The sequence below is a fragment of the Erpetoichthys calabaricus genome, chromosome 5, assembly GCF_900747795.2.
Source record: "Erpetoichthys calabaricus chromosome 5, fErpCal1.3, whole genome shotgun sequence".
Classification (NCBI taxonomy): domain Eukaryota; kingdom Metazoa; phylum Chordata; class Cladistia; order Polypteriformes; family Polypteridae; genus Erpetoichthys; species Erpetoichthys calabaricus.
Window position 1 is genome coordinate 32695006 of NC_041398.2, and position 144179 is coordinate 32839184.

The 144179-nt window shown below is 39.3% G+C and overlaps 1 long non-coding RNA gene and 3 gene segments (V, D, J or C); 3 read left to right on the plus strand and 1 right to left on the minus strand.

The window, feature by feature from the left end:
* Positions 1 to 16030: 16030 nt before the first annotated feature.
* On the plus strand, positions 16031 to 16630 carry LOC114651603 (immunoglobulin kappa variable 1-39-like). The segment is given in 2 exon segments: positions 16031 to 16169; positions 16296 to 16630. Coding segments are annotated over 2 exon segments (369 nt in total).
* Positions 16631 to 26480: 9850 nt separating this feature from the next.
* LOC114651605 (immunoglobulin kappa variable 1-39-like) lies at positions 26481 to 27420 on the plus strand. The segment is given in 2 exon segments: positions 26481 to 26588; positions 26720 to 27420. Coding segments are annotated over 2 exon segments (369 nt in total).
* Positions 26490 to 103493, minus strand: LOC127527777 (uncharacterized). The gene is made up of 3 exons (XR_007934896.1): positions 103345 to 103493; positions 84668 to 84836; positions 26490 to 26619 (listed from the first exon to the last, which is right to left on the minus strand). It is a non-coding gene; the product is annotated as an uncharacterized LOC127527777 (long non-coding RNA).
* Positions 103494 to 134076: 30583 nt separating this feature from the next.
* On the plus strand, positions 134077 to 134606 carry LOC114651608 (Ig kappa chain V region 3381-like). The segment is given in 2 exon segments: positions 134077 to 134137; positions 134248 to 134606. Coding segments are annotated over 2 exon segments (366 nt in total).
* The last annotated feature ends 9573 nt before the right edge of the window (positions 134607 to 144179 follow it).

Genomic DNA, 144179 nt, shown 5'->3' on the forward strand with positions numbered 1-144179 from the left:
CACTGCTCTTTGCAATCCTGGCATCCCTTCCAGGGTACGTTGCTGCCCTGTGCTTGATAAGGCCATGATAAGCTTTATCCCCCACAACCACAAATCAAATTTTACCGATTTGAGAATATAAGCTTGTATATATGAAACTATCACATCATTTTAGTTTTATGTGTTTTAAAATGTTCTGTTTCACATTAAAATGAATATACCTTATTCATATTTAAAATTTTCTTATGTTGAAAAAAGTGGAGATATGTGCTAATTAGGGCATGGGAAATATTTATAATGGAACCTTTGGTCATAGCAAACTCTACACATATTAATAGAAAATATTCAAGAATAAGTTGTTGTTTTCTGCACAGTACTTTAAACACTAACCCAAATGAATATGAAAAAGGTGAAATATCAATCAGTCAAATATATGAGCTTTGCTCAATAGAATATAACTAATAATCCTGTAGTCCTTACCAGGTCCTAAAATTAATTAAATTTAACCTCAAGTGTTTTTCTTTGTCTGCTATATCATTTGCATCTTACAAAAGGTCAGGGACGTGGAGTATGAATGGGCCCTGTAGTTGTGGGAGCAGCTTCAAGCACTGTGATGAAAATTTTATTTGGTGGTGGACACCAATGATGAGGAAACACTCAAGTTAAAGAAAGAGCTTGACAATAGCTGCAGCACTGCCCAAATTGAAAACCTGCGTGAGCCAAGTTTGGTAAAGCCATGGGGAAAAAGTTTTAGATGGCTTTGTAGAGGTCCTTGAAACCCATTCAATGGGTCAGAAAAGATACGTGGTATAGGAAAAATGGGCACTGTCCATTCTGTTTGATTTTAGCAGATTTAACAGGGGAGCAGAAATCAAGCTTCACCTTCTCCAAACTGCATTTCACATTAAATGACTAAACTGCAGTTCTTGCCATATCAGTATCAGCCCATACTTTATCTGATAATAAAGATGTAAATCAGAGTGGAACTGACATATCTGACGTCAGACTCCTTGAGACGTGGAGGCAGCAGTTAGGCACCCAAATTTAAAAAAAGAGCTTCAACTCAAGGATGGGTTAACAGTGAAGGTTCAAACTAACATGCCTATAAGCAGACACTACACCTGTAACTGGAAGGGACATTAATCCAATCACCAACGTTTACACCTTCCTTCCAAGACTAGCTGCACTCATCTCTAATGGACACTCTCTGAAATGGCTGCTTACACTCTCTGAAAGCTGATGAGCTACTCTCTCTTTGCGGGGCTGTAAACTGACAATCTCTTCTTTTTGTGGACCTGAAAGCTGAGATCCATTTTGTCAAGCCAATGACCATTGCTTCAAGAAGGGAACTTCAGCATCTAAACTCATGAGCCAGAAAGAGTGATTCTTTTCTCAATGACATTGCAGTGGACACAGAAAATATCTGAACTGAGAAAAGTATGTAACACCACGAACAAAGGAACACGTCACAAAGAGAAAGAGTGACCTCCAACGCAAGAAGAATCCTCCACTTGAACCCAGAGCAACAACAGTAACAACTCCACACAACTTCAGACATCGTCCTTAAAGACTTGTATCATAAAACAGTTTATCTGTGCCAAGATAAAATAGAACTCTAAATAGCAGTAAAAACCTGGTCTCTTCTGTGTTATTAGAACATTAGAATGATCTAGACAGGTACAGGCCATTCAGCCCAACAAAGCTCATCAGTCCTATCCACTTAATTCTTCTAAAAAAACAAGTCTAATTTTGAAAGGTCCTGAAAGTCCTACTGTTGACCACACTACATGGTATCTTATTCCATGTGTCTATGATTCTCTATCTGAAAAAAAATCTTATTTTGTATGAAATTTGGCCTTAACAAGTTTCCAACTGTGATTCCATGTTCTTGATGAACTCATTTTAAAGTAACAATCTCGACCCACTGTACTAATTCCTTTGATTACTTTAACCACTTCAGTCACCTCTTAATTTTTTAATTTAAACTGAAAAGGCTCAGCTCTTTTAATGTTTCTTCATAATTCATCCCCTGTAGTTCTGGAATCAACCTAGTCGCTCTTCACTGGATTTTCTCTACCACTGCTATGTCCTTTTTGTAGCCTGGAGACCAAAACTGCATACAGTACACTAGATGAGGCCTCACTAGTTCATTATAATACTTGAAAGCTTTAAAATTTATGTGTCTCTCTGTTTGTCTTGTCTGTCTTGTACCTACATCCTCCTGGAGTCTGCATGCTGTGGGACTTCCCATTATTTATTAAAATCGCACTTCACCATGGACCTCTTATTACACCTCATCATTTACTTTGAAGGGACAAGAGTGGAATAAACCCAGGCATAATAAAACTTGCAAATGGGGTCTTAGAACATGAAATAAAAAGAAAAGGAATTAGAAATGAATGTAAAAAATAAATCAGTATAAATACAACAAAAAAATCACATGTAAAGATACCATGCTAGTCTGATAATGATTTATGTAAATACAGGCAATATAATTTGTTTTCATAGCTCATATGCCCTGAACAACACAGAGCAACATGTTTTTCAAAATGGGAGCAAATCAAATTCAGAAAAAAGAATGAAGTTTAACATGATGCTGCTTTCGGGGTTCATTTGTATGTCTGAGCCTTTATAGTGTCTGAGCATTTACAAGCAGTAATGATCATTATAAATTTAAAAAGAGATATGTCACAATGATATATTACTTATTTAAAAACACAATGGAAAAAGTTTGGATTTACAATACAGCAAACTGTCAATATGCCAAACACATTCACACATCACTGTGCATTTACATTCTCAGAAGCAGAGAGAAGACAACGAAATGTTTACCTATTTTAAAATAAAAAGTAAGCAGTTCTATGTCACCTGTCTAAACTGTGTCTTTTCTTTACCACATCACTGGCTGTTTGAGAGTGTAACTGACATATAAAGTACATGAATAGTAAAGGCTGTCATGATAATAATCAAACCAGGTTACAGTTTCTTGTAAAATATACAGTAATTCTGATGAGCTTAATATAAATGTCATAGAAAACAACCTAAACTAAACTCAGCTGAAATCTGAATACTAATACTAGAAAAAAAATAATTCTTGTAATACAATATATGCAATAGTGCATACAATTATAAATTGTGTCTTAATGAAGACTTACAGTTCCCCATGGACAAACAGAGAGAGCTAGAAGTTTCTAGAATTTTAAATATGAAACAATAATAAGGATGGCACAAAAGACCAGCATCAGAAGTTCCCAGACATCTCCTATGTTTATATTGCACAAGCAGCATTAACAGTCATTTTGGAAAGTATTTAAAATTAACAGCAAGGTTTTAAGGATGATGAGGAGCAGACCATTATGATGATACCTGCAGCACTGAATCTTCTAAGACTTGAAATCATATGTAGATATTATACTGAACTACTTTATCAAACTTACATTAATTACTTTAAAATACTCAGATAGGACTGGGTGTTAGGAAATTATTTTCTCCAGCATCCTCTCCTCTCTGGCTGCCTGATCACAGCAAATGTTACCAGATCCAAAAATGAACTTTTACTAATTTAACTGCAAAAAACTAAGAAATGATATTTCAATTGTACCTTTTTTAACTATTTGTAAATCATATTAATCTACACTTTTCTATAAAAATGTGCTAAATAAATAAATGTTGTTTGAAGAATGCTGTCTGCTAATGGAAAAAAAGAAACAAAACCAAACCAACTATTAAGTTGAATACGAGTGACAGAAAAAGAGAAGCCACAATCAACAGAGTAGTGGTGCTTGATTGCTTTTCTCCAATGAAGCAGCACAGGTCATTTGCATAGACACGCCTCTTTGTGCCTTAACCTTTATCAGGGTTTAAAGCTTCCTGACTGAGACACACTGACAAGAATCTAAAGTAACAATGTCACCTCTTTTTATGCTCCTCTGCACCATTGTCTTCTTCACTCATGGTATGAGTATGTATATATATATATATATTTTATGCATTATATGTATACATTTATTTCTTTACACAATATTCCTTACATTTTTAAAAGTAAATACATTTTCTTATGCATTTTACAGTATTATTTATTGATTATAGGAAAAGTAATAACTGTAAGATTTTTTTATTTTTATTTGTATTTCACAGAATGCAGGTTGGAGATTTCTGTGACCCAGACACCAGCAACAAAATCAGTCAGGCCAGGAGAAGATGTTACTATTAACTGTAGAACAAGTAAATCAGTATATAGTTCCAATACAAATTGGTTGTACTGGTTCTACCAGGGACACAATGAAAGTCCTAAACTCCTTATTTACAAGGCAAGCAATCTTCAATCTGGGATTCCGAATCGTTTCAGCGGTAGTGGATCAAAGACTGACTTCACTCTGAACATCCGTGGAGTGCAACCTGAAGACGCAGGACATTATTACTGTCTGCAGATAGAGGAGCTCCCTCACACAGTGATAGAGAGCTGTACAAAAACCTGTCCTGCTCAATGGCACAGCTGCAAACTGTCTTACTGCAGATTCAAAGAAACAGGTTACTGAGCTGAGACACAAAACAAATCAACACTGTTCAAGAATGTGGGAATAGTATAACAGCTTTTCAAAAAATGTATATAACAAAGAGTCCCACTGCAAAACATACACAATGGGCAGCCAGATTATTACTGCTTCTGATCTTTAACTAATTCAGCCTAAGGTAACTGAGAATGTGCTGTTATCATACCTAGGCTTGTGAACCTTATGTGCCAGTAGGCTTGTGTGCTTTAATGATCTTTATGGCTATGATGCATCTTCCCCAGGAGGATTATCCATGGACAAATACTTTAACTTGAGGCGCTAAACAAAAAAAAATCATCAATGACCCTCATGTCTGTTCCAGTTAAATTTAAAATAACCTCAGGCAAAATAAGGATGTGGGGACTCACTCTGATAACAAGGCCTGAAGTGGTGTTCACTGTTGAGCAGCTGGTAGATGAGTGACCCACATTGTATGGTCCATCTAAGCCTAAAACACCTGTATGAGCACAACATATCAGCTCATCACCAATAAGGTAAAGGGAGAGGGTTGGGTGCAATAACATTTATTACGTATCCGGGAAAATTAGAACTTTGGCAATGAAAACTGAGTCATGGTACATGGAATATAACATTCGCTCTAAAGCTAAAAATGTTTGATAAAGCATTGACTTTCTCTCTCCAAATCCAGAGGTGCCTCAAGATGCAGACATTGGGTGTGTGTTAGGACACTCATAAACTGAATGCTTTAAAACTGATGTGAGGGTCATATCAAACTAAGACTGAATTACTAAGGGGAATACTTTTGTCATTGTTTGCATGTATGCATCAAAGAACTATTCAGAGAAGTCAGTCTTTGTTTGTGACATTGGATTCCATGTCTTCTAACTATTGAGAGACTTCATCATTCATATGGGAAATCATGGAAATACCTGGCAGACTGTCCAGAATGAACACCATGTTCGAACATAAGGATTTTCATTTTTATATGGCAACAGAAAGTGTGGATATTTTCAGGAGATGGGAGAGGACAATTCAAAGAACGTCTAAACCTGTTCAATAGGCTATCAACAATGGATGGCAGTCCCAGAAGCATTGATTAGGGTCTGGTCCATCTGTGTGGTGAGAAGGTGCTGAGTTGATTAAAAAGATCTGTGGTAGTAAGGTAGTGAAGGCTTAATGAGACCAGAAATTCTGTACATACTGAATATAGTGGGGCTATTGTGAATAACACACATGTGTAATGTTTCACAGAAGGTGAGGACGGTGCTTTAAGGATATTAGACTGGGGTGGTTTGGGCCATCTCTAGGGGTGTGGGGGGCCCTAGGTGAGACCAGCATAAAACCTGGGAGAGGGCAGCTATGACAATAGGGAGTAGATGTTGTTGTGGGCAAAATAACTGGCAAGGCTCACATAAGAATGGGCAGACGGCAGTCTGTGGCAATGTGGAGGAGAGTTTCATTTGGAATTAGACAGATGAGACTGACGTGAAATTTGAATGGGTGGAGTACACAGTGCTCTGAATAAAATAACAGATGAGAAAGGTGTAAGAGCAGATGGCTGGGGGGGAAAGGGAGTGAAGGGGTTCTGAACAAATCCAAATCGTATTATATATCACCTACTGTTGATTTCTGCTCTTTACTTGTAATATTTTTATTGCACTGTTGTATTGTATTGAGGATTGTTTGTGTTCTGTGTATTGTATGGTATTTCCCCCTTTTTTTGACCCTCACTGCACGGTCTACCTACTTGGAAAGGGGTCTCTCTCTAAATTGACTTTCCCGAGGTTTCTTCCAATTTTTTCACTACAAGGGTTTTCATTTTTTTGGAGTTTCTCCTTGTCTTCTTAAAAAGTCAAGGCAGAGGAGCTGTCAAAATGCAGGGCCTGTTGAAGCCCATTGCATCCTTTTTGTGTGATTTTGGGGTATACATAAATAACTGGTATTGTATAAAACAACTCTCATTAGATCAATATTGTTAATATTTGGCACTTATTTTTTTAATGAATTCTCACACCAAGGTAAGCCTGACCCCAGAAAAACATGAAGCTTCAGGCCTGCCTAGGCCTCAGAAGGAAGGTCAGGATTTGAAATCAAAACAATACCAAAAGTCTCAAAAAAAACTTGAGAATATAAACAAAAATAAATTATATTGTAAGGTTGTTAGTGGTGTGAAAAATAACAGTTCTGTGTATGCTTTATTAAAATATTAAATTTAGATTTTTATGTGTGTGTGTGAAAAGGGATTGCAGATCTCTAAGGCTCTAAGGTGGTGGTCTCCATTTTTTTGTATAAAAGTGTATCATTTAATTAAAGAGATATCGCAGTCCTCAGACTAACAAGAAACGGTTATGCCAGAATATTGGAATGGAGACTCCTTTTAATAGATAAGCCTAAGAAGGCGAAGAAGATTATTCTGCTCTTGCTGTAGAAAATGTGAGCAATTGGTTGGTGTTATCCAGAATAAAAATTTCACCTTCTCCCTAGGTTTTCCTCCTATATGGCAGAGACATGCAGATTAGGTTGACTGGTTAGTCAAATTTGGCCTCTCTATTGTGTGCCCCCATTTAGAGACCTTTTCATGGCTTGTCTCTGCCTTTCCACATTTGATTAAACAACTTCAAATAATGAGTGAATGGTGGAAAAAGTAATCAGAAAAGAGTCTTGTTAAGGAAAGCAATGACATCATATGCCACAGCTGTACTATTGGGGAATTCTGGGAGCATACTGGCATGTAATGGTGCCTGTTTCTAAAGCTCCTTTTTGTGATCCCCTTTTTTTGTTTGGAAGTAATACAGTTTCTACCCACTGACTGTGAATTGGTTTGCACCCTCGTAGGAGGACTGGCACTCTTGCTGTCGCTGTTCTACCTGATCTTTCTCATTGGTGTTACTACAGCTGATCTCTGTCTGCAAAATGACATTTTGAACTTGAAGATGGCGCCGACTGGTGTGGCTGGCCATCTGCTCGTCTCTCTAGTCTGTTTTAACTTTGTTTTTATGTTTTAGTTTATCCCAATGGCCACTGTCCTATGATCGTGAGTCTTTACTAAACATTTTTTCTGGCTTGCTTTCCTCTCAATTTTCATCTCCTGATTGGATTTTTTGTGAACCTCCACCTTTGTTTTATTCATCTCCTGACTTCTTCACCTGGACGCCGGTTTTCACCTGTATCAGTGAGTTGAATGCACCTTGGAGACACAAACGCAACCGCCGCCGTCGTGGGAAAAGAGCCGGAATTGCTGTTAAACAACGCCGGTTCTATTCAATAAGGGCGCGCAAAAAAAGGCGAGCTTCAAAAGGGCGACCTCAAGGGGCGCGGCGAATAAAGGCGCGCGTAAATAAAGGCGAGCTTCAAAAGGGCGACCTCAAGGGGCGCGGCGAATAAAGGCGCGTGTAAATAAAGGTGAGCTTCAAAAGGGCGACCTCAATTGGTCGCAGCGAATAAAGGCGCGCGTAAATAAAGGCGAGCTTCAAAAGGGCGACCTCAAGGGGCGCGGCGAATAAAGGCGCGCATAAATAAAGGCAAGCTTCAAAAGGGCGACCTCAATTGGGCGCAGCGAATAAAGGCAAACGCAACAAAATTATTACAGAAAATTTATTGGATAAAGGCAATGATTGAACGTATAAAAAGGCGAAAGCAAAAATATTAAAACATTCGCTCAATTGAGGTCATCCTTTTGAAGCTCACCTTTATTTACGCGCGCCTTTATTCGCCGCACCCAATTGAGGTCGCCCGTTTGAAGGTCGCCTTTTTGTGCGCACCCTTATTGAAGGATACCAACAAGGCCGACTCAAGTCCCAGAGCTTTGATTCCCGATGCCTGTGAGTCGTCTATGACCCATCTTCTCCTGCTCAGTACTCCATCACTGGTTCATGGGCGCTGGACACCAGATTTAATTTGTCCATTTCAAGACAGCATCACTTTTCCTCGGCCTGCAATCGAGTAGTAAACACTGCTAATCTTCGCACGCTCACCCGTGCTCATCCTGCAATGAGCTCTTCCACCTCTATCAAGGCTGCTCTCTTGAACGTGAGATCAGTGTCTAATAAAACTTTTATTCTGCAAGACTTTATTACTTCAAATTATCTGGATTTCTTCTTTATCACTGAGACTTGGACTTTAAATGGTGACTCTTCTTGTTTTACTGACATGACTCCATCAGGTTATTCATTTTTAAAATCTCCTCGGCTGACTTGTCGTGGGGGGGGGGGGTGGGTCATTGCCACTGTTTTTAAAAGTATGTTCTTGTGTCGGAGCCTTACAAGGGGTCCGTTTAGCAGCTTTGAACTTCAACTTTTCGAAGTGTGCAGCTCCCCTTCTCTGCTGTTTGCCATGGTTTATAGACCTCCTATAATTAATGATACTTTCATTTCTGAATTCTCTGATCTCTTGGCTGATATCACCCTCTCTCATGATAAAGTTTTTATTGTTAGTGATTTCAACATTCACATTTGTTGTCAATCGAAACCTTTGGTCAATGACTTTTTATCACTTTTGAACTCATTTGATTTTATACAGAATATTAATACGCCAACCCACTCTCTCGGTCACACCCTTGATCTCGTTCTTATTCGTGATATTTCAGTGAATAATATTGATTTATGTGATGTTTCTTTTACTGATCATTTTTCTATAATGATGGATCTGAATATTACTGTTAATGTCCTGACTAATAGCTGTCCCCCACACTGCTCGCGCTTTTTAAATTCTTCTATTATATCTGATTTTAAAACCATTTTCTCTAGTCTTTATGTGCATGACCAAAATAATGGTATCGATGATTCTGTCGTAAAATTTAATTCTTCCTGTAAAATGATTTTAGACTCAATTGCTCCACCCAAGATACGCAGTAATAAGGGTAGACCTGCTCCCTGGCTAAATGAAAATACACGATCACTGCGCCGCGCCTGTCAAACTGCTGAACGGCGTTAGAAAAAAGATGGACTGATTGTCTCTAAACAGATTTTCAGGACTTCTCTTTTTAATTTCCAGGCTGAAGTTAAGATAATGAAACAAAATTTCTTAGCCGATTTAGTATCCCGTCACTTAAAGAATCCTAGGGTCTTATTTAATTCAATTAATGCGGCCATTCACCCTCACTCTGCGATGGGATTAAATAGCATTGTTCATTCATGTGACCAGTTTCTATCATTCTTTGTCAGCAAAACTGATACTATCCTCTGTGGCATTGTTCAAACGGGCTATGAACTTCCTACTGTTAATCATGACATTGTCTTAGAATCCTTTGAGCTAGTCTCACTTTTACAGCTAAAAAGAACTATTGACACCCTTAAACCAGCCCCCAGTCCTCTGGATATTGTACCACCACGTCTCTTAGTGAAAGCCTTTGATGTGTTGGGCCCACCCTTATTAGTCATTATCAATGATTCTATTAGTTCGGGGGGTTGTGCCCTCATTTTTTAAACATGCTGCAGTCCATCCCCATCTAAAAAAGGCAGAATTAGATCCTGGTGTTTTAGCCAATTTTTGTCCAATTTCCCAACTGCCATTTCTGGTTAAAATTCTAGAAAGAATTGTTTATAATCAATTGGTTGATCACCTTAACTCCAATAATTTATTTGAGATCTACCAATCTGGCTTTAGGCGTTATCATAGTATTGAAACGGCACTCCTGAAAGTGTTCAATGACATCTCTCTTATTACTGACTCAGGTGATGAGGCAGTCCTTCTCCTCCTTGACCTGTCCGCTGCCTTTGACATTATGACCATGAAATATTGCTGATGCGGCTTGAACATCTTGTTGGGCTCAAAGGGGCTGCTCTTAACTGGTTCAGGTAATATTTAACTGGTAGACACTTTTCAGTGACTTTAAATTCCTCTTCTTCATCTACTGCTCCTCTTAAATCTGGTGTTTATCAGGGATCCATTTTGGGTCCTATTTTATTCTCCATATACCTTCACCCTATTGGAGCGATTTTTAGAAAATTTAACATTTCTTTTCACTGCTATGCTGATGATACTCAGGTTTATATTCCTGTCTGCAACTCTACAACAAATCAACTCCACAACTGCCTGAACTAAGATCCTGAATGGCTAATAATTTTCTTGATCTAAATCAAAATAAAACGGAGGTGCTTATAGTGGGTCCATCAGCTAAAGCCCAAATTGGTCTTGGACTTCTCGGCTCTTTCTGTCTTTTCCAAACCTCAAGTCCGCAATCTTGGTGTTACCTTTGATAGTAACCTCTCTTTTGAGAAACAAGTTAATTCTGTAGTCAAGCGTTGCTTTTTCCAACTTTGTCTATAAGGTAAGATAAAGCCTTTTTTATCTTCTAGGGATCTTGAGATAGCTACTCATGCATTTATTTTTTCTCGCCTTGATTACTGCAACTCGCTGTATTCTGGGATTAACAAATCTCTGATACACAGGTTACAGTTGGTCCAAAATGCTGCCGCTCGCTTTCTGGTTGGGGCAAGAAAGTATGACTCTGTTTCTCCTATTTTAGCTTCTTTACACTGGCTGCCTGTCAGTTTTCGAATTAATTTTAAAATCTTGCTGCTAGTTTTTAAATGTTTACATGGACCTGCTCCTGCCTATTTATCTGAACTGTGTGTTTTACATCAGCCATCCAGAGTGCTTAGATCTTCTGGTCAGCTGTCTCTGGTTGTCCCTCGTACCAAGTGTAAAACTAAGGGGGACAGGGCTTTTGCAGCTGCTGCTCCTCGCCTGTGGAACTCTTTACCTCATCACATAAAGGAGTCGTCTACAATTGAACTGTTCAAAACACGATTAAAGACTCATTTCTATTCACTTGCATTCCATGACCTTCAGTAATACGGATGGTTTCCTCTTTGTGATTATATAACATTACTTCTATTTTTTATGTATATAACATTACTTCTATTTATTATGTATTTTATTTTATGTTCATATGTTTTATTTCTATTTATGTTTTATGTTAACTGTTTTGTTTTTCTTTTATTCTATTATTGTAAAGCACTTTGGCCAGAGCATTACTATGTTGTTTTAAATGTGCTATATAAATAAATTAACATTGTCATTTTGGAGAAAGTCTCCTCTCCTTGCACTGATTATCTATTAAAGAGATGATCTATTTTAATAACCTACTTTTTATTAACAGATGTATTGCTGGTATCTTCAAGACTTAATTACCATTTTTTCTGAATGGGGTGCCAGTCTCAGAACCACGGCAGATCAATTTAGAGTCTCTTTGGAGTGAAAGTACCTGGAAATAAAACAACATGAACACAGAGAGATTTTGATTTCCACATTAACCAGGACGTTATAGTACAAGCACGCTCTATTTGTCCACCTTTGCCATCACTAAATTTTTCAAGTTTTTTTTTTAATCACAACTTTTCTTTTTTTGCATTTCATTAATTTTATTAAAATCAACATTCCATACAAGCAAGTTAAGTTTAACAATACCAAATCAACCCCCACACATGGGAAAGAGAGCTAAGCCAGCATAGTAAAACTTTAAACAAGTAAAAATAAGGAAATAGATAAGTTAATAAATGAATAAAAATAAATAGAATAAGAAAGAGGTGAGAGAATCTGCTTCTTCAATTAAAATGCTTATTCTAGAATGTTTTTGATTAGATCCTAACAGGTGAAACTTAGCAAAACTAAATTCAATTCTACTCCCACCTATGAGAAAGAGAGGAAGGTCAATAGCCAGAGTCAAACTTTTGAGAGTAGTAAAGAGGGAAAGGAGTCCTTCTGCCACATATAAATGCTTATTCTAAAATGTTATCAATTAGATCCTGTAAGGTTTAAAAAACGTTTTGAACAGCTCCTTTTAGTGAGAATTTGATTTTTTTTCAGTTTCAAATAGTATATAACATCAGTTTCCCACTGACTTAACAGAGATAAGCGAGGATTCTTCAAGTTGAGCAAGATAAGTCTACGTGCCAATAGTAAAGTGACGGCTATTACAGTTTGTTTGTCCTTCTCCACTTTAAGCCCATCTAAAAGTACACTAAACACAGCTGTTAGTGGATTAGGAGGGATTGTGACACCAAGGCTGTCTGAAAGGCATTTAAAAATTTTGGTCCAGAATTATGTTAATTTGGTGCAGACCCAAAACATGTGGCCTATTGAAGCTGGAGCTCGATTTCAGCATTCACAGGTTGTATCTTGCCCTGGAAACAATAGCGTTGTACTTACAAGATTTAATCATAGGCAAGAAATGGTTATCTACAGAGAAATAATCAATTCTTGAGTGATGCACTGGTGAGTAGAAGGAATATGCTCTTGAGTTTGGGTTTAGAAATCTCCAAGGGTCAGATTAGTTGTGGTCAGTTACAAACTGTGTAAATGTTTTTGCAGTGTTTGATGTCCTTGCCCCTTGGCAGGAGACCCATCTAGGTCTGGATTTAAAACACAATTAAAGTCCCCAGCCATTATCATTTTATGAGTGTTCCCATTGGGAATGGATGCAAATATGTTTTGGATGAAGTCCCTATCATCCACATTGGGTGCATAATTACTTTTTAAAATCACTATTATTAATGACAATCACATATCTCCGTTCAGAATCAGATACTACATCTGATATTACAAATGAGAATGTTCTATGTATAAGAATTCCCACACCTCTAGATTTATTTGTAAAGCTGGAATGGAAAATTTGGCCAGTCCAGTTTTTGTGCAGTCGAAACTGATCCTTGCTTAATAAGTGGGTCTCCTGTAAAAATTATATTTTAGTGTTTAGTACTGTTAGGTGAGAGAATACTTTCTTTCTCTTTAATTTGTGATTGAGACCTTTAACATTCCAGCTCAAAAAGTTAACTGTTTGTCATGGAGACATTGCTTCTGAAATTTTGTTGTCATTTTGTAGTCTTAACTTAATAAGACAGCTTTGAGCCTAATTTCCAATTTTCCCAGGAGTTATCGCCATAAAGCCTATTGTTACGTTGGCACTTATAATTATGAGGATTTAGAGGATAGAGATAGCTTGCTCTCTTTCTCTCCCTGCCTAGTTCTTCTGCCCTCCCATTTTGCCTCCACACATGAGGCTGGATCCCACTTCACAAAGTCCCAGTCCTCTGACATACCTAGAGACAGAACATGTCCAAAATAAAATAAGCCCCCCAGCTTTTATATAAACAGTTGTGTACACACACTTTAAGCGTCTTTTTGTGCATACATCTGACCCTTAGACTGGAGTCAACTCAGCCCTCCTGTACTGTGGATCACATACCTCCTGTAATAATAAGAAGATTATTTTCTCATTTTCGTTTTCCTTAAAATAAATTGCTTTAGACTGCGGTGGGCTGGCACCCTGCCCGGGGTTTGTTCCTGCCTTGTGCCCTGTGCTGGCTGGGATTGGCTCCAGCAGACCCCCATGACCCTGTGTTAGGATGCAGCGGGTTGGAAAATGTCTGACTGACCAAATTGCATTAGAATGTCCTATTTCCAATAAAATACCATGGTGGACTTTGAAAAAGTCTTCAGGAAAAGAGAAATATATTTAGTATATATTTTGTGTGCATTTTTGCCTTTAATACACTCACTTAGTTGCTTTCAAATAAAATAAGTATGTATTATCCTCACATAAACACTGATATAATTTGATATATGCCAACCTGACCACTAGGTGGCATCAAATAATACAAGCTGGTTGCAGTGTTTATCATCAAAAACAGATGTCCATAGTCACTGCACTCCTTGGGGTTTCCTTGCACTTTTCTTAGAAAAGCTACTCTGGACATTTTTTGCTTTGGGCCACTAGGAGGCAGCACTGGAAACCATTTAAGTACAAACTGGGACTAGATGGCAGACCAGTAGAAGGAATAATCAAATGAGAATTATTTGGCAGAGCCTAGAAGCTGTAATACTAGAGGAATGGTGGCTAGAAATAGGAAACAGAATGAAAGGAAAGTGAAAAGTGCAATGAAGTTGAAAACATTGGCAGAGTCTAAGAATGGGAAAGTGGATCAGCAGCTGGAACACATGTTTAAAAAAATAAGATTCTATAGGCTGCTAGATGAAAACTAATTAATGATGGAGATATGTACTCTCTCATATTGTTTCCTGCCATGTGAAGAAGGGTAAGCAGCAAATACAATTAAGACACAAATCCCATCCATCTATTTTCTGATCTGCTTATCAAGCTCATGGTTTCATCCTGGAAAGAATCAATATGTCAGTTAATACAGAACTGGTTCAGGGTAGAACAGTAGCTGTACCGATGTACTACATTATAGTGTCACTACTGTATATATTTTGAACCAGCACTGTGGGCAGTGCAGAAGCCAAGTCTGGATGGAAGGCAGTGCCAGTCCCAGCAGCAATGAATCCAAAGTGTCATCTAACATAGAACTGGTTTAGAACAAGTGAAGTGGCAGTAAACACAAAAGTGCATTTGTGAAAAATCACATCCTCCAAATCATAAAACACGGCATGGAAGGGTGATGCAGTTGCTGTCTTATTCTGTTTAATGGATACAGCTCCCTGGGTTCAAATCTTTTGCTGTGAGGATTGTATTCTGCCAAGTAGAACACATTTTGTGCATGTGCATGTTATTTGAACGGTGACACTAAATTGGTCCCAGGAGAGATTGTGGTCGAGTGGCCCACCTGTCTTGTTCACTGTTGCTTCCAGCTTTGCTCCTGAGATAGGATTCAGCTATAAACAATTTATTGTGTTGAAGATTTAATTATCAGTGGATTATTTTCCCAGTTTCTGTATTTCCCATTAATTCATTATCTATCTATCTATCTATCTATCTATCTATCTATCTATCTATCTATCTATCTATCTATCTATCTATCTATCTATCTATCTATCTATCTATCTATCTCCATCATATTGGATGGGTAAAACATTGCTAAGCTGCCACCTTCGGGTCCCTCCACAGATGTTCCATGGAGTTTAAGTCTGGGCTTTGGCTGGGACACTCAATGACAGACAATTGCTTGTCCCAAAGCTACTTCAGTATTGTCTTGACTGTATGCTTTGGGTTATTGTGCTGAAACAGTTGCTGCATTCTGAGGCTGAGTGCACTCTGGAGCAGGTTTTCCTCAAGAACCTCTCTGTATTTGGCTGCATTAATCTTTCAGTCAATTTTAAATAGTCTCCCTGTGCCTGCTGCTGAAAAGCACCCATGTAGCATGCTGCTGCCCCAACATCATTCATCATGGAGATGTTATTAGACAATGGATGAGCATTGCCAGGTCTTTGCCAGACATAGTGCTTGGAGTTCTGCACAAACAGTTTCATTTTTGTCTCTTCAGACCAGACAAATATTTTTCTTATGCTCTTAGAATAGAAAGGGGTTGTCAGATGCTTTTTACTCAGGTATGTCTTCTGTCCAGCCACTCTGCTATAAATGCTTGATTGTTGGAGTGCTGCTGAGATGTTCATCATTCCGACAGCTTCTCCCATCTCAGCAGAGGACTTCTGAAGCACTGTTAGAGTCCTCATTGGGCTCTTGGTCACCTCCCTAACCAAGGCTCTTCCCATTTTGGGTGCTCACTTTGGTCTCAGTTCATTGTTAAGCACACCCTCACTTCATTTCCTTTGTTTCTTCCCCATTCAGGATTTGCATACTGACGTCTCACCTCAAATGCTGCTTGAGACTTAAAGAGTGGAGTCACTGAGTTTGAGTCAGTTAAGCCTGTCTCTAAGACACAGTGGAGATGGATTTCTCACTTCTGTTTTTAGTGACCTTCTTTGTGTTGATTGAAGGTGATACAAATAAATAAATTATTGCACCTATTATATGAATTCTACTGAGTAAAACTGTAATTGTATTTATATCTAAAAATAAAGTAATTGTACTTTATTTAATCTCTTGTATTCCCTTCTATCCAGGGTCCTGTGGAGATATCATCATGACTCAGTCTCCCTCAAGTCTCTCTGCTCGGCCAGGAGAAACTGTCAGCATGAACTGTAAGGCCAGCAGCTCCATTACTAGTGGCAGCACTAACTATCTTGCCTGGTATCAGCAGAGAGCAGGAGAAGCTCCAAAACTCCTGATTTATTATGCAAGTACACTGCAGTCTGGGATCTCAAGTCGCTTCAGTGGCAGTGGCTCTGGACTTGATTATACGCTGACCATCAGTAACGTGCAGCCTGAAGATGCAGGACATTACTACTGTCAGCAGCATTACAGCACTCCTCTCACACAGTGACACAGAGCCGTACAAAAACTTCCTTGACTTGTCTGTGCAGCAGCTGCTCTTAATTTTGCTGGTGCTAAGAGAGAAGTCATGGGGTTGGTACACATGAGAGAAAGAAAGAGGAAAAGAGAACAGAAAGAGAGTCTTCACATCACAACATATTACAGAAAGGGCAACACGTGACAAAATGACCCAATCCAGAAAACCTTTGGAATAAAGAAGAACTAAATACATTAAAAAAATCTATCTATCTATCTATCTATCTATCTATCTATCTATCTATCTATCTATCTATCTATCTATCTATCTATCTATCTATCTATCTATCTATCTATCTATCTATCTATCTATCTATCTATCTATGCAATATTATCTGATTTAAAGACAGAAAAGTCTGAATTATCATAAGATGCTCTAATTTGGGGTGTTCATCAGTGTAATAATTTACTTCTAAGATAGAAGTGCAAAAAAAAAAAAAAAAATTGCTACATCAGATATTTGAAAATTGTAAATTGGGCAGTTTAGTCTAAATGTTTAAAGTCCAGATATTCTCAATTGTTATAGAAATGTGTCATTTTTTTATCCTCTGCTAGAGGTCCACAGAGGGCTACATTTCTAGTAAAGGATCAAAAATATCATCAAATTTGTGATCATTAACCCTGCAATAGTCTAAAACAATATTCTATATGCTTATGTTTGAAATTTGTTCTTTTTAACCTTCTGCAAGTGTCCTTAGAGGGCTAGAACCACCAGTTAAGAATCAAATAATAAAAATATTATAAAATTAGTGATCAGTAACCTTGAAATAGCATAAAATGTCACTCCAACTGCCTATATTAAAGATCCCCATTTTTTCAAGGTTTTCTGAAAAGGAATAACTTTGACCCCTTGTGTTCCATTAGGGAGTAAACCCCTGAGGTCGGTTGATGTGGCCTGCACAACTTCAAGTCCTTCTGATCATTTTTGGTTAAGGCACCTTATGGTTTACTCTTTATCATAAGGGTGTAATTTCTTGCATAAAATGTGGTCCAAAAAAGGCCTAGAAAATAGAGTTGTACAGGTCTTGGAGTGGGACTCCCAAAAGCTTGCCATCTTGCTTAACTAGACATGAAATGGTATTATCATATGTGGTAGTTTTCTCGTACTGGTGAGTCAAGGGGCACTGGACAAATGATTGAAGTTATTTCAAAACATTTATAACTAATTCTTATGAACACGATAGATAGATAGATAGATAGATAGATAGATAGATAGATAGATAGATAGATAGATAGATAGATAGATAGATAGATAGATAGATAGATAGATAGATAGATAGATACTTTATTAATCCGATAGATAGATAGATAGATAGATAGATAGATAGATAGATAGATAGATAGATAGATAGATAGATAGATAGATAGATAGATAGATAGATAGATAGATAGATAGATAGATTTGAAAGGAGCTATTTGACCTTACAGTGGCTGATTTACAGGAGTACATGAGTGAGAGTGGACCTCTTTGTTTCTTTTCTCTTGCCAGGAGACAAATGACCCAGAAGATAAACTGCTCACCTGCCTCTGATCTACTCAGGTCTCAATTCCTTCTGTTGAAGGTTACATTTTCCATCTCTCCTTCATTTTATTCTGAACCCAAAAATTTTATAACTGACCAGACTCGCCTCATTTGAAGCAAACTACTCTTCACATGCCAAGACAGAAGGACACCTGAGTATTCCTAATACTTTTGAGTGTTTCACAGTCCTTTTTTTGGTCAAACAGGGGAGAAATCACCAATCTCAGTCTCACCCAGGGCTTTGTAGGGCAGACAATACTCAGTTGCCACCATCATGTATATCCATGGCACTGGCATGAGGTACTAAAATGTTATTTCTATTTTCCTTATACTGTTTTGAAAAACATAGTTCCATAGTCTTTTCTTGTTTAGTGAAAATCAAAAATTATGACTCGGACTCACTTTTATTTAATTGTATTCAGGGTCAGTATTTTTTCCAGCAGTGAACAAATCAGACCAGTACTTTCAAAGTACTTCATGGCCAGTAGTATCTGGAAAGGGGTCTCTCCTTAAACTGCCTTTCTCAAGATTTCTTCCATTTTTTTCCCTATAAGGGTTTATTGGGAGTTTTTTCTTTTCATCTTAGGAAGTCAAGGCTATGGGGCTGTCAAAAAAAACAGGACCTGCTAAAGCCCACTGCGGCACTCCATGTGTGATTTTGGTCTGTGAAAGAAATGTTAGTCATGTCATCAATTGGGTTGTTCATTGCTCTTGTCATATTTACAGTGCATTGTGTTATGACAAGGTACATCACGTAACCTGTACATCATTTTGGGATAGAGTCAGATGCCCACACCGGATGCTTTCTCAACACTGTGAGGGGAGAAGAAGATGACACTTTTAGCGATTTTGTGCCCTTTCGATAGCGTTTGTAAGGAGGTCCTTCAATGCATATGCATTACAAAACTAAAAATTCCTATCTAAATTCCTATCTTGATTTCAGTTGGAAAATGTCACTTAGTCCACCTGTGTTTTGCCATATTGTATTTAATCACATCTGAATTGTTTAATTTGTAATTTTAAACTGTGGAGTAGAGGAGTAAATCAAGGAAAAATATATCTTTGTCCCAGACATTATGGAGGGCACTGTAAATTAGACAAGGAGAAACAAATGTGGAAAGACAGCAGCAAACAAAGCTGTGAAGTTGATCAGGACAGTGAAGAAAAGACATAATGTTATAACCAAATACAACAAACACAAACTGTCTGTTAACAGGACCCTGAGTGATAGAAAAGAGAAGTTGCATTCAACAGGTTAGTGGAGCAGTGCAGCTTGACTGGCACTGAACTGAGGCAGGTGATTTGCATAGACACGCCCCTTTGTGTCTACGTGCCCACCTGACTGCACTGGCTGTGTTTATATCCTCTGAGTGAGGCAGACTGACAAGGATCTGAAGTGACAATGTCGCCTCTTGTGCCGTTCCTCTGCATCTCTGTCTTCTTCACTCATGGTATGAGAGTTATTTTATAGCCTACACTTAGAAAGCAGCGCTAGCTAAAAAATGGATTATACATGTAAATATTATTATTAGTAGACTCTTCTACAATTTAATATATGAATCATATTCAATACTGTTTAAATACATATATTAATATACAAAATGTTAAATTATCTTTTATTTCATAGAAGGCAATGGAGAGATACCTGTGACCCAGACACCACCAGTTAAATCAACAAGGGCAGGAGAAGATGTTACTGTTAATTGTAAAACAAGTAAATTAATATATAGTTCCTACTGTAGATCAAATAGGTTGTCTGGTACCATCACAGACCTAGTGAAGCTCCTAAACTCCTTAACTTTAAGGCAGACAGTCTAGGATTCCAAATCGCATCAGTGGGAGTGGACCAAGGACTGACTTCACTCTGACTGTCTGTGGAGTTCAACCTGAAGACGCAGGACATTATTATTGTCTGCAGACAGAAGAAGCCCCACTCACACAGTGACAGATACCCATAAAAAACAAGCCCTGATCAGTGGCACATGTGCAGCCAGTCTTGGCACCGATTCTAAGACAGGAGTCACTGAGATGAGACATGAACACAAAAAAACTTTAAAAAGTATTTGAGAATGCAGCAAAACCATATCAACACATGTGACAGTGCAGGTCCGGCTCCATGCTCCTCATCTCATTTGGGAGCCAATTGAACCAGACACTGTCAATAGTCATGACCGGGATGAGCTGTACAAGTGAGGACACCACATGAAGCAAGGGGAAGGAGCAAAAGTGTTCAGTGCTTTTATTAAAACAATCAAACAAAAACAAGTGTCCCAAAAAGTGCAGTGCTCCAATATCCATAATTAAATAATCCATAAAAAGGTGTATCAGTGGAGGTTAAAATCACAATAAATAAGTCCATTAAAACGAGGTTAAAAACAACCGGCAGGAACAGTTGCTTTTAAAAACCCGATGCCTTCTTCTTTTAACAGTGATGCTTATCTTTGCAGCTGAGGAGTCGCCCTAACAGCAGACACAGCTGACGTTCCTCAGGTCTGGTTGCCTGCCGTCCCATGGCTATGGAGAGGATCCCTTGCTGGACTGAGGCTCATGCCTGGGCTCTATTCTCAGGCCTCCTCGACCCCATTGCCGGGTCATCCCACCATTTCTGACGGTGTTGGATTCAAGAGGCTCCCAAACGAGAAGAGGGACCATGGAGTTGGACCCACACCATCACATCACATTTTTACAAAATACCTATAAAGTGAAATAAATCGAATCAGTAACAGCTGTCCTCCACTGCATTAAGTAAGCATTGAGCAGAAGGAATGAGAAGAAAGCTTTCTGTCATCAATTGATTCTAATGAAATAAGCTACACAGTTAGCATTATGATAAGGTGTTATTATATTAACTTCTTTTAAGACTGTGGTCTTGGTGTGATGGTAGTAATTGTACACTACAATGAGTTCTGTTCTCTTGACATGCTGTCGGTGCCTCTGATCAAATTGCTTGTTGTAAAGTGATCTAATGGGAGGAAGCAGACAAACAATAATTAATAAATGACCCTCATTGTAGTTACAATGAAATCTAAAAAACCTCAGTGACAACAGGGAAACCATAGAAATGTCAGATGCTTATCAAGTAAATCTTACACTCACAAAATGCATATATTACTGTGTTCAAAATCATCTCAGATATTTATTACAAGATTAGAACATTAGAAAATTAGAACAATCTAGAAAAGAACAGGCATTCAGCTTAACAAAGCTTGCCAGTCCTATACACTTAATTCTTCTAAAAAAACATCAAGTTGAGTTTTGAAAGTACCTAAAGTCATACTGTCTACCATGATACTTGGTAGCTTATTCCAAGTGTCTATCATTCTTTGTGTAAAGAAAAACTTCTTAATGTTTGAGCAAAATTTACCCTTAACAAGTTTCCAACTGTGTCTCCATGTTCTTCATGAACTCATTTTAAAATAACAGTCTCGATCCACTGCACTATTATCCTTCATAATTTTAAACACTTCAGTCATGTCACCTCTTAATCTTTTTTTTCCATAAACTGATAAGGCCCAGCTCTTCTAATCTTTCTTCATAATTCATCCCCCCGTAGCACTGGAATGAGCCTAGTCGCTCTACTCTGGACCTTTTTTATTCCGGATACCAAAACTGCCCATAGTACTCCAAATGAGGCCTCACCAGTGTATTATAAAGCTTGAGCAGACCCTCCTTGGACTTGTACTCCACACCTCAAGGTGCTATATAATCTGACATTCTGTTTGCCTACTTAATGGCTTCTGTCTAGCAGTTAATAGCGTAGAGTCCACCTTCACTCCTAAATCTTTCTCATAAGGTGTACTCTCGATTTCCAGACAGCCCATTGTGTATTCAGACCTAACATTTTTAGTTCCTATGTGTAATACTTTACATTTACTGATAATACATTTCATCTGCCACAAATATGCCCAAGCCTGTCTGCTGTCCAAGTCCTTCTGTAATGATTTGACCGATTCCAAATTATTTGCCTATCCAGCTATCTTGGTATCATCTGCAAACTTAACCAGCTTGTTACTTATATTCCTATCTAAATCATATATATATATATATTAAAAATAGCGGCAGCCCTAGCACTGACCCCTGTGGAACATCACTCTTAACATCGGCCAGTTCTGATGAGGTTCCTCGCACCATCACCCTCTGCTTCCTGTGTCTGATCCAATTCTGCACCCATCTAAAAACATCACCCTGAACTCCCACTTCTATTAGTTTGTTGCCCAGTCTCTCATGTGGCACATTATGAAATGCTTTCTGAAAGTCATAAAAATTAATATCCTATGCTCCACTTTGATCGTATACTTTTGTTGCTTCCTCATAGAATTCTAGCATGTTAGTAAAATACGACCTCCCTCTTCTGAATGCTGACTGTTCAGAAAAAACTCCTGTACTTGCCAGGTGCTGATCAATGTTATCCTTCATAATTCCTTCAATTAATTTTCCTGTGATGCATGTTAAGCTTACTGGCCTATAGGTGCTTGGATCTGCCCGGTCACCCTTTTTATACTGTATAACAGGATAATATTTGTAATTTTCCAGTACTTTTGAATCTTTCCACTGCACAGTGACTTCCTAAAAATATGTGTATTAAGGGTTTATATATGTACTCACTAGCCTCCTAAATCAAGGGTAAATATTATCTGGTCCGGGTGACTTGTTTGATTTCAGCATATTTAATCTGGGCAACACTTCTCCCTCTACAATTTCTGAATCACTCTTCCAGCTAGAGTAAGATGAAGGGTTGACCATCTCTGCAAGTCTTGCTTAATTTTTTCCATGCAGACGGCAAAATTTTGTTGATAAAGAGCTTTGTGTTTGCTTGTGATGTTTACCTCTAGGTATTTAAACTGTTCTGCAATGATAAAAAGTAGAGTGTCCAATCTAATATTATATGCTTGAGAATTCACTGGAAAGGGTACACTTTTATTTAGATTAATTCTGAGACCAGAGATCTTTTGAAATTCTGTAAGTGCTGTTAAGACTGCAGGCACAGTATTTTGTGGGTCTGATATATACAGTACCATATCATCTGCATATAGAGAAATGTTCTATTCAAGTCCTTCTCTGACAATCCCCTTTATCTGATCAGCATTTCAACAGTGACCTCCAGTGGTTCAATGGTGATTGCAAATAGCAGTGGTGACAAGGGATCTTCTTTCAGTTCTTACCAGTCTCTCTATCCCTTTTGCTGAGAAGCCCCCATAGCATGATGCTGCCCCCACCATGCTTCACTGTAGAGATGGTATTAGGCAGGTGATGAGCAGAGCCTGATCTATTCATGACATAATGCTTGTATTTCTGCCCAGAAAGTTCAGTTTTTGTCTATTCAGAGCAGAAAGTATTTTTCCTCGTGCTCGTAGAGTACAAACGGGATGTCAAAATCTTTTTACTTGGGTGGCTTCTGTCTACCCACTCTACCATAAATGTGTGACTGATGGAGTGCTGGTGAGGTGGTCAGCCTTCAGACAGACTCTCCCATCTCAGCTGAGGACTTTTGAAGTTCTATTTGAGTGGCCACTGGGGTCTTGGTCATCACCTTGTCCATGGCCCTTCTCACCATATTACTCAGTTTGGCAAGATGGACAACTTAGGAGGTGTCATGGTGGTTCCAAGCTCCTTGGACTTCATGGCTAATATTTCATCCTGACATGCAATGTGAAGTGTAGGATATTCAGAGGTAAAAGTGTGCCTTTCTAAACAATGTCCATTTGATTTAATTTTCCTAAGGTAAACTTCAATCAAGTTATAGAAACAGTCAGTCAGTAACACATTTTCCAACCTGCTATATCCTAACACAACCAATCCCAGCCAACACAGGGCGCAAGGCAGGAACAAACCCCGGGCAGGGTGCCAGCCTACCGCAGGTTATAGATAGATAGATAGATAGATAGATAGATAGATAGATAGATAGATAGATAGATAGATAGATAGATAGATAGATAGATAGATAGATAGATAGATAGATAGATAGATAGATAGATAGATAGATAGATAGATAGATAGATACTTTATTAATCCCAAGGGGAAATTCACATACTCCAGCAGCAGCATACTGATAAAGAACAATATTAAATTAAAGAGTGATAACAATGCAGGTATAACAGACAATAACTTTTTATAATGTTAACGTTTACCCCAACCCCCCCCCCCCCCCGGGTGTAAGTGAAGAGTCGCATAGTATGGGGGAGGAACGATCTCCTCAGTCTGTCAGTGGAGCAGGACAGTGACAGCAGTCTGTCGCTGAGGTTGCTCTTCTGTCTGGAGATGACACTGTTTAGTGGATGACAGTGGATTCTCCATGATTGACAGGAGCCTGCTGAGCGCCCGTTGCTCTGCCACAGATGTCAAACTGTCCAGCTCCATGCCTACAATAGAGCCTGCCTTCCTCACCAGTTTGTCCAGGCATGAGGCGTCCCTCTTCTTTATGCTGCTTCCCCAGCACACCACTGCGTAGAAGAGGGCACTCGCCACAACCGTCTGATAAAACATCAGCAGCATCTTATTGCAGATGTTGAAGGACGCCAGCCTTCTAAGGAAGTATAGTCAGCTCTGTCCTTTCTTGCACAGAGCATCAGTATTGGCAGTCCAGTCTAATTTATCATTCAGCTGCACTCCCAGGTATTTATAGTTCTGCACCCTCTGCACACAGTCACCTCTGATGATCACGGGGTCCAAAAGGGTCCTGGGCCTCCTAAAATCCACCACCAGCTCCTTGGTTTTGCTGGTGTTCAGGTGTAGGTGGTTTGAGTTGCACCATTTAACAAAGTCATTGATTAGGTCCCTATACTCCTCCTCCTGCCCACTCCTGATGCAGCCCACAATAGCAGTGTCGTCAGCGAACTTTTGCACATGGCAGGACTCCGAGTTGTATTGGAAGTCCGATGTATACAGGATGAACAAGACCGGAGAAAGTACAGTCCCCTGTGGCGCTCCTGTGTTGCTGACCACAATGTCAGACCTGCAGTTCCCGAGACGCACTGAGGTACTATACTATAGAAACATCTCATGGAAAATAAAAGCAAACAAGTTGCACCAGGCCATGACTTGGAATGCCACAGCAAAGTGTATGAAGACTTACTGTACATGAAGAAGAGATTTCAGTTATTGATTTTTTGATAAATTTGTAATCCTTTCTGCAAGCATGATTTTGCATTGTCATTGTGGATTGCTGAATGTACATTGATGTGAAAAAAATGCAAAAATGTATTAATGTAAAATTAAACCTATTAAACAACAAAGTGTGTAGAAAGTGAAGGGATCCGAATACTTTCTTAATCCAATGTAAGTAAAAGGCTTATTTGAGTGTGACCAGTAGGGGGCGTTGCAGCACCCAAAACCTCAGACACAATCTCAGAGACACAAGTCCCGGTTTAAATAAAAGGTTTATTTGCACAAATACCTTTACAAAACACTTCAACGATGACACAAACACAACACGATTCTTCTTTTCTTTTTTTTCTTTCTTCTTTCAGTCCTCCAGGAGAGCTTGGTCTTCCTCCTCTTCTTATGTTATGAATGGCACAATGGTGGCACTGCTGCCTTGCATTAATGAGGACAGGGTTCCCATTCCAGGTGGCCCCTGTGTGAAGTCTGCAAGTCTTTCTTGTGTCCATGTGGCTTTCCTCAAGGTTCTCCAGATTCCTCCAAGGACATGCAGGTTACAGTATGCAAACCGGTGATGTTATACCGACCACTGATGTGTGTGTGTGTGTGTGTGTGTGTGTGTTCACCCTGCAATCAGCTGATGTCTTGTCCAAGGACTGTTCTTGCCTTAAGCCAGATGCTTTCTGGGATACGTTTCAGCTTCCCTGCAATCCTGTAATGGATAAGATGGTTAGAAAATTGATAGATGGATAATATCATGCTTTTATTCATATTCCAAGGCCTGTTGCTGGGTTCATCTACATCAGTAATCTTTACTTTATACATCGATGCACTACATCATGCAAGAAGCACTTGAACTTATATTGCTGAAAAAAAAACAGAACAAAGGCAAAAATGGTTAGCATTTGTTATAGCAATTTCATTTTTTGACAAAAACAAAAATATTCAGTAAGTGTTACAGCCAAGCCATAATCACATATACAGCTGCACAGCTCATGCAGGGATTGGACAGTCAGATCACCGAGTGTTTAGGACAAAAATGATATCCAGCCTTCCTTAGCTCAAAATGAGTGAGGCTTTGATAAAACCACAAAATGGCAGATGCATGAATTCTCCCTTCTCTCAGTTCATTGTTGAGCACACCCTCACTTCATTTCCTTTGTTTCTTCCCCCATTCAGGATTTGCATGCTGACGTCTCTCCTCAAAGCTGCTTGAGACATAAAGAGTGGAGTCACTGAGATCGAGTCAGTTAAGCCTGTCTCTAAGACACAGTGGAGATGGATTTTTCTCTTCGATTTTTGGTGACCTTCTTTGTGATGATTGAAGGTGAGGTCTAGAAATAAATAAATTATTGCACCTGTTATGTGAATTCTACTCAGTAGTACTGCAATTGTATTTATTTCTAAAAAATAAACTAATTATACTTTATTTAATCTCTTATATTCTCTTCTATCCAGGGTCCTGTGGAGATATCATTATGACTCAGTCTCCCTCAAGTCTCTCTGCACGGCCAGGAGAAACTGTCAGCATGAACTGTAAGGCCAGCAGCTCCATTTCCGATAGCATCCTTGACTATCTTGCCTGGTATCAGCAGAGAGCAGGAGAAGCTCCAAAACTCTTGATTTACTTAGCAAGCACTCTGCAGTCTGGGATCTCAAGTCGCTTCAGTGGCAGTGGCTCTGGACTGGATTATACGCTGACCATCAGTAACGTGCAGCCTGAAGATGCAGGACATTACTACTGTCAGCAGCGCTACAGCTACCCTCTCACACAGTGACACAGAGCCGTACAAAAACTCCCTCGACTTGTCTGTGCAGCTGCTGCTCTTAATTTTTCTGGTGATAAGAGAGAAGTCACGGGGTTGGCAGACAAAGGAGGAAGAAAGAGAAAAAGAGAACAGAAAGAGAAAGAGAGTCTTCTGATCACAACATATTACAGAAAGGGCAATACATGAGAAAATGACCCAATCCAGAAAACCTTTAGGGTAAAGAAATAATATTATAAATATTTCTATTTTACTAGCTGTGTTAGTTGTCTTTGCCTGGAAAATTTCATAAGGCAATGGATCTTAGTTATATTGTCGTTGGTTTTTTGAATGTATTGCATGTACTTTGCAACTAAGTAAATACTTTTTTGTGCACAGTATTTGTATTTTATTTTTTTTAATATAAAAGCTAACATTACTAGCAGGAAGTGTGGCATAGTGATCAAGGCTTCAGACATCAAACCTTGCGGTTCAAATCCTGGTACTGACACTGTGTGACCATGAGCCGCTCGCTGCACCTTTATGTCTTCTAATTTGGAAAAAGAAATGAAACCAGCAGTATCTCAAATGTTATCAGTCGCCTGTAATGAAAACGCCAAAGAAATAAGTAATAATAATATTATCAGGTCACTGGAGCAGCATACTCTTAATCATCCTATACATATTTGTTCATGCGTTAAATATTCCTGTACTAGATCAATTTCTGCTTTCTGTATTTAAACATCCATCCATCCATTCATTATCCAACCCACTATATCCTAACTACTGGGTCACGGGGGTCTGCTTGAGCCAATCCCAGCCAAAACAGGGTGCAAGGCAGGAAACAAACCCCAGGCAGAGTGCCAGCCCACCGCAGGTATTTAAACTTTAGGTAATAAAAAGATGCAAGGTTATTTTTTTAATTGTGCACAACTGTTTCTGCTGATTTTTTTTTCAAATTCACAAAAGTTCTTTGTTTTGAAAAGAACTGACGTATCTCACAATGATACAGCTTTTTAAAAATTGAAAAGAATGTATTCGTTGTTGTAATAGAATCTATTTCAAAGATACTTTTTTCCTATATTTTTTTAATTTGTCACTGGTTGCAATTGATTACCAAGGCGTTTTGCTTTGTCTGAGATAGGATATACAATGTGCAAAGGTTCCATCCTGAACACCTGTTATGCTGTACTCTGTATATTAAAAAGTAATCAGAATGGAAAAGCCATGTTATATTACATCACTTTTGTGTTTTTATGACAAATTAAAATAACATTAATGTCACAATGTCATTAGAAAAACTTCCTCTGTTTAGAGGATTATTGAAAACCTAAATCAGCAAAAATCACAGACATAGAAGAAAGTGGTGACAGAATGGAGTCTTTTGTAGAGTATAGGCACATACGCTGACACATATTTTAAGGAAGTCACTGAACACTGGAGTGATTCTGAAGGACTGGAAAATGGCAAATATCATCCCATTATATAAAAAGAGTAACAGGGCAGATCCAAGCACCTACTGTATAGGCCAGTAAGCTTAACATGCATCACTGGAAAATTAATTGAAGGAATTCTGAAGGATAACATTGATCAGCACCTGGCAAGTACAGGAGTTTTTCTGAACAGTCAGCATTCAGAAGAGGGAGGTCGTGTTTTACTAACATGCTGGAATTCTATGAGGAAGCAACAAAAGGATATGATCAAAGTGGAGCATAGGATATTAATTTTTATGACTTTCAGAAAGCATTTCATAATGTGCCACATGAGAGACTGGGCAACAAACTAAAAGAAATGGGAGTTCAGGGTGATGTTTTTAGATGGGTGCAGAATTAAATCAGACACAGGAAGCAGAGGGTGATGGTGTGAGGAACCTCATCAGAACTGGCCGATGTTAAGAGTGGTGTTCCATAGGGGTCAGTGTTAGCGCTGCTGCTATTTTTAATATTTATAAATGATTTAGATAGGAATGTAAGTAACAAGCTAGTTAAGTTTGCAGATAATACCAGGATAGGTGGATTAACAGATAATTTGGAATCCGTTATATCAGGGGTGCCCAACTCCAGTCCTGGTGAGCCGCAGTGGCTGCAGGTTTTCATTCTACCCCTTTTCTTAATTAGTGACCTGTTTTTGCTGCTAATTAACTTCTTTTGAATTAAGTTTAATTGAATTGGTTTTTAAGAAATGTTTCCCTGAATTTCTTCGTCGTTCCTCTGAATTGCTTCATTTCTTTCCTTAAATGGCACCAACGCAGAAGTAATATGTGAAGTGAGTGAGCCAACAGAAGGCCAGCTAAGTCAGGGCCTCAAACTCCAACCAATTTCACTCCAACCAGCTGCTTAATGAGGCGCTGAGTCTCGTCATTAATTAAACCCTTTCTTTAATTCCATGGCTTGTTGCCGCTCTCATTGTGCAATAGCAGACATTTCCAAAATTAAGGACTTTCTCTTTTCTAAGAGCAGATCAGCATTCCTGAGACCTTCACCTTTCTTTATTTTCAGATATTGTATGATGGTCACAGTTTGCTGGGCCTGTTTCGGCTCATTTTGTGTCTCATTATTGTTTGGCTGCTAATTAAGGAAAAAGAAACAATTAAGGGGTCTGAGTCTCCAAGAGCAAGTCAAAGAAAATGAATTCATCCATCCATCCATCCATTTTCCAACCCGCTGAATCCGAACACAGGGTCACGGGGGTCTGCTGGAGCCAATCTCAGCCAACACAGGGCACAAGGCAGGAACCAATCCCAGGCAGGGTGCCTACCCACCGCAGGACACACACAAACACACCCACACACCAGGGCCAATTTAGAATCGCCAATCCACCTAACCTGCATGTCTTTGGACTGTGGGAGGAAACCAGAGTGCCCGGAGGAAACCCACGCAGACACAGGGAGAACATGCAAACTCCACGCAGGGAGGACCCGGGAAACGAACCCAGGTCCCCCAACTGCGAGGCAGCAGCGCTACCCACTGCGCCACCCAAAATGAATTCAAAAGAAGTTAATTAGCAGCAAAAACTGGTCACTCATTAAGAAAAGGGTTAGAATGAAAACCTGTGGCCACTGCGGCCCTCCAGGACTGGAGTTGGGCACCCCTGCGTTATATCATTACAGTTGGGTAGCAGACAGGCTTGGGCAGATTTGTGGCAGATGAAATTTAATATCAGAAGATGTAAAGTATTACACATAGGAAGTAAATAATGTTAGGTTTGAATACACAATGGGCGGTCGGAAAATCGAGAGTACACCTTATGAGAAGGATTTAGGAGTCATAGTGGACTCTAAGCTATTGACTTCCAGACAGTGTTCAGAAGCCATTAAGAAGGCAAACAGAATGTCAGGTTATATAGCGCCTTGATGTGTGGAGTACAAGTCTAAGAAGGTTCTGCTCAACCTTTATAACACACTGGTGAGGCCTCATCTGGAGTACTGTGTGCAGTTTTGGTCTCTAGGCCACAAAAAGGACATAGCAGCACTAGAAAAAGTCCAGAAAACAGCAACTAGGCTGATTCCAGGGCTACATGGGGATGAATTATGAGGAAAGATTAAAAGAGCTGAGCCTTTACAGTTTAAGCAAAAGAAGATTAAGAAGTGACAAGATTGAAGTGTTTAAAATTATGAAGGTAATTAGTACAGTGGATCGAGACTGTTATTTTAAAATGAGTTCATCAAGAACACAGGGACACAGTTGAAAACTTGTTAAGGGTAAATTTCGCACAAACATTCGGAAGTTTGCTCTGGTTTCCTCCCACAGTCCAAAGACATCCAGGTTAGATACATTGGTGATCCTAAATTATCCCTAGTGTGTGCTTGGTGTGTGTGTGTGTGTGTGCCCTGCAGTGGGCTGGCACCCTGCCCAGGGTTTGTTTCCTACTTTGCGCCCTGTGTTGGCTGGGATTGGCTTCAGCAGACCTCTGTGACCCTCTGGTTAGGACATAGCGGGATGGATAATGGATGGATGGACATTAGGAAGTTTTTCTTTACACAAAGACTGATAGACACTTGGAATAAGCTACCAAGTAGTGTGGCAGACAGTAAGACTTTAGGGACTTTCAAAACTCGACTTGATGTTTTTTTGGAAGAAATAAGTGGATAGGACTGGCGAGCTTTGTTGTGCTGAATGGCCTGTTTTCGTCTAGAGTGTTCTAATGTTCTAATACATCCACACTCATTCAAGTTGGAAAGTTTAGAGACATAATTTCTTTTTTTGATTCCACTTACTGCATAATGCCATATCATACCGAAAGAATTAACCCACCCTGGATGGAATGCCTTTCCATATTAAAGCTCACAAACACCTCAGACCAATTTGGAGTCTCCAGTTAAGCTAACCCACACATCTTTGGACTTAAGCTGGAGTTCCTGGAAGCTGAAATGAAGATGCAAGGAGAAAATGCAAATTCCACAAGCTGAGATTTGATTCTTCAATTTTTACATCACTGTGTTACCCATAAGTAAAAAACTAACAATTCTCTATGATAGCACTGTGCAATAATTCCTTTTGTGGAAAAAACTTTGCTCTATCTTCAATGAAGACAGTCAAGGAGCCCCGATTAGAATGTAGAACATTTCTTTATTTAGACAGAGTTATGTGTAAATGTCTCAGTCCATGTAGTGAGAAATCAATTAAACAATCCATCTACTTTTATACTTTTCTATTAACAACACCTCATTTCACTCTTATATTCAGAACTTTATCTCCTCCTCCAACCAACTAACACCACCAGTCATTTCTGACTCATGTTGACTCTCCCTTTGATCTGAAGCTGTTTCAAAGGAGGGGTGTCTGGGCTTTCCCATTAGTTTATCCTCGCTTTCTAAAGGAGTGTTTGTTATTCATTTACCTCATTCTAACCTTGGGAAATCAAGTTGGTTGTTTCTCTCTGAGGTGAGGCGGACCTCATGTGCTTAAGCTTTATGCTACATTTAGTTAACCCTTGAGTTACCTTCAGTCCTTTACCTTATCTTTAATAATTAATTCTGTTAGAGTTTCAAAAATTGACTAAAATATATTGACAAAATGTATTGACTAAAAATTCTATGTTCCATGCACAGTAGAGAGTTAAGCCTACAATGTACAGGTGCAAACTAGTTGTCTACAGGTCAAGCGCTGCAAGTATGGCCCATGATCAGCAGCCATACCACATGCACTTCAGAACAGCTCATCCACCTCAAGCTAAGCATATTTGGGCCTGGCAAGTACTTGCATGGGAGAGCAGCCACAAAAAGCTTGGGTTGCTGCTGGAAGAGGTGTTGGCAAGGCCAGCAGGAGGTTTTTACCCTGTGGTCTGAATGTGGATCCTAATGCCCCACTGCAGTGATGGGAACTCTATTCTGTTAAAATGTCACTGTCCTACGAATGAGACGTAAAACCAAAGTCTTGACTCTATGTGGTCATAAAAATCCATGGGCACCCTTCGTTAAAAGTAGGGTGTATTCTGACATCCTGGCTACATTTCCCCTAATCATCTCCGGTCTCTAACTGGTTAACTGTTTGTCATCCCTGCACCATCTAACAGTCAATTAGTGGTGAGCGTACTGGCACAAAATGGCTGCCATTGCATCATCCAGGTGGATGCTGCACATTACAGGTGGTTGAAGTTGCTCCCCATTCACTATGTAAAGCTCTTTGTGTATTGAGAAAAGCTCTATATAAATTAAAGAATTATTATTATTATTATTATTATTATTATTATTACTAGAGGGCTTCACCCCCTGCTCGCTTCTCTCACCAACCCCCATGTTTGGTTTTCCGGATAACTGTAAAAAAAATATATATATATTTTTTGGAATTTCCAGACTTACATACAGGCTAAACTGGGCTATTTCCACAGAGGCTACAGGACCCCCAAATTAATCAAAAATAATAAATATTTGATCTTTCTTTTTCAAAGAAATATTTCTGTTGTGAGATTGGGTGATCAAGTCCTCTTCAACCCCATGATAATAACTCACTCACTTGCTGAGAGCTGCATGCACCCCTTCATCCCTGGGCTTACTCCTCTCTGGTGAGCTGCTGCAATCCTGGAGGACGACTTTAGCAAAGGCATTTGTGGCAGCAGGGACCACTGAACATGGAGCATCTGAACATTAAACATGTGAAGAAGAGAATGACTATCATTTTATAATATTGGCAGTTTGGCAACAATGGCTCCCTAAAATCCATAGAAAATCCAAGCAAAATGACACCTTTTATTGGCTAACTAAAAAGATTACAATATGAAAGCTTTCGAGGCAACTCAGGCCACTTCTTCAGGCAAGATGTAAAAAGGTGTCATTTTGCTTGGATTTTCTCTACATTCATAATGGCTAACATGGTACAACACCCTAGTACAGGGGTAGGCAACGTCAGTCCTGGAGAGCCGCAGTGGTTGCAGGTTTTTGTTCCAACCCAGTTTCTTAATGAGCAATCAATTATTGCTGATGAAACACTTATTGCTTAAGTGATAGTTTGATGCTTCATTTTAGTGGTCTCGCTTGTTAAGTCTCCCCGCCCTTAATTGCTTATTTCAATTTTAAACAGCTGCATTCAGTGTGTTAATGGCTCCTTATTTAGTAATAAGATGTAAAAGACAATAGCTGCTAGATGGAGAACTTACTTCATCTGATAATAAAGATGTAAATCAGAGTGGAACTGACATATCTGACGTCAGACTCCTTGAGACGTGGAGACAGCAGTTAGGCACCCAAGTTTAAAAAAAGAGCTACAACTCAAGGATGGGTTAACAGTGAAGTTTCAAACTAACATGCCTATAAGCAGACACTACATCTGTAACTGGAAGGGCCATTAATCCAATCACCAAAGTTTACATCGTCCTTCCAAGACTAGCTGCACTCATCTCTAATGGACACTCTCTGAAATGACTGCTTATACTCTCTGAAAAGCTGATGAGCTGCTCTCTCTTTGTGGGGCTGTAAACTGACAATCTCTTCTTTTTGTGGACCTGAAAGCTGAGATCCATTCTGTCAAGCTAATGACCATTACTTCAAGAAGGGAACTTCAGCATCTAAACTCAAGAGCCAGAAAGAGTAATTCTTTTCCCTATGACTTTGCAGTGGACACAGAAAATATCTGAACTGAGAAAAGTATGACACACCACGAACAATGGAACACGTCACAAAGTGAAAGAGTGACCTCCAACGCAAGAAGAATCCTCCACTTAAATCCAGAGCAACAACAGTAACAACTCCACAGAACTTCATTTAAGACTTGTGTCATAAAACAGTTTATCTGTGCCAAGATAAAGTAGAACTCTAAACAACAGTAAAAAGCCGGCCTCTTCTGTGTTATTAGAACATTAGAACGATTTAGACAAGAACGGGCCATTCAGCCCAACAAAATTCGCCAGTCCTATCCACTTAATTCTTCTAAAATACATCAAATTGAGTTTTGAAAGTCCCTGAAAGTCCTACTGTTGACCACGAAACGTGGTATCTTTTTCCATGTGTCTATGGTTCTCTGTGTGAAAAAAAAATCGTATTTTTGTATGAAATTTGGCCTTAACAAGTTTCCAACTGTGATTCCATATTCTTGATGAACTCATTTTAAAGTAACAATCTCGACCCACTGGACTAATTCCTTTGATAATTTTAACCACTTCAGTCACCTCTTAATTTTTTTATTTAAACTGTAAAGACTTAATGTAACTCTTTTAATGTTTCTTCATAATTTAACCCCTGTGGCCCTGGAATCAGCCTTCTTGCTCTTCTCTGGACCTTTTCTAGTGCTGCTATGTCCTTTTGGTAGCCTGGAGACCAAAACTGCACACAATACACTAGATGAGGCCTCACCAGTGTGTTGTAAAGCTTTAAAACTTAATTGTCTCTCTGTCTGTCTCATCTGTCTTGTACCTACACCCGCCTGGAGTCTGCACACTGTCGGACTTCCCATTATTTATTAAAATCACACTTCGCCACGGTCCTCTTATCACACCTCATCATTTACTTTGAAGGGACAAGAGTGGAATGGACCCAGGCATAATAAACCTTGTAAATCGGGCCTTAGAACATTAAATAAAAAGAAAAGGAATTAGAAATGAATATACATATAGATCAGTATAAATACAACAACAAAAAAATCACAAGTAAAGATACCAAGCTAGTCTGATAATGGTTTACACAATACAGGCAATATAATTTGTTTTCACAGCTCCTATGCCCTGAACATCACAGAGCAACATGTTTTTCAAAATGGTAGCTAATCAAATTCAGAAAAAAAGAATAAAGTTTAGCATAATGGTGCTACTTTAGGGGTTCATTTGTATGTCTGAGCCTTTATAGTGTGTGACGCATTTAGAAGCAGTAATGATCATGATAAATTTAAAATGAAATATGTCACAATAATATATTACTCATTTATAACACAATGGAAAAAGCTTGGATGAACAATACAAGAAACTGTCAATATGCCAAACACATTGACACATCACTATGCATTTACATTCTCAGAAGCAGAGAGAAGTAAATGAAATATTTACATATTTTTAAATAAAAAGTAAGCAGTTCTATGTCACTTATCTAAACTGTGTCTTTTCTTTACCACATCATTGGCTGTTTGAGAGTGTAACTGATATATAAAGTACTTGAATAGTAAAGGTAGTCATGATAATAATCAAACCAGGTTACAGTTTCTTGTAAAACATGCAGTAATTAATATAAATGTCATAGAAAACAACCTAAACTAAACTCAGCTGAAGTTTCAATACTAATGCTGGAAAAATTATAATGCTTGTAATACAATATATACAATACTGCATAAAATGATTAATTCTGTCTTAATGAAGACTTACAGTACCCCATGGACAAACAGAGAGAGCTAGAAGTTTCTAGAATTTTGAATATGAAACGATAATAAGTATGGCACAAAAGGCCAGCATCAGAAGTTCCCAGACATCTCCTTTTTTATTTTGCACAAGAAGCATTAAAAGTCATTTTGGAAAGTATTTAAAGTTAACAGCAAGGTTTTAAGGATGATGAGAAGAGGACCATTATGATGATACCTGCAGCACTGAATCTTCTAAGACCTGTACTCATATGTAGATATTATACTTAACTACTTTATCAAACTTACTTTAATTACTTTATAATACTCAGATGGGACTGGGTGTTAAAGAATTATTTTCTCCAGTGTCCTCTCCTCTCTGGCTGCCTAATCACAGCAAATGTTACCAGATGCAAAATGAATTTTTACTAATTTAACTGCAAAAAGCTAACAAATGATATGATTTCAATTGTACCTTTTTTAACTATTTGTAAATCATATTGAGCTACACTTTTCTTTAAAAATGTGCTAGAAAAATAAATGTTGTTTGAAGAATACTCTCTGCTAATGGGAAAAAGGAAACAAAACCAAGATAACTATTGACCCTGTGTTAGGATATAACGGGTTGGACAATGACCGACTGACTGACTAACTTTTAAGTTGAATAGAAAGTGACAAGAAAAAGAGAAGCCACAATCAACAGAGTAGTGCTGCTTGATTTCTTTTATCCTCTGAAGCAGCACAGGTCATTTGCATAGACACGCCTCTTTGTGCCTTAATCACCACCTGACTGCTTTATCAGGGTTTAAAGCTTCCTGACTGAGACACACTGACAAGGACCTAAAGTAACAATGTCACCTCTTTTGATGCTCCTCTGCACCATTGTCTTCTTCACTCATGGTATGTGTATGTATATATATTTTTATGTATTATATGTATACATTTATTTCTTTACACAATATTCCTTAAATTTCTAGAAGTAAATAGTATTAGGGTGTTGTACCGTGTTAGCCATTATGAATGTAGAGAACAGCCAAGCAAAATGACACCTTTTATTGGCTAACTAAAAAGATTACAATATGCAAGCTTTTGAGGCAACTCAGGCCCCTTCTTCAGGCAGATCTTGCCTGAAAAAGGGGCCTGAGTTGCCTCAAAAGCTTGCATATTGTAATCTTTTTAGTTAGCCAATAAAAGGTGTCATTTTGCTTGGCTTTTCTCTAAAACTAAATACATTTTCTGACGCATTTTACAGTATAATTTATTGATTATAAGAAATATGATTTAAAGACATGAAAAGTAATCACTGTAAGATGTTCTTTTATTTCACAGAATGCAGTGGGGAGATTTCTGTGACCCAGACACCAACAGCAAAATCAGTCAGGCCAGGAGAAGATGTTACTATTAATTGTAGAACAAGTAAATCAGTATATAGTTACAGTACAAATTGGTTGCACTGGTACCACCAGAGACCCAGTGAGGTTCCTAAACTCCTTATTTACAAGGCAAGCAATCTTCAATCTGGGATCCCAAATCGTTTCAGTGGTAGTGGATCAGAGACGGACTTCACTCTGACCATCCGTGGAGTCCAACCTGAAGACGCAGGACATTATTACTGTCAGCAGGGAGCGGAGCTTCCTCACACAGTGATAGAGAGCTGTACAAAAACCTGTCCTGCTCAATGGCACAGCTGCAAACTGTCTTACTGCAGATTCAAAGAAACAAGTTACTGAGGTGAGACACAAAACAAATCAACACTGTTCAAGAATGTGGCAATACTATAGCAACAGCTTTTCGAAAAATGTTTACAACAAAGAGCCCCACTGCAAAATGTACACAATGGGCAGCAAGATTACTGCTTCTGATCTTTAATTAATTCAACCTAAGGTAACTGAGAATGTGCTGTTATCAAACCTAGGCTTGTGAACCTTATGTGCCGGTAGGCTTGTGTGCTTTAGTGATCTTCATGGCTATGATGCCTCTGCCCCAGTAGGATTATCCATGGCAAAATAGTTTAACTTGAAGTGCTAAACAAAAAAAAAAAAAAAAACATTAATGACCCTCATGTCTGTTCCAGTTAAATTTAAAATAACCTCAGCCAAAATAAGGATGTGGGGACTCACTCTGATAACAAGGCCTGAAGTGGTGTTCACTGTTGAGCAGTTGGTAGATGAGTGACCCACATTGTATGGTCCATCTAAGCCTAAAACACCTGCATGACCCCAACATATCAGCTCATCACCAATAAGGTAAAGGGAGAGGGTTGGGTGCAATAACATTTATTACGTATCCGGGAATATTATAACTTTGGCCATGAAAATTGACTCATGGAACATGGAATATAACATTCACTCTAAACCTAAAAATGTTTGATAAAGCATTGACTTTCTCTCTCCTAATCCAGAGGTGCCTCAAGATGCAGACTCTGGGTGTGTGTTAGGATACTCATAAGCTGCAACTGATGTGAGGATCATATCAAACAAAGACTGAATTAAGGGGTATACTTTTTCCATTGTTTGCATGTATGCATCAAACATCTATTCAGAGAAGTCAATCTTTTTTGTGACATTGGATTCTGTGTCCTCTAAGTATTGAGAGACTTCATCATTTATATGGAAAGTCATGGAAATACAGTACCTAGCAGACTGTCCAAAATGAACACCATGTTCGAACATAAGGATTTTCATTTTAATATGGTAACAGAAGGTGTGGATATTTTCAAGAGATGGGAGAGGACACTTTAAAGAACGTCTAAACTTGGTCAATAGGCTATCAACAATGGATGTCATTCCCAGAAGCATTGGTTGGGGTCTGGTCCATCAATGTAGTGGAAGATGCTTAGTTAATTAAAAAGATCTGTGGTGGCAAGGTAGTGAAGTCTTAATGAGACCGGAAATTCTGTAAATACTGAATATAGTGGGGCTATTGTGAATAACACACATGTGTAATGTTTCACAGAAGGAGAGGACGGTGCCTTAAGGATATTAGACTGGGGTGGTTTGGGCCATTTCAAAAGGTGCACAGGGCCCTAGGTGAGACCAGCATAAAACCTGGGAGAGGACAATAGGGAGTAGATGTTGTTGTGAGCAAAATAACTGGCAAGGCTCACATTGGAATGGGCAGACACAAGGCTGTGGCTGTGTGGAGGAGAGTTTAATTTGGAATTAGACAGATGAGAGTGACATGAACCTGAATGGGTGTTGTACACATTACTCTGATTAAATAAAAGGTGAGAAAGGTGTAAGAGCAGGTGACTGGGGGGAAGGGGGTGGAGGGGTTCTGAACAAATCCAAATCCTGTTATTTAAAATCATCTACTGTTGATTTCTGCTGTTTACTTGTAATTTTTCTATTGCACTATTATATTGTATTGAAGATTACTTGTGTCCTGTTCTGTGTATTTTATTGTATTTACTCCCCTTTTTTTTGACACCCACTGCACGGCCAACCTACCTGGAAAGCGGTCTCTCTCTGAATTGACTTTCCTGAGGTTTCTTCCATTTTTTTCCCTAGAAGGGTTTTTATTTTTTTGGAGTTTTTTCTTGTCTTCTTAGAGAGTCAAGGCAGGAGGGCTGTCAAAAGGCAGGGCCTGTTAAAGCCCATTGCATCACTTTTTGTGTGATTTTCAGCTACACAAAAATAAATTGTATTGTAAGGTTGTTAGTGGTATGAAAAATAACAGTTTTATGCATGCTTTATTAAAATATTCAATTTAGATTTTTATGTGTGTCTGAAAAGGGATTGCAGATCTCTAAGACTCTAAGGTGGTGGTCTCCATTTTTTGTATAAAAGTGTATGATTTAATTAAAGAGATATCACACTCCTCAGACTAACAGGAAAAGGTTATGCCAGAATATTGGAATGGAGACTCCTTTTAATAGATAATCCTGAGAAGGCCAAGAAGAATATTCTGCTCTTGCTGTAGAAAATGTGAGCAATTAGTTGGTGATTTCCAGTATAAAAATTTCACTTTCTCTATAGGGTTTCCTCCTATATGGCAGAGACATGCAGATTAGGTTGACTGGTTTGTCAAATTTGGCCTCTCTATTGTGTGCCTCCCATTTAGAGACCTTTCCATGGCTTGTCTCTGCCTTTCCACATTGATTAAACAACTTCAAATAATCAGTGAATGGTAGAAAAACTAATTAGAAAAGAGCCTTGTTGAGGAAAGCAATGACATTATTTGCCAGAGCTGTACTATTCGGGAATTCTGGGAGCATGCTGGCATGTAATGGTGCCTGTTTCTAAAGCTCCTTTTTGTGATCCCCTTTTTTTTGGAAGTAATACAGTTTCTACCCATTGACTGTGAATTACTTTGCACCCTCGTAGGACGACTGGCACTGTTGTTGCTGCTGTTCTACCTGACCTTTCTCATTGGTGTTACTATAGATGATCTCTGTCTGCATAATGACATTTTGGAGAAAGTCTCCTCCTCTCCTCGCACTGGTTACCTATTAAAGAGATGATCCATTTTAATAACCTGCTTGTAATTTACAGATGTATTGTTGGTATCTTCAAGACTTAAATCCCATTTTTTCATCTGTTAGTTCTTTGTTCTCAGGGTCCTTTATCCTACTTGTTGTTCCACAGACACAATGGGTCACTGAGCCTTTTGTTCTATTGGGCCTCGCCTGTGGAACAAGCTCCTGCAGTCTGTCCTAAGCTCTGCGACAGTGACTATTTTGAAAAACAATTTAAAAATGTATTCGTTTCAATGTGCATTTGATAATTTATAGTAAGTAATATGTATTTCTGTCTTGTTCTAAGTTTTTTTAATAGAGAGTTTAAATAATATGATTTGTATAAGTTATTTATCTTGACTTGTAAAGCATCTGTGGATGACTATGTTATTTTAGTACGCTATATGAATGAAATCTATTATTTCAATACAGGTCCAAAGGCAGATAGCAGCCTTGAGGTCTCATTTGCTGTGCCAGGAGACTACTGTCTCAGCAGCCTCAACCAAAAATGAACTGCTTTCACATTTTTAATAATAATTACATCTATATGACTGTACTTTGTCAGATGATGACAATATCAGAGGGGGTCACAATGACCTCATGTTAACTAAGACAGACAAAGCATCAACATCCCATTGTTGGAATGATTTTTTGTGTCAAGAACAGCATGTGAATGTGCTCTTCTCGTTAGTCATTAACAAATCACGGACAGGCATTATGACTGAGACAAACTAATGTTAATATTAGAGAAGTCTTCTCTATCAAAGTTTTCATGCTATAAATGTCACTGATATAGTCACTCATGCTGACTCGTGTTGTGATAATTTTTGCTTATTTGTTATTTTCAGACTCTAGTTATTCCACATTGTCACACTGAGCAGAAAGTAGAAGCCAATTGTGAATGTGGGGCCCTTCTCAAAAACCCGGCAGATCAGTTTGGAGTCCCCAATAAAGGAAACTTACCCATCTTCAGAGTAAAAGTACCTGGAAGTAAAACAACATGGACACAGAGAGATTTTGATTCCAACATTAACCAGGATGTTATAGTACAAGTGCACACGATTTGTCCACCTTTGCCATCACCAAATGTTTCAAGTTTTGTTTTTTAATCACAACGTTTTTGTTTTTTTTTACATTTTATTAATTTTATTAAAATCAACATTCCATACAAGCAAGTCAAGTATAACAATACCAAATCAACCCCCACCCTTGCAAAAGAGAGCTAAGCCAGCACAGTAAAACTTTAAACAAGTAAAAATAAGAAAATAGATGAATAAAAATAAATAGAATAAGAATAATAGAATTAAAATGCTTATTCTACAATATAATTGATTAGATCCTAACAGGTCAAACTTAACAAAACTAAATTCAATTCTACTCCCACCTATGAGAAAGAGAGGAAGGTCAACAGCCAGAGTCAAACTTTTGTGAGTAGTAAAGAGGGAAAGGAGTCCTTCTCCCTCATATAAATGCTTATTCTAAAATGTTATCAATTAGATCCTGCCAGGTTTAAAAAAACATTTTAAACAGGTCCTCTAAGTGAGAATTAGATTTTTCCAGTTTCAAATAGTATATAACATAAGTTACCACTGACTTAAAAGAGGTGGGCTAGGATTCTTCCAGTTGAGCAGGATAAGTCTACGTGCCAATAGTGTAGTGAAGGCAATCACAGTTTGTTTGTTCTTCTCCACTTTAAGACCATCTGGAAGGACACCAAAGACAGCTGTTAGTGGATTAGGAGGGATTGTGACTCCAAGGCTGTCTGAAAGGCATTAAAAGATTTTGGTCCAGAATTATGTTAATTTGGTGCAGGCCCAAAACATGTGGCCTGGTGAAGCTGGAGCTCGATTGCAACGTTCACAAATTGGATCTTGCCCTGATAACAATAGCGTCATACTTGCAAGATTTAATTGTAGGCAAGAAATTGTTATCTACAAAGAAATAATCAGTTCTTGAGTAACAGTGATGCACTGGTGAGTAGAAGGAATATGCTCTTGAGTTTGGGTTTAGAAATCTCCAGGGGTCTGATAAGTTGTGGTCAGTTACAAACTGTGTAAGTGTTTTTGAAGCATTAGACGTCATCACCCCTGTGAAGGGAGACCTATCTAGGTCTGGATTTAAAACACAATTAAAGTCCCCAGCCATTAAAATTCTATGAGTGTTCACATTGGGAATGGATGCAAATACGTTTTAGATGAAGTCCCTATCATCCACATTGGGTTCATAAATATTTATGAAAATCACTATTATTAATGGCAATCACATATCTCCCTTCAGGATCAGATACTACATCTGATATTACAAATGAGAATGTTCTATGTATAAGAATTCCCACACCTCTAGTTTTCGTTGTAAAGCTGGAATGGAATATATGGCCAGTCTAGTCTTTGTGCAGCCGAATCTGATCCTTGCTTATTAAGTGGGTCTCCTGTAAAAATAATATTTTAGTGTTTAGACCTGTTAGGTGAGAGAATACTTTTTTTCTCTTTAACTTGTGATTCATGCCTTTAATATTCCAGTTCACAAAGTTGACTGTTTGTCATGGAGACATTGCTTCTGAACTTTTGTTGTCATTTTGTAGTCTCAACTTAAGATAAGACAACTTTGACCTTAATTTCCAATTTTCCCAGGAGTTATTGAAGATTATTGTTACGTTGGCACGTATAATTATAAGGAGTAAAAGGATAGATTAGAGATAGCTTGCTCTCTTTCCCTCCCCCCCTTTTCCCCCTCCCTCCTATTTTACCTCCCCACGTGAGGCTGAACCCCACTTCACAAAGTCCCAGTCCTCTGACATACCTAGACGTCCAAAACAAAACAAGCCCCCCATACATCTGACCCTTAGACTGGAGTCACCTCAGCCCTCCTGTACTGTGGAGCACATACCTACTGTAATAATAAGAAAATTACTTTCTCATTTTCATTTTCCTTAAAATGAATTGCTTTAGACTGCGGTGGGCTGGCACCCTGCCCGGGTTTTGTTCCTGCCTTGCACCCTGTGCTGGCTGGGATTGGCTCCAGCAGACCCCGTGACCCTGTGGTAGGATATAGCAGTTTGGAAAATATCTGACTGACCAAATTGAGTTAGAATGTCCTATTTCCAAAAAATACAGTGGTGGACTTTGAAAAAGTCTTCAGGAAAAGAGAAATATATCGAGTATATGTGTTTTAAAATCCATTTTTTGTGTGCGTTTTTGCCTTTAATACACTCACTTAGTTGCTTTCAAATAAAATAAGTATGTATTATCCTCACATTAACACTGATATAATTTGATATATGCCAACCTGACCACTAGGTGGCATCAATTAATACAGAATGGCTGCAATGTTTATCGTCAAAAACAGATGTCCATAGTCACTGCACTCCTTGTGGTTTCCTTGCACTTTTCTTAGAAAAGCTACTCTGGACATTATTTGCTTTGGGCTACTAGGAGGCAGCACTGGAAAACATTTAAGTACAAACTGGGACTAGATGGCAGACCAGTAGAAGGAATAATCAATATGAGAATGATTTGGCAGAGCCTAGAAGCTGTAATACTAGAGGAATGGTGGCTAGAAATAGGAAACAGAATGAAAGGAAAGTGAAAAGTGCAATGAAGTTGAAAACATTGGCAGAGTTTAAGGAAGAGAAAGTAGATCAGCAACTGGAACACGTGTTTAAAAAAATAAGATTCTGTAGGCTGCTAGGTGAAACTTAATTAATGATGGAGATGTGTACTCTCTCATATTGTTTCCTGCCATGAGCAGAAGGGTAAGCAGCAAATATAATTAAGACACAAATCCCAATCCATCTGTTTTCTAATCTGCTTATCAAGCTCATGGTTTCAACCTGGAAAAAAATCAATATGTCAATTATTGCAGAACTGTTTCTGGGTAGAACAGTAGCTGCTCCAATGTACTCCATTATAGTGTCACTATATATTTTGAACCAGCACTGTGGGCAAAGCAGAAGCCAAGTCTGGATGGAAGGCAGTGCCAGTCCCAGCAGCAATGACTGCAAAGTGCCATCTAATATAGAATTGGTTTAGATCAAGATAAGAACAAGTGAAGTGGCAGTAAACACAAAAGTGCATTCGTGAAAAATCACATCCTCAAAATCATAAAACACGGCATGGCAGGGAGATGCAGTCGCTGTCTTATTCTGTTTCATGGATGCAGCTTCCTGGGTTCAAATAATTGGCTGTGAGGATTGTTTTCTGTTAAGTACAACAACTTTTGTCCCATATTCCCAAAGATGTGCATGTTATTTGAACGGTGACACTAAATTGGTCCCAGCAGAGATTGTGGTTGAGTGGCACACCTGTCTTGTTCACTGTTGCTTCCTGCTTTGCTCCTGTGATGGGATTCACCTATAAACATATTATTGTGTTGAAGGTTTAATTTTCAATGGATTAATTTCCCATTTTCAACCATCAATTCATAATCAATAATCATCATGACAAAGTGAAAGAACATTTTCAAAAAGATTTAAAAATTTAATAAAACTCAAATAATTGAAACCTCTCATTCATATTATTATTCCTATCCTTAATTCCTTACATTGTAGAAGCTCCTTTGGCAGCATATCATGCTTCTAATGTTCTTGGGGTAAGACTCTATTATCTTTGCACATCCGGAAATGAGCAGTTTATCCCATTGTTCCAGATCCTCTTAAGCTCCGTCAGGTTGGATAGGTAAAACATTGGTAAGCTGCCACCTTCGGGTCCCTCCTTAGATGTTCTATTGAGTTTAAGTCTGGGCATTGGCTGGGATACTCAATGACAGACAATTACCTGTCCAAGAGCTACTTCAGTATTGTCTTGACTGTATGCTTTGGGTCATTGTGCTGAATCAGTTGCTGCAGTCTGAGGCTGAGTGCACTCTGCAGCAGGTTATCCTCGAGAACCTCTCTAAATTTAGCTGTATTCATCCTTCAGTCAATTTTAAATAGTCTCCCTATGCCTGCTGCTGAAAAGCACCCATATAGCATGGTGCTGCCACCACCATCATTCACCATAGATATGTTATTAGACAACTGATGAGCATTGCCAGGTCTTTGCCAGACGTAGAGCTTGGAGTTCTGCCCAAACAGTTTAATTTTTTTCTCATCAGACCAGATAATCATTTTCCTTATGCTCTTAGAATAGAAAGGGGCTGTCAGATGCGTTTTACTCAGGAATGTCTTCTTTCCAGCCTCTCTGCTATACATTTTTGATTAATGAAGTGCTGCTGAGGTGGTTATCCTTCCAACAGTTTCTTCCACCTCAGCAGAGGACTTCTGAAGCACTGTTAGAGTCCTCATTGGGCTCTTGGTTACCTTCCCTTCTTAGGTACTCACTTTGGTCTCAGTTCATTGTTGAGCACACCCTCACTTCATTTTCATTGTTGAGCACACCTTCACTTCATTGCCTTTGTTTCTTCCCCACTCAGGATTTGCATACTGATGTCTCTCCTCAAAGCTGCTTGAGACATAAAGAGTGGAGTCACTGAGATCGAGTCAGTTAAGCCTGTCTCTAAGACACAGTGGAAATGGATTTCTCACTTCTGGTTTTGGTGACCTTCTTTGTGTTGTTTGAAGGTGAGGTCTAGAAATAAATTATTGCTCCTGTTATGTGAATTCTACTAAGTAGTACTGAAATTGTATTTATGTCTAAAAAATAAATGAATTGTACTTTATTTAATCTCTTGTATTATCTTCTATCCAGAGTCTTGTCGAGATATCATCATGACTCAGTCTCCCTCAAGTCTGTCTGCATGGCCAGGAGAAACTGTCAACATGAATTGTCAAGCCAGCAGCTCCATTACCTATAACAGCAATACACGTCTTGCGTGGTATCAGCAGAGAGCAGGAGAAGCTCCAAAACTCTTGATTTACTTAGTAAGCACTCTGCAGTCTGGGATCTCAAGTCGCTTCAGTGGCAGAGGCTCTGGACTTGATTATACGCTGACCATCAGTAACGTGCAGCCTGAAGATGCAGGACATTACTACTGTCAGCAGCATTACAGCACTACTCTCACACAGTGACACAGAGCCGTACAAAAATGTTGTCGACTTGTCTGTGCAGCTGCTGCTCTTAATTTTGCTGGTGATAAGAGTGAAGCCATGGGGTTGGTATACGTGAGCGAAAGAGAGAGAAAGAGAACAGAGAGTCTTCTGATCACAACATATTACAGAAAGGGCAACACGTGAGAATATGACCCAATCCAGAAAACCTTTAGGTTAAAGAAATAATATTCTGAAATATTTATATATTACTAGCTGTGTTAGTCGGCTTTGCCTGGAAAATTTCATAAGGCAGTGGGCCTTAGTTATATTGTCGTTGGTTCTTTGAATGCATTGCAAGTACTTTGCAACTAAGCAAATACTTTCCTGTGTACAGTATTTGTAGTTTTTTTTTAATAAAAAGCTAATATTACCAGCAGGAAGTGTGGCATAGTGGTCAAGGCTTCGGACTTCTAACCTTGTGGTTCAAATCCTGGTACTGACACCGTGTGACCATGAGCCGGTCGCTGCACCTTTATGTCTCTAATTTGGAAAAAGAAATGAAACCAACTGTATCTCAAATGTTATCAGTCACCTTTAATAAAAACACCATAGAAATAAGTAATAATAATATTATGAGGTCACTGGAGCAGCGTACTCTTAATCACCCTATACACATTTCCTCATGCGTTAAACATTCCTGTATTAGATCGATTTCTGCTTTTTTTCTGTATTTCAAATTCACAAAAGTTCATTGTTTCTAAAAGAATTGACGTATCTCACAATGATACAGTTTTTTTAAATATTGAAAAAAATGCAATTGTTGTTGTAATAGAATCTATTTCAAAGATAATTTTTTCCGATGTTTTTTAATTTGTCACTGGTTGCAATTGATTACCAAAGCGTTTTGCTTTTTCTGAGCTAGGATATACAATGTGCAAAGGTTCCATTCTGAGCACCTGTTATGCTGTACTCTGTATATTAAAAAGTAATCAGAGTGGAAGAGTCATGTTATATTACGTCACTTTTGTTTTTATTGCAAATTAAAATAACATTAATGTCACAGTATCATTAGAAAAACGTCCTCTGTTTAGAGTATTATTGGTAGCCTAAATCAGCAAAAATCACAGACATAGAAGAAAGTGGTGACAGAATGCAGTCTTTTGTAGATTATAGGCACATACATCCACACTCACTCAGGTCGGACAGTTTAGAGACATAATTTCTTTTTCTGATTCCACTTGCTGCATAATGCAATATCATACCCTATGAATTAACCCACCCTGGATGGAATGCCTTTCCATAATAAAGCTCGCAAACACTTCAGACCAATGTGGAGTTAAGCTAACCTGCACATCTTTGGAGTTAAGCTGGAGTACCTGGAAGCAGAAATGCAGACACAAGGAGAAAATGCAAATTTCACAAACTTTGAGATTTGATTCTTGAACTTTTACATCACTGTGCTACCCATAAAAAATAAAGTGAAAAACTAACAATTCTCTATGATAGCACTGTGCAACAATTCCTTTTGTGGAAAAATGTTTGCTCTATCTTCAAAGAAGACAGTCACGGAGCCCAGATAAGAATGTAGAACATTTCTTTATTTAGACAGAGTTATGTGTAAATGTCTCAGTTCATGTAGTGAGAAATCAATTAAACAATTCATCTACTTTTATACTTTTCTATTACCACCACTTCATTTAACACATTAACAACACCTCATTTCACTCTTATATTCAGAACTTTATCTCCTCCTCCAATCAACTAACACCACCAGTCATTTCTGACTCATGTTGACTCTCCCTTTGATCTGAGCGCTGCTTCAAAGGAGGGGTGTGTGGGCTTTCCCATTAGTTTATCCTCACTTTCTAAAGGAGTGTTTGTTATTCATTTACCTCATTCTAACCTTGGAAAATCAAGTTGGTTGTTTCGCTCTGAGGTGAGGCAGACCTCATGTGCTTAAGCTTTATGCTACATTTAGTTAACCTTTGAGTTACCGTCAGTCCTTTACCTTATGTTTAATAATTAATTCTGTTAGAGTTTCAGAAATTGACTAAATGTATTGACTAAAAATTCTATATTCCACGCACAGTAGAGAGTTAAACCTACAATGGACAGGTGCAAACTATTTGTCTACTTAAACATAAAAGACATGAATCATTGGTAGCCTATGACCAGAGCCGCCCCTTCTAAATACAGGTCAAGCGCTGCAAGTATGGCACATGATCAGCAGCCATGCCATATGCACTTCAGAACAGATCATCCACCTGAAGCTAAGAATGTTTGGGCCTGGCAAGTACTTGCCTGGGAGACCAACCACGAAAAGCTTGGGTTGCTGCTGGAAGAGGTGTTGGCGAGGCCAGCAGGAGGTGTTTACCCTGTGGTCTGAATGTGGATCCTAATGCCCCACTGCAGTGATGGGAACACTATTCTGTAAAAATATCACTGTCCTTCGAATGACACGTAAAACCAAACTCTTGACTCTATGTAGGCATTAAAATCCCTGGGCACCCTTCGTTAAGAGTAGGGTTTATACCTGACATCCTGGCTACATTGCCCCTAATCATCTCCAGTCTCTAATTGGCTAACTGTCTCTCATCCCTGCACTATCTAACAGCCAATTTGTGGTGAGCATACTGGTGCAAAATGGCTGCCTTTGCATCATCCAGGTGGATGCTCCACATTAGAGGTGGTTGAAGTTGCTCCCCACTCACTATGCAAAGCTCTTTGTGTAGTGAGAAAATCTCTATATAAATGTAAAGAATTATTATTATTATTATGAATTAAGGACTGATATGCCGGGGCCCAATGGAGGTTCACAGATGTTCTGTCACACACATGCGCGTGGGAAACAGCTAAAGGGCCTACAAAATGGTAATTATACGCCAGACCAGTGGGTGGTGGAGTGTGCTGTCTCTCTCAGTATCCTGCAGACCATTCTTGGGAATTTCTACTTGGTTCCGGCGCCAACAATGACATCACTTCCGGTCAGGAAGACACCACTTCCGGTTTCGGTGCCAATGACATAATTTCCCATTTTATCAGTTAAAACCCCCATCTTGTCTCCATGTAATCAGTTCTGTTCTGGACATCGTGCTAATTTAAATCAACTTTTGCAGCCAGGAAAAACAATATACAGGTGGGTGCACCAAATCTTTATGATGTCGTTGACTCTTTCTTATCACACTTCACAACTCAGGAGCTCAGCTGGACAGCCAATTGGATTGCACATTTTTGTCACTTGGATTGCTTGACTTGCGTCAGATAACTCCTCTCACAGCCCTAATCTTAACCACAGTGTAACTGAACATATCACATAATATCACTGACGTATACTGTAAAGCAAAAACCTTCTCAAAGAAGTGGAGCTCAGGAGTTCCACAGATTAACATTGTAGTCAGTCACATATTGTGATCAATTTCTATTAACAAGCTGAGAGAAGGTTTAAAGTCAGTATCAGTCAGGAGCACAGAAAAGAAAAAAGTAAAAAGAAAGCATGAAGAAGCAGTTTGTGCTACATTTGGAGACACATTTTAGAAATTTATATTTGTCTAACTTACAGTAAGCTAGCTAATATTACCTCAGTTATTACTATATTAAATCTATCAGTTTACTGGACAAACATTGGATTAACAGTAAGATTGTGTGTGATATCGAGTGTTTAAGTGATATTATCTGTTCTTACACTACCTACCTGACACATGGTTGAGAATTCTTTGTTACAGGAATATAAACCTCAGGACCTACACACATTGTTAAAGGCTGATATATGAAGTACTCTGAGTGTGATTGTATTGAGGACATGTTTGTAAATTTCACCAACACACAAGAAGTTCTCTGGCTTACTAGTTAGTTATTGGCTGAATTGTGGGAGAGTAACACACAACAACTTGGACATCCATAAAGAACAATTAGTTCAGATGAACCTCAACAGTTGGTTAATTTGAACACTTCAGCTCAATAAGAAATACTTCAGGCTTTCAGGGCACAAGAACCTTTAAGCTTCTTGGAAATCATCAGCATCAACTCAGACCTTGAACAGAAGCTGTCGTGTGATGACCTAATAGATGACGTTGGCTTCAAAAAATGTAGACGTGTGTTGTTGTGATATGGAACTGAGGAAACCCCAAAACATTCACTTTCAAGTTTGATTATTTTGATAAAAGTATTCATATTTGATGTTAAAAGTTAGAGTTAAATTTGTGACATGTGCTTTCTTTGTTTATTTATTATTTACTTATATTTTGTTGTTCAAATTAAATATTCATGTAATGGATTCAGGGAGCGGCAGGGAGGGTGTGCATGTGGACCCAAGAAGATTCTGCCTAAGGCCCTGGTTTGGCAAGGGACAGCACTGCATATAACAGAACTGCTTGGAGAGAGAACAGCGGGGAACTAAAGCAAACTAAATAAGCCAAAAAAAAAGGCATCTCAGACATAGTAACGAAAACAGCTTAGCCCCTAGGTATTAACACAGGATTATGATTGCTTCAATTATAAAGAAATAATTCAAATACTTATATAAACATGCCAAGAAAATATAAAGATAAAAAATAAAAATAAAATAAATAATAACTAATAAATAAAAATACTAGTAAAAAATATATAATACAAAAAAATTGAGAAAAGCAATATATTAAAAGAGAAGAAGTCATGTTCCATAGTAAAATTAACGTTAGCATGACAGTGTGCTGTGGACAAACCTGTAAGGGAGGTTTACAGTGTATTAGAATCTCAAGTGATTGACACGGATGAGCGAGAAGGTCATCATCAGGGGCCTCGTGTATAAATGGTGCGTACGCACAAAAATGTTGCATACTCCCATTTCCACATACAAATTTTGATGTATAAAACGTAAACTTGGCGTAAAGCCACGCACATTTTCATGGTAACTCCAACCCTGGCACACACAAGTTCTCCTCTCTGTTTTGCAGACTGCCAGCACCCAGCGTCAAAGCAGTGCTTTTGTTCCAGTGTGGTTTCCCTTTCTTTTATAGATCTATGTCCCTGATGTGGCTTTATAAATACACTGAAATTAACCATATATTGTTTATTAGTTTAATGCATCTGATTGTAATTAACCTGGAACAATATAATGGTCCACAGAATGGTCAAACTATTCTAAATACAATAACTGCTTTAGTGTTATTAGTCTCACTGCACCTTCTTCTTCTTTCAGCTGTTCCCGTTAGGGGTTGCCACAGCGGATCATCTTTTTCCATATTACTCTCACTGCACCACTTGGAGTATTTATATCACTGTTTCAGAGTGAGGATTCACAGCTGTACAGCAGCTGATCTGAAAGAGAATTATCGGTATATCAACATCAAGCACATGCTGCCTAAGCCATGCTGTCTATTGAACTGCTCTCATACGGCAAACGCTTCAGAGCCTTTCCTCGTGGTTCAGAAACAGTTTCATCCCAAAAACTATAAACGCACTCAATCAGTCCATCAAGTGCTCCTTCTAGAACGCTTTGTACTTACAAGTACAATCACCTCACTGTAAACTTGTACTACAGTTATAATATTGCACAACCTGAGCCACTTTATAAAGCGTGAATTTACATATGATGACGATATAATTTTTAAGATAAAATGCAGCAAAATATGTGTATTATATTATATATATAAAACTTTAACTTCATTTAAATAATCTATATTGTTATAAATAAACATGTGAGGACACAGTGCCGCAGCGCTAGTGAGGAGCTAGCACTCCGTTCACGGATTGTTCCTGCCTCACGCTTTATTCTTGCTGGGTCTGGCGCAACACTGGATGGATAGAATAATTTAACATGTACTACAAAGATATTTCAATGTTTCTTAAAAGTTTTGAAGAATCGACGTTCTAAGCTTACAGATGGCTTAACATCTATTACAGAGCTGATTGTGTGGCGATTGTAGACAGTATTGCTGCTAAACAGTATGTCATCGAAGGTCGCACATGGCGCAGCAAGCATCCTGTGTGAGGCATGAACAATCACTGCACCACCGTGTTCCCGTGTTTAATAACATGCTTTAAATCCTATCATCATGAAAATGATATCAAGTATACATCTCAGTATTTTAATTATTCAGAGAGCTGTAATATCACGAATATAAGAGAAAGAGAAGAGAAAGCCCTGAAGAACGAAGCGATTCACACACATAGAGCACATAGAAGATCAAATACAATACAAAGCATGTAACGTGCTACTTTGGTTCAAATGGGATTTGAGAAACTAGTAAATTAAACGATTTTAAGATGAAGTTTATGATGTTCTACTTTAATAACAAAATAAACTGCATGACTAAAGTGGAAATTTCAAGATTAAAGTTGACATTTCGCTCTTTTTCCACTGTGTGCCTTTTTCTTTTCTCTGTACCCTAATAAGCTTTCATATGACACTCAGATGGTGGGCTACGACTCGCCTTTTCATGGCGACTTTGATATCTCATAACTTCTTTTTTATTTCGGCACTGTGCGACATTGTGAACTTGAGCTTTCAAGTTTCTCCTACACGCTATGTCACTTGATCAACTTCCTTTTGTTGTTTATACCAATGTTTAAACCAACAAATAGTACGTTTTTACTTGCCTCCACTTGGTATTCGCTGAAATTCTTCTATTTCCCCCTGTGCTTTTGCCATTGCCTTTTCACAAAACGCTGAGCTTAAGGGCTATTTATATTGATTTGCATATTCAAAGAGGCATAATTCTGGGGTGAGACGGGGCGGAACAGCAGGCACGTGCACGGGCATTACTTTTCACGCTGACCGGGATTTATGTAGCGGAAGAACATAGAAGTTGGTGTTCGCACAGATTTATGCATCTGGATTTTTTTGTGCGTATGAGCATTTCCGCTTTTGTGCTTAGGCCATGTTATAGTGTGAGTTCTACGCACGCCGTTATACATGAGGCCCCAGATGGTTTCTGGTACCATTTACTGTATATTAGATAAGGAGAAACAAATGTGAAAAGGCACTGTATAACAAAAGATTGATTAGAACAGTAAACAGAGGAGAAGATGTGTTGACCAAACAGAAAGAGAAAGAGCAGAAACTGCTTGTTGAGATGAACCTGAATGACAGAAAAGAGAAGTTGCAGTGGAGCAGTGGAGCTTGACTGAACTGAGGCAGGTGATTTGCATAGACACACCCCTTTGTGTCTAAGTGTCCACCTGACTGCACTGGCTGTGTTTATAGCCTCTGAGTGAGGCAGACTGACAAGGATCTGAAGTGACAATGTCGCCTCTCGTGCCGCTCCTCTGCATCTTTGTCTTCTTCACTCATGGTATGAGAATTTTTTGAAAGTCTAGCATTTTGTGTATCCTTGGAAAGAAGAGCTTCCTAACAAAAAAATAGATTATACATGTAATTCTATTTATTAATAGGTTTTCTTTCAATGCCATATATGAATCATATGCAGTATAGTTTAATAATATATATATATGTAAATATAAAAATGTAACATTATCTTTTATTTCTTAGAATGCAATGGAGAGATATCAGTGACCCAGACACCAAATGCTAAATCAACAAGGCCAGGAGAAGATGTTACTATTAATTGTAAAACAAGTAAATCAGTATACTCGTCCAGTGATGGTTATAACTTGTTGTTCTGGTACCACCAGAGACCCAATGAGGCTCCTAAACTGATTATCTATTTAGCAAGCAATCTTCAGTCTGGGATTCCAAATCGCTTCAGTGGGAGTGGATCAGAGACTGACTTCACTCTGACCATCCGTGGAGCTCAACCTGAAGATGCAGGACATTATTACTGTTTGCAGGCTATAGAAGCACCACTCACACAGTGACAGATACCCGTACAAAAACCTGCCCTTCTCAGTGGCACACGTGCAGCCAGTCTTACCACCGATTCTAAGACAGAAGTCACTGAGGTGAGACTTGAGAACAAAGAAACTTAAAAAAAGTATTAAAAAAAATAAATCAACACCATAACAAGTTTTTAAAAAATTCTGAAACCTGAATAAACTGAATTCAAAATAACTGTATGGAATTGAATTAAGTAAACAATGGACATGCAGAATACTTCTTCTGTCATAAATTACTTCTAATAAAATACACCATACAGCATTATGATAAGCAGTTGTAATATCTGATCATCTTAGGATTGTGATTTTGGTCTGATGGTGGTACTTGTAAACCACAATGAATTGTGTTCTCTAGACATGTTGTCTGTGCCTCTGATTGGATTACCTTTTGCAAATTGATCTAATGGGAAGAATGTGATAAACAATAATTAACAAATGACCCTCATGGTAGTTAAAATGAAATCTAAATAAACTTCAACCACAGCAGGTAAACCGGGACCCACTCCTGTAATCAGGAAGGGTGATGTTCATCGTAGAACCATGTAAATTATTTGCCTTCTCCTCAACTGGCTGTTAAATTTATAATTTCTGATTGCCAGGATTATAATATTTTATTTAATGATTTTAATCATTATTTTGATTATTTAATTTTGTAGCCATTTTTTGTATTGGAAAACAGGTGTTTTAATGAGCATGAGTGCCAAAATATTGTTCTTCTGGATACCATGGACCCCACCAGATTGTATATTTAATTACTGTGTTACTGTGTGTTTTAGGGCTGAGCTGATGGTCAATGATATCATCCATCACCAACTGGCTGGACACATCTTCAATGTAAATAAACATCATCAATTCGCTCCAGACATTTGCAGAAATTTCCTCAGTGTGCCAATCTGCAGCGGTTTCTTTTTTTATTTTGTTTTACTTTTTAATCTTTCAGGCCTCACAAGAAGGCTGTCAGACACTTGTATTTGCAGCAGGAGGCACGTGAGATTCCAATGCTTAACTAGTTTAGCAGGAGTGTACTAAACCAAGAGGACCCCTCTTCCCTTTCATAACCTATACTAAAATACACATGCTCCGACCTCCAAGGAGGAGCCCCCATGCACCCACTTTACTCTATCATGTAAAAGTAATAATGAATTGGGAGGAGGAAGAAGACACAGTCTAAACAGAGTACTGACAGTCATTTGGTTCAACTTCAAGCACTGTTTGTGGAAAAATAGTGTGGTAATTAAGCTGTACATATACTGAATTGGAAGCCTCAAGCTCTGGAGGAAAATTATTGTAATGACCAAAGAGACAGCAGAGACAGAAAAAAAAGATGGAAACCATGCAGGGTGACAAGTATGAGCCCTCAGACAAATGAGACAGTTTATTGTTTACATTCACGACAGAGGCAAATCACAGAACTTTAGCATACTTATACAAACTCCTCTGCTGTTAAAGGCTGTATGGGAATGTCACTCAAACAACAAGTACCCACACAAGCATGGTGCAAGTCATGTCTATCCCCATCTTGTCCCTTCTGCGTGTACATTCTGGATGATCAGGGGCTGTACCCTGTTGATATGTGGCAAACAGGTAGTAATCCTGTCCACATGAAATTTCAGGGCTCCTAATTCCAGTCTTAACAACAACATTTATTTATATAGCAGATTTTCATACAAATAATGCAGCTCAAAGTGCTTTACATGATGAAGAACGAGAAAAAAAAGACAAAAATAAGTATTAAAATAAGAGAACACTAATTAACATAGAATAAAAGTAAGGTCCGATGGCCAGGGAGGACACAAAAAACAAAAAAACTCCAGACAGCTGGAGAAAAAATAAAATTTGCAGGGGTTCCAGGCCATAAGACCACCCAGCCACCTCTAGGCATTCTACCTAACATCAATGACCTCAATCAGTCCTCATTGTATTCAGGGTTTTCATGGATGGACTTGATGATGACGGTTATGTGGACTTCTGGCCTTTAATCCATCAATGTAGGGACATCACGGTGCTTTGATTAGGTGGTGGTGGCACAGATCGCCACCACAGAAAACTGGAAAAAAGAACAGAAGAGAGAATAGGGGTTAGTATGGATTTTGGAGCCACCATGAATAGTAATGATAATTAATTGAATATACAGAGCATCAGGATTTAACTAAGATGAAGCTATGAGAAGGCCATGTTAAAGTAATGTGTTTTCAGCAGTGTTTTAAAGTGCTCCACTGTATTATCCTGGCAAATTCCTATTGTCAAGCTATTACAGATTTTAGGTGCATAACAGCAGAAGGCCACCTCACCACTTCTTTTAAGTTTAGCTCTTGGAATTCTAAGCAGACACTCATTTGAAGATCTAAGGTTACGATCTGGAATGTAAGGTGAAAGACATTTCGAAATATAAGATGGAGTGAGATTATTTAAGGCTTTCTAAACCATAAGCAGTATTTTAAAGTCAATTCTAAATGACACAGGTAACCAGTGTAGTGACATCAAAACTGGGGTGATGTGCTTGGATTTTCTTTTCCTAGTTAGGATTCTAGCAGCTGCATTCTGCACTCGTTACAATCGATTGATGTCTTTTTTGGGTGGTCCTGAGAGGAGTGCGTTACAGTAATCTAGTCGACTGAAAACAAAAGCGTGAACTAATTTCTTAGCATCTTTCAATAATATAAGAGGTCTAACTTGGGTCTTTGAGTTGTAATAACCACAACTAACAAAGAAGTTTAAGTATTTTGTTATTAAAGTAGAACATCATAAACTTCATCTTTAAATCTTTTAATTTACTAGTTTCTCAAATACCATCATAATTAAATTAGCATGTTAAATGCTTTGTTTTGTATGTGTTTTTCTATGTGCTCTATGTGTTTGAATCACTATATGCTTCTTAAACTGGCTTTCTCTTCCTCCGACAGAACACAGAATCCATTACATTCGTGATGTTACAGTTCTCTGAATAATTAAAATACTGAGATGTATACTTGATATCATTTTCATGATGATAGGAGTTAAAGCATGTTATTAAACATGGGAACACGGTGGCACAGTGATAGTGATGAGCCGGCGCCCTGTTCAGAGATTGTTCCTGCCTCCCGCAAGATGCTTGCTGTGCCGTGCGCGACCTTTAATGAAACAATTTATTGCAGTAGTACTGTCTCTTTCAAACGTACTAACCTCCAATTCCTGTCCTTACTTTTCTTTCTCCAAGTAACCAATCGCCACACAATCAGCTCTGTAATAGACATTAAGCCATCTGTTAGCTGAGAATGCAGAATCTTCAAAGCTTTTAAGGAACATTGAAATATCTTCGTAGTACATGTTTAATTATTCTATCCATCTATCCATCCAGTGTCGCGCCAGGCCCAGCAAGAATACAGCGCGAGGCAGGAACAATCCCTGAACGGGGCACCAGCTCCTTGCTAGCGCTGTGACACTGTGTCCTCACGTTTATTAACAATACAAATTATTTAAATAATGTCAACTTTTTTTCTTTTTGTTAATTTTATCTGTATAATGTAATAAACATTTTGCTGCATTTCATCTTAAAAATGATATCGTCATCATATATAAATACGTGCTTTATAAAGTGGCTCAGGATGTGCAATATTATAACTATCATAAGTTTACAGTGAGGTGATTGTACTTATAAGTACAAACAGTTCTACAAGGAGCACTTGATGGACTGATTGAGTGCGTTTATAGCTTCTTGGGAAAAGGCTCTGAAGTGTTTGCCGTATGGGAGCAGTTCAACAGACAGTATGGCTGAGGCAGCGTGTGCTTGATGCTGTATACTGTCGCAGGTGGCCAGGATTATTACCTGGCCGGGACGCCAGAAAGGACCGGAAGGTGGCAAGAATAACTTCCGGTCCACGAGGGCACAACTGCCACGGAGCAGGAGAGGACCACGGGAAAGGAGAACAAACTGTCGGACTTGTTGGGACCCGTGGCCACCGCCTGGGGGCGCTTTACACCTCGTGGGACCCGGATGTTGTTACTTCCGCCACACTCTGCAAAATGGCAGAGGGATCGGCCAGGGACGTCCGGAGTGTTTCCGGGTCAAAGGGCAGCACTTCCGCCACACCAGGAAGTGCTGCAAGAGGGACGTCATCAGCCACCTGGAGCACATCCGGGCAGGGATAAAAGGGGCCGACTCCTTGCAGTCAGAGAGCCAGAGTCGGGAGTGGGAGAAGGACGAAGCTCCCTGGAGGAGTAGAGGTGGCAAAGGACTGAGACAGAGTATTGAAGGGTGATTATTGCTGAGTGCATTGTGTGGAGTGTTGGAATTGTTTATTTAATGTTTAATAAACGTGCGTGTTTTATAAAGATGTGGTCTCCGACTGGTGGTGTCCGGGCAACTATCACAATACCAATAATTTTCTTTCCAGTCAGCTGCTTGAGATCTGTGATTCACACTCAGATACAGTGATATAAATACTACAAGTGGTGCAGTGAGAGTAATATGGAAAAAGATGATCCGCTGTGGCAACCCCTAACGGGAGCTGCTAAAAGAAGGTGCAGTGAGAGTAACAACACTAAAGCAGCTGTGGTATTTGGAATAGTTTGCCCATTCCGTGAACCATTACATTGTTACAGGTTAATTACAATCAGATGCCATAAACTAATAAACAATATGTGGTTAATTTCAGCGTATATGATAAAGCCGTGTCAGGGATGTAGATCTAAAAAAGAAAGGGAAACCACACTGGAACAAAAGCACTGCTTTGATGCTGGGTGCCGCTAGTTGGCAAAACCAAGCGGAGGACTTGCATACACCAGGGTTTGAGCTAGCATGAAAATGTGCGTGGCTTTACGCCAATTTTAGGTTTAAATATTGCGATTTGAAAAGGGAGTGTGCAACATTTTTATACATTTATACGTTTATACATGAGGCCCCAGATCTTTGGTTTTGCTGATGTTGAGTTGCAGACATCTCTCAAAGATCTCCACCTGATTCCGATACTCTGTCTCATCCCCCTTATCGGTACATCCCATTTGTCCCAATCGCCTGAGAATTGACGTGACCTAGTGTTATATTTATAGTCTGAGGTGTAAAGAGTGAAGAGAAAATAAGACAGAACTGTTCATTGAGTATGCAAACTAGACATTCAGAGGTATATCCATTCATTGAACCTTCAAATGAGCTCATAATTATAATGTCTCATGTTAAATTAGTAGAAATCTATATCAGATATTGCCAAAATAGACTAATGTTCATACTCTTTATAAAGTCATTGTAATTTGGCCTTAACGCTCTCTCACTTTTTTTGCCTTTACGCTTGATTTATAATTTTATTTTATTTTTTTGTACATGAGCTTGTTTTGAATAAATAATTTTTATTACTATATATTTTTACCATTTTCTTGGTGACATCACTAAGGTTCCATTTTAGAATGGTTTTATTTTCACTATTACATCATTTATGTCAATGTCTTTTGTCATGGCAATGGCACTGCATGTGACATCCATTTTTTCCCCCTATAAAGGTTTTTTGTTTTGGGAGTTTTTTCTTCCCTTCTTAGGGAGTCAAGACTGGGAGGCTGTTAAAAAACACTTTAAAACAGGGCCAGTTAAAGCCCACGGAGGCATTCCTTGCTTGAATTTGGGCTATACAAGAAGGAAATTGTTGTTGTTGTTGTTGCCAGTTGGTCTTTGGGATGACCTAGTTATCTTTAGAAGAAATTTCTTGATGATAAGCCCATATGAAATAGCTCTGTGATACCAACCATCAAGTGCCAAGTCTGACTATCTTGAAAATGACAAGAGCTTTTACTTCTCCGACACTACTTTCTGCTGCAATCCTGTATGGTTGTAGTGACTGGTCCATCTCTTTGAACATTACTTCAAACTTGTAGTCTCTCTCACGTCATATTGAACTATTTCAATACATGGAACTTTATTTCAGATTCCCCTTATGTCCACCTCAAGAGCCAACATCTGGCAACAACAATCCCTTAATTCTATGTGGACACTAATGCACACTGTTCTGTGTATTCATTTTCTACATTTGTGTGCTTTAACACCATCTTCAATGCTTTATTATGGATTATTGGCAAAAATCTAGTACTTTAAAACCTAAACCCATCATGGTTTGAATGTTGTAATGCAGATTTTCTTTACCAGTGGCCTTGGTCAAGCACCTTGTAGGCAAGAGATTCAAACAGGGACAATATATACCACTCAGACCTGAGAAAAGAAACCAGGTGAGAAGTGGAGACCCGTAGGTAAAACCAGCATGCTAACTCATAGAGTAGCAGTGCCAGAATTAGCTTGCAACCCAGAACAAGACAGGGAAGAAGTGCAAGGTTTAGAGTTCTGTTCATGCAGTATTTTTTTTTCCAAGGCTTTCTTAGGATACAACAGAAATAGTACAGACACTCAGATTAAGGAGTTGCTTCCCAATACACATTCCTGTTCAGGCCTACTAAGTCACAGTTTGAATCTGTGTGCCAACTCTTCTTAATACCTTAGATCATTACAGTATTTTTCATACAATTACCTGTAAAAATAATTGTAATGCAGAATTTATGGTATAAGTGGTTGTTGGCAATAGGAGGTCCTCCATATCTCTGACATTGACAAAGAGATCCTCAGTCCAAAATACTTTGAGAACCATTGTCCTAAAAGATCCCTTAACCACACTCAGAGATATCTTTTCATATCTCTCAGCAGATGATGTTCATTCACATTCTTCAGCAACAGAACATAAGCCAAATATCAAAGGGTTTCTTTAGAATGTGTCCAAGAGAAATCTTTGCTCTCAGAAACAAATATGAATGCTCTTTTTAAATTTGTAAAAGATCAGTTGCATGACTTTGTTGATTTTTGGAAAAATGCCAGGATAACTATTCATGTTTAACACTAGAATCCCTGAAGCCTACGAAAAAACTCGTAATCCTGGCCCACCTTAATTCCGTTCGCACCTCTCCATTAGTGTCTTTTGTTTTGCAAATGTGTTGATCAACACAAGCAGCAAGCAGCCTGCTAATCCCACCCCCACCCAAGCGGAGCTCATCTCCGGGAAAAAGTTCTCCCAGCTCAAGTCTTCTTTATCTGCGCGTGAGGTCCTGTGAGTTGCATAGGATAAATAATGTATCGTTATTTGGAACACATGCATTTCAGGTTTGTTCCGTTTCTACAATGTTTAGACGACAGGAAATGCGAGAAACACAAGAAATTTTGAACAAATAAATATCTAAAATAGAAACCTTTCTCATGTTATAGCACTGACAACAAAATTTTGACATGGAGTGTATAATGTGTGAAAACTGAAGTCCAAATATCAAATGAACATTTTCACAAAAGGTACATGTATAACAAAACAAATTAACTTTTATTCAAGGATATAACCAAAGAAAAAGATATCGGGTTAGGGTACTACATGGCTATGACCTCTTGAGTGGCGCAACAATAAAATCTGCTGACTCATATTCAAGAGGTACTGGGATCAAATCCGGACGCCCTCCAGAATTGCCACTTTGAGTAGGAGCTGCTCTTATTGTTACTATCGTACAATAAAAACATTAATTTGATTTGAATTTGTAACAGCCGGTGTAAATGTATGATGCTTGTAAACGCTATTGTTTTTTTGTTTTTTTTATTTATTCAGTTTTATTCTCTTAGTCACGTTCACGCTCTAACCGATCTGACACTGCTGTTTTCAAATAAAGACATGCTATAACAGAGGTGAACTCAGATGAGGATGAGGGTTCTACATCGGAGAAAGAGAAGAGAAGAGAAGTGATGGGTGAGCTCCTTTTACAGTTTGTTTTTGTATATTTCCACTATTTTCTTTTCTAGGATCTCCCATTGCTTCCAGGAGTTCTAAAATGTTACAAAGTTACAGAGTTAACATGAGATATCAGGGAATGTGGTCTTAAAATACAAATGCAGACTGGTTTTGCACCTCTACTGATTTAGGACCAGAAGGAGAAGAAAGGCTTCCTAGGTAAGAGACTTACTGTATTTCAGTAAATGAAAACTTTTAACAAAAAAAAGTAAAAAATCATAAAAAATAAATAAAATGATTAACTGAGATACAAAACTAAAACTACACAAACCTACTACAGTACCTGAAAACACCAACTGAAATAAAATAATAAACTGTAAAAAATATACAGTGGAACCTCGGTTCACGAATGCCTCGGTACACGTACAACTCGGTTTACGACCAAAAAGTTTGCCAAACTTTTGCCTCGGTTCACGACCACACACTCGGTATATGAACAAGCCAGTTTCCCTTTCGGTTTGTGCGCGCTGATGATTTCTGCACGTGTTGCATTGTTCTCGGTCAGACGTGAACTGCTGAACTGCTGCAATGTAAGATAGAGAGAGAGAGAGAGAGAGAGAGAGAGAGCAGGCAGGCTCGTGTGTTAATGAGAGAGAGAGAGAGAGAGAGAGAGAGAGAGAGAGAGAGAGAGAGAGAGAGAGAGCAGGCAGGCTCGTGTGCTGATGAGAGAGAGGGAGAGAGAGAGAGAGAGAAAGAGAGAGAGAGAGAGAAAGAGAGAGCACGTGCAGCTGAGAGCGAGCCTGTACGTGCAGCTGAGCAGGGAGAGCCTGGGTATTTGTCAGTGTTATTCAATGTTTTTACATTAGTTTACTATTACACTGTGCATTCTATGGTGTAATTAATTATATTTGTGCTTAAAAATATTTTTAAAAATATATTTACATACAGTTCGTACGGTCTGGAACGGATTAATTGTATTTACATACAATCCTATGGGGGAAATTGCTTCGGTTTACGACCAGAGGTTTGGAACGAATTATGGTCGTGAACAGAGGTTCCACTGTATATATATATTTTTTGGCATTTCCAGACTTACATACAGGATAAACTGGGCTATTTCCACAGAGGCTACAGGACCCCAAAATTAATCAAAAATAATAAATATTTGTTCTTTCTTTTTCAAAGAAATATTTCTGTTGTGAGATTGGGTGATCGAGTCCTCTTTAACCCCATGATATTAACTCACTCGCTGATAGCTGCATGCACGCCATCGTCCCTGGGCTTACTCCTCTCTGGTGAGCTGCTGCAATGCTGGAGGACGACTTTAGCAGAGGCATTTGTGGCAGCAGGGACCACTAAACATGGAGCATCTGAACATTAAACATGTGAAGTAGAGAATGACTATCATTTTATAATATGGCAGTTTGGCAACAATGGCTCCCTAAAATCCATAGAAAAGCCAAGCAAAATGACACCTTTTATTGGCTAACTAAAAAGATTACAATATGCAAGCTTTCGAGGCAACTCAGGCCCCTTCTTCAGGCAAGATGTAATCATTATATCTCCATAAAAAATTCCTATAAAATGATAAAAATAACATGATAAAACAATAAAAATATTCAATATGAAACCATAAGTACAATGTGCTGTCACACACGTGTGCATGAGAGGCAGCTAAAGGGCCTGAATAATGGTAGCTCCACGCCAGACCAGGGGGTGGCGAGGTGCATCGACTTTCTCTCTCAATCAACTGCACACCATCCACAGGAAATCCCATATGGTTCCGGCAGCCATGAAGAAGTCACTTCCTGTTCTGGCGCCCACGATGACGTCACTTCCAGGTCCGGCACCAACAATGATGTCACTTCCAGTTGGGGTGCCAGTGATGACGTCACTTCCGGTCTCGGCCTTTAAAGCAACTATCTTTGCACATCTAAATCAGTTCTGGTTTATAATTTGTACCGAGCACAACTCAACAAAAGATACCCATTTGCAGCCAGGGCATATTATACGGGTGGCTGCCCCAAACCTTTGATGTCTCCTATGTATTTTTATCACAGTACTTATGCATATACATTAGTACAAATGGATCTTAAAGTGGCTCAGATTATGCAATGTTATGGCTGTAACATTGTAGCAAAGCTTTTTGATTACTGAAGAGTGTTCTTTAATCTCTTGAGTACCATAACATCACAAAATATGTGAGATTATCCACTCAGAAAGGCAGAAAACTGCTAAAAACATTTTATTAAATCTAATCTTTTTAAAGAAAAGCGGACAATAGATGGGGATTTGGTGTCTACCTGCTGAATATATATCATGGCTGGTCTTTCCACAACTAAGATCAGGTAATAAACCCACTCAAGCTAATCAAGAAAACAAAGCAGAGAGACAGATGAGTGTTTTCAGAGAAAAAAACATGCACAGAATTAGCAGAGACATTCAATATAAGTTTGTAAGAAATACAATTGCACTGTGAGAGGAAGAAAGGTATACATTTTTGCGAATTTAAACTCCATGTAGGAAAAAACTTAACTGCAAAAAGTAAATTTATAAAATAATACAAAACAATTGTAGCTACAATTGTACACTATAACCTCAGAATGAAAATATTATTTGGCTCATGATGAGTTTTTTTGCCATTTAGGGGAATAGGCAGCCATTCATCTGCTTTTGAATTCAATGCAGAAATAGGATATGCACAAAATAAATAAATCCAATAATAAAGTAAAAAATGTAGCCTTTCACTGTGTGCTTCATAACCTCATTATAAAATCAGTAGATGTGTCATGAAATGTTTGTTTTATTCGCCTCATCATGAGCGTAACCTCAGCTTCACGCATTCTCCTGTTCACTTCACTCTTGCATGTTCTGCTAGAGACTGGGACCATGCAAGTTGGTTGGAGCCTCAGAAAGAGTTAGATTGCCATACGTCTTCTATTGAAATCAACGTGGAAAAGCTTTTTACCATGTGCTGATTACACCATATATGCTAAGTGTGAATGTTTTTGTGTTGGGATTGGCTTGTGTCTGAAAGACTAAGAAGAATGGCAAGTCTTATTGTTTTGCCCTGGTTGGAAAAGACCAATGCAAAAATATACATGGAAACTGTAAAACAGAAGCACTTCTGAACCTTGGAGGCTGAGACCGATTTACATGTGAATTATTGTGTGAATACGGCTCTCCCTGCATAGGTGGGTGCACCGAAACTCAAACTCTGCTGTTTCCAGGAAAAGAGAGAAATTGTAATTTTTGTCTAATTCACATAAAAAGTCATGTTTTTTAACAGTGTGCCAATTGTGAAAGTGTGTACTCTAAGATTTCTCATAATGTTTTTATCTAGTTTATATGATAATGTACCATTGAGACTTTAATGGAAATAGAAAGCAAACTGCCTCTAAACTCGCTTGCCGTCATAGACAGTGCCACAGTTTCCAGTGAGTTCACTCTACCCTTGGTTTTTCAGAAGCTGTTTTCCAAAAACCCAGCGTCTCATAAATTAATTTGTGCAATGGATTCTAAATCAACTCACTTCCAATCAATTAAGCACATGATTAAACCGAGAATTAAAACGAGATTATCCCTAGGAATGCTGGTATCAATAACCTGATTCATAATAAAGTACATATAAAACCACTTCATGCTGTATACGTAAATAAAGTTTAAAGCAGTGGTTCTCAAACTATGGGGCGGGTCCCCCTAGGGGGAGCGCGAAGATGTGAAAAAAAGAAAACAAGAATCGAAAATATGAAAAATACAACTATTGAAACCAAAACAAATTTATAAATCTTGAAAGTTTGATTGAAGGGGAAGTGATTTAACATGATAAACTATTTTTGGGATTAAAAACATAAGTAATTGTATAACATTTGAAGTGGTCACATTAGATTTTAACACAGAATCAAACAAAATCATAGTACTAATTTACAGACCTTCTAGGCCGTATTGAATATCATGACTGAATTCAGCAACCTTTTATCCCACCTAAGAATATGTTATGATTATGCAATTTTGATTCTGGTTTTATATTTGGTAGATTTGGAAATAGATACCTTTAACAAATGTTATACACACCTATTGAACTCATTAGGCTTTTCCCAATTGTTCAAGTTCCTTAATTTGTTTGTCACTTTGGACGGAGTCCTGAAGAAAATAGTAATTTCAGAGTACTCATATTTTTTTAATTTGTCAGTTTCTTTTCTTTTTTTTTAAATTATTGTTCTGTGATTAAAATTTAAGTTTAATATACATTGTTTGGATGTTGACATTTTTGTCTGTGTTTTCACTTTTTCTTTATTTTGACTATTCTGAACATGTCACGTCACCGTACACCTGCAAAAAACCATTAACATGAATGTGTCCTTTTACTGATGTCACTTCCTCTCTTATCCTTTCCAGCATCACTGACTCCTTTGAGTTGAGAACTGGACGCACTCCCAAAAGAGAGCTAAGCATTCATGACGAGGCGAAAAGAAGCTGGGCTGAGTGTGCAGTGATGTGACAGAGAACAATAGGCTTTGTTGTTGCCTGTCTTTTCTTCCTGTATATGTAATTATTAAACAAATATTAATTAGTGCCAGAAGATCTATGAAAATCATGAAAACATTTGAAAGCATTAAAATTACTTTTTGTGTATTGTGATCTAGACACTGACATAAAAATAAATATTGCTTCTTTAACCTTATAATAGTGCTTTAACCCTTAAGTGGTTAAGAGGTGGAGTGTCAACACCTAGAGGTCTTTCAGTGTAATGAAATCTCACAGTTGGAAAAAAAAGACGAATCAGAAAAAGAATTTACTCCAACACCTAAGGCATCTTTAAATACGGTTAAAAAGCAGAACTTCAACCTTTGAGGCATTCCTTGATTACAGTAAAGATCTTACTTAAATGTAATAACCTCCTTTCAGGTTCCCTGACAGAACTTCCTAAAAACAGCTTGGTGAATCTCACAGATACTATTGAGCTAACAGAAGTACTGCAGACCTACAACTAAAATAAGACCCTTGACTTTTATATTGTGGTCCAGCTGGCTGCTCAGAAGAACAGAAATGAGAAACACAACTCCCAGGTTTATAATCCAGTTAAGCAAAAAAAGATAACACATGTGAGGGTTTTTTTTCTTTTAATGATTTTACTTATTAAAATATAACTAATAATCCTGTAGTTCATACCAGGTACTAAAATTAATTAAATTTAACCTCAGGTGACACACAACACTTGGGAGTTTTTCTTTGTCTGCTATATCATTTGCATCTTACAAAAGGTCAGGGACGTGGAGTCTGAATGGACTCTGTAGTTGTGGGAGCAGCTTCAAGCACCGTGATGAAAATTTTATTTGGTGGTGGACACCAATGATGAGGAAACACTCAAGTTAAAGAAAGAGCTTGACAATAGCTGCAGCACTGACCAAACTGAAAACCTGTGTGAGCCAAGTTTGGTAAAGCCATGGAGAATAATTTTAGATGTCTTTGAAGAGGTCCTTGAAACCCATTCAACTGGTCAGAAAAGATATGTGGTGTAGGATAAAGTGGGCACTGTCCATTCTGCTTGATTTTAGCAGATTTAACAGGGGGGCAGAAATCAAGCTTCACCTTCTCCAAACTACATTTCACAATAAACAAATAAACTGCAGCTCTTGCCATATCAGTATCAGTCCGTACTTCATCTGATAATAAAGATGTAAATCAGAGTGGAACTGACATATCTGACGTCAGACTCCTTGAGACGTGGAGGCAGCAGTTAGGCACCCAAGTTTAAAAAAGAGCTACAACTCAAGGATGGGTTAACAGTGAAGGTTCAAACTAACATGTCTATAAGCAGACACTACATCTGTAACTGGAAGGGCCATTAATCCAATCACCAAAGTTTACACCTTCCTTCCAAGACTAGCTGCACTCATCTCTAATGGACACTCTCTGAAATGACTGCTTACACTCTCTGAAAAGCTGATGAGCTACTCTCTCTTTGCGGGGCTGTAAACTGACAGTCTCTTCTTTTTGTGGACCTGAAAGCTGAGATCCATTCTGTCAAGCTAATGACCATTACTTCAAGAAGGGAACTTCAGCATCTAAATTCATGAGCCAGAAAGAGTAATTCTTTTCCCTATGACTTTGCAGTGGACACAGAAAAATCTGAGCTGAGAAAAGTACGGCACACCACGAACAAAGGAACACGTCACAAAGTGAAAGAGTGACCTCCAACGCAAGAAGAATCCTCCACTTAAACCCAGAGCAACAACAGTAACAACTCCACAGAACTTTATTTAAGACTTGTGTCATAAAACAGTTTATCTGTGCCAAGATAAAGTAGAACTCTAAACAGCAGTAAAAAGCCGGCCTCTTCTGTGTTATTAGAACATTAGAATGATTTAGACAAGAACAGGCCATTCAGCCCAACAAAGTTCGCCAGTCCTATCCATTTGATTCTTCTAAAAAACATCAAATCGAGTTTTGAAAGTCCCTGAAAGTCCTACTGTTGACCACATTACGTGGTATCTTATTCCATGTGTCTATGGTTCTCTGTGTGAAAAAAAAATCGTATTTTTGTATGAAATTTGGCGTTAACAAGTTTCCAGCTTTGATTCCATGTTCTTGATGAACTCATTTTAAAGGAACAATCTCGACCCACTGGATTAATTCCTTTTATAATTTTAACCACTTCAGTCACCTCTTAATTTTTTAATTTAAACTGTAAAGACTTAATGTAACTCTTTTAATGTTTCTTCATAATTTAACCCCTGTGGCCCTGGAATCAGCCTTCTTGGTCTTCTCTGGACCTTTTCTAGTGCTGCTATGTCCTTTTGGTAGCCTGGAGACCAAAACTGCACACAGTACACTAGATGAGGCCTCACCAGTGTGTTATAAAGCTTTAAAACTTAATTTTCTCTCTGTCTGTCTCATCTATCTTGTACCTGCACCCGCCTGGAGTCAGCACACTGTTGGACTTCCCATTATTTATTAAAATCACACTTCGCCACGGTCCTCTTATCACAACTCATCATTTACTTTGAAGGGACAAGAGTGGAATGGACCCAGGCAAAATAAATCTTGTAAATCGGGCCTTAGAACATTAAATAAAAAGAAAAGGAATTAGAAATGAGTATACATATAGATCAGTATAAATACAACAACAAAAAAATCACAAGTAAAGATACCAAGCTAGTTTGATAATGGTTTACACAATACAGGCAATATAATTTGTTTTCACAGCTCCTATGCCCTGAACAACACAGACCAACATGTTTTTCAAAATGGGAGCAAATCAAATTCAGAAAAAAAGAATGAAGTTTAGCATAATGGTGCTACGTTAGGGGTTCATTTGTATGTCTGAGCCTTTATAGTGTCTGACGCATTTACAAGCAGTAATGATCATGATAAATTTAAAATGAAATACGTCACAATAATATATTACTCATTTATAACACAATGGAAAAAGCTTGGATGAACAATACAAGAAAATGTCAATATGCCAAACACATTGACACATCACTGTGCATTTACATTCTCAGAAGCAGGGAGAAGACATAGAAATATTTACATATTTTTAAATAAAAACTAAGCAGGTGTATGTCACTTATCTAAACTGTGTCTTTTCTTTACCACATCATTGACTGTTTGAGAGTGTAACTGATATACAAAGTACATGAAAAGTAAAGGTAGTCATGATAATAATCAAACCAGGTTACAGTTTCTTGTAAAACATGCAGTAATTAATATAAATGTCATAGAAAACAACCTAAACTAAACTCAGCTGAAGTTTCAATACTAATGCTGGAAAAATTATAATGCTTGTAATACAATATATACAACTAGCCAACCCACGGCGTACCATATGCCGCATAATCAGGCCGCTTTTTTAATGATTTTTAAGCACAGGGAAAAAATTAACATTTGAAAAATCTGGAGGAGAGGGGAAGGACGGCCATTGCGCCCCATCCGTCATGCTAGTCTGCTGATTTCTCGTTCAGTAACCTGTGAGTAGTGATGGGTGGAGTGAAGCCTCACGAAGCATCAACACGTTTGAAGCAATTGTGTCGGAAATCGTATCGAAGCTTCGAAGCATTTGACACTCACCTCTCTCGTGACACCTCCTGGCCATTTTCATTAACCTTACAGAAACTTATGATACACTTCATTAGCTAAGTTTCCATCCAGTTTTTTGCGACGTTTTGTTATCGACAAACAGAATATACGTAAAAAAAATATGCGAAATTTGCTGTCTCCAGCCTGTTTCCATCCAACTGGCTTTTTATCGATAAAATGGTGTGCGTGATGACGTCACCCCCCCCCCAAAACGAACTGTCGCATAACTTTTGTTGTATCGCGAAAAAAATCTGCCCTTGAGCCGTTTCCATACATAATTTTGTGTATGTCGCAAATTATCTACCTTTTGTTTTCCACGTTACACCCCCTCCACTAAACAAAGAAACAAAGAAATGGAGAGATTATTCAGACAGTTTTTTGAAATTTGCCAGCTTACTGTTATTTCAGTTTCACAAATAATTGGAATTGTACATAATATCCGAAGACGACAGCAGAATGAAGCAGTTGCTTGTCTGATAGCCCTAGAGCTCGAAGAAAATACCCCAGTGCGACGAAACCCACGGGTATGGGAGAGACGACGGAATAAGACCTTCTGGGAGGAGGTGGTGGAGAGACACTTAACAGAAAATCTCTGGCTGCAACATTTTATAATGACACGGCCGACGTTTGAGATGTTGTGTGGATTCATCAGTCCTGATGTTGCGCCCATCACAGGTTGCCAACGACCACCGGTTCCAACCCAAAAGCGGATTGCCATCGCCCTTTACAAGCTGGCAACCTGCGCCGAGTATAGAGTAGTTGGAGAAACTTTCGGGGTTAGTAAAACTACCGTCCATCGATGTGTATATGCTGTGTGCACCGCTATTAAAGAAAAATTAATGCGGCGTTATATCAGACTTCCGACTGTAGCAGAGGCCAATGAAATCGCATACCGCAATTCCTTGGTGCATCTTGTGCCACAGATTTACGGTGCGCTGGATGGCACGCATGTGCCTATTCTACCCCCGACGGAAGGCTACCGCGATTACATTAATCGCAAAGGGTGGCCATCTATTGTTCTCCAGGCCCTTGTTGATGACAGGTGCATGATACGAGACATTTGCGTTGGCACTCCTGGAAGTGCCCATGATGCAGCTGTGTTTGCAGCATCGGATCTGTACAGGTGAGCCTACCTTTCAACATCCCTTCACAGTGCGATAACAACTGAATTAACCTGCTTCCCTTAAGGTTTTTAATTAAAACTGAAATTTGAATTAATACAAAATAACGACGTTTAATCAAAAAAAAAAACTCTCTTCATCAGACCATGCGAACCGCTCCGCCATTCTCGTTTTGATTGCACGTGATGAAAATGTGACACATTTATTTGCGTTAAAGCCCTTTTTTGCGACAAAAACTGTTTCCAATGTAGTTTTTGCGACATCTGAAGTATCGATATGGAATTTATGCGCTAAAGTTAAACGGAAAAATATTATGTCGACATGTACAACATTTTATCGATAATTAGCATTTCCATCAGCTATATCGGTAAAAAAATTGAAGCGCTAAATATTTTTTCGCAAAAACTCCTTGGATGGAAACCTGGCTAATGACGTCTGTTAAAAGTCATATTGCTTTTATTTTTTTGTAGCTACAGACTGACAACGAAGAGAAGGGTTCGTCAGCAGCTTGTAGTGTGTGATGTCTAAAAAAATATAAATATAACTAAAGCCGACAGGCAGAATGCACTATACAATAGCAAGAGTTAAACAAAATAAGACGCCTCACGTCATGCATTCCCGGCTCTTTCAATTAGTATTTACTTTTGCACTGTATCATTATAATCGCTCCTGTTATTAGTATTATAATTAACCCTGATCTTTTCTTGAGATCACATTTAATAGCCTTAAATGTTTTCTTTGGTCTGTCTTAATTAAAACGGAGTAGACAGAAAATAAAGGTTTATCCCTGTACTTTGCCATGATATAGGTAAGCATATCTGAGAAAGAAAATGTGAAATCCTTAAATCACAGATGTTATTATTCGATCAAGTATTAAAATCTGCAGTGCTTCGAAAGCTCGACACAGTGTCGAAACCTAAGTATCGAGCGGCCCATCATTACCTGTGAGTCACGTACAGTTTTCATTGTTGTTTGCGGTTCTGGACGCTTTTCACGTACTGAGTTGTTCCGGAGTCACAGTTGAGAAACAGTTTTTTAATGTCTTTTAAGTACAGGGGAAAAAATGAACATGTGGCCCGGTGCATTCTTTAACTGCCTTGTGGCCCTGTAGTAGTACGGATGCTTTGCAGTAAGGAGACAGTGGAAGATTGTGGGTTCGCTTCCCGGTTCCTCCCTGTGTGGATAGCAAATTATCCGTGACAAACAAACTGTTTTACACGCTGCAAACCAATCCGCGCTGCTTTTTCAATGTTTTATAAGCAGAGGGAAAAAAATGAACATTTGCAAAATCTGTAACGCTGCTTTTAGTAAGTACAATGCACACGCGTTTAATTTGTCAGCCACTTTTTGCCAGCCGTCTTTTCTGGTTTGGGCCGCTTATGCAGTGTTACCTCTTGTGTATATTATATCTTGAAATCCTTCGAGTTGCTAACTAACTAACTAACACCCACCCACTCAGCTTCTGTGAAAAAAATGCGCCCGTTCTTTTATCATTTTGTTGCAGCCTATCAAAGACTTGCTGATCATGTTTTGTAGACTCAATATATATTGGCTTTTCACTCAGCGCGAGGGCGCGCATTCATCTCTTATTACATCTTGCTAGACTAATCTGCTACACGGCTGCGTTTGAAAAACCGATTTATCCCGGATGAGTTTCACCGGCATTAATGATTAGGAATCTGGTTGGAACAAAACCCTGCATCCACAGGGGTTCACCAGGACCGAGTTTGGCAAACACTGCTGAACAGAGATGAAACCGACTCAGGTGAGGAGTGGGGGCGGGCAAAGTAGTTGCATTTATTGATTATTCAGTGTTGTTTGCCTGGGTGTCTGATCTGCGTTGACTGACATGGCTGTTTTCTGCGTACCCCATGGTTGTCTTCCGGCAGTGTGAATGCCTCGAGAGACAGGACGTCCTTGTGTGGTGAGTTGTTGCAGTTTGTGACCACGTCGCCAACATTATCCCAATGTTGGCAAACAAAGCCAACAGCCATGTTGCGAAGTTTGAGAGAAACAGTTTCGTCAATGACATTTTTACATCCAGCTAGTCTGCTAGACTAATGTGCTACACATCTGCGTTTGAAAAACCGACTTATCCCGGATGAGTTTCACCGGCATTAATGATTAGGAATCTGGTTGGAACAAAACCCTGCATCCACAGGTGTTCACCAGGACTGAGTTTGGGAAACACTGCTGAACAGAGACAAAACCGACTCAGGTGAGGAGTTGGGGCGGGCAAAGTGGTTGCAGCTATTGATTATTCAGTGTTGTTTGCCTGGGTGTCTGATCTGCTCAACAGGATCATAAATAAAAGGAAAACAATGTGAAGGCAATGTCACAGGTGATCCTGTGGTATAGCGGGTCCACAGCTCCTCTTCAAAACCCCATTTTTAAATAAATAATTATCACACTCACAGTGTAGCGAGGGGCGTGGAAGTGTGGCTGAAACGGTTTCCGGGTCGACTCGTGCTTCGGGCATTTCTCCCCTGTGCAGTGTGTGAGCGAGTGAGGAGAGAGAGAGAAAGCCGGTACGTTAGAGTGAGCGAGAGCAGGCTCGAAGGCAATGTGTTCCTGTGGTATAGCGGGTCCATAGCTCCCCTTCAAAAGGCCATTTTTAATCAGGCGACTGACAGTAGTGGAGTCAGGCACAGAGAAGGTCAGCTGCAGAGAGAGCGTCTCGACTGTTGCAGGGCCTGAAGCAGGTGAGACGCTAATGAAAAACAGGCACAGGGCTTATTGGTTTTTAAAGACTGCTTCCTTCATTGTGTTTTAACTTCAGTTTTAAAGGATTGCGCGGCTCTCTCTCGCGCTGCATATGTGTGCCTCTGTCTCTCTCTGACGCTGCCTGTGTGTGCGCGGCTCTCTCTCTCGCGCTGCATATGTGTGCCTCTGTCTCTCTGGCGCTGCCTCTGTGTATGTCTCTGTCTCTCTGGTGCTGCCTGTGTGTGCGCGGCTCTCTCTCTCTCACGCTGCCTGTGTGTGCCTCTGTCTCTCTCTGGCGCTGCCTCTGTGTGAACCAAGGTTCCACTGAGGTTGACTAATGAAAAGTCAACGTGGCTCAGAGCTGCAAGTGGACTGTAGCACAGACAAACAGAAATGACGGCATGTTTTCCGAGGCATCACGTCCGAGTTGGTGGGCGTGGCTCTGATTTTTTCATCGTATCCAATGGTCTAAGAGTTGGTGGGCGTGGCTTCTTCCTGCGTGCGCCATTGGCGTCTTACTTGTCGACGGTTTAGTGAATCCACGCCCCTTCCGGCGTGCTTTCCATGGGTGGCTACTTGTCTCCCGGCTTAGTGAATTATATATATAGATACTGCATAAAATGATTAATTCTGTCTTAATGAAGACTTACAGTATCCCATGGACAAACAGAGAGAGCTAGAAGTTTCTAGAATTTTGAATATGAAACGATAATAAGGATGGCACAAAAGGCCAGCATCAGAAGTTCCCAGACATCTCCTTTTTTATTTTGCACAAGAAGCATTAAAAGTCATTTTGGAAAGTATTTAAAGTTAACAGCAAGGTTTTAAGGATGATGAGGAGAGGACCATTATGATGACACCTGCACCACTGAATTTTCTAAGACCTGTATTCATATGTAGATATTATGCTGAACTACTTTATCAAACTTACATTAATTACTTTAAAATACTCAGATGGGACTGGGTGTTAGAGAATGATTTTCCCCAGTGTCCTCTCCTCTCTGGCTGCCTGATCACAGCAAATGTTATCAGATGCAAAATGAATTTTTACTAATTTAACTGCAAAAAACTTACAAATGATATGATTTCAATTGTACCCTTTTTAACTATCTGCAAATCATATTGAGCTACACTTTTCTTTAAAAATGTGCTAGAAAAATAAATGTTGTTTGAAGAATACTCTCTGTTGATGGGGAAAAGGAAACAAAACCAAGCTAACTATTGACCCTGTGTTAAGATATAACGGGTTGGACAATGACTGACTGACTGACTAACTTTTAAGTTGAATAGAAAGTGACAAGAAAAAGAGAAGCCACAATCAACAGAGTAGTGCTGCTTGATTGCTTTTCTCCTCTGAAGCAGCACAGGTCATTTGCATAGACACGCCTCTTTGTGCCTTAATCACCACCTGACTGCTTTATCAGGGTTTAAAGCTTCCTGAATGAGACACACTGACAAGGACCTAAAGTAACAATGTCACCTCTTTTGATGCTCCTCTGCACCATTGTCTTCTTCACTCATGGTATGTGTATCTATATATATTTTTATGTATTATATGTATACATTTATTTCTTTACACAATATTCCTTAAATTTCTAAAAGTAAATAGTATTAGGGTGTTGTACCATGTTAGCCATTATGAATGTAGTTAGCCAATAAAAGGTGTCATTTTGCTTGGCTTTTCTCTAAAAGTAAATACATTTTCTGATGCATTTTACAGTATAATTTATTGATTATAAGAAATATGATTTAAAGACATGAAAAGTAATAACTGTAAGATGTTCTTTTATTTCACAGAATGCAGTGGGGAGATTTCTGTGACCCAGACACCAGCAGCAAAATCAGTCAGGCCAGGAGAAGATGTTACTATTAATTGTAGAACAAGTAAATCAGTATATAGTTACTTTACAGATTGGTTGTCCTGGTACCACCAGAGACCCAGTGAGGTTCCTAAACTCCTTATTTACGAGGCAAGCAATCTTCAATCTGGGATCCCGAATCGTTTCAGTGGTAGTGGATCAGGGACTGACTTCACTCTGACCATCCGTGGAGTTCAACCTGAAGATGCAGGACATTATTACTGTCAGCAGGGAGCAGAGCTCCCTCACACAGTGATAGAGAGCTGTACAAAAACCTGTCCTGCTCAGTGGCACAGCTGCAAACTGTCTTACTGCAAATTCAAAGAAACAAGTTACTGAGCTGAGACACAAAACAAAGCAACAGTATTCAAGAATGTGGCAATACTATAACAACAGCTTTTCAAAAAATGTTTACAACAAAGAGCCCCACTGCAATGGGCAGCAAGATTACTGCTTCTGATCTTTAATTAATTCAGCCTAAGGTAACTGAGAATGGGCTGTTATCAAACCTAGGCTTGTAAACCTTGTGTGCCGGTAGGCTTGTGTGCTTCAGTGAACTTCATGGCTATGATGCCTCTGCCCCAGAAGGATTATCCATGGCAAAATAGTTTAACTTGAGGTGCTAAACAAACAAAAAAAAACGTCAATGACCCTCATGTCTGTTCAGGTTAAAATTAAAATAACCTCAGGCAAAATAGGGATGTGGGGACTCACTCTGATAACAAGCCCCGAAGTGGTGTTCACTGTTGAGCAGCTGGTAGATGAGTGACCCACATTGTATGGTCCATCTAAGCCTAAAACACCTGCATGAGCACAACATATCAGCTCATCCCCAATAAGGTAAAGGGAGAGGGTTGGGTGCAGTAACATTTATTACGTATCTGGGAATATTATAACTTTGGCAATGAAAATTGACTCATGGTACATGGAATATAACATTCACTCTAAACCTAAAAATGTGTGATAAAGCATTGACTTTCTCTCTCTTAATCCACAGGTGCCTGAAGATGCAGACACTGGGTGTGTGTTAGGATACTCATAAGCTGCAACTGATGTGAGGATCATATCAAACAAAGACTGAATTACTAAGGGGTATACTTTTGCCATTGTTTGCACATATGCATCAAACATCTATTCAGAGAAGTCAATCTTTTTTGTGACATTGGATTCCGTGTCTTCTAACTACTGAGAGACTTCATCATTTATATGGAAAGTCATGGAAATTCCTGGCAGACTGTCCAAAATGAACACCATGTTCGAACATAAGGATTTTCATTTTAATATGGTAACAGAATGTGTGGATATTTTCAAGAGATGGGAGAGGACACTTCAAAGAACGTCTAAACTTGGTCAATAGACTATCAACAATGGATGGCATTCCCAGAAGCATTGATTGGGGTCTGGTCCATCAATGTAGTGGAAGATGCTTAGTTAATTAAAAAGATCTGTGGCGACAAGGTAGTGAAGTCTTAATGAGACCAGAAATTCTGTAAATACTGAATATAGTGGGGCTATTGTGAATAACACACATGTGTAATATTTCACAGAAGGTGAGGACGGTGCCTTAAGGATATTAGACTGGGGTGGTTTGGGCCATCTCTAGGGGTGTGCGGGGTCCAAGGTGAGACCAGCATAAAACCTGGGAGAGGGCAGCTGTGACAGTAGCAAGTAGATATTGTTGTGGGCAAAATAACTGGCAAGGCTCACATTGGAATGGGCAGACACCAGTCTGTAGCAGTGTGGAGGAGAGTTTCATTTGGAGTTAGAAAGATGAGACTGGCGTAAGACTTTGAATGGGTGCAGTACACAGTGCTCTGAATAAAATAACAGATGAGAAAGGTGTAAGAGCAGGTGACTGGGGGGGAAAGGGAGTGAAGGGGTTCTGAACAAATCCAAATTGTATTATTTAATATAATCTACTGTTAATTTCTGCTCTGTACTTGTAATTTTTCTATTGCACTATTATATTGTATTGAGGATTACTTATGTCCTGTTCTGTGTATTTTATTGTATTTACCCCCCTTTTTTTGACACCCACTGCACGCCCAACCTACCTGGAAAGGGGTCTCTCTCTGAATTGACTTTCCTGAGGTTTCTTCCAATTTTTCCCCTACAAGGGTTTTTTACAGTTTTTTCTTGTCTTCTTAGAGAGTCAAGGCAGGGGTGCTGTCTAAAGGCAGGGCCTGTTAAAGCCCATTGCATCACTTTTTGTGTGATTTTGGGCTATACAAAAATAAATTGTATTGTAAGGTTGTTAGTGATATGAAAAATAAAAGTTTTGCGTATGCTTTATTAAAATATTAAATTTAGATTTTTATGTGTGTCTGAATTGCAGATCTCTAAGACTCTAAGGTGGTGGTCTCAATTTTTTTGTATAAAAGTGTATGATTTAATTAAAGAGATATCACACTTCTCAGACTAACAGGAAAATGTTATGCCAGAATATTGGAATGGAGACTCCTTTTAATAGATAAGTCTGAGAAGGCCATGAAGAATATTCTGCTCTTGCTGTAGAAAATGTGAGCAATTGGTTGGTGTTTTCTAGTATAAAAAGTTCACCTTCTCCCTAGGGTTTCCTCCTATATGGCAGAGACATGCAGATTAGATTGACTGGTTAGTCAAATTTGACCACTCGATTGTGTGCCTCCCATTTCCTTTCCATAGCTTGTCTCTGCCTTTCCACATTTGATTAAACAACTTCAAGCAATGAGTGAATGGTGGAAAAACTAATCAGAAAAAACCTCCATGCATTTTCTGAGCCTTGTTGAGGAAAGCAATGACATCAAATGCCAGAGCTGTATCATTGGGGAATTCTGGGAGCATGCTGGCATGTAATGGTGCCTGTTTCTAAAGCTCCTTTTTGTGATCCCCTTTTTTTTTGGAAGTAATACAGTTTCTACCCATTGACTGTGAATTGGTTTGCACCCTCGTAGGAGGACTGGCACTGTTGCTGTCGTTGTTCTACCTGATCTTTCTCATTGGTGTTACTACAGATGATCTCTGCCTGCCTAAGGACATTTTGGAGAAAGTCTCCTCCTCTCCTTGCACTAGTTACCTATTAAACAGATGATCCATTTTAATAACCTGCTTGTAATTTACAGATGTATTATTAGTATCTTCAAGACTTAAATCCCATTTTTTCATCTGTTAGTTCTTTGTGCTCAGGGTCCTTTATCCTACTTGTTGTTCCACAGACACAATGGGTCACTGAGCCTTTTGTTCTATTGGGCCTCGCCTGTGGAACAAGCTCCTGCAGTCTGTCCTAAGCTCTGCAACAGTGACTATTTTGAAAAACAATTTAAAAATGTATTTGTTTCAATGTGAATTTGATAATTTATAGTAAGTAATATGTATTTCTGTCTTGTTCTAAATAATATGATTTGTATAAGTTATTTATCTTGACTTGTAAAGCATCAATTGATGACTATGTTATTTTAGTACGCTATATGAATAAAATCTATTATTTCAATACAGGGCCAAAGGCAGATAGCAGCCTTGAGGTCTCAGTTGCTGTGCCAGGAGATTGTCGTCTGAGCAGCCTCAACCAAAAATGAACTGCTTTCACATTTTTAATAATGCTTACATCTATATGACTGTACTTTGTCAGATGATGACAATATCAGGGGGTGTCACAATGACCTCATGTTAACTGAGACAGACAAAGCATCAACATCCCATTGTTGGATTGATTTTTTGTGTCAAGAACAGCATGTGAATGTGCTCTTCTCGTTAGTCATTAGCAAAACAGGGACAGGCATTATGAGTGAGGCAAACTAATGTTAATATTAGAGAAGTCTGCTCTGTCAAAGTTTTCATAATAATAATAATAATAATAATAATTCATTACATTTATATAGTGCTTTTCTCAGTACTCAAATGCTATAAATGTCACTGATACAATCACTCATGCTGACTCATGCTAGGATACTTTTTGCTTATTTGTTATTTTCAGACTCCAGTTATTCCACATTGTCACAATGAGCAGAAAGAAGTAGCCAGTTCTGAATGTGGGGCCCTTCTCAAAAACCCGGCAGATCAGTTTAGAGTCCCCAGTAAAAGAAACTTACCCATCTTTAGAGTGAAAGTACCTGGAAGTAAAACAACATGGACACAGAGAGATTTTGATTCCCACATTAACCAGGACGTTATAGTACAAGCGCACACTATTTGTCCACCTTGGCCATCACTACATTTTTCAAGTATTTTTTTTTTTTGTGACAACCTTTTTTTTTGTATTTTATTCATTTTATTAAAATCAACATTCCATACAAGTAAGTCAAGTATAACAATACCAAATTAACTCCCACTCTTGAGAAAGAGAGCTAAGCCAGCATAGTAAAACTTTAAACAAGTAAAAGTAAGAAAATAGATAAGTTAACAAATGAATAAAAATGAATAGAATAAGAATAAGAGAATTAAAATGCTTATTCTAAAATGTTATTGATTAGATCCTGCCAGGTCAAACTTAACAAAACTAAATTCAATTCTTCTCCCACCCATGAGAAAGAGAGGAAGATCAACAGCCAGAGTAAAACTTTTAAGAGTAGTAAAGAGGGAAAGGAGTCCTTCTCCCCAATATAAAAATGTTATCAATTAGATCCTGCCAGGTTTAAAAAACATTTTAAACAGATCTTCTAAGTGAGAATTTGATTTTTCCAGTTTCAAATAATATATAACATCAGTTACCCACTGACTTAAAAGGGGTGGGCTAGGACTCTTCCAGTTGAGCAAGATAAGTCTACGTGCCAATAGTATAATAAAGGCAATCACAGTTTGTTTGTCCTTCTCCACTTTAAGCCCATTCTGGAAGTCCACCAAACACAACTGTTAATGGGTTAGGAGGGATTGTGACACCAAGGCTGTCTGATAGGCATTTAAAGATTTTGGTCCAGAATGATGTTAATTTGGTGCAGGCCCAAAACATGTGGCCCAGTGAAGCTGGAACTCGATTGCAACATTCATAGGTAGGATCTTGCCCTGATAACAATAGAGTCGTACTTAAAAGATTTAATCGTAGGCAAGAAATTGTTATCTTCAAAGAAATAATCAATTCTTGAGTGATGCACTGGTGAGTAGAAGGAATATGCTCTTGAGCTTGGGTTTAGAAATCTCCAGGGGTCTGATAAGTTGTGGTCAGTTACAAACTGTGTAGGTGTTTTTTCAGTGTTAGATGTCCTCGCTCCTTGGCAGGAGATCTATCTAGGTCTGGATTTAAAACACAATAAAGTCCCCAGCCATTATCATTTTATGAGTGTTCACATTGGGAATGGATGCAAATATGTTTTAGGTGAAGTCCCTATCATCCACATTGGGTGCATAAATATTTATGAAAATCACTATTATTAATGACAATCACATATTTCCCTTCAGGATCAGATACTACATCTGATACTACAAATGAGACTGTTCTATGTATAAGAATTCCCACACCTCTCATTTTCTTTGTAAAGCTGGAATGGAATATATGGCCAGTCTAGTTTTTGTGCAGCAAATCTGATCCTTGCTTAATAAGTGGGTCTCCTGTAAAAATATTATTTTAGTGTTTAGACCTGTTAGGTGAGAGAATATTTTTTTTCTCTTTAATTCATGATTCAGGCCTTTAACATTCCAGCTCAAAAAATTAACTGTTCGGTCATGGAGACATTGTTTCTGAACTTTTGTTGTCATTTTGTAGTCTTAACTTAAGATAAGACAACTTTGACCTTAATTTCCAGTTTTCCCAGGAGTTATTTCCAGGAGTTATTCCCAGGAGTTATTGACTGTTGTTACTGTATGTTGGCACTTATAATTATAAGGATTAAAAGGATAGATTAGAGATAGCTTGCTCTCTTTCTCTCCCCCCCTAGTTCCCCCACCCTTGTATTTTGCCTCCCCACGTGAGGCTGGACCCCACTTCACAAAGTCCAAGTCCTCTAACATACCTAGACGTCCAAAACAAAACAAGCCCCCAGCTTTTACATGGAAAGTTGAGTACACTCACTTTGAACCTCTTTTTATGCATACATCTGACCCTTAGACTGAAGTTACCTCAGGGCTCCTGTACTGTGGAGCACATACCTACTGTAATAATAAGAAGATTATTTTCTCATTTTCGTTTTCCTTTAAATAAATTGTTTTAGACTGCGGTGGGCTGGCACCCTGCCCGGGATTTGTTCCTGTCTTACTCCCTGTGCTGGGATTGGCTCCAGCAGACCCCCGTGATCCTGTGTTAGGATATAGCGGGTTGGAAATGTCTGACTGACCAAATTGCATTAGAATGTCGTATTTCCAAAAAATACTGTGGTGGACTTTGAAAATGTCTTCAGGAAAAAAGAAATATATCGAGTATGTGTATATGTTTTAAAATCCCTTTGTTTGTGTGCATTTTTGCCTTTAATGCACTCACTTAGTTGTTTTCAAATAAAATAAGTATGTATTATCCTCACATTAACACTGATATAATTTGATGTATGCCAACCTGACCACTAGGTGGCATCAAATAATACAGAATGGCTGCAGTGTTTATCCTCAGAAACAGATGTCCATAGTCACTGCATTCATTGGGGTTACCTTGCACTTTTCTTGAAAAGCTTCTCTGGACATTCTTTGCTTTGGGCCACTAGAAGGCAGCATTGGAAACCATTTAAGTACAAACTGGGACTAGATGGGACACCTGTAGAAGGAATAATCAAATACGAATGATTTTGTAGAGCCTAGAAGCTGTAATACTAGAGGAATGGTGGCTAGAAATAGGAAACAGAATGAAAGGAAAGTGAAAAGTGCAATGAAGTTGAAAACATTGCCAGAGTCTAAGGAAGGGAAAGTGGATCAGCTGCTGGAACACCTGTTTAAAAAAATAAGATTCTGTAGGCTGCTAGCTGAAACTTAATTAATGTTGGAGATGTGTACTCTCTCATATTGTTTCCTGCCATGTGAAGAAGGATAAGAAGCAAATACAATTAAGACAAAAATCCCAATCCATCTGTTTTCTAATCTGCTTATCAAGTTCATGGTTTCAACCTGGAAAAAAATCATTATGTCAGTTAATACAGAACTGTTTCCAGGTAGAAAAGTAGCTGCTCCAATGTAATCCATTAGAGTGTCACTATATATTTTGAACCAGCACTGTGGGCAAAGCAGAAGCCAAGTCTGGATGGAAGACAGTGCCAGTCCCAGCAGCAATGACTGCAAAGTGCCATCTAATATAGAATTGGTTTAGAACAAGATAAGAACAAGTGAAGTGGCAGTAAACACAAAAGTGCATTTGTGAAAAATCACATCCTCCAAATCATAAAACACGGCATGGAAGGGTGATGCAGTCGCTGTCTTATTCTGTTTGATGGATACAGCTCCCTGGGTTCAAATACTTTGCTATGAGGATTGTATTCTGCCAAGTAGAACACATTTTCTGCATGTGCATGTTATTTGGTGACACTAAATTGGTCCCAGGAGAGATTGTGGTCGAGTGGCCCACCTGTCTTGTCTGTCTGTTGCTTCCTGCTTTGCTCCTGAGATAGGATTCAGCTATAAATATTTTATTGTGTTGAAGATTTAATTTTCGGGCGGCACGGTGGCGCAGTGGGTAGCGCTGCTGCCTCGCAGTTAGGAGACCCGGGTTCGCTTCCCGGGTCCTCCCTGCGTGGAGTTTGCATGTTCTCCCCGTGTCTGCGTGGGTTTCCTCCCACAGTCCAAAGACATGCAGGTTAGGTGGATTGGCGATTCTAAATTGGCCCTAGTGTGTGCGTGTGTTTGTGTGTGTCCTGTGGTGGGTTGGCACCCTGCCCGGGATTGTTTCCTGCCTTGTGCCCTGTGTTGGCTGGGATTGGCTCCAGCAGATCCCCGTGACCCTGTGTTCGGATTCAGCGGGTTGGAAAATGGATGGATTTAATTTTCATTGGATTTTTTTCCCAGTTTCCCAATTTCCCATCAATTCACACTCAATAACCCATCATGACAAAGTGAAAGAACATTTTCAAAAAGATTTGATTTTTTTTTTAAATCAAATAACTGAAACTTCTCTTTCATATTAATATTTCCACCCTTAATTCCATACACTGTAGAAGCCCCTTTGGCAGCAGTTCATGCTTCTAATGTTCTTGAGGTCAGACTTTATAAGCTTTGCACACCTGGAATTGAGCAGTTTATCCCATTCGTCCAGGCAGATCCTCTCAAGCTCCTATCTATCTATCTATCTATCTATCTATCTATCTATCTATCTATCTATCTATCTATCTATCTATCTATCTATCTATCTATCTATCTATCTATCTATCTATCTATCTATCTATCTATCTATCTATCTATCTATCTATCTAGCTACATCATACTGGTAATCTGCCACCTTTGGGTCCCTCCACAGATGTTCCATGGAGTTCAAGTCTGGGCTTTGCCGGGACACTCAATGACAGACAAAGACTTGTCCCAAAGCTACTTCAGTATTGTCTTGACTGTATGCTTTGGGTCATCGTGCTGAAACAGTTGCTGCAGTCTGAGGCTGAGTGCACTCTGGAGCAGGTTTTCCTCAAGAACCTCTCTGTATTTAGCTGTATTCATCTTTCAGTCAATTTTAAATAGTCTCCCTGTGCCTGCTGCTGAAAAGCACCCATATAGCATGTTGCTGCCCCACCATCATTTATCACAGAGATGTTATTAGACAATGGATGAGCATTGCCAGGTCTTTACCAGATGTAGTGCTTGGAGTTCTGCCCAAACAGTTTCATTTTTGTCTCATCAGACCAGAAAATGTTTTTCCTTATGCTCTTAGAATAGAAAGGGGCTGTCAGATGCGTTTTACTCAGGAGTGTCTTCTGTCCAGCGTCTCTGCTATCAATGCTTGATTGATGGAGTGCTGCTGAGATGGTTATCCTTCCAACAGTTTCTCCCATCTCAGCAGAGGACTTCTGAAGCACTGTTAGAGTCCTCATTGGGCTCTTGGTCACCTCCCTAACCAAGGCTCTTCCCTTCTTGGGTACTCACTTTGGTCTCAGTTCATTGTTGAGCACACCCTCACTTCATTTCCTTTGTTTCTTCCCCATTCAGGATTTGCAGCTGACGTCTCTCCTTAAAGTGGCTTGAGACTTAAAGAGTGGAGTCACTGAGATTGAGCCAGTTAAGCCTGTCTCTAAGACACAGTGGAGATGGATTTCTCACTTCTGTTTTTGGTGACCTTTTTTGTGTTGATTGAAGGTGATATAAATAAATAAATTATTGGACCTGTTATGTGAATTCTACTGAGTAAAACTGTAATTGTATTTATATCTAAAAATAAATGAATTGTACTTTATTTAATCTCTTGTAATCTCTTCTATCCAGGGTCCTGTGGAGATATCATCATGACTCAGTCTCCCTCAAGTCTGTCTGCACGGCCAGGAGAAACTGTCAGCTTAAACTGTAAAGCCAGCAGCTCCATTATCTATAACAGCTATGAACGTCTTGTGTGGTATCAGCAGAGAGCAGGAGAAGCTCCAAAACTCCTGATTTACTTTGCAAACACTCTGCAGTCTGGGATCTCAAATCGCTTCAGTGGCAGTGGCTCTGGACTTGATTTTACGCTGACCATCAGTAACGTGCAGCCTGAAGATGCAGGACAATACTACTGTCAGCAGCATTACAGCTATCCTCTCACACAGTGACACAGAGCCGTACAAAAACTCCCTTGACTTGTCTGTGCAGCACCTGTTCTTAATTTTGCTGGTGCTAAGAGTGAAGTCATGGGGTTGGTACACATGAGAGAAAGAAATAGAAAAAGAGAACAGAAAGAGAGTCTTCTCATTACAACATATTACAGAAAAGGCAACACGTGAGAAGGTGACCCAATCCAATCTATCTATGTATGTATGCATGTATGCAATATTGTCTGAATTATCATTAGATGCCCTAATTTGGGGTGTTCATCAGTGTAATAATTTACTTCTAAAGATAGAAGTGCAAAAAAAAAAATGCTACATCAGATATTTGAAAAATGTAAATTGGGCAATTTAGTCTAAATGTTTAAAGTCCAGATAATCTCGATTGTTATATAATTTGTCATTTTTTTATCCTCTGCTAGAGGTCCACAGAGGGTTACATTTCTCATAAAGGATCAAAAGTAACATCAAATTTGTGACCATTAACCTTGTAATAGTCTAAAACGATACTCTACATGCTTATGTTTGAAATTTGTTCTTTTTAACCTTCTGCAAGTGGCCTTAGAGGGCTAGAACCACCAGTTAAGAATCAAATATCAAAAATATTATAACATTAGTAATCAGTAACCTTGAAATAGCATAAAATGACACTCTAACTGCCTATATTAAAGATCCCCATTTTTTCAAGATTTTCTGAAAAGGAGTAACTTTGACCCCTTGTGTTCCATTAGGGAGTAAACCCCGGTATTTTCCGTACGTCGCTTAAATCATCCGAGATCAGGTGCCTCATCTTGGATGAGTTAATGCCGGTGAAACTCATCCAGATAAATCAGTTTTTCAAATGCAGCCGTGTATTAGATTAGTCGAGCTGGATCTAATCATACGAGATGAATGCGCGCACCCGCGCTGATTGAAAAGCCCACATATATTGAGTCTAGAATACATAATCAGCAAGTCTTTGATAGGCTGTAACAAAATAACGAAAGCACGGGCACATTTTTTTTTCTCACACAAGCGGAGCAAGACCTTTTATTCGAAGGACATGAAGAATTTCAAGATTCAATATGCACAAGGGGTAACACTACAAAAGCAGCCCAGACCAGAAAAGATGGCTGGCAAAAAGTGGCCGACAAATTAAATGCTAAGTAGTGTGCATTGTACTTACTGAATGCAGCATTTCATTTCCTATGTGTCAGATTATTATTTAATATGTCAGAATTCCAGATCAAACGTGAGCACAAGGAGAACACGGGAACAGGTTAAAGTGAAGTACAAGAATATACTTCAAACTGGTAAATATTGGTATATAACTATTTAAAGAATTGTTGACATAAAGAATCATATATAATGTAAAGAACATTAATTTTAAAGCTAATAAGAAGGCAGACAAGCAAAAAACAGGTGGAGGTCCACGCGGTCCAGACCTAACCCCTGCAGAAGAGTTGGCTCTCCAGCAAAATGCCCATCGCCCTGTTTCTGCGGGCATTCCAGGGGGAAGCTCTTCCTCAGAACCAGTGGCAGGATGCAGTGGTCACTTCATTTCAGGTAAAGGATGGTCATTGCATATATTTGTCCTCAATGTGTGCCATAGGTATGTTCCATATAGCCCTCTTTTTTTTGGGTCAGTTGCAGAGAATGTGATATCCCTTGAACCTGTGTCTGACCGACGAGATATTGACAAAGGTCAAATATTTGATGAAGACACTGTGTCTGATTATTCATCGGGGGGAGAGGTACATTTTCCAAATAATGTTTGATCAAACTCCACTCTGATCAGTCCCATGTGCACCGATCACATTTGGAAATCCTGGGTAATGAGAATGTTAGGCTGATTGTGAGATTCTTCATGGAACTGTGGGTGTTTTTGCCTGTGTGTTGCCTACCTGCAATGGCATGAAACTCCTCTTTTATTGTCTGCACACGCAGGTGTCCAGGAAACACAATGAAAACCCGGAGGAAATATTTCAGAGCCAAACAGACTTTACGAATTGCCTGGCAAACTGCACTTTTAGAAGATTTTCTGCATCGTCTACAGTATATAAAAAAAGTGCTGCTTGCAAAAAACCTCAAAGCAATGCATACTGTCTGTGTGGTTGTGAGAGCCCGACTTCGCCGAGTTTAACTTCGAATATAAGGTCCTAATACATTTTTTAGGTACAATATTCCCCCTCGGCTAAAGCGGTATCTTTAGAAAAGAATTTCCTCCAGGAGCAATAAAGGATCTTGCTGATCGCACAAAACCCTCTCTATATGAAATTCTCTTCTTATAATTTGCGTACCGATATCAATTGGTCGTTCATTCATGAACAGTGAAGCCATGACTGAATGAATTCCATGCACGGACACTGATTAAGTGTGTGAGCTAATCCTTGTTTATGTAGAACAAACCTGCTCGAGCAGGTTTGAGGATTTGGATGTGTTGCTATGACAACACTTCGAGCAAGAGTTTCGAAAAACCGACAGATCCAGGATCAGGCCAAATCGTCAACAATTACATCCGGCTAAAGGAGTAATCCACGTACGAAAAATACCCCCCAGGGGTCGGTTGATGTGGCCTGCACAACTTCAAGTTCTTCTGATCATTTTTGGTTAAGGCACCTTATGGTTTACTCTTTATCATAAGGGTGTAATTTCTTGCATAAAATGTAGTCCAAAAATGGCCTAGAAAATAGGGTTGCACAGGTCTTGGGGTGGGACTCCCAAAAGCTCGACATCTTGCTTAACTAGACATGAAATGGTATTATCATATGTGGTAATTTTCTTGTACTGGTGAGTCAGGGGGCACTGGACAAAAGATTGAAGTTATTTCAAAGCTATTTGACCTTACAGTGGCTGATTTGCAGTAAGGAGATTGTGGGTTCGCTTCCCGGTTCCTCCCTGTGTGGATAGCGCTTTGAGTACTGAGAAAAGCGCTATATAAATGTAATGAATTATTATTATTATTATTATTATTTATAGGAGTACATGAGTGAGAGTCGACCTTTTTGTCTCTTTTCTCTTGCCAGGAGACAAATGACCCTGAAGATAAACTGCTCGCCTGCCTTTGATCTACCCAGGTCTCAATTCCTTCTGGTGAAGGTTATATTTTGCATCTCTCCTTCATTTCATTCTGAACCCAAATATTTCATAACTGACCAAACTCGCCCCATTTGAAGCAAACTTACTCTTCACATGCCAAGACAGAAGGACACCTGAGTATTCTTAATACTACTGAGCGTCTCACAGTCCTTTATTAGGTCAAACAGGGTAAAAAATCACCAATCTCAGTCTCACCCATGGCTTTGCAGGGCAGACAATACTCAGCTGTCATCATCATGTATATCCATGGCACTGGCATGAGATACTAAAATGTTTTTTCTATTTTCCTTATACTGTTTTGAAAAACATCTTTCCGTAGTCTTTTCTAGTTTAGTGAAAATCAAAAATTATGACTCGGAGTCACTTTTATTTAATTGTATTCAGGGTCAGTATTTTTTCCAGTATTTCATGAATGCAAGCAGTGAACAAATACAATTACAATACAATACAATTTATTTTTGTATAGCCCAAAATCACACAAGAAGTGCCGCAATGGGCTTTAACAGGTCATGCCTCTTGACAGCTGCCCAGTCTTGACTCTCTAAGAAGACAAGGAAAAACTCCCAAAAAAACCCTTTGTAGGGAAAAAATGGAAGAAACCTTGGGAAAGGCAATTCAAAAAGAGACCCCTTTCCAAGTAGGTTGGGCGTGCAGTGGGTGTCAAAAGAAGGGGGTCAATACAATACAATACAATACAATACAATACAATACAATACAATACAATACACAGAACAAATCCACAATACAGTATAAAAATAAAAATTTTGGAAGTGCGGAGCAGAATTTAACAGTAGATGACATAATAAGATTTGGATTTGTTTAGAGTCCTGGAGACCTCATCCATCAAGCTGCTTCCCCCATTTGGCCATTCCATGGCTGAAACAGTGCTGGGCCAGCCAATCCGATGAAAGGACCCCTCTTTCCCACGATTCCTGCGATCCTCCATCAGGGATGACTTTACCTGAGGCAGGCAAAACAATTTGGCAGGTGGGCCGTGGCACCAAGTGCCACATTTGAGTACCGAGAAGAGAAACAGAATAGGTGAGGGTTAGTATCCAATTATAACTATCATGTTACTTATGTTTTAGTGCTAATGACTAACAACAGAAATGCGGTATGTACAGTTAATCAGCAGCTCTAGTCAGGATATGCTAAACTGAAGTAGTGAGTCTTCAGCCGGGATTTAAAAGCTCAGACTGAAGGGGCATCACTTATAGTAGCAGGCAGACCATTCCACAGTTTAGGGGCCCTGTAACTAAAAGCTCGACCTCCCATTGTTATTTTATTAATCCTTGGAATCATAAGCAGACCGGCATCTCGAGATCTTAATGTGTGCTCTGGTTTGTAAGTCATGACAAGTTCCGACAAGTAAGCCGGACCTCGACCATTTAATGCTTTATATGTTAAAAGGAGGATTTTGAAATCTGCCCTAAACTTAACCGGGAGCCAGTGTAAAGATTTAAGAGCTGGTGTTTCATATTTTCTTGTTCTTGTAGTAATTCTTGCAGCCGCATTTTGGATTAACTGGAGGCTGTATAAAGAACAGTTTGAACATCCAGTGAACACCACATTGCAGTAGTCAATCCTACTAGAGATAAATGCATTAATTAATTTCACACAATCCTGTTTATTTAGAAAGCACCTTAATTTCCTAACATTTTTAAGATGGAAGAAACATGTTTTGGACAACTTTGTAATATGCGCTTTAAATGACATGCTAGAGTCAAAGATAACTCCTAGATTGCGGGCTGATTCAGTAAAATTAATGGGGATTCCAACTGAGTTAAATGATGACAAAATATTGTTATGATCAGCGTCATTCCATCCAACAATTAACATCTCTGTTTTATCTGTATTTAAAGACAAGTAGTTCTCATTCATCCACTCCTTTAATTCACTAACACAACTAATTAAAGACAACACCGGAGAAACTTCATTTGATCTAAATGAAAGGTATAACTGGGTGTCATCTGTACACGAGTGAAAATTAATATTATGTTTCCTAATGAGATATCCCAGTGGAAGCATGTAAAGTGAAAACCAGTTCTTTCAAAAGTGCTTCATGGCCAGTAGTATCTGGAAAGGAGTCTCTCCTTAAACTGCCTTTCTCAAGATTTCTTCCATTTTTTTTCCCTGTAAGGGTTTTTTGTGAGTTTTTTCTTGTCATCTTAGCAAGTCAAGGCTGTGGGTCTGTCAAAAAAACAGGACCTGGTAAAGCCCACTGCTCACTCCTTGTGTGATTTTGGTCTGTGAAATAAATGTTAGTCATGGCATCAATTGGGCTGCTCATTGCTCTTGTCATATTTACAGTGCATTGTGTTATATCAAGGTACATCACGTAACCTGTACACCATTTTGGGATAGAGTCAGATGCCCACACCGGATGCTTTCTCAACACTGTGAGGGGAGAAGGAGACGACACTTTTAGCAATTTTGTGCCCTCTCGACAGAGTTTGTAAGGAGGTCCTTAAACGCATATGCATTACAAAACTAAAAATTTCTATGTAAATTCCTATCTTGAATTCAGTTGGAAAATGTCATTTAGTCCAGGGGTCGCCAACTCTGGTTCTGGAGGACCACCGTGGGTGCAGGTCCACACCGTGGTGACCAATGACCTAGTCCACCTGTGTTTTGAGTACTTGGCCAGAAGAGAAAAGAAGAGAACAGAAGAAGTCTTGATGACTGATGCCACAGAGGAGTTCATCCATACACTGATATATATTAAGAATAAGAAAAATTAGCAAACAGATATTTGTTCTTGTTTTACAATTTATTTATTTAATAGAACTGGAAAGGAAGCAGTGGCAGGTATTTTTTTTAGGGCATTTGTTTGCCTCCCAAAGATTTAAACTTGCCACTGGGGATAAAGTGAGCGTCAGTTTACTTTCATATAGCACTCCTCACCGAGTGCGAGCTCAGAGCACCAGAGCAAGCTGACAGCTGTAATACAGATCACATGATGAATAGTGATGAGCGAAATAGCCGAGCTTCAGTTTGTGCAGGGTTTCGTGAAACTGTTTTACAGGCAATTTTTTAATTGGGAAATGTGAAATACAAAACTCCCTAAATAGTTTCTTTGGAGTTTAAACTTTTTTTGGGAGATGAAAAATAAAGAATATTGATTACTAAAGCCTCATTCACACTTCTGTGTTTACCTGTATTCTTTTCCACTGCTGCGTAATGCTGGTAATCACCTGCACACCATTAAAATAAGTTCTATGTCATCCTGCCTGTCATCCACATTACCTCAGATGAGCACAGTGCATTTTCAAAACCGTAACATGCTGCACATTTTCCGCACCCACACACACTAAAATTCACAGTTGTGCACATTACCAGTTTTTATCCATGGGAAAATCAACTATCCAGAAAGCCACTTGCTCTCCACCATAATGGCCCTTATGTAGCACCTGCCCATTCCTATTTCTTGATTTTTGTAGATTGTTTTGCTGGTATGTACCTTCCATATGCAGTGGAGTTTGCAGTTTCTTTCCTGTCTCTGATACATCTTTATGACTGTGATCATAGAAATCATACCACTCGAATAATTACAACATATGGCTCAACAAAATATTCAAACATGACATAAAATAAGTCCTTTTTTTCACTATAGCACTTCATTTACAGTATATGCTAAATGACAGACAGACACATTATGAAATAATGCACGTAAATTACTTTCAGAAAGGACAAAATATCTTTCTTCTTGTGTCAATAGCACACATTTTGCTGGAAACAAAACACAATTTGCTTAAGAAACTTTTTCTGTGAAGAAGATCCTCAGCTCCCGGTGCTGTCTATGAATTGCAGACTTCAAGCAAGGATTTTACAACAAAGTACTAAATACCAATGCTTTAATGTACCTGCCATTGCTCTATCCCAAACATTTAATAGATTTTATCTAATCTAATCTAATCTATTCTATTCTAATCTAATCTACTTCTGGTCCCCTGAAATGGGGGGACCATTGTAGAAAAAGTGTTGTCATTTCTACATGGTGTTACCAAAATGTATGCAGATATCTTTAAATTAAAGTCTGCCATGTTGTTTTTAATCACATCTGAATTGTTTGATTTGTAATTTTAAACTGTGGAGTAGAGGAGTAAATCAAGGAAAATGTATCTTTGTCCCAAACATTATGGAGGGCACTGTAAATTAGACAAGGAGAAACAAATGTGGAAAGACAGCAGCAAACAAAGCTGTGAAGTTGATCAGGACAGTGAACAGAAGACATAATATTATAACCAAATACAACAAACACAAACTGTCTGTTAAGATGACCCTGAGTGATAGAAAAGAGATCAGCAGGTTAGTGGAGCAGTGCAGCTTGATTGCCACTGAACTGAGGCAGGTGATTTGTGTCTAAGTGCCCACCTGACTGCGTTGGCTGTGTTTATAACCTCTGAGTGAGGCAGACTGACAAGGATCTGAAGTGATAATGTCGCCTCTTGTGCCGCTCCTCTGCATCTTTGTCTTCTTCACTCATGGTATGACAGTTATTTTATAGCCTACACTTAGAAAGCAGCAATAGCTAAAAAAATGGATTATACATGTAAATATTATTATTGGTAGACTCTTCTACAATTTAATATATAAATCATATGCAAAACTGTTTAACGACATACAGTGGTGCTTGAAAGTTTATGAACCCTTTAGAATTTTCTATATTTCTGCATGAATATGACCTAAAACATCATCAGATTTTCACTCAAGTCCTAAAAGTAGATAAAGAGAACCCTGTTAAACAAATGAGACAAAAATATTATACTTGGTCATTTATTTATTAAGGAAAATGATCAAATATTACATATTTGTGAATGGCAAAAGTATGTGAACTTTTGCTTTCAGTATCTGGTGTGACCCTCCTTTGCAGCAATAACTGCAACTAAACATTTCCGGTAACTGTTGATCAGTCCTGCACACCGACTTGGAGGAATTTTTGCCCATTCCTCTGTACAGAACAGCTTCAACTCTGGGATGTTGGTGGGTTTCCTCACATTAACTGCTCACTTCAGGTCTTTCCAAAACATTTCGATTGGATTAAGGTCAGGACTTTGACTTAACTATTCCAAAACATTAACTTCATTCTTCTTTAACCATTCTTTGGTAGAACGACTTGTGTGCTTAGGGTCGTTGTCTTGCTGCATGATCCACCTTCTCTTGAGATTCACTTCATGGACAGATGTCCTGACATTTTCCTTTTAGAATTCTCTGATATAATTCAGAATTCATTGTTCCATCAATGAAAGCAAGCTGTCCTGGCCCAGATGCAGCAAAACAGGTCTAAACCATGATACTACCACCACCATGTTTCACAGATGAAATAAGGTTCTTATGCTGGAATGCAGTGTTTTCCTTTCTCCAAACATAACGCTTTTCACTTAAATCAAAAAGTTCTATTTTGGCCTCATCTGTCCACAAAACATTCTTCCAATAGCCTTCTGGTCTGTCCACGTGATCTTTAGCAAACTGCAGACGAGCAGCAATTTTTTTTGGAGAGCAGTTGCTTTCTCCTTGCAACCCTGCCATGCACACCATTGTTGTTTAGTGTTCTCCTGATGGTGGACTCATGAACATGAACATTAGCCAATGTGAGAGAGGCCTTCAGTTGCTTAGAAGTTACCCTGGGGTTCTTTGTGACCTCGTCGACTATTACACGCCTTGCTCTTGGAGTGATCTTTGTTGGTCGACCACTCCTGGGGAGGGTAACAATGGTCTTGAATTTCCTCCATTTGTACACAATCTGTCTGACTGTGGATTGGTGGAGTCCAAACTCTTTAGAGATGGTTTTGTAACCTTTTCCAGCTTGATGAGCATCAACAACTCTTTTTCTGAGGTCCTCAGAAATCTCCTTTGTTCGTGCCATGATACACTTCCACAAACATGTGTTGTGAAGAGCAGACTTTGATAGATCCCTGTTCTTTAAATAACACAGGTTGCCCACTCACATCTGATTGTCATCCCATTGACTGAAAACACTTGACTTGAATTTCATCTTCAAACTAACTGCTAATCCTAGAGGTTCACATACTTTTGCCACTCACAAATATGTAATATTCGATCATTTTCCTCAATAAATAAATGACCAAGTATAATATTTTTGTGTCATTTGTTTAACTGGTTTCTCTTTATCTACTTTTAGGGCTTGAGTAAAAATCTGATGATGTTTTAGGTCATATTTATGCAGAAATATAGAAAATTGTAAAGGGTTCACAAACTTTCAAGCACCACTGTATATTAATATAGAAAATGTAAAATTATCTTTTATTTCACAGAAGGCAATGGAGAGATACCTGTGACCCAGACACCACCAGCTAAATCAACCAGGGAAGGAGAAGATGTTAGTATTAATAGTAAAACAAATAAATTAGTATATAGTTCCTACTGTAGATCAAATAGGTTGACTGATACCCATCACAGACCTAGTGAAGTTCCTAAACTTCTTATCTATAAGGCAGACAGTCTAGGATTACAAATCACTTCAGTGGGAGCAGACCAAGGACTGACTTCACTCTGACTGTCAATGGAGTTCAACCTGAAGACGCAGGACATTATTATTGTCTGCAGACAGAAAAAGCCCCACTCTCACAGTGACAGATACCCATAAAAACCTGCCCTGATCAGTGGCCCATGTGCAGCCAGTCTTAGCACCGAATCTAAGACAGGAGTCACTGAGCTGAGACATAAACACAAAGAAACTTTAAAAAGTATTTGAGAATGCAGCAAAACCACATCAACACATGTGACGGTGCAGGTCTGGCTCCATGCTCCTCATCTCATTTTGGAGCCAATTCAACCCGACACTGTCAATAGTCAGACCGGGATGAGCTGTACAAGTGAGGACACCACATGAAGCAAATGGAAGGTGCAAAAGTGTTCAGTGCTTTTATTAAAACAATCAAACAAGAACAAGTGTCCCAAAAAGTGCACTGCTCCAATATCCATAATTAAATAATCCATAAAAAGGTGTATCAGTGGAGGTTAAAATCACAATAAATAAGTCCATTAAAATGAGGTTAAAAACAACCAGCAGGAACAGTCCTTCTTCTTTTAACACTGATGGTTCCACTGCTTATCCTTGCAGCAGAGGAGTCGTCCTAACAGCAGACACAGCTGACCTTCCTCAGGTCTGGTTGCCTGCCGTCCCATGACTATGGAGAGGATCCCTTGCTGGACTGAGACTCGGGTTCCCAATGGGCCATGGCGCTCACATGTGGGCTCTACTCCCAAGCCTCCTCGACCCCTTTTGCCTTCCCGGTCTTCCATGGCAGACCACGCAAGCTCCCAGTCACTCCCGCTCCTTGGAACAGCTCAGCTGGAGCGACCCAAAATCCAACCACCCCCAAGAGTGTCGGCCACAAACTCTTCTTCAGGGCTCACTTCCCAGCTGCCTGCTTTTTTACCCTTAAGCCTGCTCTCCTCAGCTCACTTACTCTCGCACTGGTTCCTTCTGCCTCCTGCCTTCTTCTCTCTTTAAGCTCCGTTTATTTTCCTTTCTCAATCCTTGTTTTTCTCTCCTTGCACTCGCATTTCCCCTTTTAAAATGGGGACATGGCACAGCTGTGTCAATTAACAGCTCCCAGCGCCAGTTAGGGACAGGGATGATCCTACACCTGTGCACTTAGTGTAGGGTCGCCCGCCCCCACATCGCGCCCGGGAACCACTCTCTCCATGCTACCATGCCCCCTCCTATCAAGACGCAAGTGTGGTGATTAATTATTTAAAAAGATGCTGATCAGATGCGGACCTCACCTTATCACACACCTCCCACCTTAAAAGTCACTAGTTGTGTGGGAAGGCACCATGCCTCCTCCAACCCCGTGCAACTAGTGGCACAGGTCCGTGGCGTGGCCCTACACTGCATTAAAAGCAAATCAATAAAAGCACTAAAACAACCCAAGCACCCTTGTAAAAACAGGACATTAAAAGAATAAGACCTTTAAAAAGACAATAAAATATTAAGTAAATGTCCATTAAAAAGTTCAGTCTTTAAAATGTCCTCCTTTGGCTTGGGTCCGTGAGCTCTATCAAAGTCTGGCACCTATCCCTCTTGATGCTCTCTCTCCTTTTCTTCAGTCCCCATCACCAGCTCATCCCACTGCTGCCACCATTTGTGACGGTTTCGGGTTCAATAGACTCTCAAATAAGAAGAGGGAGCATGGAGTTGGACACGCACCATCACATCACATTTTTACAAAATACCTATAAAGTGAAATAAATCGAATCAGTAAGGGCTGTCCTCCACTGCATTAAGTAAGCAATGACCAGATGGAATGAGAAGAAAGCTTTCTTTCATGAATTGATTCTAATGAAATAAGCTACACAATTAGCATTATGTTAAGGTATTATAATTTTAACTTCTTTAAAGATTGTGATCTTGGAGTGATAATAGTAATTGTACACCACAGTTGTGTTCTCTTGACATGCTGTTGGTGCCTCTGATCAAATTGCCTGTTGTAAAGTGGCCTAATGGGAGGAAGCAGACAAACAGTAATTAATAAATGGCCCTCATTAAGGTTACAATGAAATCTAAAAAACCTCAATGACAACATGGAAATCATAGAAATGTTGAATGCTTACCAAGTAAACCTTACACTTACAAAATGCATATATTACTGTGTTCAATATCATCTCAGATATATATTACAAGATTAGAGCATTAGAAAATTAGAACAATCTAGACAAGAACAGGCCATTCAGCTTAACAAAGCTTGCCGGTCCTATCCACTTAATTCTTCTAAAAAACATCAAGTCTAGTTTTGAAAGTACCTAAAGTCCAACTGTCTACCATGATACTTGGCAGCTTATTCCAAGTGTCTATGGTTCTCTGTGTAAAGAAAAACTTCCTAATGTTTGAGCGAAATTTACTCTTAACAAGTTTCCAACTGTGTCCCCGTGTTCTTGATGAACTCATTTTAAAATAACAGTCTTGATCCACTGGACTAATTCCCTTCATGATTTTAAACACTTCAGTCATGTCACCTCTTATTTTTTTTTCCTTAAACTGAAAAGGCCCAGCTCTTCTAATCTTTCTTCATAATTCATCCCCTGCAGCACTGGAATGAGCCTAGTCGCTCTTCTCTGGACCTTTTCTATCCCAGAGACCAAAACTGCACACAGTACTCCAGATGAGGCCTCACCAGTGCATTATAAAGCTTGAGCAGAACCTCCTTGGACTTGTATTCCACACATCAGGGCACTATATAATCTGACATTCTGTTAGCCTTCTTAATGGCTTCTGAACACTGTCTAGCAGTTGATAGCATAGAGTCCACCTTCACTCCTAAATCTTTCTCATAAGGTGTACTCTTGATTTCCAGACCTCGCATTGGCTATTCAGACCTAACATTTTTACTTCCTATGTGTAATACTTTACATTTACTGATAATAAATTTCATCTGCCACAAATCTGCCCAAGCCTGTATGCTGTCCAAGTCCTTCTGTAATGATATAATGGATTCCAAATTATCTGCTAATCCACCAATCTTGGTATCATCTGCAAATCTAACCAGCTTGTTACTTATATTCCTATCTAAATCATTTATATATATTAAAAAGAGCACCGGCCCTAGCACTGACCCCTGCTGGACACCACTCTTAACATCAGCCAGTTCTGATTTGGTTCCTCTCACCATCACCCTCTGCTTCCAGAGCCAATTCTGTGCCCATCTAAAAACATCACCCTGAACTCCCACTTCTTTTAATTTGATGCCCAACCTCTCATGTGGCACCTTATAAAATGCTTTCTGAAAGTCATAATAAATAATATCCTATGCTCCACTTTGATCATATGCTTTTGTTGCTTTCTCATAGAATTCCAACATGTTAGTAAAACACGACCTCCTTCTTTTGAAATCATGCTGACTGTCCAGAAAAACTCCTGTCCTTGCCATGTGCTGATCAATGTTATACTTCATAATTCCTTCAATTAATTTTCCAGTGATGCACGTTAAGCTTCCTGGACTACAGGTGCTTGGATCTGCCCGGTCACCCTTTTTATACTGTATAACAGGACAATATTTGCTATTCTGCAGTCCTTTTGAATTTCCACAGTGCGCAGTGACTTCCAAAAAATATGTGTCAAGGGTTTACACATGTACTCACTAGCCTCCTTAAGAACTCAAAGGTAAATATTATCTGGTCCTGGTGATTTGTTTGATTTTTGCCTATTTAATCTGAGCAGCACTTCTTCCTCTACAATTTCTGAATCACTCAGAACCTCCTTAGTAGTCCCTGTTACCTCTGGGAGGTTATCCACTTCCTCACTTGTGAAGACCTCAGAAAAATGCAAGTTTAGAGCGTCCGCTATTTCACTGCCTGTATCATTTTACTGATTGTCTCCAGCATGTGTAGCCGTAGGAGGCAGGGCCACTTACTTATGCAGCTGGGGAATGAGAAACTGAAGTTCTCATTTCCGTTTCAGCACTGGTTCATTTGTGTTTCCTAATTTTGATTTGTAGTACTAGGGTGTTGTACCGTGTTAGCCATTATGAATGTAGAGAAAAGCCAAGCAAAATGACACCTTTTATTGGCTAACTAGAAAGATTACAATATGCCTCGAAAGCTTGCATATTGTAATCTTTCTAGTTAGCCAATAAAAGGTGTCATTTTGCTTGGCTTTTCTCTGATTTTGATTTGAAATTTGTGTTTTTTGTGTAGATTTGCTGGTTTTGAACACTGCTTTGTTCATTAGATATTGAAATGTGTTTTCTGATTTTGAATTGGTTTTGTCTTAATATTAAAAGGGCAGCAGGTCTTAGCCTCATTATATATATAGTGGACCACCAAGGGGCGTACAGCTGCCCTAACCCCAATACAGACAGGCAGGACACAAATTGTCACACAGCACACCTTTATTTATAGGTGGGGAAGCGCTTTCTTCGCTCCCCACAAGATCCCAATGTCCACAAGACAAGGCACAGTCTTTTCCTTCTCTCTTTCTCTCCGCCTCTCATTTGATTCTACTTCCAAGAGTGCTCCAGGTGACTCATCAGTATTACCTGGAATCACTCCCAGGTGTGGTGGAAGTCCATTGTAGGGCTCCGCAGCTCCCCCGGGTGGCTCCCCACAGAACCCAACAGGGCTGTGCCAAACTCCAAGTACCTACGTGGCCTGCGGAAACCTGTGGTGCTACAGCTGCCCAGGAGGGCTGCCCTCTAGCGTCCCAGGGAAGGTAGTGCCTTGGAGATTCTCCTAAACCGAATGATTTATCAGTAAATAATTCAACGAACAAGGGCGAATACGAACGCAGCATATTCGCTACGAATAACACTTTGGCGAAAATCACTGATCAACACTACTCCTGAAATGTGATTCAGCAATACAATTTATTATGTTATAGATTAAATTTTAAATGCACAAACTTTCCTTTTATGCTCATCAATACATACTAAATTACTCATAATGACAAAATGAACAGGTTTGCAAATTTATTTAAAATCAAAAACTGAAATCTCTGATTCATGTAAATATTCAAACCCTTTGTAGAAGTCCTCAGTAATTACAGCTTCAAGCCATCTTGGGTAAATCTCTATAAGCATTGCACATCTGGAATTGGGAAGTTTATCCCATTCTTTCTGGTAGATATTCTCAAGCTTCATTAGACTGTGTGGGACGTGTCTATTAAGCTTCAGGTCATTGTTGTGCTGAAAGGTGGATCATCACCCCAGTCTGAGGGTGCATGAACTGTGGTGCAGGTTTTCTTTTAGGTCCTCTTTGTATTTGTCTTCCTTCAATTCTTTCCAGTTTTTCTATCCCTTTTGCTGAGAAGCCCCCATAACATGATGCTGCCCCCACCATGCTTCACTGTAGGGATGGTATTAGGCAGGTGATGAGCAGAGCCTGGTCTATTCATGACATAATGCTTGTACTTCTATCTAGAGAGTTCAGTTTTTGTCTATTCAGAGCAGAAAGTCTTTTTCCTCATGCTCTTAGAGTACAAATGGGCTTTCAAATGCTTTTTACTTGGGTGGCTTCTGTCTACCCACTCGACCATAAATGTGTGACTGATGGAGTGCTGGTGAGATAGATATCCTTCATGCAGACTCTCCTATCCCAGCCGAGGATTTTTTAAGCTCTTTAAAGTGACCATTGGGTCTTGGTCACCACCTTATCAAGGGCGCTTCCTACTTTATTACTCAGTTTGGGAAGATGGACAGCTTAGGAGGTGTCATGGTGGTTCCAAACTTCTTTCATTTCACAATTATCTGAGGCCACTGTGTTCCTGGGAACACCCAAACCTATGGAAATGGTTTTGTACCCTTGCCTTGATCTACGCCACAGCACAATTTTTTCTCATAGGGTTACAGTGAGCTCCTTGGACTTCATGGCTAATATTTCATCCTGACATGCGGTGTGAATTGTAAGATATTCACAGGTACAAGTATGCCTTTCTAAACAATGTCCAATTAATTTAATTTTCCTAAGTTGAACTTCAATCAAGTTATAGAAACATCTCATAGAAAATAAAAGCAAGCAAGTTGCACCAGGCCATGACTTGGAATGCCACAGCAAAGGGTATGAAGACTGACTGTATATGAAGGAGAGATTTCAGCTGTTGATTTTTAATAAATTTGCAGTCCTTTCTGAAAGTGTGTTTTTGCATTGTCATTGTGAATTGTTGAATGTACATTGATGTGAAAAAAATCCAAAAATGTATTAATGTAAAATTAAACCTATAACACAGCACAGTGTGTAGAAAGTGAAGGGATCCCAATACTTTCTGAAGCCAATGTAAGTAAAAGGCTTATTGTGAGTGTGACCATTAGCGGGCATTGCAGGACCCCAAACCTCAGACACAATCTCACAGACGCAAGTCCCAGTTTAAATAAAAGGTTTATTTACACAAATACCTTTCCAAAACGCTTCAATGATGACAAAAACACAACACGATTCTTCCTTTTTTTCTTTCTTCTTTCAGTCCTCCAGGGGATCTTTGCCTTCTTTCTCTTCTTATGTTATGGAAGGTACAGTGGTGGCACTGCTGCCTTGCATTAATGAGGACAGGGGTCCCATTCCAGGTGGCCCCTCTGTGAAGTCTGCAAGTCTTTCTTGTGTCCGTGTGGCTTTCCTCCAGGTTCTCCAGATTCCTCCAAGGACATGTAGGTTACAGTATGCAAACCGGTGATGTTAAACTGACCACTGATGTGTGTGTGTGTGTGTGTGTGTGTGTGTGTGTGTGTGTGTGTGTGTGTGTGTTCACCATGCAGTCAGCTGGTGCCTTGTCCAAGGACTGTTCTTGCCTTAAGCCAGATGCTTTCTGGGATACGTTTCAGCTTCCCTGCAATCCTGTAGTGGATAAGAGGGTTAGAAAATAGATAGATGGATAATATCATGTTTTTATTCATTTTGCAAGGCCTGTTGTTGTGTTCATCTACATCACTAATCTTTAATTTATACAGCAATGCACTTTATTATGTGAGAAGCACTTGAACTTATATTGCTGAAAAAAAAAAAAAAAAAACTAAAACAGAACAAAGGCAAAAGTGGTTAGCATTTGTTACAGCAATGTTAGTCAGTCAGTCAGTCAGTCAGTCAGTCTGTCAGTCAGTCATTTTCCAACCCGCTATATCCTAACATAGGATCACAGGGGTCTGGTGGAGCCAATCACAGTGAACACAGGGCGCAAGGCAGGAACAAACCCTGGGCAACCCACCGCAGGATACACACACACACACACGCACACACACACACACGCACACACACACACTAGGGACAATTTAGGATCGCCAATGCACCTAACGTGCATGTCTTTGGACTGTGGGAGAAAACTGGAGCACCCGGAGGAAACCCATGCAGACATGGGGAGGACATGCAACTCCACGCAGGGAGTACCCTAGCAATTTCATTTTTTGACAAAAGCAAAAATATTCAGTTAGTGTTACAGCCAAGCCATAATCACATATACAGCTACACAGCTCATGCAAGGATTGGACAGTCAGGTCACTTGAGTGTTCAGGACAAAAATGATATCCAGCCTTCCTTAGTTCAAAATGAGTGAGGCTTTGATAAAACCACAAAATGGCAGATGCATGAATTGTCCCTTCTCTCAGTTCATTGTTGAGCACACCCTCACTTCATTTCCTTTGTTTCTTCCCCACTCAGGATTTGCATACTGACGTCTCTCCTTAAAGCTGCTTGAGACATAAAGAGTGAAGTCACTGAGATCGTGTCAGTTAAGCCTGTCTCTAAGACACAGTGGAGATGGATTTCTCACTTCTGTTTTTGATGACCTTCTTTGTGTTATTTGAAGGTGAGGTCTAGAAATAAATAAATTATAGGAACTGTTATGTGAATTCTACTCAGTAGTACTGTAACTGTATTTATTTCTAAAAAATAAAGTAATTGCACTTTATTTAATCTGTTGTATTCTCTTCTATCCAGGGTCCTGTGGAGATATCATCATGACTCAGTCTCCTTCAAGTCTGTCTGCACGGCCAGGAGAAACTGTCAGCTTAAACTGTAAGGCCAGCAGCTCCATTACCTATACCGCAGTCTTTATTACCTATAAGCGTCTTGCGTGGTATCAGCAGAGAGCAGGAGAAGCTCCAAAACTCCTGATTTACTTAGCAAGCACTCTGCAGTCTGGGATCTCAAGTCGCTTCAGTGGCAGTGGCTCTGGACTTGATTATACGCTGACCATCAGTAACATGCAGCCTGAAGATGCAGGACATTACTACTGTCAGCAGGGCCACAGCTATCCTCTCACACAGTGATACAGAGCCGTACAAAAACTCCCTCAACTTGTCTGTGCAGCTGCTGTTCTTAATTTTGCTGGTGGTAAGAGAGAAGTCACAGAATTGGCATACATGAGAGAAAGAAAGAGAAAGAGAACAGAAAGAGAGTCTTCTCATCACAACATATTATAGAAAGGGTAGCATGTGAAAAAAATGACCCAATCCGGAAAATCCAGAAAATGGGGTCAGCTAAATCGTCTCTAAGATTCAGTGGAGATGAAGTTTTCACTTCTGTTTTTGGTGACTCTCTGTGTGTTGACTGAAGTTGAGGTCTACAAAAAATAAACTACTACACCTGCTTTGTGAATTCCACTAAGTAAATCTTAAATTGTACTTCTATCTAAACAATAAATTAACTCTACTTTATTCTCTCTTATCCAGGGTCCTGTGGAGATATCATCATGACTCAGTCTCCCTCAAGTCTCTCTGCACGGCCAGGAGAAACTGTCACCATGAACTGTAAAGCCAGCAGCTCCATTACCAGTGGCAGCTCTAAACATCTTGTCTGGTATCAGCAGAAAGCAGGAGAAGCTCCAAAACTCCTGATTTATTACTCAAGCACTCTGCGGTCTGTGATCTCAAGTTGGTTCAGTGGCAGTGGCTCTGGACTTGATTATACGCTGACCATCAGTAACGTGCAGCCTGAAGATGCAGGACATTACTACTGTCAGCAGTATTACAGCTCTCCTCTCACACAGTGATACAGAGCCGTACAAAAAAAGTTCTTGACTTGTCTGTGCAGCTGCTGTTCTTGATTTTGCTGGTGATAAGAGAAGTCATGGGGTTGGCACACATAAGAGAAAGAAAGAGAAAGAGAAACAGAGAACAGAAAGAGAGTCTTCTGATCACAACATATTAGTGAAAGGGCAACACGTGAGAATATGACCCAATCCAGAAAACCTTTAGGGTAAAGAATTAATATTCTGAAATATTTCTTTATTACTAGATGTGTTAGTCGGCTTTGCCTGGAAAATAAGGCAATGGAACTTAGTTATATTGTCGTTGGTTATTTGAATGTATTGCAAGTACTTTGCAACTATGTAAATACTATTCTGTGCATAGTATTTGTATTTTATTTTTTTTTAAATAAAAGGCTAACTTTACTAGCAGGAAGTGTGGCATAGTGATCAAGGCTTTGGACTTCTAACCTTGTGGTTCAAATCCTGGTACTGACACTGTGTGACCATGAGCCGGTCACTGCACTTTTATGTCTTCTAATTTAGAAAAAGAAATGAAACCAACTGTATCTCAAATGTTATCAGTCGCCTTTAATAAAGACACCATAGAAATAAGTAATAATAATATTATCAGGTCACTGGAGCAGCTTACTCTTAATCATCATATACACATTTGCTCATGCGTTAAACATTCCTGTATTAGATCAATTTCTGCTTTCTGTATTTAAACTTAAGGAAATAAAAAGGATCCAAGGTTATTTTTAATTGTGCACAACTATTTCTGCTGATTTTTTTTTTTTTTCAAATTGACAAAAGTTAATTGTTTTTAAAAGAATTGACGTATCTCACATTGATACAGCTTTTTAAATTTTGAATAAAATGCAGACGTTGTTGTAATAGAATCTATTTCAAAGATAATTTTTTCCTATATTTTTTTGAATTTGTCACTGGTTGCAATTGATTACCAAGGCGTTTTGCTTTTTCTGAACTAGAATATACAATGTGCAAAGGTTCCATCCTGAACACCTGTTACTGTTGCTGTACTCTGTATATTAAAAAGTAATCAGAGTGGAAGAGTCATGTTATATTACATCACTTTTGTGTTTTTATGGCAAATTAAAATAACATTAATGTCACAGTGTCAGTAGAAAAACTTCCTCTGTTTAGAGGATTATTGAAAACCTAAATCAGCAAAAATCACAGACATAGAAGAAAGTGGTGACAGAATGGAGTCTTTTGTAGAGTATAGGCACATACGCTGACACATATTTTTAGGAAGTCACTGCGCACTGGAGAGATTCTGAAGGACTGGAAAATGGCAAATATCATCCCATTATATAAAAAGGGTGACAGGGCAGATCCAAGCAACTATAGGCCAGTAAGCTTAATATGCATCACAGGAAAATTCATGGAAGGAATTATTAAGAATAAGATTGAGCAACGCCTGACAAGGACAGGAGTTATTCTGAACAGTCAGCATGGGTTCAGAAGAGGGAAGTCGTGTTTTACTAACATGCTGGAATTCTATGAGGAGACAACAAAAGGATATGAGCAAAGTGGAGCATATGATATTATTTATCTGGACTTTCAGGAAAGCATTTGATAAGGTGCCACATGAGAGGTTGGGCATCAAATTAAAAGAAGTGGGAGTTCAGGGTGATGTGTGTAGATGGGTGCAGAATTGGCTCAGATACAGGAAGCAGAGGGTGATGGTGTGAGGAACCAAATGAGAACTGGCTGATGTTAAGAGTGGTGCTCCACAGGGGTCAGTGCTAGGGCCGCTGCTATTTTTAATATATATAAATGATTTAGAAATGAATATAAGCAACAAGCTGGTTAGGTTTGCAGATGATACCAAGATAAGTGGATTGGCAGATAATTTAGAATCGGTCAAATCATTACAGATGGACTTGGATAGCATACAGGCTTGGGCAGATTTGTGGCAGATGATATTTATCATCTTTAAATGTAAAGTATTACACATAGGAACAAAAAATGTTAGGTTTGAATACACAATGGGAAGTCTGGAAATCACGAGTACACCTTATGAGAAGGATTTAGGAGTGAAGGTGGACTCTATGCTATCAGCTGCTAGACAGTGTTCAGAAGCCATTAAAAAGGCAAGCAGAATGTCAGGTTATATAGCGCCCTGATGTGTGGAACACAAGTCCAAGGAGGTTCTGCTAAAGCTTTATAATGCACTGGTGAGGCCTCATCTGGAGTACTGTGTGCAGTTTTCGTCTCCAGGATACAAAAAGGACATAGCAGCACTAGAAAAGGTCCAGAGAAGAGCGACTTGCCTGATTCCAGGGCTACAGGGGATGAGTTATGAGAAAAGATTAAAAGAGCTGAGCCTTTACAGTTTAAGCAAAAGAAGATTAAGAGGTGACATGATTGAAGTGTTTAAAATCATGAAGGGAATTACTACAGTGGATCGAGATTGTTATTTTAAAATGAGTTCATCAACAACAACAACAACATTTATTTATATAGCACATTTTCATAAAAAAAGTAGCTCAAAGTGCTTCACATAATGAAGAAAAGAAAAATAAAAGACAAAATAAGAAATTAAAATAAGACAACATTAGTTAACATAGAAAAGGAGTAAGGTCCGATGGCCAGGGTGGACAAAAAAAACAAAAAAAAAACTCCAGAAAGCTGGAGAAAAAAATAAAATCAGCAGGGGTTCCAGGCCACGAGACCACCCAGTCCCCTCTGGGCATTCTACCTAACATAAATGAAATAGTCCTCTTTGTAGTCACTTGATGCTGATGGCCATACAGACTTCTGGCTTTTAATCCATCCATCATTGTTGGAACATCACGGTGCTTTGAGTAGATTGAGTAGACCACCATCAAAAGGACACCGGAAAAGGAAACAGAAGAGAGAGTAGGGGTTAGCACAGATTTTAGCGCCTCCATGGATAGTTTTTATAATGAATTGGATATACAGAGTATCAGGATTATAAATTACAGTGAAGTTATGAGAAGCCATGTTAAAGTAATGTGTTTTCAACAGTTTTTTAAAGTGCTCCACTGTATTAGCCTGGCGAATTCCTATTGGCAGGCTATTCCAGATTTTAGGTGCATAACAGCAGAAGGCCGCCTCATCACTTCTTTTAAGTTTTGCTCTTGGAATTCTAAGGAGGCACTCATTTGAGGATCTGAGGTTACATTTTGGAATATAAGGTGTCAGACATTCCGATATATAAGATGGAGCAAGATTATTTAAGGCTTTATAAACCATAAGCAGAATTTTAAAGTCAATCCTGAATGACACAGGTAACCAGTGTAGTGACATCAAAACTGGAGAAATGTGCTCAGATTTTCTTTTCCTGGTTAGGATTCTAGCAGCTGCATTCTGCATTAGTTGCAAACTATTTATGTCTTTTTTGGGTAGTCCTGAGAGGAGTGCGTTACAGTAATCTAGTCGACTGAAAACAAACGTGTGAACTAATTTCTCAGCATCTTTCAATGATATAAGAGGTCTAACTTTTGCTATGTTTCTTAAGTGAAAAAATGCTGTCCTAGTGATCTCATTAATATGCGACTTACAATTTAGATTGCAGTCAACAGTTACCCCTAAGCTTTTTACCTCCTTGTGGAACACGGGGACACGGTTGGAAACATGTTAAGGGTAAATTTCATACAAACATTAGGAAGTTTGTTCTGATTTCCTCCCACAGTCCAAAGACATGTAGGTTAGATGCATTGGTGATCCTAAATTGTCCTTGGTGTGTGCTTGGTGTGTGTGTGTGTGTGCCCTGCAGTGGGCTGGCGCCCTGCCCAGAGTTTGTTTCCTGCCTTGCACCCAGTGTTGGCAGGGATTGGATCCAGCAGATCCCCATGACCCAGTAGTTAGGATATAGCAGGTTGAATAATGGATGGATGGACATTAGGACGTTTTTCTTTACACAAAGAATGATAGACACTTGGAATAAGCTACCAAGTAGTGTGGCAGACTGTAAGACTTTAGGGACTTTCAAAACTCGACAATGTTTTTTTGGAAGAAATAAGTGGATAGGACTGGTGAGCTTCGTTGTGCTGAATGGCCTGTTCTCGTCTAGAGTGTTCTAATATTCTAATGTTCTAATCCATCTACACTCATTCAAGTTGGACAGTTTAGAGACATAATTTCTTTTTCTGATTCCACTTACTGCATAATGCAATATTATGCCCACAGAATTAACCCACCCTGGATGGAATGCCTTTCCATAATAAAGCTCACAAACACATCAGACCAATTTGGAGTCTCCAGTTAAGCTAACCTGCACATCTTTGGAGTTAAGCTGGAGTACCTGGAAGCAGAAATAAAGACACAAGGAGAAAATGCACACAACCTCAGGCCACAGCTTCTTCCATGCAGAGGTCAATGTCCTCTTTGTAACACCCTGCCAGGCCAAATCGATAATTCTGAGGCATATCACAATGTTATAGTGGTCCTTCCAGAACTCTCGAAGGGTGAGGTTTGTGCTCTCCATCACTTCAAAGCAGCGGCGGAACAGATGCTTGGTGAAGAGCTTTTTAAAATTAGAAATCACCTGCTGGTCCATGGGCTGCAGGATAGGGGTGGTGTTGGGTGGAAGGTAGAGAACCTTTATAAACCTGAACTCTTCGAGGATGTCATCTTCAAGGTTAGGTGGGTGAGCAGGCGCATTTTCCAGGACGAGAAGGGCTTGCAGAGGTAGGTTATTTTCCTGGAGATATTTTTTAACATTGGGACCAAAGACCAAATTCACCCACTCCACAAAGAACTGCCTGGTGACCCACGCCCTTGGGTTTGCCCTCCACATAACCTGCAGTCTTTCTTTCATAATCTTTTGTGACTTAAAGGCTCTGGGATTTTCTGAATGATAAACGAGCAGTGGCTTACAGTGCGAGGGTTAGCCTGTCCTTCATGGGTTTGTGGCCAGGCATCCTCTTCTCCTCTGCTGTTATATAAGTCCTCCTTGGCATCTTCTTCCAGAAGAGTCCTGTCTCATCACAATTGAAGACTTGCTGGGGGATGTATCCTTTGGCCGCTATAACTCCTGCAAATGTTTTGAGGTAATCCTCAGCTGCCTTTATATCCACGCTCGCTGCCTCACCATGCCTGACAACGGAGTGAATGCCGGTCCTCTTTTTAAAATTCTCGAACCAGTCCCAACTGGCTTTAAACAGCTGGCCCGATGCCTCATCTTTTGAAGTGCCTGGGGTCTGCTGCTGCAAATCTGTGTAAATTGCTCGTGCCTTCTCGCAGATTATAGCCTCCGACACGGTATCTCCTGGGAGCTGCTTCTCTGTCAACCACACAATCAGCAGCTTCTCCATATTTTCATGGATAGATATCCGCTGCTTAGAAATGATTTTAACGCCCTTGGCTGGTGTTATAGCCTTTATCGAGTCCTTCTGCTTCAGTATGATGCAGATTGTAGAAGTGCTACGCTCGTACTGCTTCGCCAAATCGACTACACGCACACCTTGCTCATGTTTTTCAATAATTTCTTTCTTTAATTCAATGGACATCATCTGCTTCTTCTTCTCTGCACTGTCCTTCGCACTCACTTTCTCTGGACCCACAGTTGGAAAAACAAAGCTTTGCAAAATAACTGCGAGCGCAACACTGAAGTTTCCACTGCGAGCTAACTGCTTAAAGTGAACGAGTGAGTCATGGGATGTTGGGGCGTTCACTGTGGCGAGCTGCATGTGCTAGCGGTGGGCTGGGGTATCTGAAGCTGGCTCGTAACCCAAATTTTAGCTCTCAACTCAAAGCAAAAAATTGGCCAAGAGACTGCTCGAATCTCAAAAAACTAGTTAGTTGGGACACTCGTAAGTCAAGGTATCACTGTACTTCATTCTAACCTTGGAAAATCAAGTTGGTTGTTTCTCTCTGAGGTGAGGAAGACCTCATGTGCTTAAGCTTTATGCTATATTTAGTTAACCCTTGAGTTTCCTTCAGTCCTTTACCTTATCTTTAATAATTAATTCTGTTAGAGTTTCAAAAATTGACTAAAATATATCGACAAAAAATTCTATATTCCATGCACAGTAGAGAGTTAAGTCTACAATGCACAGGTGCAAACTAGTTGTGTACTTAAACATAAAAAACATGAATCATTGGTAGCCTATGACCAGAGACACCCCTTTCTGAATACAGGTCAAGCTCTGCAAGTATGGCCCATGATCAGCAGCTGTACCACATGCACTTCAGAACAGCTCATCCACCTCAAGCTAAGCATGTTCGGGCCTGGCAAGTACTTGCATGGGAGACCAGCCACGAAAAGCTTGGGTTGCTGCTGGAAGAGGTGTTGGCGAGGCCAGCAGGAGGTGTTTACCCTGTGGTCTGAATTCCCCACTGCAGTGATGGGAACTCTATTCTGTAAAAATGTCACTGTCCTTTGAAAGAGACGTAAAACCAAAGTCTTGACTCTATGTGGTCATAAAAATCCCTGAGCACCTTTCGTTAAGAGTAGGGTGTATCCTGACATCCTGGCTACATTCCCCCTAATCATCTCCGGTCTCTAATTGGCTAACTGTCTCTCATCCCTGCACTATCTAACAGCCAATTTGTAGTGAGCGTACTGGCGCAAAATGGCTGCCGTTGCATCTTCTAGGTGGATGCTGCACATTAGAGGTGGTTGAAGTTACTCCCCATTCACTATGCAAAGCTCTTTGTTTAGTGAGAAAAGCTCTATATAAATGTAAAGAATTATTATTATTATTATTATTATTATGAATGGAGGAGTGATATGCTGGGGCCCAATGGAGGTTCACAGATCTTCACAACTCAGGAGCTACGCTGGACAGCCAATTGGATTGCACATTTTTGTCACTTGGATTATTTGACTTGACCCAGTACCCTAATCTTAACCACAGTGTAACTGGGCATATCACATAATATCACTGACGTATACTTTAAAGCAAGAACCTTCTCAATGAAGGAGGTCCACGGATTAACATTGTAGTCAGTCACTTATTGTCATCAACTTCCATTAACAAGCTGAGAGAAGGTTTCAAATCAGTATAAGTCAGGAGCACAGAAAAGAAAAAAGTAAAATGAAAGCATGAAGAAGCAGTATGTGCTACATTTGGAGACATGTTTTAGAAGTCTACATTTGTCCAACTTACAGTAAGTTAGCTAATATTACCTCAGTTAGTACTACATTAAAGTTATCAGTTTACTGGAGAAACATTCGATTAACAGTAACATTATGTGTGATATTGAGTGTTTAAGAGATATTATCTGTTCTTTCAGTACCTACCTGACACATGGTTAAGAATTATTTATTACAGGAATACAGTGGAACCTCTAGATACGAGTTTAATTCGTTCCAGCACTGAGCTTGTATAGCGAATTTCTCGTATCTAGAACAAACTTCCCCATTGAAAGAAATGGAAATCCAGTTAATCCGTTCCGCACCCCAAATATATTAACATAAAAATCAATTTTCCTAACAAATAACACTGATAAATTATATATACTGTAGTCTACCTTTAATAAATAACACTGGTAAATAATATAACTGATTATTAAAAGAATCAAAACAGGTGTCCAAAGTGCAGTAGAGCATTCAATAAATCTTTAAATAAATAATCCTTAAAACAGTTGTGAAGTGGAGGTTTAAAATACACAAGAATAACAATCCTTTAACACGAGGTGAAAACGTCAAAAGGATGCAGTCTTTAAAAAACAGATGACAATCCCCGATGCTTCTTCTCTGTTAGCGTCTCACCTGTGGGCTCTGCAACAGGCGAGACACTCTTAATGCAGCTGACCTTCTCTACACCGTCCTGCTTCAGCTGTTTGGCTCGCCTGTTCAGCTACACGCGAGCCTGCACTCGCTCGCTCGCTCTCCCGCCCGCCCGCACCGACTTCCTTCCTGCCTGCCTGCGCGCTCTCTCTCCTCTCTTTTCTTTTACTTCTTCTCCCCCTGAACCAGCTCACACTTCTCTATATATGCGGGGAGGACATGGCAGCTGCAGCCCATCAGCCACAGGAACAATCATGGATGTGGGCAGTTTCCCACCTGTGCACTTAAGTGAGAAACGCAGACACCGCAGATCGCGGCTCGCAACTGCTACCACGCCCCCTCGCTAAGCCGCGAGCTATACCCACAGCCTGGCTCGTGGCTCGTTACGCGAGCCAATGCTCGCATTTAGATCTGAATTTTTCGTTCATACTTTCCTCGTATTTTGAATTTCTCGTATACAGAGGTGATCGTATCTCGAGGTTCCACTGTATAAACCTCAGGACCTACACATGTTGTTAAAGGCTGCTATTGTTATTTGAAGTAGTACTCTGAGTGTGATTGCATTAAGGACATGTTTGTAAATTTCACCAACACACAAGAAGTTCTCTGGCTAACTAGTTAGTTATTGGCTGAATTGTGGGAGAGTACCACACAAACAACCTGGACATCCAAAAAGAACAATTAGTTGTTCAGATGAACCTCAACAGTTGGTTAATTTGAAAACTTCAGCTCAGTAAGACATACTTCAGGCTATGCAGGGCACAAGAACCTTTAAGCTTCTTGGAAATCATCAGCATCAACTCAGACCTTGAATAGAAGCTGTCGTGTGATGACCTAATAGATGACGTTGGCTTCAAAAAATGTAGACGTGTGTTGTTGTGATAGGCAACAAAGAGACTAAGGAAACCCCAAAACATTCACTTTTAAATTTTTATTATTTTGATAAAAGTATTCATATTTGATGTTAAAAGTTAGAGTTAAGTTTGTGATGGGGGCTTTCTTTGTTTAGTTATTCAGTCAGTCAATCATTGTCCAACCCGCTTTATCCAAACACAGGGTCACGGGGGTCTGCTGGAGCCAATCCCAACGAGCAGAGGGCGCAAGACAGGAACAAATCCCAGGCAGGACAGCAGTCCACCGCAGGGCACACACACACACACCAAGCACACACTAAGGACAATTTAGGATCGTCAATGCACCTAACCTGCATGTCTTTGGACTGTGGGAGGAAACTGGAGCGCCCGGAGGAAACCCACGCAGCACACGGGGAGAGCATGCAAAGTGTTTATTTTTTATTTATTTATATTTTGTTTTTCAAATTAAATATTCATGTAATGGATTCAGGGAGCGGCAGGGTGGGCGGGCCAGTGGACCCAAGAAGATTCTGCCTAGGGCCCTGGTTTGGCTAGGGGCAGCACTGCCTATAACAGCGGGAACAGCGGGGAACTAAAACAAACTAAACAAGCCAAAAAAAATGGCATTCCAGCCACAGTAACGAAACAGCTTTGCCCCAAGGTATTAACACAGGATTACGATTGCTTCAGTTATAAAGAAATAATACTTATATAAACATACCAAGAAAATATAAAGATAATAAATAAAAATAAAATAAATAATAACTAATAAATTAAAATATTAGTAAAAAATACATAATACAAAAATTTGAGAAAAGCAATATATTAAAAGAGAAGAAGTCATGTTCCATAGTAAAATGGATATATTAGATAAGGTGAAACAAATGTGAAAAGTCATTGTATAACAAAAGATTGATTCGAACAGTAAATAGAGGAGAAGATGTGTTGACCAAATAGAAAGAGAAAGATCAGAAACTGCTTGTTGAAATGACCTGAATGACAGAAAAGAGAAGTTGCAATGGAGCAGTGGAGCAGTGGAGCTTGACTGAACTGAGGCAGGTGATTTGCATAGACACACCTCTTTGTGCCTAAGTGTCCACCTGACTGCACTGGCTGTGTTTATAGCCTCTGAGTGAAGCAGACTGACAAGGATCTGAAGTGACAATGTCGCCTCTTGTGCCGCTCCTCTGCATCTTTGTGTTCTTCACTCATGGTATGAGAATTGTTTGAAAGTTTAACATTTATATATCCTTAGAAAAAAGAGCTTCCTAAAAAAAATAGATTACATGTAATTCTATTTATTAGTAGGTTTTCTTACAATGCCATAAATTAATCATATGCAGTATAGTTTAATGATATATATATATATATATATATATATATATAAATATAAAAATGTTAAATTATATTTTATTTCTCAGAATGCAATGGAGAGATATCTGTGACCCAGAGACCAAATGCTAAATCAGCAAAGCTGGGAGAAGATGTTACTATTAATTGTAAAACAAGTAAATCAGTTTATAGTAGTGGTTATAATTGGTTGTCCTGGTACCACCAGAGACCCAATGAGGCTCCTAAACTGATTATCTATGTAGCAAGCACTCTTCAGTCTGGGATTCCAAATCGCTTCAGTGGGAGTGGATCAGGGACTGACTTCACTCTGACCATCCGTGGAGCTCAACCTGAAGATGCAGGACATTATTATTGTCTGCAGACAGAAGAAGCCCCACTCACACAGTGACAGATACCCGTACAAAAACCTGTCCTGCTCAGTGGCACACGTGCAGCCAGTCTTACCACATATTCTAAGACAGAAGTCACTGAGCTGAGACTTAAAAAATTAAAAAAAAAATAAATCAACACCATAACAAGTTTTTAAAAAAATACTGAAACCTGAAATAAACTGAATTCAAAATAACTGTATGGAGCTGAATGAAGTAAACAATGGACAAGCAGAATACTTCTTCTGTCATAAATTACTTTTAATAAAATATGCCATACAGTTAGCATTATGATAAGCAGTTATAATATCTGATCCTCCTAGGATTGTGATTTTTATTTGATGGTGGTACTTGTAAACCACAATGCATTGTGTTCTCTAGACATGTTGTCTGTGCCTCTGATAGGATTACCTTTTGCAAATTGGTCTAATGGGAAGAACGTGATAAACAATAATTAACAAATGACCCTCATGATAGTTAAAATGAAATCTAAAACAACTTCAACCACAGCAGGTAAACCGGGACCCACTCCTGTAATCAGGAAGGGTGATGTTTATTTTAGAACCATGTACATTATTTGTCTTCCGCTCAACTGGCTGTTAAATTTATAATTTCTGATTGCCAGTATTATAATATTTTATTTAATGATTTTGATCATTATTTTGATTATTAAATTTTGTAGCCATTTTTTGTATTGAAAAACAGGTGTATTAATGAGCATGAGTACCAAAATATTGATCTTCTGGATATCATGGACCCCACCAGATTGTATGTTTAATTACTGTGTTACTGCGTGTTTTAGGGCTGAGCTGATGGTCATTGATATCATCCATCGCCAACTGGCTGGACAGATCTTCAATATAAATAAACATCACCCATTGGCTCCAGACATTTGCAGGAAACTCCTCAGTGTGCCAATCTGCAGTGGTTACTTTTTTTATTTTGTTTTACTTTTTAATCTTTCAGGCCTCACAAGAAAGCTGTCAGGCACTTGTATTTACAACAGGAGGCATTTGAGATTCCTGTGCTTAACTTGTTTAGCAGGAGTGTTCTAAACCAAGAGGACCCCTCTTCCCTTCAATAGCCAATACTAAAATATAAGTGTTCCGACCTCCAAGGAGGAGCCCCCAGGCACCCCCTTTTCCCTATTGTGTAAAAGTAATAATGAATTGGGAAGAGGAAGAGACACAGTCCAAACAGAGTACTGACAATCATTTGGTTCCACTTTAAACACTGTTTGTGGAAAAATAGTGTGGTGATTAAGCTGTGCATTGTCACACACGTGCGCATGGGAGGTAGCTAAAGGGCTTGAGTAAGGACAGTTCCGAGTCATACTGGGATGTGGCAGAGTGAACTGACTCTTTTTCTTCCTTGCCTGCAGACCATTCACGTGAGATACCACCTGGCCCTCTTGACGTCACTTCCGGGACCGAGCCTATGGAAGGAGACCTTGCGACCTGTGATGTCACGTCCAGGCTCGAACCAATGGCTGAGCCCAACCCCTTTGATCTCACTTCATGTCTTCCCCTTTAAAAGCCTCCACCTTTTCCCAGTTCCCTCAGTTCTGTTTTCAACTTTTGCAGCCAGGAAACCAATTATACGGGTGGCTGCCCCAAACCTTTCTATGACTCTGAGTCAAGTTTGTGACAACATATACTAAACTGGAAGCCTCAGGCTCTGGAAGAAAATTATTGTAATAAGCACAGAGACAGGGGAGGCAGAAAAAAAGTTGGAAACCATGCAGGGTGACAAGTATGAGCCCTCAGACAAATGGGACAGTTTATTGTTTACATTCACGACAGAGGCAAATCACAGAACTTTAGCATACCTATGCAACCTCTTCTGCTGTTAAAGGCTGTATGGGAATGTCACTCAAACAAGAAATAGATAGATAGATAGATAGATAGATAGATAGATAGATAGATAGATAGATAGATAGATAGATAGATAGATAGATAGATAGATAGATAGATAGATAGATAGATAGATAGATAGATAGATAGATAAGAAAGGTACTATACGATAGATAGATAGATAGATAGATAGATAGATAGATAGATAGATAGATAGATAGATAGATAGATAGATAGATAGATAGATAGATAGATAGATAGATAGATAGATAGATAGATAGATAGATAGATAGATAGATAGATAGATAGATACTTTATTAATCCCAAGGGGAAATTCACAGTTCAAAATTCACAAATGCCCACACATGTCAGGAGCAAGTCGTGTCTAACCCCATCTTGTCCCTTCTGCGTGTACATTCTGGATGATCACGGACTGTACCCTGTTGATATGTGGCAAACAGGCAGTAATTCTGTCCACATGAATTTTCAGGGCTCCTGATTCCTGTTTCCAAGACTGTTCTACTGCCTGCCATCTCTCTTATCTCCTTTCAGATGTAAATCATCTCATTGACCCTCATTGCAGTACCTTGGCTTCAACATCCAACTCCTGTTATCTACCTGGATGGTCCTCATCACTCAGACTACTCCTGGCACTCACCTTGCCGTAAGTACTGAACCAGTGGGTAATTCAAGCATTCTTATTAAAGGGCTTTAGTGCTGTGTATTATCCAGTCCCTTGGTAGACTTCCTAGAAAGCTGTGGAATAGCAGAGAGTTTGTTATCAATCAGGTAGTTGGCTCCAGTTCATCTGTAAGTGCTTACATCCACCATAGTAAACACTTCCAATCCTTGGACCCGGCCTATCAAGTGCTTCTCTGTGCTGGCCATTGTAGTGTTCACACGCTCTTCAAGAAGCTGCCAGCAACTCTTCATAAGACAAAAAGCTTAAAACAAATGACATTTAGACTTAAATTGGTTTTGTGTAGTCACAACCACTAAATTAACTGTACTTTATTCTCTTCTATCCAAAGCCCCATGCAGATACTATCATGGATAATTTTCCATTAAGTCTTTTTGAAGAACCAGGAGAAACTGTCAACTTCAAATTGTAAAGCCATTAGAATCATCACCAGTAGCAATATTAACTACCAAGCCTGGCATCAGGCAGAATGCAGGAGAACCTCCAAAACTCTTGGTCCAGCACTCTGGGATCTCAGATCACTTTAGTTGCGGCAGGTTAGTAATTGATATTTATAAATTCTGGTTCTAAACCTGGAATTCCACTATGTAATGTTTGTTTTTTCACTTGTTTAGGACATCTTGTGGGGTCTTATCTTCTTGTCCCCTATTTTGTCACACACCAAGTTATGGTTTCCCTCATGGTTTCCCTCAGAAGTAACTGGATTGGACTGTTTATTAATCAATCCTAATAAAATTTATTAACTAGAATGTTGTCTAGTAATCAGGTTCATAAACACATCTACTCATAAACAAAGATCTATAATCCCGGAAGCATTACAGGCAGGCATGAGAGAAAACATTTTTTTCTTGTTCACCCAGCTGGATCACAACGGATCAAAAAGCATTTTTATCCTTTTATGGCATATTCATTTTTTTGTATTTGAAAAATCCTGAAACATGTAAAAAAAAAAAATCATTGCAAGAAAAGAGAAAACATGTAAACTCTACAAGCTGGAATTTGATTCCCAATCTCACCACTGTATCAGAATGCCTTGTGGCGGATGGCTTGGGCCCTTGTCCGGCTGGGACACCTCCAGGGTGGTAGGACCGGGGGAGCAAGCATAGCCAGAGCATTACCTCCCCCGGAGTGCTAGATGGCAGCCCCCCTGGGTTACAAGGGTGCCTTGGTCTCCTGCAGGGCTCCAAGGGAGTTGGAGTTTGTTGCAGCCCTGTTGGGATCCGTGGGTGCTGCCAGGGGGTGCTGTAGCAACCTCTGAACCCTTATGGGTGGTTCTTCCACCACACCCTGAAGTGCTGCTGGAAATACATCATCAAGCACCTGGAGCACTTCTGGGGGTGTAATAAAATGGGGCAGCAGACACTACTTGGGGAGTTAGAGTCGGGAGGATGGAGACAAAGCTTGCAGAGGAGTAGTGGAGTAGAAAATAAGAGAAGAAAAAGAAAAGAAAGTATTGTGTGTTTGTGCTTAGTGTGACTGTGTTGTGCCAGTGAGAAATGGGGAAGACCACCACTGGCGGCCTTTGCTTTTCACAGATGAGAGTAGGTTCACCCTGAGCACATGTGACAGAGTTGAAAGGGTCTGGAGATGCCGTAGAGAACGTTATGCGGCCTTTAACATCGTTCAGCATGACCGGTTTGATGGTGGGTCAGTGATGGTATATCTGGGGAGGCATATCCATGGAGGGACGCACAGACCTCTACAGGCAAGACAACGGCACCTTGACTGCCATTAGGTATTGGGATGAAATCCTTGGCCCCATTGTCAGACCCTAAGCTGGTGCAGTAACTCCTGGGTCCCTCCTGGTGCACGACAATGCCCGGCCTCATGTGGCGAGAGTATGCAGGCAGTTCCTGGAGGATGAAGTAATTGATACCATTGAGTGGCCCCCACGCTCACTCGCCTGACCTCAATCCAATAGAACACCTCTGGGACTTTTTTTTTGTCCATCTGATGCCGCCAGGTTGCACCTCAGACTGTCCAGAAGGTCGGTGATGCCCTGGTCCAGTTCTGGGAGGAGATCCCTCAGGACACCATCTGTCGTCTCATTAGGAGCATGCCCCCCCAACAGGAGCCCCAACGTTGTCAGGCGTGCATACAAGCACGTGGAGGACATACAAACTACTGAGTCTGATTTGCTGCAATGAAATTTTGGCAAAATGGACGAGCCTGCTGCATCATTTTTTCCCTTTGATTTTCAGGGTGTCTTTGAATTCAGCCCTCTCTAGATTGATCATTTTCATTTCCATCAAACGGTGTGGCATCCTTTCGTTCCTAACACATTACCTTATCATAGCAGTAGAGATAGCCAGCAGGATTTTTTTTCCCATTGAGTTCTGATGTGTTTTCAAAGTGTTCCTTTAAGTTTTTTGAGCAGTTTTATATTAGAGGAAATGCATACTTCATTATATTTTAAATCTAATCTTAAAAATTTATGGATGAACTAAATATACTTTATATTATACTGAAAGAAATGTTCACCTGATTTTCTGGTATATAGTATTGCATTGTATTTAATTTTGGAAAGGGTCCTGATCCCATGGTAAGTTTTTTACAGTGAATGTGTTGTTAACAAAGATGGACCCATTGTTATAACATTTTGTTTTGCAGTATATATAGTTGTTCTTATCTTATATGTATTAAATTTATCTTATATCATAAATGATTTTATTTTTCTCTTTTTTAAATTTATTGGTACCCTTATCCATCAGAAAAACAAGCAATAGAACAGATTCTAATCTTTGGCTGAGTTTGTTCACGCCTGCCCACACTCACTCATGATGGACAGTTAAGATTCATTCATTAGTTTTCTTTTTCCACCTACTGCACATTTGCTACATGAAGTACAAATCAGGAACCAGCCGTGCATGTGGTGTTGGTCCATCACAGAACACACTCACTCATTCACTTATACAAAACCCCAACAGACAAATTAAACTGATCTGCATGTCTCTGGGGTAAAGCTGGAGCACCTGGTGGAAAAAACCTGCAGACACAAGGAGAACATGGAAACTCCACAACGTGGGATTTGATTTCCAAGCTAACCGCTGCCTCATTGTGCAACCAATAAAAAAAGTAGAGTATAATAATTGTTTATGAAAATATTATAAAAGAATTTTGTGTAAAGTACAGTGTTTAGTTTACCTAATAGAAGTATACAATAGTTGTATGCCGTGGCATAAAAAATGTGAATCATCGATAGCAACAACAAGCTGCTGGGAGTTAGAAACACTAGGTAACTTAAAGCAAACTATAAGAGGAAAACATTTTAAAATATGGAATTTCAGATCCAATATGAAAATATTATTGTTGAAGAGATTAATACAGAATTAAAATAGCATTATGACTGCCTTATTCAATAATAATAATAATGCTTCAATTATATCTTGAAATATTAGTCATTTTAATCTTTGCTGTCTATACAGTAGTTTATTTTACAGTATACACAGTCACTAGGTCCTTTATGGCACACAGCAACACATAATAAGAAAATAATATATTTTTTCATGGTGGAGCCCTAAGCACAAACCTGGAGATGAGTTCCTAGAGTTATTAAGGTTGAGTATGAAGGCGAGCATCAAAAGATTTCAGATATCTTATATGTTTGAAATGAGCAAGAAGAAGCAGCAGGGATTTTGAAGAGGTAGTTATTAAAATTAGTATAAATGTAGACAGAATAGTGTGAGCAAATGGAAAGAACTCAAACTGCCTGTTGCAATGAATATGAGAGACAGATAAGAAAAGTTAGCCAAGTAGTGGAGCTTGACAGTAGCTGATCTGTTTGCAATGGAATAAATAAAATGAAAACTCAAAATTGAGAACTATTTAAAATGCCAAATGTGTTGAGAACAGCTTTGTAATGGAAACATTAGCACCTGGGGCCTCATGTATAAACGGTGCATACGCACAGAAATGTTGCGTATGAACGTTTCCACACTCAAATCGCGATGTATAAAACCTAAACTAGGCGTAAAGCCACGCACATTTCCACGGTAACTCATACCTTGGCATAAGCAATTTCTCCGCTCGGTTTTGCAGACTGGCGGCACCCAGCGTCAAAGCAGTGCTACTGTTCCTGTGTGGTTACCCTTTCTTTCTTACATCCACATTCCTGACGTGGCTTTATAAATACACTGAAACTAACTGCATATTGTTTATTAGTGTAATGCATCTGATTGTAATTAGCCTGCAGCAATATAATGGTCCAGGGAATAGCCATAGTATTCCAAATACCATAACTGCTTTAGTGTTGTAACTATCACTGCATCTTGTTCTTCTTTCAGCTGCTCCCGTTAAGGGTTGCCACAGCAGATCATCTTTTTCCATATTACTCTCACTGCACCACTCGGAGTATTTATATCACTGTATCTGAGTGGGGAATCACAGCAGCAGCTGATCGGAAAGAGAATTATCGGTACACAGCATGAAGCAGACGCTGCCTGAGCCAAGGCAAAACGCTTCAGAGACTTCCCTGTACGGACTTCGCGGTTTAGAAAAAGTTTCATCCCAAGAACTATAAACGCACTCCATCAGTCCATCAAGTGCTCCTTGTAGAACTGTTTGAACTTATAAGTACAATCACATCACTGTAAACTTGCACTACAGTTATAATATTGCACAACCTGCGCCACTTTATGAAGTGCGTATTTACATATGATGACAATATCACTTTTAAGATGAAATGCAGCAAAATATGTTGATTATATTATACAGATAAAACTTTAACTTCATTTAAATAATCTTTATTGTTAATAATTAAACATGTGTGGACACGGTGCCGCAATGCTAGCTAGTTCAGGGATTGTTCCTGCATTGCGTTGTATTCTTGCTCATGCTGACGCGACGCTGGAAGGATAGACAGATAGAATAATTAAACATGTACTATGAAGATATTTCAATGTTCCTTAAAAGTTTTGAAGAATCGGCGTTTTAAGCTTACAGATGGCTTCACGTCTATGTAGCTGATTGTGTGGCGATTGGGTTTTTGGAGAAAGAAAAGTAAGGACAGGAATTGGAGGTTAGTACGTTTGAAAGAGACAGTACTTCTGTAATAAATTATTTCATCGAAGGTCACGCATGGCGCTGCAAGCCTCTTGCGTGAGACATGAACAATCACTGCGCCACCGTATTCCCATGTTTAATAACATGATTTAACTTATATCATCATGAAACTGATATCACATATACTTCTCAGTATTTTAATTATTCAGAGAGCTGTAATATCATGAATGTAATGGATTATGTGTCCTGTCGGAGAAAGAAAGCCCGTTTAAGAAGCAGGTAGTGATTCACACATGTAGAGTACATAGAAGATCAAATACAGAACAAAGCATTTAATGTGCCACTTTAGTTACAATGGGATTTGAGAAACTAGTAAATTAAACGATTTCAAGATAAAGGTTATGATGTTCTACTTTAATGGCAAAATAAAGTACGTGATTAAAGTGGAAATTTCGAGATCAAAGTGGACATTTCATGCTTTTTTCCCACTGTGTGATTTCTTTTTTATTTCGGGCACTGTGCGACTTTGTGAATTTGAGCCTTCGAGTTTCTCTGACACTCTGTCACTCAATCAACTTCCTTTTGTTGATTATACCACTGCTTAAACCAACAAATAGTAGGTTTTTCCTTTGCCTCCAGTTGGTATTCGCTGAAATTCTTATATTTCCCCCCGTGCTTTTCCCATTGTCTTTTCACAGAAGGCTATTTATATTGATTTGCATATTCAAAGAGGCGTAATTCTGGGAGGAGTTGGGGCGGGACAGAAGGCGCGTGCACGTGCGTTACTTTTCATGCTGATCGGGATTTATGTAGTGGAAGAACGTGAAAGTTTGCGTACGTACAGATTCCTGCATCTGGATTTTTCTGTGCGTACGCACATTCCCGCTTTTGTGCTTACGCCATGTTATAGTGTGAGTTTTACGCACGGCGTTATACATGAGGCCCCTGGTGTTGTAAGATTCTGTAAGTGCCTTGAGCATGGGAAAGGCGCTATATAAATAAAATGTATTATTATTATTATTATTATTATTATTGTAGCTGAAGGTGCTCTAGCAGATCCTACTACCATTTCTCAGAAATGAAATAGAGACACAACAGCCACAAAAAGGCAAGATCTGGGGTCAGATTTATAAAACTTGTGTACATGCAAGAAGAGGCCCGAAATGTGCACAAATAACTTTCCATGTACAAAATGAGTTTTATAATAGAAAGTTTGATTACAGAATTTGTGTATATTAATGGCATCGCTGACCACTGCTTACATAACATTTCAAAGAAAGTGGGGTGAAAAGTCAAGCAAAATGACACCTTTTATTGGCTAACTAAAAAAATTACAATATGCAAACTTTCGAGGCAACTCAGGCCACTTCTTCAGGCAAGACGTAATACAGAAACTGGAGTTCCCTGTGTTTATATAATAATAATAATAATAATTCTTTGCATTTATATAGTGCTTTTCTCACTACTCAATATATAGACACCAGGACAGAAAAAGCATTGGTAAATCTTTAAGTGAGAAATCTTAAATGTAAAAGATTAATAGACCTCTTCAGGCTAAGATTAATTTAACAAGAGAGAAGAACAATGTATGGTCAAGATCTATGGATAAGATAACTGCCCAACAAAGTCTTTTGAAGTTTCTGATGAGTTTTTCCATACAATGTGGGTCTGCAGACAGGTTGTCTGTGTCAGTCCGAGAGATGCAAACAATTCTCATATCTGGCCATAAAACTCTTGTCTCTATTTAAACCATGTTGTAATGTGTTAAATTTTAGCATCAGTTTGACTTCCCATTCTTTTCTCTCTTGCTGTGTTCTGAAGTTACCCATAAACACTGTGACTTTAAAGTCCCTCTCACAGTGTCCATGGCTGTTGAAGTGGGCTGCTACAGGAAAATCTGTGTTGCCATGCTTGATGTGGAACCTGTGTAAATTCATTCTTTGGCGAAGTGTTTGTCCAGTTTCTCCCACATAGAGTGCAGTGTCAGCACATTTCATGCAGAGAATGACTTTTATTCTCTTGTTTTGGAAACTTTTTTACTAAACTCCCACCTTAGAGGCCTAAATACTAAGATAGTATTTTTACAGGAGACTCACTTAATAATTAAGGACCAGTTTCGAGTGCAAAGAGATTGGATCAGCCAAATTTTCACTCTAGTTATATAAAGAATATTAGAGGTGTGGGAATTTTAATACATAAAGCAATGCCATTTATAGCATCAGATGTATTATCTGACCCTGAAGGGTGCTATGTCATCGGTGATGGGTAAGCGATTTAATTCTAAAGTCATTTTGATAAATATATAAGGAGATTTTATCCAGAATGTATTTTCATCCATTCCCAATATGAACATTCATAAAATTATAATTACTTGACATTGTAATTTTTTAAAAAATTCATTCCTGGATAGATCTTCCACTACAGTGACAATAACATTTAATACTACAAAGACAATTACACAGTTTTTAATGGATCATAAACTATTAGACCCATGGAGATTGTTAAATCCAAATTCAAGAGAATATTCCTTCTTTTCTCCAGTCCATCATAGCTACTCAAGAGTTGATTAGTTGCTCAGTGATAATAATTGTTTTTACCTACAATTAAATCTTATCTGCGATCATGGTTCTCTTATCTTGCAGCTTGAAATCATTATGCCCTACTCAATTATCTTATAACTGCCATCTTAAACCTCTGTCATTAGCAAATGTGAACTTTATAACAAAGTAAATCTCCAAACAAATCAATTATTTTTTAGAGACTAATGCTTCATAAGAGGTTTCTGAAAAAACACTTTGGGAAATTCTCTTAAAAATAATTTGGATACCAATAAGGTATCAGAGTTAATACATGTAATTTCCAGAACAGTTTGTGAATACACCAGGTTACTTTAAAGGAAAACACAGGCTCTACAATCAAAATTTAATCTGTAGTTAAAAAAAAAAAAACCTGAATAACCCATCTTTAAATCATGACTTCATTATTATGAGCATGAAGAGAAAGATAATAAGATTTTAGCTCAACGAATTGACAAAGAGGAAGTTCACAGTGCAATCACAGAAATTGACAATTTGACTGAAGATAAGATCATGGACCAAAAAATAGAACTATACTATATATAAGTACTATATGTTCTTATACTTCACTCTGTTTAAAGCGTATGAGACACAATCTAAGGAGTTTTTTGGTAATCACACATATCCACAGTTTGATATTCTTAGCACAGAAAAACTGAACAAACCTCTCAGAACTACTACGGTGCCCTGTATCGCCATTGCTTTTTGTAATAACCATTGAGTCACTGGCCATTCACTTTCAAAATACATCAGAGATAAAGGGAATACTCAGAGAAGGACACAAATAGAAAATACCATACACAGATGATATGATCCTTTATATATCATACCCACAAATTTTTTTACTATTAGTGCTTAACCCATTAGCAGAATTTAAAAAGACATCAGGACTCAAAATTAATTTGAACAAAAGTGCTTTTTCCAGTGTACTCTCTAGCACACCAAACAAGACTGGACAACTATCTGTTCATTCTATCAAAACAGTTTTAATGTTTATGGATAAACATCACCAGGAAACATAACGATCTTTTCCAACACAATTTTGGTAACAGCATGGAAAAAATCAAACAAGATTTCTTCATGTCACCTTAGCAGAGAGAATCAATACTGTCAAGATGAACACCCTTCCTAAACTTCCATTTCTATTTCATAGCATTCCTATATAAATTAACTAATTGTTCTTTAACACTAGAATCCCTGAGGCCTATGAAAAACTGTGCATGGGATAACAGACTGCTTGCTGCTTATCGACACATTTACAAAACAAAAGACGCTGATGGAGAGGTGCGAAGGACTTTAAGGTTGGGCCAGGATTACGAGTTTTTTCGTAGGCTTCAGGGATTCTAGTGTTAAGAAGCTAGACTCAATTATAACCTCATTCGACACATTTAAAATGCGACCTTACAACAACCAAAAATAGAATGTGGCATAGCACTACCTAACTTTCAATTTTAGAACTGGGCAGCAAATATACCAGTCATAAAGACATGGAAATTGCCGCAAATTGATGAATATACACAAGCATGGTCTGCAATATAAATACAGTCTTGCTGTACATCTTTATATGTCCTGCTTTGTGCCCCAGTCAATACTAACTTTTTGTCAATATGCAAATAATCTACAGTAGTTGTCCACCAATGCAGGATACACTTCAAGGTGGGGAAGCTTTTACCTGTTGCTCCTCTACACGATGATCACCGTCCTAACCTTTTCAGACCTATTTAGTATTTAATATTTGAAAGATGCTCAAGATTAGGACACTAAAAGAACTGTATACAGGTAACATATTTGCATTATATGAACAGTTATACTTCAAATTTAATTTCCTAGCTACACTATTCCACTATTTCCAGTATTTTCACAGTAGACGTTTTGTTAATAAGAAACCTTCCAAATTATCCAGATTTCCTACCAATTTCTGTTCCAGAAGAAATACCAATTAGTCTTGAACACAGCATCTGGAAAATATAGTCATACATAAAATACACTCTAGCTCTATAAGTACAAGCACTCAAAAATTCAACCTAAAATCATTTGTGGATCACACTTATTTTGTTTAAAACTGTCCAAAATGTATCCAGGGCAATATCTAATTTTCGAGCACTGCCACCTAGCTCCAGCACATAGTTTTGTACAAAGATTTTAAAATGGATTTTTTTAGATGTGGCTTTTCCTCTGCTGTTGGCTCTCCTGTCTTTCATTTAGGTGGGGGGTGAATTCTTGTTCTGTTGAGTTTTGTATTTCTCTATTTTTTTCTGTATTTTCTTTTATTGTCTGTTTTTTTTCCAAGATAGATATTAAATTTACTTGTATAATTTCTGAAAATAGCATCTGCTTGATTATATACTATGTTACTTTATTAAATAAAATTTAAAAAATTGGGTAGCGCTGCTGCTTCGCAGTTGGGAGACCTGGGGACCTGGGTTCGCTTCCCGGGTCCTCCCTGTGTGGAGTTTGCATGTTCTCCCCGTGTCTGCGTGGGTTTCCTCCCACAGTCCAAAGACATGCAGGTTAGGTGGATTGGCGATTCTAAATTGGCCCTAGTGTATGCTTGGTGTGTGGATGTATTTGTGTGTGTCCTGTGGTGGGTTGGCACCCTGCCTGGGATTGGTTCCTGCCTTGTGCCCTGTGTTGGCTGGGATTGGCTCCAGTAGACCCCCGTGACCCTGTGTTCGGATTCAGCGGGTTGGAAAATGGATGGATGGATGAATAAAATTTATAACAAAAAAAAAATAGCAAGGCAGACTGTTTGAAGGTGAGCTACATATCCAGATTTACATATCATATCCAGATTTTAACAATGGTAAAGGCACCTACCTAGCAGAGGGAACTGGCCAACAGGTCATTGATATCTCAGCCAAGCTTCAGCTCCATCATGACCACTATTCCTGGGAATCTTAAACTGATTGACAAGGCACTACATTCAGTTTCTGTATGGAGTGAGTGTACAGGCCAGCACAGAAAGGCAATTTGCAGCAGCGTCCAATTGTCCTAACATAATCAGAGCAATTGAATGCACTCATTGCAATAACGGTACCTAGCAAGAATGACGGTGCAACTGTAAGCAGTGGCATTCCATTAATGCACATATCATCTGTGATGCCAAGATGAGACAGATAAATGTCATGGCTCAGTGTTTGGTGGCTGAGGTCAGCCTATGATTCAGTTAATTTTGAGGTAAAGCAGTGTTTCATGTGGCCTGTACTGTTCGTTGTAAGAGCAGTTATGTCATTACATGGGCCAGGTGACAGTGGCTACTAGCTCAAATGCTGACTTCTTATGTCTTTCCTCAATCCCCAGAATGCAGAGGCGTAAAATATGTCATGCATGCTCTTGTGCGTACTGTTTTGGATCACACCTTAAGATTCCTCAAATGCAGGTGGTGATGTCTGGATGTGTCAGGTGGGAGGATGCTATGCCAACCAATAAAAGTCTGTAGCATCATGATTACGCGCACTGTGCTGCATAGTGCGGTACAACGTAATAATCTTCCACCCTCCGACCTTGATGATATAGAGCCAGATGACTCCGCTCCTTACACAACTCCTGAGGCAGCTGCCCTTCCCGTTTTGAGGCAGTGATGCAGTGTTCATGAAATGATCATACACATGCTGAGATATATTTTCTGACGAGATTTTTTTTAATGACTCGATATTTCTGTAAGCTGCCCCCAATTTCACTGTGTTCCAGGCTCATTTCTTGGATGGCTGTGATTGTGTCTCTTTGTGTCTGCAGTCATTTATGATGAGTCTGCCACTGCTAGACACAATATGGAGAAGTTGTTAGTGTGTTACCTGAGACTCTTCTGGAACCAGTTACATTGAAGTCCACCTGAGTGGCTCCTTCACCAGCAGCCATAACCACCTCTGAACATGAAGACATTCATAGTAAAGATTGTCATTAAAAGTTTGACAACTGTATATATTATAATAGCGTTGTTATTTCAGTCAAAGGCATACATTTAGTATTTTAATTGATTCATCTGCAGCTGTCTCATCTGCCACATCTGTATCCCTGGACTGCTCTGGCATATAGCTGCATTATAACGTATCTCTGATTACATTACAGATGCCATTCGCAGATTGAAATCAGAGATACGTTATAATGCAGCATTGCACTCACACTTAGCTGATAATGAGCAAAAAACTTCTTCATTTCTACCTTGAAATCAGAACTTTTTTTTTTATTTCAAGCATTGTAACGCTCACTGTATTCCATCAGCCACAACATGCTGCAATTCAACAAATAGATAGATAGATAGATATGCACTCATTGGTGACTCCCGCTTTTAAGCTACCAGATAAAGGTTCTTTGCATGCCTGTACCACAGAGATGAGAACTTCCATATTGCAGGATTCAGTTTTTTTATTTTTGCTTCTCTTCTCTTGTTGCTATTGTGTTACCTTACAGGTAAATTTGTGCATTATATATGTATGAAGTTGATTAGCATGATCCATATAGTTGCTGACTACTGTGCTGGGTTTGAGGTTTGTTCACGTACAAACATTTACAGGATGATTGTGATTTCTAACAGATAAATTTCATAGATTTCATAAATTTCATAAATCTCTGGATTGGTTCGCAGCTGAGTGTGAAGTGGCTGGAATGGGAATCAGCACCTCCAAATCCAAGACCATGGTCCTCAGCCGGAAAAGGGTGGAGTGCCCTCTCAGGGTTGGGAGGCGAGATCCTGCCCCAAGTGGAGGAGTTCAAGTATCTCGGGGTCTTGTCCACGAGTGAGGGAAGAATGAAGCGTGAGAGCGCCAGGCGGATCGGTGCGCCGTCCGCAGTGATGTGGGCTCTGCATCGGTCTGTCGTGGTGAAAAAGGAGCTGAGCCGTAAGCTCTCAATTTACCAGTCGATCTACGTTCCTACACTCACCTATGGTCATGAGCTATGGATAGTGACCGAAAGAATGAGATCGCGAATACAAGCGGCTGAAATGAGTTTTCTCCGCAGGGTGTTTGGGCTCTCCCTTAAAGATAGGGTGAGAAGCTCAGTCATCCGGGAGGGGCTCAGAGTAGAGCCGCTGCTCCTCTGCATCGAGAGGAGTCAGATGAGGTGGCTCAGGCATCTGATCAGGATGCCTCCTGGACATCTCCCTGGTGAGGTGTTCCGGGCACATCCAACCAGGAGAAGCCCCCGGGGAAGACCCAGGACACGCTGGAGGCACTATGTCTCCCAGCTGGCCTGGGAACGCCTCAGGATTCTGCCGGAAGAGCTAGAAGAAGTGGATGAGGAGAGGGAAGTCTGGGCATCTCTGCTCAAGCTGCTGCCCCCGCGACCCAACCTCGGATAAGCAGAAAAGAATGGATGGATGGATGGATAAATTTCATAGAAATGGGCATTCACCAGGTGTTATAAATCAGGCTTTTTTTTTGGTATATAGTTTTGTTTTTTTAAAGAATTTCTAGTAAGAGGGATGTGAAATTTTGGGGCATCAAGCCAGTGTTAGCCCCTTTAAATAAGGATTTTTCTCCTTATAAATAAACAAAAAGCAAATTAAGTAAGTGCCATTCGTACTCTCATAAGGTTGTACTGGAGTCAGGAAACTTGGTCTCCTTTGTCTTTCTTGGTCAACAGTCACCACCTTTGTCTGACTGTCTTTGATAAACACCCTGGGCCTGTCAGGGGTGGGGCTTAGATTATAAAATCATGGGCGGGGCTGGACTGCTCGGTGCTGCAGAGAAAATAGGAGATATTTCTAGCAACAGTGCCCCCTCCTGCCTTGGAGTGGTATCAACAGGCTTACTTGAGCCACCTGGGTGATCCCTATTTGCAGATGTGTGACAGCATATTTTCACATTCAGATCCTCGCAAAGTTTTAAAAATGAGACCCCATACCTGGAGACAAATACAGCCCACTGGAACTGCAAAGCACAAAGATCTACTGTGATAACATGAAGATTTTTCCTCTTTTTTCTCTCTTCACCCTTCAACTTGATTCATGATGTCCTTTTCTCCATATGTCTGGAGAAGGCAGTAAACATACTGTGGTAGATCTTTGAAAACAGCAGTCTAGAGGAAAGGAGAAAAATGCACAGTACATGTATGTCTTCTAAATTCTCAAGTCATTTCTTTTTAATTATCCAGATTAGTTTCTTTTTATGTGAACTTCTTTCTGTTCAATATATCAAATAAATTATTATTAAGCATAAATAAAAAATATAAATACAACTTTCTTTTTATATTAATAATAATAATAATAATAATTTGATATATGCCAACCAAGCCACTAGATGGCATCAAATAATACAGAATTATTGCAAAACTTCAGACAACAGAAGTCCCTTTTTAACTGCTTGGCCCTTTTCACACAGAAGTACCGTTAGGTGCTCAGGAGATCACAGACTTTTGGGAGACGTAATCTTGGAACTGGGCAGATATAACTGATCGATGGACAGAATAATCAGGCACAGAATTAGATGGCAGAGACTCCAGAGTATGAGGAAAGGGAGATAGGAATATAAAGCACAGTGAAAAAAAAACAATGAAAGGAATAAAGTTCAGAAGGCTGATAGAGGTTAAGGAGTGGAAGGAGAGCTAACAGTTAGAGTATGTTATGAAAGTAACTTGTAGGCTGCAACTTGAAAATTAATTGTGAGGATGTGAAACCTGCAAATATACTTATGGCAAGATCTCCATCCATCTGTTTACTTATCTAGTTCCTAGGGTGAAAAGTCAAATAACACTGAGTTGGTTCATGGCTTGGGTTCAGGGCCTGACATATGAGAAGCCACCATTGCTTGTATCCATTTTCTATATCTGTGTTGTGGTGGATTGCCGGCTTCCTATTCTGGCCCTCACCCCCAGGCCGCCAGGAGGAGCTCTCCCAACAGCATGGACGTGCCCCGAGTTCCAGCAGGGCCTCATGGACTATGTAGTTTTTATACACAGCCCTGCTGGATACCTTGGGGACCACTGGGAGTCGCTGTCGGGAAGCCCGTGGACTCATATGTGCCCTATAACCTGGAAGTATGTCCTGGTCACGTGAACAGGAGAGATGACGTACTTCCAGGTTGAAGATAAGGACTGTTTACCCTGACCCGGAAGGAATAAGGAATTGTGGACTGTTGGGCAGGAACACCTCCGGGTCAAGGTGTATAAAAGGACTCTGGGAAAGCTCAGACACTGAGCTGAGCTGAGAGGTAGGGTGGCTAAGTGTCTGGGAGAAGAGGATTGGTATTGTGAGTAGAGAGTTGATTTATATGAGTAGTGTGGAGTGGAGGGTGCTTGGTGCACTGTATTATCGAAAAATAAAGAAGAAGAGTTCCAGCCAACACAAGGCTCCAGGTAATTCCATGCCCTAAGTAAGTTGCTGTAGAAAGGAAGAAAGCCAGAGGTTTACAGCTGCCTATTGTCCATTAAAAAAGTACCTTGTCAATATGTAGCTTTCCCACTTGCTGTAACAAGACACAGTGAAGTGGCCTCCAGGAAAGGTCTGTTGGGTAATAACAGTGTTTGCAAAGCAGGCATTTCTTTGACTGCAGATACTAACAAGTCCTTCTCCTCCTTCATTAACAGGTAAACAGAGCACACACTGCCTCAGCCAATGCCTTCCATTTCCAGAGCCGCATTAGAAAGAAAAGGTGAAACTTTTGATAAGGTGATCTTTTTAGCTGGGACAGATAGCAGCAAAACTGATACAAGGGAATCATGGACAACTATGCCATCCTCCACAAGCACCTTTACCAACTCCATGGAGTCTAAAAACAAAATGATTGCTCATCCATAAAGCAGGGCAAATGTGTTCACAGCCAACTACCTAACCTACCGCCAGTATCCATTTCTCCAGGGAACACAAAAAATCAGGGGTAATCTTAACATTATGTCAGCAAGTAAGTGATTCAAAATCTTCTCTGCGGGAACTAACACCCACTGAAGAGGCAATCCTGGTCACCCTCAGGGCACTTTTTGCCCGAACCCCCAAAGAAGTGACAAAAAGAACACAGTGAAGACAAAAATCAATGAAAAAGGTATAGAAAAAAACAAGAAATTCAAACCTGCAGCCGCTCCTGCACCAGCACTCATGCAAAGCTCTGCCCACTCATCACTCTCGTGACAGAAAGAAAGAAGGTCCAATTTGACAAATATAGCACAGAAGAGCAGGACGTGTAAAACTGAGCCATTACAGAAAACCTTTGGACTCTAGAAATAACTTTTTCTAAACATGCAAATTATATAATAACATGGAAATTAAAGCTTTATTAACAAGAAAAGGCAGGAGACTTCCTGTCTTTGCCATGAAGTTGGCATGAGGAGGCAACAATTTCTGGAGTGTGTCAGCCTCCCACCATGGGCGGATAAAGGACTCATGGAGCAATCGGGGAGGACTCCATACTCTAAATGGCATCACCCCTGGACTCTGATATCGAAAAGGACACCCACAGGGCATGCTGGAAATTGTTGTGCTGTGGAGCAGCCCTGTTGGGTTTCATGGGTGCTGCCAGGGGATGCTGTGGGGATTTATGTTCCCTACTTTCAGGGAGTTCTGCTTAACCTGCCAGTATTTCCAACTGAGCACCTTATAGCATCTCAAGTACTCCTGAGTCTTGGATAAAAAAAGTCGCTCTGCCTCACCCAGGTTGAAGAAGAATATACAGTAACTCGGCTAGGAAGAGTGAAGGAGAAAGGAAGAAGAGAAAAAAAAAGAGAAAAACGATAGTGATTGTGCTTGTCTGAAGGTTATTATGCTAAATAGAAGTTTTTATTAAGGTAATTTTTATAATAAACCTTTGACATGATCCTGGGACTTGTGTCTGTGCAGCTGTGTCTGGGGTTTGGGGTGCTGCAATGCCACCTAGTGCTCACAATAGATAGATAGATAGATAGATAGATAGATAGATAGATAGATAGATAGATAGATAGATAGATAGATAGATAGATAGATAGATAGATAGATAGATAGATAGATAGATAGATAGATAGATAGATAGATAGATAGATAGATAGATAGATAGAAGACCAGCCTCGACCACGAACAGACACCAAGACAGCTATGTCTAAAACACACTCTTTTATTGTGTTTTCTCCTTCCAGTACAGCACAAATCACTCACAGTCCTTATTATTTTCTTCTCCTGCTGCCTCCACTCCTCTCTCGTCAAGCTCCGTCATGTTACCTCCCAACTCCGGCTCTCAGAATGGAGTGAGGTGGCCCCTTTTATCCGGTACCCGGATGTGCTCCAGGTGCTTCCTGATGAGTTTCCTGATGAGTCCATGTTGTCTGGAACGTTTGGAATCCTCCCAGCTTTGATCTTGTGGCTCCCCTGCACCCCAGAGCAGTAGCCCTCTCATGTCCCGTGGGAGATATTGGTGCTATCCCGGTCCTTCCACGTCCCAGGCGTCCCGACTGTGCAGCGGTCTTTCACACTAGATAGATACAATAGATACTTTGATTGTCGGCAGGGGAAAATTTGGCCTTTTACAAAACCTTTTTAAATAAATAAATACATGAAAAGATAAATAATTTTGGCCTTTTACAGAATAAATAAATAAGAAATGCAAAGGCAATTCAGAGAGAGACCCTGTTACTGGTAAATTGGACAAGGAATGGACGTCAAACAATGGGGTAAATACAACACACAAAATAGAACTCTTCACAGAGTTATATGTCCAATCTATTATTGCCAAATCAGAAATACAACACAATAGTACAAACTACTGCTAAGTGGTGTTGTATAATATACTGTAAAACAGATTGAGGGCTTGTGATCAGAGGAAGAATGAACCTACTAGCTGGCATTACTAATGAGCTGTTTCCTTTGGGTATCTCCATGATCTGTATTTCCATTTTAACATCATTATGCATCATTCAATAAGGAGTAAGGCAGGAGACAAACCTGGCTGGAATGCAAGCGTTTTATTTCAGGCCTATTTATAATAGACAATCAAGCTAACATGCACATCTTTGAAAAAACCACACAGAACATGCAAACTGTACAGTGGCAGAAGTTTGACTATCTTGTCATTTCCTCTGTTTTCTCCCCTTCTCCATTTGCATACGTTCTGCACTTCTCAAGAGATTTAAAGAGTGAAGTCATTAAGATTGGCTCAGTTAAACCTGCCTGTAAGATTTGGTGGAGATGGATTTCTCAATTCTTTTCTTGGTGACCCTCTTGTTTTTAATTGAAGGTGAGATCTATAAAAATAACTTTCCTGTTAAGTGAATTTTACTAAGTAAAACAGGAACTGTGTTTCTGTCCAAGCATTAAATTAACTCAACTTTATTCTCTTTTATCCAGGGTCCACTGGAGACATCATCATGACTCAGTATCCCTCAAGTCTGTCTGCACAACTAGGAGAAACAGTCAACATGAACTGTAAAGCCAGCAGCTCCATTACTGGCGACTATAACTATCTTGCCTGGTATCAGCAGAGAGTAGGAGAATCTCCAAAACTCCTGATTTACCGCTCAAGTACTCTGCAGACTCGGATCTCAAGTCGCTTCAATGGCAGTGGCTCAGGACTTGATTATATGCTGACCATCAGTAACGTGCAGCCTGAAGATGCAGGACATTACTACTGTCAGCAGCATGCTAGCACTCCTCTCACACAGTGATACAGAGCCGTACAAAAACTTCCTTTACATGTTGATGCAGCTGCCAAATCTATTAATGAAAAAGATTATTCAATAAAAACTTTAAAATATGGAAATGACATAATCAAAAATGTACTGTATGTAACAATAAATCATAAGAAATTGTCTTTAAGGTAATGTTAGTAGATTAACAAGTAATAAATGACATTTAAATGAAAGTATTAGTAGTCACCTTTGATAGATAGATAGATAGATAGATAGATAGATAGATAGATAGATAGATAGATAGATAGATAGATAGATAGATAGATAGATAGATAGATAGATAGATAGATAGATAGATAGATAGATAGATAGATAGATAGATAGATAGATAGATAGATAGATAGATGACTATCAGAATGACTAAAAATAAAGAAAATTAAAAAAGAAAGAAAAATTCTGATTTGGCTGACACAGTGCTAGTGAGACATTATGCAGCCCCTGTAGAGTTTCCTGATACACTTCTGCTGAGTAATTCGATGGTTGAAAGTCCTCAGTTGTAGTGGGTCAGAGAGAGGATGTGCAGAATTGTTCATAATAACACTCAGTTTTGTCTTCATTCTCTACTTTGTTATGAACTCCAGGGGGTTCAGAGGGCACCCTTTAACTGAGCTTGTCCTTTTAATTACTCTGTTGATTTGGGGGTCCTTTCTTGAAGTGATGTTACCAGCGCAGCACATTAGAAAATCTCACTGACCATCACAGAGTTGTAGAAGATGTGAAGGATTTCACGTCCTACATTAAAGGAATGCAGTCTCCTAAGGAAGAAGAGCCTGCTCTGCCCTTTCTTATATAGTTCCTCTTTGTTCAGTGACCAATCCAAACTGTAATTTATGTGGACTCACAAGTACTTGGAGGAGAGGACTTCAACTACATCCTGACCCTGAATAGCGACTGAACATAGGGGTTCTTTGTTGCAGCGAAAATCAATAATCAGTTCCTTGGTTTTGCTGATATTAAGATGAAGATAATTCTCTTTGCTCCAAGAAACAAAGTTCTCCATCTGACTCCTCTCCTCTGTCTCATCCCCGTTATAAATACACCCCATAAGGGCAGAATGATCTGTGAATTTCTGCAAGTGACATGACCTGGTGTTATATTTGAAGTCAGAGGTGTACAGAGTGAAGAGAAAAGGAGACAGGACTGTTCCTTGTGGTGCTCCAGTGTTGCTCACATCTGTATCAGTAACACAGTTCTTGAGTCTCACAAACTGCAGTCTGCCCAACAGATAGTCCATTACCCAGGACAACATAGGCTCATCCACCTCGCCTTTGCTTTTGCACCCATTTGGTGATGTCAGAGAGTATAAAGTGGTTCAGTGCTTATAATTAGAGGAGGAGTGTGCTGGCATGCCACCTTTAAGCATATCCATTTTCTGAATCTCCTTATTTCTTTACAACACAACTACATGTCTGAATCAGTAAGGAGTATAGAAGGGAGCCAAACCTGATTGGAATCTCAGCCATTAATATCAGATTGATTTAGCAGTCAATCAAGTTATCATTCATGTCTCAGAGATGCACCTGGAGAAGACATCAAAGGAAAAAGGAAACAGTAACAGTGACTTGGCTCGGAGTTAACTCAGGTCCCTGTAACTGCAGAGCAGCAACATTAACTACTGCAGTAGTATGTCCTTCTCCTTCTTTTGGCCGCTCCCATTAGGGGTTGTTGCAGCAGATCATCTTTTCCCATCTTTTCCTATCATCTGCTTCTTGCTCAGTTACATTTCCACAATAGCATTTTCAGTGGGAGTTCTAAAACATTTTTCCTCCAATTACTTGAATGACTCCAATTACTTGAATGACTTTAATGTCTTGTGGTCCTTTATCCTTGTTGCCCAGAGGAAGGAAATTATGCTGGTGTATGGTTTATGACTACCTAAGATGGAGGTAGAGGGGCACTACTGGACATATGTGTAGCCAGAAGGCATCACAACCATGTAAGTAATGATTTCAATTGACTCTAAACACACAACATTAAATTAGACCTTGAACTTCACACATTTCTTTGTCTGGTCCTTTACACTGAAGAGCTGCTCAGGATCTTGTGTGCTTTGTGACACTAGAGGAGCAGCATTTTATGGGACTCAAAAGCCTTAGTGAGTAACCCTTAAGTACAGAAGTTATCTTCTAAGTGGGTAAAAATGGCTGAGCAAAGGAAGGAATAATCAAGCTGAGAGTAAGCTGGCAGAATGCAAAAGCTCCAAGGCAGAAGGCATCTTAGCTAGAAATACAAAGAGTCAAGAAAGTAGAAAAAAGAGTAATATTGAGTAGAAAACATTGGAGTCTAAGGAATTGAAAGCAGCCTACCAGTTGTAGTACAGAATATTAAAAGTTCATTTATCATAAACTGCTTGCTGAAAATGAATTTATTATTGTAGCATACACTCTTTCTTATATGTAAAATTAGGTGACCTGAAATGCAATTAAGGCAAAACACTCATACAATTATCTGCTTTACATTTATGGGGAGAAGCAGACATAAGATAGGAATCAAACCTGGATATGGAACCAATTAACACAAAATAATTACAGAATAACTTGTAGATGCAAAACAACGTGTGGCTACAGCAGTAACTTACGTGTGTCCAGAACTTGATGTTTAACATTAATCCACTCCATTGTTTTGTAAAACAAACGTTTATTTTCCACGTTATATATTTCCACAGTTTTGAAAGAAACTCAAAACAGACAAAGTAAGAAAATCATGTGTTTCCATGGCCTAATCAATCCACTCAAAAATAAAAAATACAAAACTTCCTCATTCCCTATAACCTTTGCAACCCAGCGCCCCTTCTGAAAGAAACAATAGCACATTAAAACTGAAAAATTACCTAGCTCTATTTTAAATACGTATACTAATGTTGAACTACAAAATTAAATGTAACACCTCTTTAAATTATCTGAACATAAAATATTTTAATACAAAACTTGGGTCACATTAGGCCCCTAATTGTTTTCTTTTCTTGGAAACAATTGCAATAACACAAGACTCATACAGTCATTAGAAAATTAAGAAAAAATATGCCTTATCCTGCTTCTTGGAGAAGACAGATCTTAGTGATTAGACTATCAAGTTCATTTGTCTTTGTCTTGACATGATCATTACAAACAAATCCATTTTCATATTACGCGGTTTGGATGACTTTGCCCATTACCAAGGAGTTTAATGGTGCCGATTCCTTTAATACGATATATCCAGGAGCATTATTTTATGTTATGTTAGACCACTTATGACATCTTTGAATTTCAGGTACTTTTTAGTCCATTGTTTCCAGAAAAGATCTGCCATATATTATACTTGTTTCCATCTTCTACCCAAATAAAGATTGTCAATCTGAGAAAGTCCAAGAGGCATAGGTGGTTTTGTTTTCAACAGAAGTAGGTGGTTTAGGTAAAGCACCTCCAAGTCTTTTGGGTCATTAGATGGTGTAGTTACAGGTTGTCTGTTCATTATAGATTCAGCTTCACAACAGAACACCTGAAGACCCTCCTCAGTGGAAATGAGAATTTTTTTGATGGAACAAATCATATGCTCCCATACTCCTCCATGATGGGAGCCAGAAGGGGGATTGAATATTTATTTAATGCCATGTTGAAGCAAAGTATTTTCTGTTTTAATAGTGTTCCACTCTTGGATAGCCTTCTCATTCAGCTCCAACAAAGTTAGATACATTATGAGAACACATCTCTAGCACACCCTCATCTGGAGATAAAGCGGCAAAGGGCATTAATAAAAGAATCTTTGTCAAAGGAAGCTGCTACGTCTACAAGGACTGCTTGGATGGCCAAGCAGATAAATATAACAACATTTATCTTTACAGTTGTTCTTCCATGCTTGATTTCAAATAGACCAAAGTAGTCCACACCAGTTCTGTTAAATGGTGGTTCATCTGGAAGGACTCTGTTTTGTAGGTAGGTCCGCGATTAGTTGGTAACCAGATGTATTATATGTTCTCCCCGTGTCTGCATGGGTTTCCTCTGGGTGCTCTGGTTTCCTCCCACTGTCCAAAGACATGCAGGTTAGGTGCATTGGCGATCCTCAATTGTCCCTAGTGTGTGTGTGTCCTGCAGTGGATTGGCGCCCTGCCCGGGATTTGTTCCTGCCTTGCGCGCCCTGTGTTGGCTGAGATTAGTCCAGCAGACCCCCATGACCCTGTGTTAGGATATAGCGGGTTGGAGAATGACTGACTGACAGTTGTATTATACAACCTGTGACAGGTTGTACATTTGGACAAGACTTTTCTGATTATAGAATTAGCTTGGGGAATCGACTTTGACATAATATGATTGCGTCCACCGTGATCTGTTTGTTTATGAATCTCTTGTACTGTTAGTTCTGACACATGATGATCTTTTGCCATGATAGCAGGGAGCTTGGCTTGCCCTGGCATGGCTCATCAGCTGAATCTCCCTCCAGCACGAAGCATTCCATCTTGAAGTATCGGATTTAAATTGTATATGTTACTACTCTTCTTAACAAACTCATTCTTTTGTAGGGCTGAGATTTCCACTTGATACTTCATTTGCTGACAACAACATTTATTTATACAGCCCATTTTCATACAAGGTGGCATGGTGGTGCAGTGGCGGCGCTGCTGCCTTGCAGTAAGGAGACCTGGGTTTGCTTCCCGGGTCCTCCCTGCATGGAGTTTGCATGTTCTCCCCGTGTCTGTGTGGGTTTCCTCCCACAGTCCAAAGACATGCAGGTTAGGTGCATTGGCAATCCTAAATTGTGCTTGGTGTGTGGGTGAGTGTGTCCTGCGGTGGATTGGCGCCCTGCCTGGGATTTGTTACTGTCTTGTGCCCTGTGTTGGCTGGGATTGGCTTCAGCAGACGACCCCGTGACCCTGTGTTAGGATTCAGCGGGTTGGAAAATGGATGGATGGATGGAGACCCCTGTGACCCTGTAGTTAGGATATAGCGGCTTGGAGCTCAAAGTGCTTTACATGATGAAGAAAGATAAAATAAATAAGAATTAAAATAAGGGAACACTAATTAACATAGAATAAAAGTAAAGTCCAATGGCCAGGGAGGACTGAAAAAAAACAAATAAAAAACTCCAGACGGCTGGAGAAAAAAATAAAATCTGTAGGGGTTCCAGGCCATGAGACCACCCAGCCCCCTCTAGGCATTCTACCTAACATAAATGACCTCAATCAGTCCTCATGGTATTCAGGGTTCTTATGGAAGAACTTGATGATGATGGTCATGTGGACTTCTGGCCTTTAATCCATCAATGTAGGATGGATAATTGCCATCTCAGCTTGCATAAGTTCATCAGTTGTAAGATTCCTTTTGTTTAATTTCATTTGAATGTTTAAGGTTGATAAGTCAACCTTCCTTAGTGCAGGTGGCATTTTTATTGAACTTCATCTGTTTCAGTCTGCTTTCACTTAGCTCATTTCTCATTTTGGATCAGTTAAGCAATATGATTTTTAATCTAAGGAACCATGCCACTGCTCTTGTAAGTTGCATCCATGAGAAGTATTCCATCAACTGATTAACTATATCTACCTTTTCATTAACCACAATAGAATTAACCTAGAAACTTCTCTTTATCTCAAGGTCTGTTGAGGTAAGGTCTCCCAGTGTATCATGACATTCTGGCCTTTAAGTGGTTGATTTTGGTAAGAAAGTTAGGCCCAAACAGCCAAACCTTATTCTGCCTAAAGCCATCCACATTTTGGCCCCTAGACGCATTATCTGAAGGATTCATCTGAAAGCTCACATACTTCCATTGAGACCCCCTTGAAGTCTGTAGGATAGCTGATACCCTATTAGCAACAAATGGGTGGAATCTTGTTGTCTGATTATTGATATTTTTAATTACTGATGCACTGTCTATCCAAAACACAGAAGGTTTTAGTGGCAGCTGAAGTTCTTTCCTTAGCATACCAGTGAAACTTGTGAGGTTTTTGCTATAGTTTTTAAACACAAAATTAATGATATTAGAAATAATATAGTACATCCCCCCAAAGATGATCCTATTAAATCCTGATATCTCATTTTAAGCAAATTAAATTCTTTCACCAGGGTAGATTTACACAATCTATGTAGAATAATTTCTCAAGTGAGAAATGACTTCTTGTAGACATTTTACATAACTGCCCACCAGTCTCTAACATTGACTTGGTGAAATTGTTGACCATTCTTCATGCAAATTTCCTCTAGTTGCAAGATGTTTGTGGGTTTTCTTTTATTAACTGCCCATTTCAAATCCTACAACATTTCAATGGGATAGAAATCAAAGCTTTGACTAGGCCAGTCCATAACCCCTCATTTCTTCTTTTTAGTGGATTTGCTAGTGTGCTTCAGATCGTTATCGTGTTGAAAAGTCCATTTCCGGTTTAACTTCAAGTTTTGGACAGATGCTCTCTCATTCTCGTCAAGGACACTTTGGTATGATGCAAAATTCATGGCTGACTCAATAGCTGCTGGGTGCCCAGGCCATGAGGGCAAACTCAAACTCAAACCATTACCTTTCCACCATCATGCTTCACAGTTAGTAAGAGGTTCTTCTTCTGAAATGCTGTCCTTGGTCAGCGCCAGACATCGTCTATTGTTATTGTGGCCAAACAAGTCTATCTTTGATTAATCTGTCCAGAGAATATTATTTCAGAAGGCCTGGTCTTTGCTTATATGTTTAATGGCAAACTGTTGCCAAACCTAAACTTTTTTGGACAGCAAATGCTTTTTCCCTTTACACCTCACATGCGGATGAAAATTTGTACAATCTGTTTATCATTAAAGAAGCCTGCAATTTGACATCAACATTTCCAAGAGTTACCTGCAGAAATTATGGGAACTTGTTTTAGTATTAAACTATCAGCTCTTGGATGAAAATGCTGGGATGGCTAATACTGGAGAAATTAGTAATTGTTTAAAATATACGCCTCTTGTAGATGATTTTCCTTACAGTGCAATGAGTAATTTCAAATTATTTGGTGATCTTTGGAAATTCTTTACCAGACTAATAGGCATCCACAGTCTTTTTCTGAGGTGCATAGAGATCTCCTTTGATCCTGCCAGGGTGACACCACACACGTCAATAGCAAAGAGAACACCAGACCCGTGGTATCTGCAGTTTAAATAAGACAGTCAGGTCCACCTGCAGACTCCCTAAGGAGGTTTTAATTATTAGCACCTCTTCTGATTCTAATTGTATGGATTTGAAATGGTGATAAATGTAGGGGTGTACTTGCTTCTTAATGTGACAAATCTGTATTTTTGTTAATTTAGAAGATTAAAATTAATATACCATGTCAACTTCACTATCATTTGTTCAGGTATATTGCTCTAGGCACTATTTTCATGAAGATCTGATGTTTGCCTGTTGAAAATGTCAACAGTTTTCATGTGGTGTACTTATTTATTCCTATGACAGTTGTCACGCATGTGCATTGGAGAACCTCCTCGGAGGTTCAGTTGAGGTATGTAATAACCCGCCAAGACGAGAGGGGACCCTGCTGCAAACATTGTCATCTCCTTCTTTCTCCACAGTGCCCTGTTAGGGCAGCTGACCTCGCCTCTTCCAGTCCAGCCTCCATAAAAAAAGAGCTCTGACTGGCTATCCGGCCCAAACACTTAGCAACTACCACTTAGTAACTACCTGGTACGCAGCCGGGATGCCCAGAAGGACCGCAACTGCCCTGGTGGCTTTGGGGACCACGAGAACAGAGCTTAGAAGCTCAACCCTATAGGGGCCTGTGGTCACCACCAGGGGGAGCCCAGATGCCTGAGGACACCCGGAGTGCTTCCGGTTGCACAGCCGGCACTTCCGCCACACCAGGGAGTGCCGGCAGGCACTCATTGGGAGACACCAAGAGCACATTTAAAAATAGGCCGCCTCCCTCCATTCGATGGCTGGAGTCGGGTGGAAGAGGACAGAGCTCGGAGGAGAGGAGTGGAGGTAGACTTAAAGAGAGAGAGAGAGGCATTGGAAAGGCCTGGACTTGTGGGTGATTGGTGCTGGGGCACTGGGTTGTGTGCTGTATATAAATTATAAATATGAATAAATGTGTGGGAGCTCAGCGTAGTGGATACCTTCACTACTTACTGGCTCTCTGACAGACATTTTTTATTTTCTGTGTTGAATAGTTTGCTTGACAAGGTCTGTAGGGAGCACCTCAGTGTTTGTTGCCCTTTTCTACTTATTAAGTTATGCAATCACTACATGTGGTTATGTATGAAAGAAAATGAAGCAATAAATTAGTATTTCATAATATTTCATGGTAACTCTTAATAGCACTTGAGTGGTGATCAGATTTGCAATCAACCACACATGAAATAGAAATTAATTGTTATACATGGATATTAAACAAGTGGGCTGTAAATTAGGTATCTAAAACTCTTAATTACATATAATTCAAAATAAAAATAAACAGCATCTGTAGGTCAGCGCCAATACCATTGAACTTTTCTTATATACAGTGGGCTCCATTTCCTCATATATCAATACACATTAGAATCCTGAAATTGTAAAGTCTCCTAATAGTGAAGTGTCGCCATATGCCCCCTGCTCGCTTCACTTGCCAAACCCCAGGGGCAGGCACAATAGAGACAAGCTGCAGAAGAGACAGGTTGAAGCCTTAGACAGATTCAGCGACCAGAGACATTCTGAGGCCCATAAGCTGACCCCCCTGTCAGCGGCATCTCTTATGACTCCGCACACTTTTCAGGAGTCTCTCCCCTGTATCGCCGGGACACTGATGCCTATATTACACACACATTTTAGTTCCTGCTCTCAAACCAGTGGACTCGGTAGTTTTGAGGCCTGTTCATCTCCACATTTATTAAACTTCTAAACTCTTGAGGTCTCTCAATTCTGCATCCAATGCAAAACCACAGAATGTATGTCTTTTGTTATTGGTTTTATGCAAATATATTTATATTTATATATATGTATGTGTGTGTGTGTTTTCAGAAGTCAGCTTTTTTGTGTGTAAAAATAAAATGAATCATTATTCTATGTAAAGCATAGCATTAAAGTGTCCACTGAATCCAATAGGTAAATAATTTAATTGTATAGTTATACAAGAGATAAGAAAAAACATTGTCATGTTTCTCACATTAATACAAAATGGTTACGGGCCTCATAGTGTCTGGATCTGTTGGAAGCCTAAAACTGTCTTGACTGCAGCTGGATACTTGTAGCCGCTATATCGCTGCTGAACCTCTCGAAGGGCAGTGGGGCGCTCCTCCATTAGAGAAAGCATTTGCATTTAAAGAAATGGTATAAAGAAGAGTATGTAGGGCACGGGAGGAAGACAGTTTGGTCCTTAGTTATTATAGATACAAAATCAGTTACTTGAGTATTTCCCTACAACTGTCTATTTTAAATACAAATGAATAATGAAATAGTAAAAAGTAAAAGGGTAAAAGTAGAAATAAAAAAGTAAAACATAATAAAAAGTAAATAAAAAATTAAATTACATTAATGCCTTGTTAAGACAATATTATGAATTACTTTATTCTCGAACTTGCATGTTATAAATGTTGTTTTTTTGCATTTCTGTTTATTGGATGATTCTCTTTGTTCTTGATTTTTATTATATGCAGCTCTTTTTTGTTAATTTTCTTTTTTTTTTGATGT